This window comes from Podarcis muralis, chromosome 5 (assembly GCF_964188315.1).
Source record: "Podarcis muralis chromosome 5, rPodMur119.hap1.1, whole genome shotgun sequence".
Lineage (NCBI taxonomy): Eukaryota > Metazoa > Chordata > Lepidosauria > Squamata > Lacertidae > Podarcis > Podarcis muralis.
This window is the reverse complement of record NC_135659.1, coordinates 97,785,997-97,907,892: the sequence shown is the minus strand read 5'-3', so window position 1 is coordinate 97,907,892 and position 121,896 is coordinate 97,785,997. Positions and strand designations below refer to the sequence as shown.

General features: G+C 47.2%; 3 protein-coding genes and 1 non-coding gene across 7 annotated transcripts; 2 read left to right on the top strand and 2 right to left on the bottom strand.

The window, feature by feature from the left end:
• Positions 1 to 10,622: 10,622 nt before the first annotated feature.
• SDCBP2 (syndecan binding protein 2) lies at positions 10,623 to 27,105 on the top strand. Of its 2 annotated transcripts, XM_028735542.2 has the most exons (9): positions 10,623 to 11,041; positions 13,598 to 13,666; positions 14,665 to 14,785; positions 15,907 to 16,016; positions 17,374 to 17,535; positions 20,221 to 20,396; positions 21,544 to 21,715; positions 23,686 to 23,777; positions 25,510 to 27,105. In XM_028735542.2, exons 2-9 carry the CDS (start codon positions 13,613 to 13,615, stop codon positions 25,562 to 25,564), a joined length of 942 nt encoding a protein of 313 aa, XP_028591375.2. In that variant the 5' UTR covers positions 10,623 to 11,041; positions 13,598 to 13,612; the 3' UTR covers positions 25,565 to 27,105. The 2 variants fall into 2 exon arrangements, with proteins under 2 accessions (XP_028591375.2, XP_077785554.1); XM_077929428.1 differs by lacking the exon at positions 10,623 to 11,041 and having other exon boundaries at positions 13,576 to 13,666.
• On the top strand, positions 22,778 to 22,850 carry TRNAQ-CUG (transfer RNA glutamine (anticodon CUG)). The gene has a single exon. It is a non-coding gene; the product is annotated as a tRNA-Gln (tRNA).
• An 8,923-nt stretch (positions 27,106 to 36,028) lies between the features above and the next one.
• SNPH (syntaphilin) lies at positions 36,029 to 80,085 on the bottom strand. 3 transcript variants are annotated; one of them, XM_028735538.2, is made up of 6 exons: positions 79,940 to 80,085; positions 79,594 to 79,737; positions 49,458 to 49,548; positions 46,909 to 47,115; positions 39,669 to 39,818; positions 36,029 to 37,735 (listed from the first exon to the last, which is right to left on the bottom strand). In XM_028735538.2, exons 3-6 carry the CDS (start codon positions 49,505 to 49,507, stop codon positions 36,463 to 36,465), a joined length of 1,680 nt encoding a protein of 559 aa, XP_028591371.2. In that variant the 5' UTR covers positions 49,508 to 49,548; positions 79,594 to 79,737; positions 79,940 to 80,085; the 3' UTR covers positions 36,029 to 36,462. The 3 variants fall into 3 exon arrangements, with proteins under 3 accessions (XP_028591371.2, XP_028591372.2, XP_028591374.2); XM_028735539.2 differs by having other exon boundaries at positions 46,909 to 47,016; positions 79,940 to 80,084; XM_028735541.2 differs by lacking the exon at positions 46,909 to 47,115 and having other exon boundaries at positions 79,940 to 80,083.
• Positions 80,086 to 86,744: 6,659 nt separating this feature from the next.
• Positions 86,745 to 114,349, bottom strand: RAD21L1 (RAD21 cohesin complex component like 1). Its single transcript, XM_028735536.2, has 15 exons — positions 113,472 to 114,349; positions 112,222 to 112,303; positions 110,927 to 111,102; positions 109,080 to 109,209; positions 108,290 to 108,389; positions 107,229 to 107,338; positions 102,096 to 102,281; positions 101,366 to 101,467; positions 99,604 to 99,708; positions 97,513 to 97,742; positions 95,996 to 96,077; positions 95,596 to 95,702; positions 93,240 to 93,335; positions 92,050 to 92,130; positions 86,745 to 87,924 (listed from the first exon to the last, which is right to left on the bottom strand). Exons 3-15 carry the CDS (start codon positions 111,068 to 111,070, stop codon positions 87,736 to 87,738), a joined length of 1,662 nt encoding a protein of 553 aa, XP_028591369.2. The 5' UTR covers positions 111,071 to 111,102; positions 112,222 to 112,303; positions 113,472 to 114,349; the 3' UTR covers positions 86,745 to 87,735.
• Positions 114,350 to 121,896: the final 7,547 nt, after the last annotated feature.

The following is a 121,896-nucleotide window of genomic DNA, read 5'->3' as shown; positions in this document are numbered from 1 at the left end:
GCAAATACAAATTGCTCAATGCTGAATGAATAGCGTTGTTGATAAGATCGCAGGATCATTGCTTCATCACAAGCAACTTAGAATTGAGAAATCTCTTGCGGTTGGCAGCTGAAAAACAACCCGTTGGCATCTTCTTGTCTCTTCCAAAATTGGTTCCTCTGCCCTTGCGCTGTTTAGGAGTCTCATTGACTTTGTGGTTTTGGGGACAGAGAGAAACACCAGGGCCTGTTGTTCATTTTCTTCCTGTGATCACAGCTCAGGAGGCTGCATTCTGGCGATCTTGGCTGTTGCTTTAACCTTTCGAAGCTGAAAACACGGCTGGCAGCTGATGAAATCTAGAGGGAACTGAGCAATGCCAGCATAGGTGGTTTGTGTCGCCCCCCCGGGACCCCACCTCTCCCAGCGCAAGCTGGATGAAACATGCCGTACAATAAAATATTGGGGCAAATGAAGGTTTGTTTGACAGTATAAAGTGTCCAGATTCTTCCTTGGCAGCATCCGGAAGGAAGAAGATTCCACGTGAGACGGCCTGGTGCCTTCCAGATGTTCACAGCTATGGTGATGGAGCTGGGATCCAACATCTAGTAGACCCAGAAAGGTCTGTCTTGGCACCTTGATCTGCGTGAGAGAGCTCTCTTGTTCAAAATTGTGTTACAAAATCTCTGCAAGCAAACATTTCCCCCTTTTCCTAATCAGTTCCTTTGCTTCGTTCTGCTTTAATCACACTTGGCTGATGTGGGCGAGGTAAATTGATTGCATCCAGGGCGTCTGACTTCCCTCTTCGCTTTGAGGTGGGAGTAGGAGGCCTGCAAGGCCACCGCTGGAGCAAGTGGTATAGCGGTCTTTCTAGCTGAGGTGGTTGTGGTCAGATGGCAGTCTTTCCTGATACACCAGTTCAAAGGCTTCTGAAACGCTGTTAAGGTAAAGGTAACCCTGCCCATACGGGCCAGTCTTGACAGACTCTAGGGTTGTGCGCTCATCTCACTCTAGAGGCCGGGAGCCAGCGCTGTCCGCAGACACTTCCGGGTCACATGGCCAGTGTGACATCGCTGCTCTGGCGAGCCAGCGCAGCACACGGAACGCCGTTTACCTTCCCACTATAAAGCGGTACCTATTTATCTACTTGCACTTTAAGGGTGCTTTCGAACTGCTAGGTGGGCAGGAGCTGGGACCGAACGATGGGAGCTCATCCCGCCGCAGGGATTCGAACCGCTGACCATACGATCGGCAAGTCCTAGGCACTGTGGTTTTACCCACAGCGCCACCCGCGTCCCATGAAACACTGTTAACAACGCTGTAAATACAGTGGTACCTCTGGTTAAGAACTTAATTCGTTCTGGAGGTCCGTTCTTAACCTGAGGCACCACTTTAGCTAATGGGGCCTCCCGCTGCTGCCGTCCACCGCCGCACGATTTCTGTTCTCAACCTGAAGCAAAGTTCCTTTTCCCCCTCAATTTTTTTTATTCATTTTATAACACAAATAAACAACACAAACAGAAAAGCAAACAATACAAACAAATTCTTGTCCTTATTTTTTCTAAACATTGTTGGGTGGGCTTCCCCAAATCCCCGCTATCTGATTTTCATTTTACCGCATCTTTAGCAGTTACATATATCATAATTTCTAACCATTTTATTAAAATCACACTTACTTTAGAGCTGAAGCAAAGTTCTTAACCTGAGGTACTATTTCTTGGTTAGTGGAGTCTGTAACCTGAAGCGGCTGTAACTTGAAGCGTCTGTTACCCGAGGTACCACTGTACAAGGAGAGGAAGCTCCCATTCCAGTGTCGTGTGTAGTGGTTATGAGTGGTGGACTCGTAATCTGGGGAACCGGGTTCGCGTCTCCGCTCCTCCACATGCAGCTGCTGGGTGACCTTGGGCCAGTCACACTTCTCTGAAGTCTCTCAGCCTCACTCACCTCACAAGGTGTTTGTTGTGGGGGAGGAAGGGAAAGGAGAATGTTAGCCGCTTTGAGACTCCTTCGGGTAGTGATAAAGCCAGATATCAAATCCAAACTCCTCTTCTTCTACTGGACCATGTGCAGCATGGCATAGTTAAACTCTCTGCCACAAGAGGCAGTGGTTGCCACCAACCTGGGCGGCTTTCAAAAGAGGGTTGCGGCGCTTAATAATATTAATAATAATAAAAATTTTTATTTATACACTGCCCTCCCCAGCCAAGACCGGGCTCAGGGCGGCTAACATCAAATATAAAAACGATTGAAATACAGCTTAAAAAACAAGATTAAAATACAACATTAAAACATTAAAATGCAACCTCATTTCAGTGGAAACTCAATCAGAAACTTTTTTGGGGAGGAAAATGTCAAGTCTTCACCAAGGCCAACTATCCAGACTGGTCCTACATGGGCCAGAAAAAAGCCAGGGAAGTCCCCAAATAGGAGTTCCATTACAGAAGGAGAAAGCAAAAAAGAAAGAGGGTAAGGGAATCAAGTTGACTCCAAGCCAAAGGCCAGGCGGAACAACTCTGTCTTACAGGCCCTGTGGAAAGAAATCAGATCCTGCAGGGCGTTCCACCAGGCCGGGGCCAGTGTTGAAAAGGCCCTGGCTCTGGTTGAGGCTAATCTGACTTCCTTAGGGCCCGGGACCTCTAGGGTGTTGCTATTTATGGACCTTAAGGTCCTCTGTGGGGCATCTCACTTTCAGGCCAAGGGAGCCAGCGTTTATCCACAGACAGCTTTCCGGGTTATGTGGCCAACATGACTAAACTGCGTCTGGTGCAACTGGACACTGTGATGGAATCCAGAGCACATGGAAATACAGTTTACCTTCCCATCACAGCAGTATCTATTTATCTACTTGCACTGGCGTGCTTTCGAACTGGTAGGTTGGCAGGAGCAGGGACCGAGCAACGGGAGCTCACCCTGTTGCGGGGATTCGAACCGCCAACCTTCTGATCAGCCAGCCTAAGAGGCTCAGTGGTTGAGACCACAGTGCCACCCACTAGTCCTGAGGATGCCAGACTAGATGTGCCATTGGCCTGATCCAGTAGGCTCTTACATTCTTCTGATTGGGTCACGCTGGATGTCTCTGCCATCTCTTGATTTCTACTCGAGACAATGACTCGCCGCTGAGTGAGTCCCTTGAAGCAAAGTGTTTGTCACGCCGGGTGAATTGTGAGTGGGTGGTTTTGATGCCTCATTGACGCACGCTTGCCATCTTTTGATGCCTTGGTGAGTTACGTGATAAACATCCCCGTGCCTAGAGCTCTCCGGGTGTGCGTATGTGAAAACCCAGCTCTGGTTAGCAGGCTGGATTCATTCATCCTTCTCTCCATCACCCTCTGAGCCAATCTGGGCTGCCCCAGCTGCTTTGTGCTCTTGTGGCTAAAAAAGCAAGTTCACCCGAGGACTTGGGACGCCCTCGCTGCCAAGAGCTTAACTGAACAAAAGGCGCCCATTGCAAAGAGCAGTCCGCGCTTCCGAATGGTCCGATACTAAATTCTTCTGCGTGTGCAAAGCTCTGGAGGCCACGCGGATTTGCCTGGCATTCCTGCGCCTGATTTGTAGTGCCCTGGAAGACGGGCTAAGTCGTGTGAGAAGATTAGTCTGGTTTTCATCAGGTAAATCATTCACTCATCTAATTAATTGCGCATGAGCTCAGGTGGCATGGAGCCAATCCAGCCGCTGCCTTGTCCGCTTGCTCTACCGGATAAGCCCCCACCTGGCTCCTCCCAAGGAAGAATAATAATATAATAATTTATTACATGTGCCCTGCCCATCTGGCGTGGCTTCCTCAGCCACTCTGGGCAGCTTCCAACAGAATATTAAAAATACAATAAAACAGTCAAACATTAAAAAACCTCCCTATACAGGGCTGCCTTCAGATGTCTTCTAAAGGTTGTATAGTTGTTTATTTCCTTGGCATCTGATAGGAGGGCATTCCAGGGAGGGCACTGCCACCGAGAAGGCCCTCTGCCTGGTTCCCTGTAGCTTCACTCCTCGCAGGGAGGGAACCGCCAGAAGGCCCTCGGAGCTGGACCTCAGTGTCTGGGCTGAACAATGGGGGTGGAGACGGTCCTTCAGGAACCCTGGGGATCATAGTTTAGGGAGGGTTGAGGACAATTAGCACAACCCACCGTACAAATTGTATCAAGTCCTGAGAACTACAGATCCTTTCAGGGGCCAAGATCGGTGGGTGGAAGGCATATTGTTCGTTTCACAGCCTTCCGAAGCTTGGTGGAGCAGGGTGATAGCCTGGGAAATGGCCTTCTCTATGGTGGCTCCTAAATTTTGGAACGCCCCACAGTGGCAAATGCTGAAGAGGCACCTCTTTACTGTGGCTTTTGAACCCGGAGATGTATATTTTTACACCTTATTTCTGCCATTTTGCCTTGAGCTCTTTCATTGTGCAATACATTATGTTTGGGTGTTAATATTGTGCTTTAATTGCTGTAGCCCATTGTGGGGCTTTGGGGTGGTTTTGTAATAATTAATAACTGATTTGTCATTGCCAGTGCTCTGTTGCTTTTCTGCATGAAGTTTTATTAAGACGTTTTGCAATGCAATGAAAAGCAAACTCTTCAAAATGGAAAAATAATAAAAGAGAAGAGAGAAAGAAGAAAGAGAAGAAAAGCCAGAAGAACACAAAGTAAAAGAAGATAATAAAAGAACAGAGAAAGAGAAATAAAGAGATCGGTAAAAGCAAAGAAATGAATATAACAGAATAAAGCAAAAGAGGAGAAATATAAATAGAAGTGTTTAGGGAAGCTTTTAATGTTTATTAGGTTATTGTATTTTAATATTCCGTTGGAAGCCACCCAGAGTGGCTGGAGAAACCCAGCCAGATGTGCGGGGTATAAATAAATTATTATTATTATTATTATTATTATTATTATTATTATTATTATTATTATCATCATCATCATCATCATCATCATCATCATCATCATCATTACTTCCAGCTATCCACCTTTCAGTTGTAACTGCAAGTGTCCAATGTTTTACTTTAATCCAATGTTTAATCCCGAATGACGTCTTATTCTTCCTCTACTAGCTGATGTTTTCTCAATAATTAATCCAGGCATCTCCCCTTGTTCCTCATCTTTTCCATCCAAGAGGTCCTAGAGAGGTTCTCCAATTATTATTCAACATAAGAACCCCCTGCTGCTTCTCTGGATCACACCAAAGGTCTGTGTGCATCCCGTGTCTCTCTCTCTCTCAGAAACCACCCCGATGCCTCTGGCCAGCAGGACCTGAGAGTGTCAGACTAGGACCTGGAAGACCAGAGTTCGAATCTCCCACTCGGGCAGGGAGCTTGCCTTGGGACAACTGCTGTCTCCCAGGCAACACATGTAGGGTTCAGACCTTCTGGGCTCCAGGAAATTTAGAAATTCCTCAGGTTCCTTCACAGTTCACCTTGTTATCTCCCTGGTAGTCTAGCGGTTGTTTTGTGCTTAGGAGAAGGTTATGCAAAGTTATGAGAAAACTTGTCTACATTTCTCACAACCTGCCACCTCCATTCCAGGGACATAGGATTTATTCCAAACTTCCCAGAGTTCTCCCCGTAATGGGGCAATATGCAAATAAAGACAGCTAATCATAGATTTAAAAGAAAACAAGTATTCAAAAATTGAAAGCTCCTCTCACATCCCAAAAAATATCCCCTCCCCAACACTGACCCTGCATTTGAGGCAGGGAAAGGAAGACCTCCCAGGGTGGGAGGCTGGGAGAAAACTAATTTTTTATTTAGATTAGTTTGGTTTTCGTTGGATGGCACGTCAAAAAGTTTCAATAAAAACTCCTATCAAAAATTGTCCCCCCAGCACAAATATACAGGTGAAGCTCAAAAAATTAGAATATCGTGGAGAAGTTCATTTATTTCAGTAATTCAACCTAAAAGAGACCGAGCAATGCAGAAGAGCTGAAGGCTGCTATTGAAGCATCCTGGTCTTCCATAACACCTCAGCAGTGCCATAGGCTGATAGCATCCATGCCACGCCGCATTGAGGCAGTAATTGTTGCAAAAGGGGCCCAAGCCAAGTACTGAGTACATGTGCATGCTTCTACTTCTCAGAGCTCCAATATTGCTCTATTTGCAGTCCTTGTTTTGCTGATTTCATTTAATATTCTAATTTTCTGAGATTGCTAAATTGGGGGTTCCATCACAATTATAACAAATAAAGGCTTGACATATCTCACCTTGCATGTCATGAGTCTATCTCATATATCAGTTTCACCTTTTAAGTTGAATTACTGAAATAAATGAACTTTTCCACGATATTCCGATTTTTCGAGTTTCACCTGTATAACATTTGACTAAAATGTTAATTGTGAGCTAAATCCAGCTAAGAGAGGCTTCGGCTGGATTTTGGCGACCTGGTGCCCTTCAGATGCTGTCGGACTACAATGCCCATAGGCACGCTGGCTGGGACTGGTGGGAGTTGTAGTTGGAAAACACCTGGAGGGGCAGGGTGCTGATGGGAACTGTAGTCTGATGCCTACACAGCTGGTGGAGATTCTGAGGGCGAGCCCAACATCCACAGCAGGAGTGCCCCCTGGTGGCACCAAGCGGGGAGACGAGGAAAGGGTTGACAAGGACTGAGTTTGCAAAGAACGTTCCTGAGTTGCGATGGTTGTTGCTGCTCCTCCTCCTCCTTCTCCTCCTCCCTTGGGTTCCATTACAGAAAGTTTCCATTTCCAGAGGGCTTGTCTCCTGCAGCAAAAACAACGAAGTCTTGTGGCACCTTAAAAACAAAGGCATTTATTCAGGTGTCGGCTTTCGTGAACTTCGGTTTGGGTGGTGCAAAGTGGTGAGTTGCAAAAGCAGCCTGCGATTCCGTTGATTCTCCAGGATCTCTCAGCAGCTTTCAGGGCCATCAACCACGGTCTCCATCCTAGAGATGCCATTGGGTTTTGAACCCAGGGCCTTCGATAAGGCACTCTGCCTGGTTCCCTGTAGCTTAGCTTCTCACAGTGAGGGACCCGCCAAAAGGCCCTCGGAGCTGGACCTCAGTGTCTGGGCTGAATGATGGAGGTGGAGACGCTCCTTCAGGTATACAGGACCTTCAGCCGTTTAGGGCTTTAAAGGTCAGCACCAACACTTTGAATTGTGCTTGGAAACGTACTGGGAGCCAATGTAGGTCTTTCAAGACCGGTGTTATGTGGTCCCAGTGGCCTCTCCCAGTCACCAGTCTAGCTGCTGCATTCTGAATTAGTTGTAGTTTCCGGGTCACCTTCAAAGGTAGCCCCACATAGAGCGCATTGCAGTAGTCCAAGCGGGAGATAACCAGAGCATGCACCACTCTGGCGAGACAGTCTGTGGGCAGGTAGGGTCTCAGCCTGCGTACCAGATGGAGCTGGTAAACATTAATAGTAACAATCAGATTCCATATAAAAAGTCACAATAACTTTAAAATAAACAACATATCAAATAAAGCAGTTTTCAACAATCCATTAGAATCCAATGGTAAACAGCAAAATTAAACATCAAACAATAATTAAACAGTTTACACCTATCAGTTACCATAAAGAATTACTGATCTATAATCAGGAAAAAATAACAGCAAATCACAATGCATAAAATATCAAAGAGACATACAAAACCATGTAAAAGGAGCAAATGGAGAAAGAAGGACACACAACTTATAAAATGATTCTTAAAAGCTACCCCTGAACTCCTATCTTCCCAGCTCCTTCTGCTGTTCTCAAAGTCATGGTCTGGGGAAGGCTCACGGGGCAGAAGGGTAGGGCACAAGCATAGCGGGTGTGTGGGTGTGTGTGGAGCTGCTACCCAATCAAGTAAAATAATATACAGTGGTACCTCGCAAGACGAATGCCTCGCAAGACGAAAAACTCGCAAGACGAAAGGGTTTTTGGTTTTTTGAGCTGCTTCGCAAGACGAATTTCCCTATGGGCTTGCTTCGCAAGACAGAAACGTCTTGCAAGTTTGTTTCCTTTTTCTTAACACCGTTAATACAGTTGCGACTTGACTTCGAGGAGCAACTCATAGAACGCGGTGTGGTAGCCTTTTTTGAGGCTTTTAAAGACTTTGGTGATTTTTGAAGCTTTTCCAAAACTTTCCCGACACCGTGCTTCGCAAGACGAAAAAAATCGCAAGACGACAAGACTCGCAGAACGAATTAATTTCGTCTTGCGAGGCACCACTGTAAATACTTAACCAGCTGACCAATTGCGTCGGTTCTGCCCCCCTAACAAAGTCCTGCCCACCCCAACCAAGATCCTGGTTACGCCCATGGCAAGGCAGGTGGGAAATTCATTGCCTGCAGAAAGTCTCTCCTCCCTCAGTTCTATTCATTAACTACACGAAAACCCTATGAAACCTATTTGGTACGTGCTTGAATTCCTCCTGCAAAATAGTTGACAGCCTGGAACTTAAAAAAACACACCCAACAACAACAAGGTTCTATGTAGTGAACAAATAAACTCAGAAAAAGGAGCATTTGGGTGTATATTTAAAAGTCTCTAGAGCTCCCATTTTTTCCCAGTGGGGTCTGTGCAGTAGAACTTCCTGACGGACTGTCCCCCTGCTACTTTAAGATCAAAATTGAGTGTGGAGACTTCATACCCGTTGGGTTCTTTTCCCATCTCTGCTGTTGACTCACAGCGCGGACAACGGGTCACAATCTCCCTCTGTGAAATGGGCACAAGACCTTCAAAGAGTGCAAGATGTTCATGTAATGAATAGCACAGGATCCCGAGGACACCTCCGTCATGGCAACGCAGTGAAGCATGGAGAGTTGTCACCGGAAATGGATGTGATAACAGCAGGTTAGTTAAGGAGTCTGGCATCTGACTTCACCATTTGTCTCCAGGGCTGACCTGTCTACTAGGCAGCGCTGCAGGTAATTATACTTTAGACAGCTTCCTTGATTTATCAGCTGGCCAATCTGCTGAAGGGTGTACGGGTTGCCCTTGCAAATTCGAGCATGGAGAGGTATGGCCTCTGATGAGCAGAATCTGTGACACATTCCCTAAGCGACCGGAAGCATTCCTACTAGGAATCGTGGGGGACGAGATTAAAAAAGAGGATAAAGTGTTATTCCAATATGCTACGACTGCAGCCAGATTGCTAATTGCCCAAAATTGGAAGAGTCAAAACACCCCATCAATTGAAGAGTGGCAAACAAAAGTATTTGAATTTGTTAACTTAGCAAAACTGACACAAAAAAATTAGGAACCAAAAGAATGCAAAGTTTGTGAATGACTGGAACAAATTCTTGACTTATATTGAAGGGAAACATAGAAATTTAAAGACTATAGTGGGTTCGATATAAATCTCATGATGTGTAAACAGACTAACTAAACGACTGCGAAGAGACAAACCGTAGATATAATGAAGCCTAAAAGCAGGAGGGAAGGAAGTCAGTAGGGGGATGAAGAGTGAGGTAGACTATTAAAGTTTTATAGAAACAAAGAAGAAGAATAGGAATCGAATTGAAGAATAACATCTATGTTTTATTTGTTAACTTTTTAATAGCCATTATCTTATTTATGTAATGATGGTTTTGATATTCGATGTTTTGGTTTTCTTTTTCCTTTTTTGTTTGTATCTTTTTTGGAAGTGTGTGTGAAATAAATAAAGAGATTTAAAAAAAAAAAGAATCTGTGACACATTCGCTCGCAAGAACTTCTGGATTGCCTTGCTGAGTGAGGCCAGGTTATCTCTCACTTGGACTACTGCAATGCGCTCTATGTGGGGCTACCTTTGAAGGTGACCCGGAAACTACAACTAATCCAGAATGCGGCAGCTAGACTGGTGACTGGGAGCGGCCGCCGAGACCACATAACACTGGTCTTGAAAGACCTACACTGGCTCCCAGTACATTTCCGAGCACAATTCAAAGTGCTGGTGATGACCTTTAAAGCCCTAAACGGCCTCGGTCCAGTATACCTGAAGGAGCGTCTCCACCCCAATCGTTCAGCCCAGACACTGGGGTCCACCACCGAGGGCCTTCTGGTGGTTCCCTCGCTGCGAGAAGGCAAGTTACAGGGAATCAGGCAGAGGGCCTTCTCGGTAGTGGCGCCCGCCCTGTGGAACGCCCTCCCACCAGATGTCAAGGAAATAAACAACTACCAATCTTGGCGGCCTCTCCCAGTCACCAGTCTAGCTGCCTCTTTCTGGATTAGTTGCAGTTTCTGGGTCACCTTCAAAGGTAGCCCCACGTAGAGCGCATTGCAGTAGTCCAAGCGGGAGATAACCAGAGCATGCACCACTCTGGCAAGACAGTCCCCGGGCAGGTAGAGTCTCATCCTGCATACCAGATGGAGCTGGTAGACAGCCGCCCTGGACACAAAAGTAACCTGCGCCTCCATGGACAGCAGTGAGTCCAGAATGACTCCCAGGCTGCGCACCTGGTCCTTCAGGGGCACAGTTACCCCATTCAGGACCAGGGAATCCTCCACACCTGCCCGCCTCCTGTCCCCCCCAAAACAGTACTTCTGTCTTGTCAGGATTCAACCTCAATCTGTTAGCCGCCATCCATCCTCCAACCGCCTCCAGATATTAGCAGCACTGAAGTGACTTTCTCCGGAACGCAAGCCTGGGCAGTGTGTCTGGAGGTCCTCAGCTGCCCAGATGGCAAGACACCCCCCCCCCCCTTAGCCTTGCTAATGTGTTCTGAAGCAAAGCAGAGTAAGACGTTGTGCATCTGCTGTGGACTGAATATATTCAGCTGCAGGTTGACCTTTGGAGGAAAAAAATTGAGGAGGACAGAATGGAGTTTCCTGGAAGAGGGTCTGGCTGGCCAGCTGCTCCTCTTCAGGGTTCCACCCCACACTGCTGCAAATTCCACTTGCACTGGGCCGGCTAGCTGAAGTCTGTCACCTGACGTTCCTCTGCTTCATTGCAACACATGGCAGAAGCAGTGCTTCTCTAATCTGAGCCGCCTCCACCCCTGACGTCATCCAGGTGCCCTGACCTGGTTCTCTCTTCTGACACCCGAGTTTCGCTTCCTAGTCAGCTGATGCCCCCGCCCAGCCCAGGCCCTTGCTATAAAGTCGAAGGCAGGCTGGGAGCGCGCAAGCCAAGAGCAGAATTCTTGCCAGAGGCAGCCGACAGGTAAGAGTGCTGATCTGTTTTGTGTGTGGAAGGGGGAAGGGAGAGCAAAGGCATCCATCTGGATAAAATCTACGCGCTCACCTTGGATTGTAAAACCCAGACGCAGTTTGGAAACACTTCTAAAGCTGCTCTGCATCTGCCACCCTGAATTTGCAAAGAGGGTGGTTTTCCTTGCTACTCTCCAGATTTTGCTGGACTCCAGTTCCCATCCTGGTCAAAGAGCAGGGACTGTACATTTGGGAGAGCCACTGATTCCCTGCTCCGGACGCTGCTTGTGGTTGCTGTTAATTAGCCGCCTGTTAGTTAATAAGCGCTTTCTTTCCAGCATTTTGTGTTCTCCTGGACTCCCTCACCAGGGACTTTCTCCTCGCAGTCCCAGGATGTTCAACTTTTACGAACTTCTGTTAGATGCTGATTTTGCAAACCAGCAAGGCAGCTGCCGATGTCCTGACCGTATTTAGTGAATTTCTTAAAGTTATTTTGGAGGAGGATTGTTGAGGACAAAAGAGGGGTTTGACACTACTGTCTTAAAACCCTTTCGTGACATTTTGTTACGTAAGATCAAGGAGTTTACGCACAAATATATGGAAATGGTTCTCATCTTGGCAGTCATTAAGAAATGAATTAAGAAAGGAATAATCTGCTCTAAGTGGATTGGATGTTGATATGAGAGTCGACATTATTTGTGTATCAGAGTAGACCCACTGATATTAATAAATCTAAGTTACCCATCGCCGTTTTCTTCAACTCAGAGTAGGAGTAGCATTGAATACTCATTGATTTTAAAGTGTTCCATTTTTATAATGTGTTGGAATATTAAGGTGCAGGACTATGTACGACAACAGAAGATATTTGGAATTATTGCAGATGTGATAAATTTGTTTACATTGTATTCTTAAAGCATTATTATTGAACATTTTGAAACCTGATGATAGTTTTACTACATTTGGTTTAACATTAAGCGATCTGGGGTTTCCCCCCCTCAGAATAAAGGCTCAATTTTTTATTTTTAAAAAACACAGAATATCGGGCTACCTGAGTTGTAGGATTCCTTCAACAAGGCAGTTCTTCTTCTTTAGTAAATATAGTTTTATTGATTTCCAGTATATAACAATTACAAGAGAGAGAGAGAAAGGTGTAAAAACAAAATCCCAAAGCAATTCTTGTACTTAAGAAAACGAGAAAACTTTATCACAAATCAGAAGAAAAGAGCTATGTGGTTGGGAGGCAGAGTGCTATGTAAACTGGGGTCAGAGGTCATGGTAATCCTCATAGTTTACCTTCCCGCCGGAGTGGTACCTATTTATCTACTTGCACTGGCGTGCTTTCGAACTGCTAGGTGGGCAGGAGCAGGGACCGAGCAACGGGAGCTCACCCCATCACGGGGATTCGAACCGGTTTAACCCACAGTGCCACCAGTATATTAATAGTGAAATACAATTAAGAAGAAGTATATTTTTTGGGGCCCCCCAAGAGAGTGGGGGCCTAAGTTACAGCTTGTTTAGCTTATACGTAAATCCGGCACTGGATATTCCCTCTTTGCCCAGGTTGTTGCAATGATGGCATTCTGCTGGCTGGAGGGGCAGTGCTGGTGCCACCCGTGGAGAACTGCCAGGCTGCAAATCAAGTTCTTCCAAGAGCTAATTTTAAAACCGCCCACCCCTGTGGCACACATGCCAAATGGAGAAATGCAATCATTGCATTGTCCTGGGAAATGCTGCGTTTCCCTATGACTAACTTTTTACGATCCGGTGATCACTCCTGTGTGTGATGCAAGTAACCTGTGAATCCTGCCTCCCGTGGCATCAATTAGCCGGGCACGATAGCACCTATCAAGTCATCGTCATGGGGCAATCTTTTTCCAGTGATTGAGCAACTGCATTGCATAGTTCCCAACCGTTTCTTAGAAAATAGCTGCCGCATTAATCTGTTAAGACAATTAGATGAATCTGTTAAAGGAACTTCTAGCCAGCGACAAGTGTCACCTGGGACCTTCGGGTGAAGGGCTGGCGATAAATTTTATAATGATAATTATCCTGATTCATAGAATGGCAGTGGTTGGTTTGCTTTTAACCCTTGTGTGTGTGTGTGTGTGTGCAAGTTCTTTTTAAAACCTGTGGGTCAAACTATCAGGCGTAAATTTATTCAAATCTGATTGCATATGGCTACTCAATTAATATACAGTCATATTACAGCTGCTTCAGCTTGCATTTTTTTGGGTTGCGGACCGCTGAAACCGCCGAAACCTGGAGGTACTGGAATGGGTTACTTCCGGGTTTCGGCGGCTGCACATGCGCAGAAGCGCTAAATCACTCTTTGCGCATGCGCAGAAGCGCCAAATTGCAATCCATGCGTGCATCCCACATGGATCACGTTCGCAACCCAAGCATCCACTGTGTTTTTTAAATTAAAAAATCAGTGACTGTTCCCCCCACAAAGTGACAGTACCTCCCCAAAAGTAGAACATTGATGAAACACTGATGTTCTCCTGCATATTCAGGAACCCAGAGCTGTAGCCTCACCTTGGCATCTTCCTCTGTGTGCTTCACCCCCCAGAAAGAAGCAGCAAATATGGCAACGTTGTACCCATCTCTCGAGGACATGAAAGTGGACCACGTTCTGAAGGTGAGAGACCGGTCCTTCCCTTGGGCTTCCTGTTGCCCTTCCTTTTGTTTTTGTTTTTATTATGTGTTTGGTGTTTTTATTTTGCATTTCTATGCTGTAAACCACCCTGAGATCCCTGGATGAAGGGCGGCAAAACAAACAAACAAACAAACAAACAAACAAACAAACAAAAACAAACATCACACCAGGCGGACATCACTTCTGTTGCCTTTTCGCCACATCTGCCTTATTGCAGGGCAGATTCGAGGGTAAACCGTACGTGGAACGAGTCTGCCCCTGCGGCTTGATGGAGGTAGAAACTGTCTCTCATGTCTTGTTACGCTGCTGTTTCTACGGGGATATACTCTCGCTATTTATCACTCCTGTTATACAAAAATCCCCAAATGGGTCCAAACTTCAATGTTTAAAACTCCTGGTAGAGGACAAGGATCCAGAGATCACGCTAAGGGTGGCCAAATTCTGTGCGACTGCCATAAAACTCAGGGAACAAGCTGTACCACCAAAATGACTAAGGTTTTAAATGACCATTTTAGGTTATATTTTAATGATCAAGATTTAATATATATTTTTAACTGCCGCTATATCTGAATTGTCTCTGTTATACCCAGTTGCAATTCAATGTAGTCCTGTTGTGTTTTATGATTTTCCTGATATTGTAAGTGAGCCGGAACTGGTCTGTGACCGTAATAATAAAATTCATTCACGCCTCTTCGCCACCCACTGAAGACCTTCCCTTTCCAACAAGTCTTTTAAATGCAGGTCTTGACACTGTTGTTCCTATAAACGAGATTGTTTTTAATTGCTTTTGTCTTTAATTGGCCAATTGCTTTGAAGTGTTTCCTAGGAAAGGATTCCTTTATGGAAGCATATAAACAGCATGCACACGGGACCTTCATGCATCAGCTCAGTCCGGGTTCAAATCACTCCTCCCTGAAAGCAGGAGCTTTTGAAGACCCTGGAGATGCCAAGCTAATCAGTTGCCCTTCTTGCCTCCACAGGCCCAGGCAGACGCAGCCCCCAAGGTGCCAGCCTCCATCCCTGCTCCGCTCCCTGCCCTCGTTGTGCCATCAGCTCCTCCAGCTTCTCCCGCAGAGAAGGCTGAGCCACCCAATCCAGGAGGTAACGCAATCCAGAGGTGGCAAAAAGCCTTCGGTGGCACCAAAGGCTCGCAATGCAAGCTTCAACAGTGCCGAGATGTCATGTAGCTTTGTGGCTTAGGGCCCTCATATCTACGGGACTCCCTCTCCTGGTCTCCCCTGCAGAGGACCCTAAGGTCCATGAATAATAATAGTTTAGAGGCCCTAAGGAAGTCAGATTATCCTCCACCAGGGCCCAGGGCCTTTTCAGTGATGGCTCCGACCTGGTGGAATGCTCTGTCCCATGAGACCAGGGCCCTGCAGGATTTAACTTCCTTCCGCTGGGCCTGTAAGACAGAGCTATTCCGCCTGGCCTTTCATTTGAATTCAGCCTGATCTTTTATTTCCCTTCTCTTCCCTTCCCTCCCCTTTTTATGAAGATCACCCACTCTGAGACCCCACAGCTAATTCTCCCCTGGCCTCCTCGCTGGCCCAAGTAGGACCAATTCAGCCAGCTTGCCCTGGGGATTATCTAACTGATTTTTGATTTTTATTGTTATTCATGTTTTTATACTGTATTCTATGCTGCTTTTATAATTAAGTGTCTTAAATTTGTTGTTAGCTGCCCTTGAGCCCGGTTTTTGAACCAGGAAGGGTGGGGTATAAATAAAAAATTATAAATAAAAATAATATTATTATTATATAGAGAGAGATTGTAGAGTTGGAGAAGGTTCAGAAAACGGGATGGACCTCTAAGAAGAACGGTTGCAGCGTCTGGGAGTTTTTAGCTTACAGAAAAGGCGAGGAAGAGGAGACATGATAGAAGGTTTACAAAATCATGCAGGACATGGAGAAAGGGGAGAGAGAGGAAAGCTTTCCTTCCTCTCTCGTAACGCTAGAATTCAGGAGAAGCTGAACGTTGGAAGATTCAGGGCCGATAAAAGAAACCCACACTGCGCAGAATCGAACTCCCACAGGAGGCGGTGATTAGACGGAGGGCTAGCCCTTATTGTCAACATGTGCAAACACATCATGAGATCTAGAGACTTGATTTTTGTGTTTTGTTTTGCATTCTCCGCAGCTGACGCACGAGAGAACGCGCAGAGTGCATTATTGTGCAGCTTATGCTCTGAATTCACTTCTCCCTCTTTCTTTCCTCTCCAGCCCTGCCAGTTTTGTACCCGAACCTCACGGACTTAAATGATTACATGGGCCTCTCCCTCTCCAGTGAGGAGGTCCAAAAGAATCTGGGACTTGCCCCGGCAGGCGGAAACGTAAGCATTTCTGAGGGTCACCTGCAACACCTTTTCCCATTCACTTGTCAGTTGTGTTTGCAGAATCCCTGCATGCAGGGACATTCTGCCAGGACTCTAACTCTGGGGTGGAGAACCTTCTCCACCAAAGGGCCACATCCCCCTCCGTGTAACCTTGCCAGGGCCACATGCCAAGGGATGGTGGGACCCAGTGGCGTAGCGTGGGGGGTGCAGGGGGGCCCGGCCGCACCGGCCGCAACATCTGGGGTTAGGGCAAATCCACAGGTTAGGGGGTGCAAATCCACGGGTTAGGGGGCGCAAATCCACGGGTTAGGGGGCGCAAATTACTTGCCTTGCCCCGGGTGCTGACAACCCACGCTACACCACTGGTGGGACCAGAGTCAAAAGTGAATGGAGCAATGAATGGGAATCATAGCAGTATAGCATAGTGGTTAGAGTGTTGGGCTAGGACCAGGGAGACCTGGGTTCAAATCCCTGCTCCGCCCTGAAACTCATTGGGTGACCTTTAACACAGCCTCAGATCCTGATAGTTCCTTGATTTCCCCCCATGACATTATCAGTCAGTCAGAGGAAGACAGAAATCTGCCTTCTGCTGAGTCTGGACCGCTGGTCCACTTAGCTCAGCATTGTCTACTCGGACTGGCAGGGCTCTCCAGGTTTTCAGAGATCCCCAACCCTATGGGGAGATGCTGGGAATTAAACAAGGGCCTTTCTGCATGCAAAGCGGGTGTTCTAACCACTGAGCCATGCTGCTTTTCTAGGAATGCAAATTTGTACAGTGACCCAGAGGAAGGCTTTTCTGGAACTAGGATAGCCAGGTCAGGAGCATCCCAGGGATTTCGGTGACCTAGAAGTGACCTTTGGTGATTCTCCTGCGCTACCTCCCAGCGCCAAGCCTTGGCGACGGAGGTTAATTGGGAGATGGGAGAAGGATAGACGCCCGAGCTAAAGCTTGCAGGCTTCACACATCTTCTTAATATTAATTTAAAAATCTCAAGGTGCTCTCATCCACATGGATATTCAAACCCTCCCCCTGCCACCTGGAGGCGGGCACGCCAACCTGGAGATTTCAGGTCAGCCCTGGACTTCAGGAAACTTTATCCGGAATGTCCCTACCACTTAGGACAAGCTTCTTCAACCTCGGCCCTCCAGATGTTTTTGGCCTACAACTCCCATGATCCCTAGCTAGAGGACCAGTGGGCAGGGATGTTGGGAATTGTAGTCTCAAAACATCTGGAGGGCCGAGGTTGAGGAAGCCTGGCTTAGGATAATGTGGAGCATGAACCAGCCTCATTATCCAGTCTGAGCCTGGGTGTAAATTAAATTGACTGTTCCACAACTTTGGGTTCTTTGGCAGGCTGTGACCCCGGCACCCTCCGCAGCAGGCTTGGTGGTTGCCCCTGTGACGGGAAGCGACCTGGGGATTCGTCGGGCGGAGATCAAGCCCGGCTTGAGGGAGGTTCACCTCTGCAAGGACGAGCGCGGGAAGACGGGACTGAAGCTGAGGAACATTGATAAGGTGAGTTCTGAGGTTAGGACTTTCCAAGGCAGGAAGAGCTAGAGAGTGGTACTGGATGAAGCCAGTGGCCGTGTCTGGGTCAGTGTTGTTTGTTGTTGTTTAGTCATTTTGTCGTGTCCTACTCTTTGTGACCGCCTGGACCAGAGCACACCAGGCACTTCTGTCTTCCACTGCCTCCCACAGCTTGGTCATACTCATGCTGGTAGCTTCAAGAACACTGTCCAACCATCTCGTCCTCCATCGTCCCCTTCTCCTTGTGCCCTCCATCTTTCCCAGCATCAGGGTCTTTGCCAGGGAGTCTTCTCTTCTCATGAGGGGGCCAAAGTCTTGGAGCCACAGCTTCAGGATCTGTCCTTCCAGTGAGCACTCAGGGCTGATTTCCTTCAGAATGGAGAGGTTTGATCTTCTTGCAGTCCATGGGACTCTCAAGAGTCTCCTCCAGCACCAGAATTCAAAAGCACCCATTCTTTGGCGATCAGCCTTCTTTATGGTCCAGCTCTCACTTCCATACATCACTACTGGGAAAACCATAGCTTTAACTATATGGACCTTTGTTGGCAAGGTGACGTCTCTACTTCTCAAGATGCTGTCTAGGCCTGTCATTGCCCTTCTCCCAAGAAGCAGGCGTCTTTTAATTTCGTGACTGCTGTCACCATCTGCAGTAATCATGGAGCCCAGGAAAGTAAAATCTCTCACTGCCTCCATTTCTTCCCCTTCTATTTGCCAGGAGGTGATGGGACCAGTGGCCATGGTCTTCGTTTTATTGATGTTGAGCTTCAGACCATATTTTGCGAGCGCAAAAAATGGTCTGAAGCTCAACATAAAAAAAACTAAGATCATAAGGGTGAGCGTTGTACCTTTGTTTTTTCTGCTTTCTTTCCCATCTGCCCCAGCCAGCGCTGTAGTTTGCAACTGCTGGAGGGCACCAGGTTGGGGAACGCCAGTCTAGAGATTATTGGGAACCCCTCCCCAACAGGTCACAAAGGCAATAGCATCTGTTACTCAGAGTCGTGGGACCAGGTGCAAAAGAAGACAGGAGGGGCTCTTGGACCTTTAATAGTTTTGTAGAAGATATGCTTTCAGCGGATATAGCTTGCAGGACACAACTATTAAAGGTGCAAGAGCCCTGGTCCTGTTGAACTGACCACTCCATTTTACATGCATGATGCCTCTGGATTTCGAAGGTTAAGGCCAACAGCCTTTAGTAGACTTGTCCTCTGTGCACTTATTTAATCTCCTTTGACAGACATCTACGCAAGCGGTAGAAACCTTAGAATGAATTCAGTCTATTTGGCTTGATTTCAGGGATAGGGATTCTTTGTCCTCTCTCTCTCTCTCTGATCGCAGGAAGGCTGATTTCAGGACTCAGAAAACAAATGCCGTAAATGTTTGGGGCGAATACTAAATATTCTGGTTCTTGTTGCAAAATAGCACTGTGACATCCTGTGGGTCTTTTGTCACAAGCATTTAGCACTAGTTGGGCTGTTCGGTCTCTGATAACAACTGTTTGAACACCTGGTTACTGCAGAACTCTCTGGGGGTGAAGTTTTAGGGCAGCCATAGTAGATTCTATTATGAGCCCTGCTTACATTTTTGGGGTGAAGAGTTACATTAGGATTATTTATGTATTTATTTCAAAAAAAATTATGTACCTGAAGTGTATGTAACCTGAAGTGTATGTAACCTGAGGTACCACTGTATAGTGGTACCTTGGGTTACATATGCTTCAGGTTACAGACTCCGCTAACCCAGAAATAGTACCTCAGGTTAAGAACTTTGCTTCAGGATGAGAACAGAAATTGCGTGGTGGCAGCGGGAGGCCCCATTAGCTAATGTGGTACCTCAGGTTAAGAACAGTTTCAGGTTAAGAACGGACCTCCAGAATGAATTACCGTATTTTTCGCCCTATAGGACGCACTTTTCCCCCTCCAAAAAGGAAGGGGAACTGTGTGCGCATCCTATGGGGCGAATGCAGGCTTTCGCTGAAGCCTGGAGAGCGAGAGGGGTTGGTGCGCACTGACCCCTCTCGCTCTCCAGGCTTCAGGAAACTCTGTGCAAGCCGCGGGAGCCCTCCCCCGGCTTGCGCAGAGCTGCCTCTTATCCCAAAGCCCCGGCGCGCTGGGCAGTCACGTCAGGACTTTGGGTAGCTCTGCGCAAGCCGCGGGAGGTCTCCCACGGCTTGCACAGAGCAGACTGTTCTGGGGGCTGGGGTCGGGGGAAGCTCGGGGTTCCCCCGCCCCAGCCCCGCGCCTGGGGGAAATTTTTTTTTCTTTATTTCCCCCCCAAAAAACTAGGTGCGCCTTATGGGTCGGTGCGTCCTATGGGGCGCAAAATGCGGTAAGTTCTTAACATGAGGTACCACTGTACACTGGTATTAGTTCACCTGTCTTCCCAAGTGATGTGTAAATTTTTTTGGAGACACCATTGATGGAATCTTTCGAGGAGTTGGAGATGGCGTTTATAAATGGTCCATGTTTATTATGCCAATCAGCCGAGCTATTGGGCGCCCAGGCCATCAACTCCCTCCCCATCTGAGAGGTGTGGGACTGGCTTCCTCGAAATCCCCTCTCACCTGCTGTCCAGGGACGCCTGCCTCTGGGCTCTAGGCGGACATGGCTCTTTCCTTGCTGGTCTCCTTTTAGAAATCAAGTATGTCGGTTTTCACCAGCCCAATGTCTTCTGCAGGGCTTGTTTGTGCAGCTGGTCAAGGCCAACTCCCCGGCTTCTCTGGTGGGTCTGCGCTTTGGAGATCAGATCCTGCAGATCGACGGAAAGGATTGCGCAGGCTGGAACACGGACAAGGCTAAGCGGGCGCTGAAGAAGGCCTCTCCGGAGAAAATCGTCATGGTGGTCCGGGACAGGTGAGGAAAAGGAAGTGGCCGCGGTTATCTGAGTCATTTTATCACCCTGAAGGGCTGCTGTTATGTACTGAGTTGAATAGGATTCAGAATGCAGCAGTCTGATTGGTCCACAGGAGCCACCCGATCCAGCTCCAGGTGGAAGTGAATCTGCAACCTGATTGGCCTACAGGAGAATCCCGGAATTAGCCAATCACGTGGGGCCCCTTGTGTAAATAATGTATATAAAGCAGACATTCTGGGGGAACTTCCATTCTTCCTCACCACTATGAGCTGAATAAAGAGCATGAAGTCCACTCTCAACTCCGAGTAGATTTCAGCTGCACTTCCTAAGAACCCTAGAACTACCTGCAATATTAAGGATGCTCATAAAATGCAAGTGGCAGGCTCTTCTCCTCTGCTTGCCTTTTCAGGAATACTGTACTTTTCCATCTATGAGATGAGGGTTTTTAATTAAAAAAATAGCTTTAAAATTATCCCTTGTCTTATACAAGGGTAGTGCAAAGCAGGGTTGTGTGATTGGTTGCAGCGGCGAGCGGAAGATTCTCAGCGGTGATATTGCGGGTGTTTGGTGGCTGTGAGAAGGGCTGCAGGCAGCTAGACTGGTGACTGGGAGCGGCTGCCGGGACCACATAACACCGGTCCTGAGAGATCTGCATTGGCTCCCAGTACATTTCCGAGCACAATTCAAAGTGTTGGTGCTGACCTTGAAAGCCCTAAACGGCCTCGGTCCAGTATATCTGAAGGAGCGTCTCCACCCCCATCGTTCAGCCCGGACACTGAGGTCTAGCACAGAGGGCCTTCTGGCAGTTCCCTCTGTTATTGCGAGAAGTGAGGTTACAGGGAATCAGACAGAGGGCCTTCTCAGTGGTGGCGCCCGCACTGTGGAACGCCCTCCCACCAGATGTGAAGGAAATAAGCAGCTATCTTATCTTTAAAAGACATCTGAAAGCAGCCCTGTATAGGGAAGTTTTTAATATTTAATGCTGTATTGTTTTTAACACTCAATTGGGAGCCTCCCAGAGTGACTGGGGAAACGCAGCCAGATGGGCGGGGTATAAATAATAAATTATTGTTATTATATTATTATTATTATTTATGATGTGATACGCTATGACATTACTTTAACATTATAGTCTTTGCTCGGTAGGCCTTTCCAGCGCACGGTGACAATGCACAAGGACAGCATGGGCCACGTGGGCTTCATCGTCAAGAAAGGGCAAGTCAACTCGCTTGCCAAAGGCAGCTCTGCGGCTCGGAACGGGCTCCTCATCAACCATTACATCTGTGAGGTGAACGGGCAGAATGTCATTGGCCTGAGGGTAAGGACTCTTGTGTGAAAGGGGCAGTGGAGCAAAGGGTGCTGCGGAGAGCTCTGTGGAGCCACGCAAATTGTGGGCTGTGCTCAAATCCTTAAAAGCTGGAAACTTGCTTTTTAAAAAAACAAAACACAACTCAAACAAAAAATCCAAGCTGTCTTCTGCACCCAGTCCCCAAATCCAGATGCAGCCATGCTCATTCATCTCAGTGCTCTACTGTGACTGTGTCAACATTATTACGTTTATTTGCAAGTCCTCTGTTATGTGCAGCATCCTTCATTCTTTGGGCACATATACAAGTCCACACCTTCTGCCTGGTTTTGTTTGGAACTGATGGGTCAGAGGTGGGTTTGGAGGAGAGATTTCAAGAGCAGGGAGAAAGCGGTGGCTGGCATGAAATAGTCCCTTTTCTGGGGGGTGTCCAGGCATGTGGGGCAGTGGGAAAGAGGGGTTCCATTTAGGGCAAGCATAGGAAATCTCCGGCCGGGTTCCAGTCGGCTTTGCAAAGCTTTCCACTCCTGGGCCACTTAGATCAGAGCTTTCCAACTTTTCACATTGGTGGCGCACTTTTGAGACATGCATCATTTTGCGACACAGTAATTCACTTTTACTTCATCTCATGACACAGTCATTCAGTTTTACTATCAAACTGGAGGTTAAACTAACCCCTTTCCAGCCCCAGGAAAAGCGCAGAGAGAATTTGTGCAGTGTAGCTACACACTGCAGCTGACACACTAACGTGTCACGACACAACAGTTTGGAAAGCTCTGACGTGGAGTGTACTGCCAATTCTTCCCTTTGACGTTGGGTCACCCGACATCATGGTGACATCGGGTGATTGACAGGTGGGCAGGTTGAGCCTGTTTGCTTGTCAAAAGTGGCCTCTGGGAGATCATGGGGAGAGAGAGAGAGGGGAATCTGGCCCACCAGCTAGATCCTGTCCCCCCCCCCCCCCGATTTGAGGTACTTGGGGACATTCTGGATGGGCAAGGCTTAGTGGAGTTTGGGTGGCACAGGACAGAACATACTGGGATATGAGGGGAGAAAGGTAAAAGGGAGGGGCAAGCACGGATAGCTCAGTGGGTAGAGCGTGAGACTCTGACTCTGAAGGTTGTGGGTTCGAGCCCCACGTTGGGCAAAAAAGATTCCTGCATTGCAGGGGTTGGACTAGATGACCCTCGTGGTCCTTTTCAACTTTACAATTCAAGATTCTCCTTCAAATAATGTTGGGATCTCCTGGCTTTGCTCTCTTTCCCCAAGGCAGCTGTCAGGGGCCCCAGACAAACAGGGCGGCACAAGAAAAAATGTCATTTTTTAATGGGTACAGGAAGGGGGGGCTCCCTTGTGCAATTTAGTAAAGTGGCAGCTCGCCCCATCTTTGTTTCTGTTTTTTTCAAAAAAAAAATTGATTTTCCAATTTTTTTAAAAAAACACAAATAAACATACATCTTAATTGTACTTAATCCAATCTTAGTAACATTGTTAAGTGACTTCCTCAAATCCCCCTGGCTGAATTTCAGTGTATCATTGTAACAGTTTTCCAAAACCAATTTTCTCATAAAATTAACTTAATCACTTAACATCTTTCTTTCTTTTCATTTTAACTTTAAACATGTTATTCTCTAACATTACATATCTAAATCCTAAGCCTATCTGGTATTTGCAAGTTTTTCCAATTAAGTTATCTTAACATATTTAACTAAGTAGTCTTTGAATTTCCTCCATTCCTCCTGGTACTCCTCCTCCTTCTGATCACAGACTCTTCCAGTCAGTTCAGCTAGCTCCGAAAAGTCCATCATCTTCATCTGCCATTCCTCCACTGTTGGGACTTCTTGTGTTTTCCGATTCTTAGCTAACAAAATTCTAGCTGTAGTTGTGGCATACAAAAACAGTTTAACATATCTTTCTTGGGCAATTCCAAACCTGTTATTCCATCTCTGAGCAACCTTCTTCTTGAACTCTTCCTTCTCAAGGACAAGGAGATTACAGAGGTCCTCACCAACGCCGGCAACATCATCACTCTGACCATTGTCCCTGCCGTGATCTACGAACACATGGTCAAAAAGTGAGTGGCCTGGAGTTGGGCGGTGGTGGTGGGCAGAACGGCTAAGTGAGGGAGCTGAGAAATGCCCACCCAATCCATAGCTCACCCCAGCTGCGAACTCGCTGCCACAGAGATGAAGAACCTGTGGCTTTAGATCTTAAAGAGTTTGCTGGACCAGACCCATCAAGTCCAGTATCCTGTTCTCACAGTGGCCAACCCAATGCCTTTGGGAATCTAGGAAGCAGGATATGGGCACAAGAGCACCTCTCTCTTCCTGTGGTTTTCCAGCCACTGGCATTCACTGCCTCTGTCTGAGGAGTCCGAGCCGAGCCATAATGGCCAGTAGCAACTGATAGCCCTCTCCCCCTCCATGAACTTTCCCAACCCTCTTTTAAAGCCATCCAAATTGGTAGATACCTCTTGTGGGTGGGAGTTCCATGGTCTAATCATGCACCGCATGAAGAATTACTTTATCTGCTCTGAATATTCCGGGACCTTGTTGGAGTCCAGGCTTCCATCATCTCTGAATGTTGGCCACCATGGCTGGAATTTGATGTGAGTTGGAGTCCAGCAACCTCCAGGGGCCACAGATTCCCCCAGCCCTGTGCTAGACAAGTCACATAAGCTCCCAGTCTTTGTTGTCCACCTTGAACATAAATGTAAGAACACAAGGAGAGCCCAGACCAAGGGTCAATGTACTCCAGCATTCTGTTCCCAACAGCAGTCAGCCAGAGGCCTTTGGAAAGTCCATAAGCAGGGCATGAAGGCAACACTCATCCATTTTTGAGCCTTCGCAAATGGCATTCCGAGATAGACTGCCTCTGAACCTGGAGGCTCCATTTATACAGAATGGCTGAGGGCCTAACCACCATGAATTTGTTTGTTCTTCCTTTAAGAGTCACCTAAGGCAGGGACACAGGTGGCGCTGTGGGTTAAACCACAGAGCCAGACTTGCTGATCAGAAGGTCGGCGGTTCGAATCCCCACGACGGGGTGAGCTCCCGTTGCTCAGTCCCTGCTCCTGCCAACCTAGCAGTTCAAAAGCACGTCAAAGTGCAAGTACAGTGGTACCTCGGGTTACTTACGCTTCAGGTTACAGACTCTGCTAGCCTAGAAATAGTGCTTCAGGTTAAGAACTTTGCTTCAGGATGAGAACAGAAATTGTGCTCCGGCGGCACAGTGGTAGCAGGAGGCCCCATTAGCTAAAGTGGCGCTTCAGGTTAAGAACAGTTTCAGGTTAAGTATGGACCTCCGGAACGAATTAAGTACTTAACCTGAGGTACCACTGTAGATAAATAGGTACCACTCTGGCGGGAAGGTAAACGGCGTTTCCGTGCACTGCTCTGGTTCGCCAGAAGCAGCTTAGTCATGCTGGCCACATGACCCGAAAGCTGTACACCGGCTCCCTCGGCCAAGAAAGCGAGATAAGCTTCGCAACCCCAGAGTCGGCCACGACTGGACCTAATGGTCAGGGGTCCCTTTACCTTTATCTAAGGTAATGGCAGGCACCATATCAGTGGCAGGAAGCATTGCAATCTAATAATGTGTTGTGAAAAGTAATACTTCCTTCTGGCTCTCCCATCGCTAGTCAGTTTAACTAAGTGGCTTTAACTTCTAGTACTACTCAGGTGGGAGAGGAGGAAAAAACTTTTGTGGCCTTAGCTGTAAAGCTGAATTTTGCAGAGAGTATTTTGACCTCTTTTAAAGGGCTCTTGCAACACCCTGGCTGATTCCTGTTCCTTCTGTCTCCTAAGGCTTTCGAGTGGGCTGGCGAAATCTTCCATGGACCGTTCAGTTCCTGATGTTTAAAATTGCTCAAGACTTTCCACCCCCTCTCTCTTCCGGGATGAAATACACGACAGATGACTCCTCCACAACCCTTTCAGTCTCACTGGAGAATACTCAAGCGGTGCCGAAAGATAAATCAATTCCTTGAAGCTTTCAGTTATTCTTTAAGGACTGTGAGGTCTCCAGAGATTTGATGGGGACATAGTGGAGTTTATTGCATTCCTGGGTGATTCTTACCTCCATGAGGAAGTGAAGCAGCCGATTCTCTGATCTTCATAGCTTAAATGTAAACCGAAGAAACTCAACCTGCCCTTCTGCTGCCTATTCAGACAACCATATCAGACCTGGGTGCCTTTCTATTTAGCAGAATAGCCAGCCTCAGGCTTGCATAACTTTAACACCAGAACCACTGTGGTCCATCAACATGTTCCAAATTTACAAAGCAAACAGCCTGACTCTCTTAGGGAAACACCAGCCTGTGTTAAGTGATACCAACGGTGCGCTCTTGTTTAAGCACATTGGACATGATTGCAGGCCCACCTCGATTGGTGCCAGAATGAAAGAGTGCCTGCTTTGAATGCCATGTCGGAAAGAGAGCAGGGATATAAATGCAATAAATGCACTAAAGTCAATACTTTGCAGGGATTCGAGCATGTACTGGAAATTAATTAAAGTAGATTAAAGTGCTCCGTTGCAACAAATCCACTTAAGAAAGGACTGGTTGCGATTAACAGAGAGATGGGGCAATGCACTGAAAAAAGCGTGAGATGAATTGGTGATCAATGGGAAGGTGTATCCACACACTGCAAGCAAACCAGGATGAATGCTTGTTGTCGTACAGCTTCTCTGCAATCAAAGCAGAACAAATAAAGGCTGGATGTGGTCAAACTTCTGTGTAAGCTTGGGCCAAGCCTGCTGGGACGAACACACCATGAACAGGCAATCTGAAGATTAAAATCAATCTAGGCAGTGTCTGGCACAACCAGAGCTCACAGTTCACCCAAGCTAACATACTTTGGATGAATCCTAGGGGCCAGCAGGCCGGTGCTGGCCAGTGGTCCACCGGTGGATTGCAGTCTTAGCTTCCACCCATCCTTTCTGAGTCCTGGCTGTGTACAGAAGGAGGGTTTGTTGCATGTTTGCTGGAGGATATTGAGCAATGATAGTTGCTCATGAGCATAGCTGTCAACTTACAGATTTGAAAATAAGGGACCAGCAGCCTCGAAAATAAGGGATCAGCAGCCAAAATAAGGGATTTTGCTTAGCTTATACAGAAATCCGGCACTGATGGAGCCATACTGCTTTTGCTGCCACTGACTGTGTTTTGCAGGGTGTTGGGCTACATGATCCTAAGGGTCTACAACTCCGACCAAAGAAGCGTGGCAGACAAAACTGATGAACGACGTCCAGATGGCAAAGCTTACAGGCAGAATTAGAAACCCGGAAGAGGACCTCTTTAATAAAGAATGGGGAAAGTTTATAATTTATTTGAAAAGCTATTGTAAAGAGTTACATACATTGGTAGGATTGACAGAAAACTTGTAGTAAAAATTTGAACTATGTATGGACAAATGATTTATAAAAATAGAGTTATGAAAGGGATGCAGAGGGGGAAATCACTACATTAAGATGCAGCACTGGTTGGAGGGTATGCTAAGCAGCAAGTTGGGGCTGCAGTCGTCTTGGAGCGAGGAGTTCCATCGGCCCTTCCCAGCCCAAGAGAGAGGGAGGGAAGGAGGGAGACTCTTGCCCATGCCGCCCGCAAGCCCGGCATGAGGTGGTTGCGGCGCCGTGGTGGCCACTGAAGCGCCGCCCTTCTGCGCCCCTCCCCATCTCCTCCTCTTCCTCCTCCCTCAGGCTGCCTCCTCAGCCGCCGCTGCCACTGCCGCCTCCAGCTTCCCCTGGCAGCACGGTGGGAGTCTCGCAAGAGAGGGGCTGCCTGCCCACCCGCTGCCACCTGTCTCCTCACGACGCGCCCCTGAGGGGGAAAAGTGAGAGACGGAGACGCAGCAGCTCGTGCGCACACTCTCTCTCGCGGCGGAGGACCCCGAGCCACTGCTTCCCTCCCAAGCCGGGCGAGCATGAAACCCGGGAAATTTAAGGGACATCATCAATAAGGGACAGCAGCGGGAAATGGGGCTGAGATAAGTGAGTTTCCCGCCAAATAAGGGACGGTTGACAGCTATGCTCATGAGGCAACTTGGCCCTGGGTTTGGTTCTGCTGCCCCGGTCCAGAGTATGCCACAGTGGAAGGGAAGTCTGCCGCCTTCTCCCCCTCCCGGTTTCAGCCTAGACCAGTCATGGAAAGCAAGACGCCTTTGGAGACCGAAACGACATTTTATTACAGCCACCAAACAGACGAAGGTTACAGGACAGTGGAAATCAAAACCCAAGAAGAGTATACAGCTTTTAAGTTCTGTATTTAAAAATATATTATATAGATTTTTTTCTTCTTCTCTTTCAAATATAGTCATACATTTATTTCTCGGCAGAGCTTTGGATAGTCTAACAGATGTGTACACATATCCACAAGTACATCACACGGGCGGCTTCCCTGGTAGCCATGTTTGCCACCCTTTCACCAAAACCCACTCTTTCGCGCTCTCCTTCCCTACCCAAATACTTCACGTTACAGTTAAAACAGAGGCAAAACCTACCTCCCACTGGCTAGCTCATCTGGAAAATCTGCCTTCCATGTTTCCCCTAACCCTTGCCCTTTCTGTCACCCAAGCAAACCGAGGGTTACCATAGATTCTGGCGTATAAGACGACTTTTTAACCCCAGAAAAGAGGTTAAAAAGTCGGGGGTCGTCTTATACACCGGGTACTACCTCCGAGGCAGCAGCGGGCGGCAGGCTCCGTGTCGCGCCGGGCGGCTTCCTCCTGCCCGGCGTATAAGGCTGGGCTTATAAGACGCAACCCCAAATTGGCACTGCCTATTCGTCTTCTACGCCCAGTCGCCTAATACGCTGGAATCTATGGTATTCAGTCTACCCTCGACTCTTTCAAATCCTTGCGGCAGCCGAATCCCATGGGCTGTTTGTTTGCCACAAGCGCAGGCACAGATGCCGCCGCCGCCACTGCTCAACTGGCTTCAGGAGGTTCATGAAACTCTGGGCCTGGGCTTGTGACACACACAGCATGCCCAACCTGTTTGCCCTTGCTGCTACGTCGTGAGCCTGAAGGGGAAAGAAGCACAGGCTGACCGAGTGGCTCGTGAAAGCCCCCCCGGTCACAAATGCGAGCCTTGTGGTCAGGGCAGCTGAAGACCTGGGGTGCAAACTGTGACCCTGGCACCAAGCCGGGTGCGACAGGACCATGTGTTCACTAGCATTGGTTCTGCAGGCAACAGAGTCCCCATCAAATCCAAACGTAAGGCCAGCTCTAGTTGTATTCAATTGCACAAAACACATGAAATACTGTGAAAATCCCTGAAATGAGAAGTAATCGACTAGAAATATTATCTTGCGGAAATCAACTAAGTAATAACAATAAAAAAACTTAAGGGAAAACCTAAAATAGAACAAAGCCTTAACGGGATGCCGGCTACAAACCTCGTTTCACAGAACTATTCAGTTTCCTCAGAAGGAAATAGAAATATATAAACTTTAAATGACCAAACAAGGGTAGAACCTCAAAAATTCTGATGTATTATAATCCTAGCTCAACCTACATAAAGCAAAACGCAGTAATAAAGGATTGAAGACTCAAAAGTACAGTTTCTAATACTGAATTTACAGAAAAGGTTTGAAAACCTAAATAGCAAGTTTTAAACAAAGCCCAAGGGATGCGGGTGGCGCTGTGGATAAAACCTCAGCGCCTAGGACTTGCCGATCGCATGGTCGGCGGTTCGAATCCCCGTGGCGGGGTGCGCTCCTGTCGTTCGGTCCCAGCTCCTGCCCACCTAGCAGTTCGAAAGCACCCCTAAGTGCAAGTAGATAAATAGGTACCGCTTACTAGCGGGAAGGTAAACGGCGTTTCCGTGTGCTGCTCTGGTGCTGGCTCGCCGGAGCAGCTTCGTCATGCTGGCCACGTGACCCGGAAGTGTCTGCGGACAGCGCTGGCTCCCGGCCTCTAGAGTGAGATGAGCGCACAACCCTAGAGTCTGGCAAGACTGGCCCGTATGGGCAGGGGTACCTTTACCTTTACCTTTAAACAAAGCCCAACTTGAAGAAGGCCAAGCACAATAATAAGGGGTTGAAGACTCAACTATGAAAATTCCGGTGCTGCTTTTACAAAATGGCTTAAAAAGCTAAATGGCACAAATTCAAAGAGAGGAATACAAGATAAGCTGTTTTAGGTTTTGAACGAACTCAAGAACAGGGCTGAAACGCCCCCATGGTCTAGATGTTACTGCTGATGTTAAAGACTGATTTGATTTCCACAAGATAATATTTCTACTTGATTTCCACATTTTAATAATATTTCTAGTTGATTTCCACATTTTAATAACATTTCTAGTTGATAATATTTATAATGTTTATAATATTAATAATATTTCTAGTTGATTTCCACATTTCTAGTTGATTTCCACAAGATAATATTTCTAGTCAATTACTTCTCATTTCAGGGATTTTCACAGTATTTCATTTGTTTTGTGCAATTTCTCGGTTCCGTGACTGTCTGTTTTTCTACTAGTTGCTTCCATAGCTGAGGCTCTCTCTGTGCCATAGGGCTGGCATTGGTGGCTGGCATTGTTGAGCATTGGCTGAGGCCCACGTCTTTACGAGGCAATCCCCAGCTACCCATTGAGCTTCACAACCCTCCTTCTCCTTTCCTGTTCATCTGCCCTCTCTGAGCACACAAGCCCCGACAAGGGATAAGACACAGCCATTTTCTCCACCCGCCTTTTGCCACTGCCTTCATCTCCTCGCCCGGAGACCCAGCAATGCCGGGACTGCCAAGCTTGGAGCAATGTTTGCTTGGCTATTTCCCCCCCTGCCCAGTCCTGTGGCCTTGCGACGGCTTGCGGCAACTTGATCAGGTGTAGGATGGACGGTTTCAAGAAATGGACAGGCCATTTAAAAAAAAATAGAATCACAGAAGTGTAGAGCTGGCAGGGAACCCAAGGGCCATGAAGTCCAACTCCCTGGAATGCAGGAATCTCAGCTAAAGAATCCCTCACAGACTGCCGAAAAACCTGAAGGAAAAATTAAGTTTTCTTTTGCCCATTCACATTTTTATTTCTCCCCATCATCTTATGCTTTGATGATAATAACAGTAGTAATTTTAAATTAATTCAATTATTTAAATGGCATTTTAACCTGTATTTTAAATTGGTTTTCCCCCCTCCCTACTATGTTTTTACTGTTATTTTACTGGTGTTGCCGGCCCTGAGCCCAGCTCTGGCCGGGGAGGATGGGGTATAAATAATAATAATAATAATAATAATAATAATAATAATAATAATAATAATTATGCCACCCGTCTGAGTGCATTGCCACAATCGGTCTGGGCGGCTCCCAGCAAAATATTGAAAATACAATAAAACCTCAAACATTGAAAACTTCCTTAGATGAGTCCTGGGCTCCCTTTTCCAGCTCTACACTTCTATGATTCTTGGATACTCTAGTCCAGGGGTCTGCAACCTTTAAGACAAAAAGAGCCACTTGGACCCGTTTCCGAAGGAAAAAAAACTGGGAGCCGCAAAACTCGTCATTATAAAAATAACTTTTTTGTCACTTTTTTATTATTTCTTTGTTTGACCCCTCAGAATTACTCCTCCTCATAGAAATAAACGTTAAATTAACAAGTTACTTTTTTGTGTGTGTGTGTGTGTTCTTCACTCCCCTTCAAAACAGTGACCAGCGTACATGCCCCCTTTCAATGCAGTGACCAGCGTACATGCCCCTTACAATGTAGCAGGCGGGCGGGAAGGTGACGTCAGGACGGTGCGTGACTAACGCACGCACTGCCCCCATGCGACGTCACAGCCAGTACAGCGCCCGCCACAGTGGGGAGTGTCGGGGCGCACAATGCGCCTCCTCCCCTCGCTAGTATCCGCCCCGAAGCCGCGGCAAAGGTGTAAAAGAGCCACATGCGGCTCCGGAGCTGACCCCTGCTCTAGTAGGACCGAAAAACAGAAACACAGGGAGGGGCCATGCAAGCCAAGGCAGGCTTTCTTTAGGAACATCTTAAGCTCCATTGCCATTGAATGCACCCAGTACTTTCTTTCTCCCAGATGAATAAATGGTTGTCGCTCACTCCTACAAGGAAAGATATCACATTGCATTTGAGGGATGCTTTGTGGGGAGGGCGAAACTTACCTGTTGTCCCCGTGCCCCCCAATTAGGGATCTTGTACGGGAGTGCCCTCCCCAAAGAGATCTGCAATATACAAGCCCTCCCTCCCACCAATCCTGACGACAGACGTTTTGCTAATACAGAGTAAATAGCAGTCATAGAATTTAAGGCTGTATGAAACTGACCCTCAAGCACTGAAGGGGAAAGTCTCCATGCGAGGAGGAGAAGGGAGCACAGTCTTTTCACTAAATACTTCCCCTGGCCTGTGCTCGCACCAACCCCTTTAAACCAGCCCACCCAGTGGCATCCCAGTAGTCCAGAACTGGAACTGGAAGTGCAGCAGAGAGAGGAATTCAGAGACAGATACCCCAACTCCCTCCAACAGCATCACCCAAACACCCATAAGCTTAAGCTCAAATAAGACAAAAGGACCCATTGAGCCACCTGTGGCTTATATTTCTTCTCTCAAGGTAAAGGTAAAGGTAAAGGTACCCCTGCCCGTACGGGCCAGTCTTGACAGACTCTAGGGTTGTGCGCCCATCTCACTCAAGAGGCCGGGGGCCAGCGCTGTCCGGAGACACTTCCAGGTCACGTGGCCAGCGTGACATCGCTGCTCTGGCAAGCCAGAGCCGCACACGGAAACGCCGTTTACCTTCCCACTAGTAAGCGGTCCCTATTTATCTACTTGCACCCGGGGGTGCTTTTGAACTGCTAGGTTGGCAGGCGCTGGGACCGAACAACGGGAGCGCACCCCGCCACGGGGATTCGAACCGCCGACCTTTCGATCGGCAAGCCCTAGGCGCTGAGGCTTTTACCCACAGCGCCACCCGCGTCCTATTTCTTCTCTCAAATCTCATACTAATTATGGAAGAAGCAACCAGGTAGGAGAATCGTATCCCGGCTTCCTTCACCTCTTCAGTTCCGAAAAATGGGCTTTTCCAACAGCACTGCGGAGAGTTGGTTAGCGGACAGGAAACCAACCGCCTGATGCTGTCAGCCGATAACCTTTGCATGGTAGGGTTCAAGTTTGCCAAAAGTGAACATAGTGCAAAGCAAGACAAAAACCGAATTAAGGACTCCTTAATTACTGCCCCAAGCGAGGGGGGCGGCCAGTTGCTCTACGCGAGGTATATTATCTGGCTCTTCTGCATCTCGGCCAGCAGCCGCCCTTCCCAGGAGCGGCTTCCAAGAAGTGGACGACGTAAAATTCAGTTCCCAGCTGAGGGAGTCAGAGCCAAAGAGAGTTTGAAAAGTCTCGTCATGAACGTGATGGGGAGAAGTGACAATGACGCGGTCGTCAAAAGTGAAGTTTTCGCACAACATTCGTGATCCACTACGTTCTGTTAACATTCTCAGGTGGGGGAAGGGAGGCAGAAGGGCTGGATTTTCTCTCCGCAATTCTGCAACGCTTTGGGGGGTAAATAGGCGAAAGTGAGCCCAGGCTCAAATTTGAAATGTCTGCTTCCCCTGCCCGGCCTGTTTAGTTCTTGCCTTCCAGATCAGAGAACCAAACTTCTGAACATGGTAGAGCACCCTTTGGGGGCATTGGGTGCTAGTGATCAGGGCTCGACGTGAGACAAAGCTCCCCAGCTTTAGCCCTGGGAAATGTGAACAAATGAAGTGTCTCTGAGAAAGTGCAAAGTGCCTTTCCCTTCCCCCTGAGTAGCCACAACCAACTCTGGGGATTAAGGAAAAGGAAACCCAAAGCAGAGGGCACGACTTCAAGACAGGCCTGAGTCTTAAATCCTAACAATAAAAATCCAGTTTGTAAGTACTACACAGTGTGTCATCCCTGGGGCTCCTACACCACTTAGAGGAGATATATGTCAAGTCTTAAAACAATCCTACATCTAGGCATTCATTCATTCCATCCCATGTGAGCTCTCTTCCTACTGGTTGCTCCTCAGAGTGCGGAGAGTCGTCACTAATGGGACAAAAAAAGCAGCAAGAATGTGGCTGTGTGCATTGTTCCTTAGCGGTTGCTTTGAAGAAGCATACTGGGTAATTGGAACACCAGTGGCAGGAATGAGAAGTTGTGGGCTCATGAAACAGGTTGCTGGAATTTGAGAGAAAAGGGGGGCACAGCACATCTTAGTGGTGTGAGTGGCATCATTTGTTTGCGGTTGGTTAAAGCACTGGTTTTTCAACAGGTGGGTTGGGACTGACTTCTGGGCCATGGCTTGATCTATGATGGGTCACAACAGCAGCAGTTGCACTATGGTAAAAAAAAAGGGGGGGAAATGTTTGGGTCAAAGGTGGGTCCTAGGTGTGAAAAGACTACTGGGCTAAAGACTACTGGGCTAAAGACTGAAGACTACTGGGCTAAAGGATACTGGTTTGGATCAACTCTTTGTGAACTTTGCCAAAGGAACATCCATATGAAAGGTTCTGTTGTTCTTAGGGGATTTTTGGGCACGGAATCTGAAGGAAGTGGGTGAATAGGAAGAAAATTGAGTTGGGAAGAGAGTTGTATTGCATGACTCCAGCATAAAAGGTCAAGGGACCCCTGACCATTAGGTCCAGTAGCGGACGACTCTGGGGTTGCGGCGCTCATCTCGCTTTTCGCTTTATTGGCCGAGGGAGCCGGCGTACAGCTTCCGGGTCATGCGGCCAGCATGACTAAGCCACTTCTGGCAAACCAGAGCAGCGCACGGAAACGCCGTTTACCTTCCCACCGGAGCGGTACCTATTTATCTGCTTGCACTTTGACGTGCTTTTGAACTGGTAGGTTGGCAGGAGCAGGGACTGAGCAACAGGAGCTCACCCTGTCACGTGGATTCGAACCGCCAACCTTCTGATCGGCAAGTCCTAGGCTCTGTGGTTTAACCCACAGCGCCACCCACATCCAGCATAAGAGACTATTTATTGGGCATCACTGTCTGGCAAGTGAGGGCAGGGAAAAGAGCAGAGCAGGATGAAGCCACAGGGACATGGGATAGCGTTGGGCAGTTTCCTTATTCGGACCGCTAGGCCACCCAACATGATATTATCTATCCTGACCAGCAGTGATTTATCCAGGGTCTCTTACCCCATGATCGTGTCCATCAACTTGCGCCTAAGGCAGGCAGTAATGAAAACATTAAGAACAAACAGGAGACTCCCACTACAGTGGTACCTTGGTTTACAACCATAATCTGTTCCGGAGGTCCATTTGTAAACCAAAACAGGTTGTACCCCAAGGCGCGCTTTCGCCAATGGGACCTCCAAAAAAAATTTGTTCGTAATCCAAAAAAAAAAGAAGAAGAAGAAAAAAAAGGGGTTGTAATCCAAAAAAAGGTTGCAAACCGGGACATGCACTTCTGGGTTTGACGTGGTTGTAATCCAAAACGTATGCAAACCAAGGTACCACTGTATTGAACCAGGGCCAGGGCGCATGCGCAGCACATGTGCGCTGGCCTCTCTGCCTGCAGAAGCTACTACTGAAGAGTAGCCCTGCTACTGCCCCTAGTGGATTGGAAGGGGACATACTTAAGGTGCCAAAATGACTGGCACAATGACACAGAAAGGGCGTCAGGAGAGGGTTGGAATGTGGGATTATAAATTGGTAAAGTCACTTTTTTTTGTTTGGGAAGAAGAAGAAGAAACACAAACTGTGAACTGAGCTTGAAAATGCAAGTGCCGACTGCTCTAGTAAGACTGGGGAAACGGTAACCCATTTCGAAGGAAGGAATTTGCCATTTTAAACTGTCAGGAAGGTGACGGGTGTTGTGTCACTAGATGGAGAAAGGGCTCTGCTTTATTTTTGTGCCCCATGAAAGAACCAAGATGGTCCCTTGGCCTGTCACTGGAAGAAGGGAGGAAAGCGATGTCTCTGGGTCCATGGACCATATGAAGCTATCTCATGAGGAGTCAGATAACTGGTCCATCTAGGCCAGTGCTGCCTACACGGACTGGCAGAGGTCTCTCTCAGTCCCACCTGGAGGTGCTGGGGATTGAATTTGGAGCCTTCTGCATGCAAAGCAGGTGATCGATTGCTGAGCTATGAAATCCACTCCCTCCTCACTTGTGAGTCAACCTGGCAGTGGGTGAGAATACATCTCGTCACTGCAAGGCAACTGTGATGTGTCCCTTCTCTTCCCATCGGGAGCCGGCAAAAGGCTCAGTCTGGATCTGTAGTTACTGCTGCAAAATCCTGTAAGTGAGGGAACGCGAGCAAAAGTGGGTTACAGGTGGTGGCCTAGTGAGGATTAGGGACACTGGTGGTTTCTAGAGTAGCCCTAGAAAAAGCAGAAGAGAAAGAAACAAGTTATCGGGGAGCTTTTCTAGCAGATCGCAAAAATGGCCAGAAAGAGCCTACTGTGGAAAGGAGAGAGATTGGGAAAAAGTCTCGTAACTTCCCTGAAGTGGAATGAGAGGAAAACTTCCGCAAGCTACAGCACCTACGGCGCGAGGGTCCTTCAGTAGGGAGGCCGGCTGCCCAATCCCAGCTCCTTGCAATTCCTCCAGGGTTGCAGAAAGAGGGGCAACACTGACTCCCCATTTGTATAAATCAAGATGCAGCAGGTCAGAACTGTCACCCAAGTGCCCCCCAATAAATACCGAAATAAATAAATAAAAAGTCTCAGTGCGTGGATGAAATGTACAATCAGTGGTCAGCTAAATTATGGTCGTTTCCATGAACTGGCTCTCTCTGGGCGAAGCATGTGTGCGGCGCAACGGGCTGAGTAGGGGAAGGAGGTCATGGCTGGGAGCAGGAGCTGCTGGTGTTGGTGACGGAGCGGCAGCTGATCTTGCGGATGGAGTGCAGGGCGACCGTGCAGCAGCCCCGCAGGAGCGAGCTAATGTTGTAGATGGGCTGGCCCTGCCTCCTCTGCGAGCGGCACAGCCAAGCCACCGTAGGCACTGCTGGCACCACCACAGCCAGGAGATCCACGATGAAGTGGCGGCTCCAGTAAGTTTGAGGCTCCGCCACTGCTGATGCTGATGCTGCTACAAGCTGCTGGCCTGGCTCAACAGCTTCTTCTTCTTCTTCTTCTTCTGGGGCACACATGACGCTCACCGACTGGCTGGCGCTAGAAGGCTGGCACACGGTTGGGCTGTTGGCCACTGGGCTTGGCGAAGCTGCTTGCTCAGTAGCATTCTCTCCCTCCTCTACTGCGCTGATCGACACCGCTGAGCTGGGATCAGCAGCTGCCATGTCCGTGGGCCCCCCAGGAAGGCTCTGGCCCTGGATCTCCGAGCTCCGCGGCTCGGCCGCATCCTCCATTTCAGACACCCACACGGAGGTGGGGCTGGCCAGGCTGCAAGCCTGGGATTTCATCACCTTCTCCAGGATGGTATCGAGATCCGGCTGGTACTGCACAAAGTCCGTCTGTATGGCTTGCTCCTGCATGCAGCTGGCTTGCACTGCGGCCTCGACGCTGTGCTGAGACCCCATCAGCTTCTCGTACGTGGAGCTGGTGGGCACCCGGGACCCCAGGGTGAAGTTGGTCTGCAGGGAGGTGTCGTCTGTGCCGCACTCCACCCCCGAGGACAGCAGGCTGCTCTGGTCCAGCAAGTCCGTCCGGCTCAAGGAGTCGTCTGCAGCCACAAAGCCGCTGTCAGCTGCTTCTTCCACCGAAATCTGGGAGCCACCCAGGTTCCTGTCGGTGGCTCCTTGGTCGCTCAGCTTGGTGTAGGTGGAGCTGCGGGTGAGGGAGCGGGCCGGAGAGCCCCCCGCAGACTCGGCTGCCCCCTCTTCTTTGACCGTCCCGTCCTGGGCAACCTCCATGCAGTGCAGCAAGCTCTCCAGCTTCTTGTTCTGAATGTTGATGTCCACAAAGTACTTTTGGAGCCCTTTGTCCTTCTCCATCAGGTTGTTCTTGACGGTGTCGATGACTTGCTTCAGCTGCTTGATCTCCTTCCGGGCCTCCTTCAGCGCCAGCTGGGCCTCCACGCGGTGGCACTCCTCCTCGATCCAGTCCTCCTGCATCCTGGAGAGCTGCGTCTTCAGGTCCTCGATCTCTGCATCCCTGTAGCAGACGGACAAGCAGACGGTCACTGCCCTTGCTAGCTCTGCAACAGACTGTCTCGCCAGAGTGGTGCATGCTCTGGTTGTCTCCCACTTGGACTACTGCAATGCACTCTACGTGGGGCTACCTTTGAAGGTGACCTGGAAACTACAACTAATCCAGAAAGCAGCAGCTAGACTGGTGACTGGGAGAGGCCACTGGGACCACATAACACCGGTCTTGAAAGACCTACATTGGCTCCCAGTACGTTTCTGGGCACAATTCAAAGTGTTGGTGCTGACCTTTGAAGCCCCAAACGGCCTCGGTCCAGTATACTTGAAGGAGTGTCTCCACCCCCATCGTTCTGTCCGGACACTGAGGTCCAGCGCCAAGGGTCTTCTGGTGGTTCCCTCACTGTGAGAAGCCAAGTTACAGGGAACCAGGCAGAGGGCCTTCTTGGTGGTGGCACCCGCCCTGTGGGACGCCCTCCTACCAGATGTCAAAGAGAACAACAACTACCAAACTTTTAGAAGACACCTGAAGGCAGCCCTGTTTAGGGAAGCTTTTAATGTTTAACAGACTACTGTATTTTAATACTTTGTTGGAAGCCGCCCAGAGTGGCTGGGGAAGCCCAGCCAGATGGGTGGGGTATTTATTATTATTATTATTATTATTATTATTATTATTTAGAAAAGCAGCATAGCTCAGTGGTTAGAGCACCTGCTTTGCATGTACAAAGGCCCTTGTTTAATTCCCAGCATCTCTCCATAGGGCTGGGGATCTCTGAAAACCTGGAGAGCCCTGCCAGTCAGAGTAGACAATACTGAGCTAAGTGGACCAGCGGTCAAGACTCAGCAGAAGGCAGATTTCTGTCTTCCTCTGACTGACTGATAATGTCATGGTGGGAAATCAAGGAACCACCAGGATCTGAGGCCGCGTTAAAGGTCACCCAATGAGTTTCAGGACGGAGCAGGGATTTGAACCCAGGTCTCCCTGGTCCTAGCCCAACACTCTAACCACTACGCTAAATAAATTCTATTCTATTCTATTCTATTCTATTCTATTCTATTCTATTCTATTCTATTCTATTCTATTCTATTCTATGGCACAAGCTGAATCCTCCTTCCATCGAGCACAGGTGGGCGGTAAGGAAATTGTGCCATCAAGAAAGATGCATTTGTGGGCGGTAGGTATAAAAAGGTTGACTATCCCTGATATAGAGTGAAAGTTAAATTCTGTGAGTAGACTGTACACATTCAGCAAAGTTACAGTGGGGCCTCGCAAGACGAAATTAATTCGTTCCGCGAGTTTTGTCGTCTTGCGATTTTTTTCGTCTTGTGAAGCACGGTGTCGGGAAAGTTTTGGAAAAGCTTCAAAAATCACCAAAGTCTTTAAAAACCTCAAAAAAGGCTACCACACCGCGTGCTATGAGTTGCTCCTCGAAGTCAAGTCGCAACTGTATTAACGGTGTTAAGAAAAAGGAAACAAACTTGCAAGACGTTTCCGTCTTGCGAAGCAAGCCCATAGGGAAAATCGTCTTGCGAAGCAGCTCAAAAAACCAAAAACCCTTTCGTCTAGCGAGTTTTTTGTCTTGGGAGGCATTCGTCTTGCGAGGTACCACTGTAGTTGTTTATCTGCTTCTTTTAGGCAGCAATCCTATGCGCACTTACCTGTGAGTGAGGGTTAGGGTTTGCTGCCTGAGGTGAAGCGCAAGAAGCTGACTCAATTTCCAGCTGAACCTTCAGCACTGGCAAGGAGCCACTTCCACAGCAAATCTCAGGGAGATGCGTCATTCCCATGAAGCCAGCTATTGTAGTCTATCATCATTAGTGCCGGAAAAGTTCCACCTGACGCAGTTCTGAGCTGACTGATGCTTGCCTGACATAGTATGTTGGGGGGAATTCCGAGCCTCAAATACCTTCACCCCAGATTCAAGAGCCCCCCAAATACTGACCTGTCCTGCAGCCTCTCGTGCGTGTCTTTCAGCCTGGCCCTGAGGTGTCGAATGCAGACCTCCTTCTGCTGGAGAGGGGTGAGGTACTGCTCGGGGGTCGGGGGCTTGATCCCATGGTTGTCGCTGCACAGCAGGTACTTGACTGGGCGCCTGAAAGGACAGGGAAGTTCATCAGTGCCTTGGAACTGCCCATGGTCAAAAGGGATTTTTCCCTTCCTGGTCCGTGGAAGGTCCAGAGCACATGATTGCATCTCCTCACTTTCTCACATTCACTCTCTTGTTCTGTCTCCCACGGCTGAAAATTAGACTGCAAGCACCTTGGGGTTCACCTTTTAAGCTTCAGAAACTCGGGACAGTGCTGCCTATGTCGACACTGCTAAGTTACCGTATTTTTCGCTCCATAAGGCACACCTGACCATAAGGCGCACCTACTTTTTTTGGGGGGGGGGAATTCAAGAAAAAAATAATGCGGCTCTTGGGGGCTTTTGCAGGAGGTGGGGGAAGTGAGAGAGCCTCACTCTGTCCCTTCTCCCACCTCCCACAAAAGCCAGGTATAGCCGCGCAAAGTCTCCCCAGGGCAGCTAGTGAGGCTTTGCAGGCTACCCCAGAAGCGTTTTCCCCCACCGCCAGCCCCAAAGAACAGGTCGGGGCTGGTAGGGGAAGCCCGGGTCCCCCCCCCAGCCCCAGGGACCACACATTCACTCCATAAGACGCACAGACATTTCCCCTTAGATTTTAAGAGGGAAAAAGTGCGTCTTATGGAACGAAAAATACGGTAGCTGTGGGCGTTTCGAGCTCAGATTTTTCTGCTCCTTTCTCCAGATTTCTCTTCCAAAGCCAAGCAAGAACAGAGGAGACCAATGACCCCGTGCAAAAGGATGCTTTAGTGTTGCCTCTTGCCCAGGATGGAGTAATGTGGAGATATAGCAGACTAATGACTGTAGCAAATGAAGAAACAGAGAAGAGCAGCAGAGGGGGAAATCAGACAGACATTTAAGACGAAAGACGCTTCTTCACGCTTGCAAGACCCTTGGCATTGTGTCGATTTGCCAAACCCTAGTACTTTGCAGTACCCAGCACCCTTTCTGTATTTATCCATAACCACTGACCTTGGCTAGATTTCTGCCTTTCGGGAGTAATGGGGGATCATAAATACATAGCTAAAATAAGTTAAAAATAAATTTGTTGTACAGTAATATTCTGCTGTAGAAACCCCCCACAAAAAACAGCTCTCCAGAGCTTAGGCTGTGGCAGGGGTCCTGATCCTATCAGTGTCAATGAGGGGAAGTTTCTTTTTTCCAGTGTTAAAATGCTTTGCCCAGAGAGGTGTGTCTGTTTCCGATCTCTCCCCACCTTGACCTGGCTTTTTAACCATGATGTTTTATATCCTTGATTTTTAACAGTAAACTGTATTAGTCTACTGTTGATTTTTGAATTGTATGATTGCTTTATTTCGTATATATTGATTCCATGATGAGTACCGTATTTTTCGCCCTATAGGACGCACCGGCCCATAGGATGCACCTAGATTTTGGGAGGGGAAAGAAAGGGGAAAAAATTTATGCCCCCCCCCCCAGGCGCGGGGCTGGGGAAGCCCAAGCTTCCCCCTCCCCCAGCCCCCAGAACAGGACCCAGAGCACTGGGAGCCTGAGCTTCTCCAGCCCCCAGAATGGGATCCAGAGCGATGCCGAAGCTGCGTGCAGCTTTGGCATCGCTCTGGGAGCTTGCGGGGCTGGGGGAGGGGGAATCCCTCCGCCAGCCTCCAAACCAGGTCGGGAGACAGCGAGATGGCGCGCTGCGCCTCCCCGCTGTCCCCCAAGTTTGCGGGGCTGGTGACGGGGAGGAGCAGGCTTCTCCCCCCCGCCAGCCTTCTAACCAAGTCGGCGGACAGCGGGATAGCAGCGTTCTGCCTCCCCGCTGTCCCCCGAGCTTGTGGGGCTGGCAGTGGGGCTCTCCTGAAGCCTCTCGCTCTCCAGGCTTCAGCGAAAGCCTGCATTCGCCCCATAGGACGCACACACATTTCCCCTTCATTTTTTGGAGGGGAAAAAGTGCGTCCTATAGGGCGAAAAATACGGTACTTAGCTGTCAAGCTGTACAAAAGCCTACATTTTAATTGGTTTATTTTAGACATTTCTAAATAGACTTCAAAGAATCCCCCCGCCCCAGGGCAGGTTAGAAATGACTAAAGTAAATAATTAAGTGGGGTTTTGTGCAGCTTAATTATTCAAAGGTAAAGGTAAAGGGACCCCTGACCATTAGGTCCAGTCGTGGCCGACTCTGGGGTTGCGGCGCTCATCTCACTTTACTGGCCGAGGGAGCCGGCATACAGCTTCCAGGTCATGTGGCCAGCAGGACTAAGCCGCTTCTGGCGAACCAGAGCAGCGCACGGAAACGCCATTTACCTTCCTGCCAGAGTGGTACCTATTTATCTATTTGCACTTTGATGTGCTTTTGAACTGCTAGGCAGGAGCAGGGACTGAGCAACGGGAGCTCACCCCGTCGCGGGGATTCGAACCGCGACCTTCTGATCGGCAAGTCCTAGGCTCTGTGGTTTAACCCACAGCACCACCCACGTCCCTTAATTATTCAAAAGGGCTTGCTTAATAGGGATGTTGGACTATGGACCTCATCTATCTGCTACTGTCAGGGTTGAAGCCAGTGTCTTGCCTGCCTGGCAGTGTCCTGGCAGTTTTGAATACAGTGGTACCTCGGGGTACATATGCTTCAGGTTACATACGCTTCAGGTTACAGACTCCGCTAACCCAGAAATAGTGCTTCAGGTTAAGAACTTTGTTTCAGGATAAGAACAGAAATTGTGCTCCGGCGGCACAGCGGCAGCAGGAGGCCCCATTAGCTAAAGTGGTGCTTCAGGTTAAGAACAGTTTCAGGTTAAGAACGGACCTCCGGAACGAATTAAGTACTTAACCCGAGGTACCACTGTACAGCCAGTGTAAGGGTTAGGGTTTAGAGTATGAGTTTAAGCCTGGTTTGAACAGATGGCTAAAAGTTCCCCGGCTGATCGGCTGCTTTCAAGAACACTGGAGTGCGGGACTGATGCTGTCTCTAGATTTCCTGTCCACATTTATACTTGCTTCCTAAACGCTCAGTGTCTACATTGATAAAGAAAGAGAAATTAGAAAAGCAGCACAAGTCTTTGCCATCGTCTTCCCACTACAAAACCTGGAGAAGTCTATGTGCAATCCCGAGTGTAGAGTTAGGAATCTGGGACCTGGCCTGTCTTCCTTAATTTGGTCCATCTCTATGCCAGTTCACACCTCCTCCTTCCTTCCCAGAGAGCTCAAAAGGATTGCCTTCAAACGTAATGGCAGCAGAGGACCCTTTTGGTAAGATGAGAGTTTAGCCTTTCAGAACTGTTCTGGAAATGAGGCCTGGACTCCCAAGGAGGAGGGCCCCAGTACTACTGAATCTGATTAAATATTATAGGTTATTATTATTATTAAATGGGATCAAGTCCAATGTTACGAACTTGCAGTGGAAATATATGTTACAAAGATTGCAGGCTTATAAAAACATATAACGTATTTTTCACTCTATAGGACGCACCTGACCATAGGACGCACCTTGTTTTAGCGGGGGAGAACAAGAAAAAAAAATCTCCCCCTCTCTGCTCAGCGCCCCTTCAGCGAAGCGGCAGGAGAAACGGAGCCCCTTCCATTTCTCCTCCCGCTTCATTGAAGGGGCGCTGCGCAGCTCTCCCTCTATGCTGAAGCCAGGAGAGTCTTGCTCTCCTGGCTTCAGCAAAAGGAACCCGAAGCCTTTGGAGTGCAGCATGAGTTCCCGCTGCACTCCAAAGGCTTCAGGTTCCTTTTGCTGAAGCCAGGAGTCTCTATCCCTGAAGCCTGGAGAGCGAGAGGGGTCGGTGCGCACCGAACCCTCTCGTTTTCCAGGCTTCAGCAAAAGCAACGCAAAGCCTCTGGAGCGCGGAGGGAGCACTCCCTCTGCGCTTCGGAGGCTTCGCGTTGCTATCACTGAAGCCAAGGAGCCTGCATTCACTCCGTAGGACGCACATACATTTCCCCTTAATTTTTGGAGGGGGAAAAGTGTGTCCTATAGAGCAAAAAATACGGTATATATGCTTATGCATGGCTCCCTGGTTCTGCCAGTGATGCGGAACAGGGAATGTGATGGCAGGGAGGACACACACATCATCATGATGCCAGGTAGGCTGGGCTGGATGTTATAGATGGGAGAAGCAGGAGCCGAGGACAGGAACACTGCCAAAAATGTGTAACGTGAAAGTGCATCCTTAGAGCACTATTCCATTCGCAGCTGCAATAACTGGTGACCTTCACAAAGTTTCTGTTGAATGGAGCCTTTTCCTTTCCTTTCCTTTTTACTATTGCAACATTGGACTTAATTTTTAAGGTTCCTGAAATACAATCCATATTTATTTATATTTTAATCCCAGGTAAATGCATAGGTTGTATGCAAAGGACAGGTGCATAAGGGCAATTGCGATATCTATCTATCTATCTATCATCTATCTATCTAGATATAGATATATAGATATATGGAATCTGTTGGCAACTTTCCTGCCCTTCCACACTAATGGTGAATTTGATCACTTCTGAAACCCTGTATCAAGGGACCTACGTTATGCCCCAGTTTTAGCAGCGTGTAACTGCCCTCATTTCAACTGAGTTCAGAATTAGTCTGCACATACTGCAGTGCTGCTCTTTTGAAACAGCTAGTTTTAAAGACAGAATCCAACCCCTTTTTATGGGGTTTATTTATTTATTGCGGTTCATTCACTGGTCCAGCCTTATTATCAGCAGCTGAATTCATATTCACGGTTGCTTACAAATATAGTTAGCCATGTAGTTCAATAAAAGAGTACAGGCAGATTACCTTCCAGTTGCTTCCTAGCTACTCTTCTGTGCTGCAGAACAGCCTGAGTGAACCTGCGTTAGGAGTTAAATCTGCCATTATTTGGCAACCTCTCTTCCCACCTGGATCACTGGTGCCAGGTTAGGATTGGCCTAATCAATTACATTTCCCCAGTTATATTGGACATGTTGAGGTTAGGTGGTTGATGGCTATTAGCCAGAACGGCTAAATTAGCCTTTGCCAGCTGGGTGCCCTTCAATTGTTTTCATAGAATCAAAGTTGGAAGGGACCCCAAGGGCCATCTAGTCCAATCCCCTGCAATACAACCTCTGCTTGAAAACCTCCAGTGAACCTTCTGAAGGACTCCATTCCACGGTTGAACAGCTCTTACTGCCAGAAAGTTCTTCCTGATGTTTCAGAAAAACCTGGCCACTATAAGGAAATTCTGCCCTTGGTATGTTCATTTTCCACCTCTCCATTTTGGTTCTCTGGCCCCATATCGGCACAAACTTCTTATCCCAAAATACAGACGTGCTTTTACACTTGCAAGACTGGATGTTTTTTCCATCTGCGGTACTTGAGGGTTGATCCCAAAAGATCCTGTCTGAGAAACATCTTTGCCCCTGTGGAGACGGCAGCACCGAAACAGCGGCACACGTCCTCCTGTCCTGTACTCCCTACAAAGACCTGAGGAACGAGATCATCGCCCCACTTGTACTAACCATCCCAGGGCGCTCAGCCACTGCCACAATGTCCTTTCTTCTATCAGATCAAGATGAGAAGATAACAGCAAAGGTTGCTAGGTTCACAGCAGGGGCAATCAGAATAAGGGCCACTAACTGACGGCTGATTCAGGACTTTAAATTGTGCTCTTATATCAAACTTCCTTTTCTGTGTATACTGTAATATTTTACTGGTGGTATGGCCACTGGCTAATGTGAATAAAGTTTTATCTTATCTATTATCATCTATCTCTCTCTCTCTCTCTCTCTCTCTATCTATCTATCTATCTATCATCTATCTATCTATCATCTTCCTGATGTTTAGTCAGAATCTCCTTTCTTGCAACTTGAATCCATTGGTTTGAGTCCCACCCTCCAGAGCAGGAGAAAACATGCTTGCTCCAGCTTCCACGCGACAGACCTTCACAGGTGTTTGGAGATGGCTATCCCATCTCTCCTCTTTTCCAGGCTAGGCATATCCAGATCCTTCAACCGTTCCTCATATGGCTTGGTTTCCAGACCCTTGATCATCCTTTGGGACTACAACTCCCATCAGCCTAGGCCAATGGGAGTTGTAGTCCAAAACATGTGGAGGGTGCCAGGTTGGCAAAGACCAAGCTGAGCAGAACCCTCCATATTCAGAGGCAGTATACTCCCGGAGTACCGGGTGCTGTGGACTAATGTGCAACAACGATGCCTCTACCTTGCTCAGCTTGCAGCTATCCTAGAGGCTAATTCTCCCCTGGCCTCCTCGCTGGCCCAAAGAGGACTAATTTAGTCAGCTAGCCCTGGTGATCATCTAATGTTTATTGAATGGATATTCCCCTAAATTGATTTTAGAACTTTGAATTTACTGTTATTCACGCTTTTATACTGTATTTTATGCTGGGTTTTTTTGTTGTATCACAATTGAGTGCTTTAAATTTGTTGTTAGCCGCCCTGAGCCTGGTTTTCTGAACTGGGAAGGGTGGGGTATAAATAATATTATTATTATTATTATTATTATTATTATTATTATTATTATTATTATTAAAACAGAAGTACTGTTTTGGGAGGACAGGGGGTGGGCAGGTGTGAGGGACTCCCTGGTCCAGAATGGGTTAACTGTGCCCCTGAAGGACCAGGTGTGCAGTCTGGGAGTCATTTTGAAAGCCCTAAACAGCCTCGGTCCTGTATACCTGAAGAAGCATCTCCACCCCCGTCGTCCAGCCCGGACACTGAGGTCCAGCGCCGAGGGCCTTCTGGCGGTTCCCTCATTGCAAGAAGCAAAGTTACAGGGAACCAAGCAGAGGGCCTTCTCGGTGGTGGCGCCCACCCTGTGGAATGCCCTCCCACCAGATGTCAAAGAGAAAACCAACTACCAGACTTTTAGAAGACATCTGAAGGCAGCCCTGTTTAGGGAAGCTTTTAATGTTTGATGCATTACTGTCTTTTAATAATTTGTTGGAAGCCACATAGAGTAGCGGGGGAAACCCAGCTAGATGGGCAGGGTATAAACATAATAATAATAATAATAATAATAATAATAATAATAATAATAATAATAATATTTAGCAGGCCACTGCTGGGTTGGCAAGGCAATTCTCTCTCTTATGTTGGACGCTTGTGATGTGTGTGTGTGTGTGTGTGTGTGTCTGTGTGCTGCTGCCCTTCCAGGAGCCAAGGGTTACCTTGGGGTGGGGCTGCTGTCGCTGCCCTTACAGGAGCCGGAGTTGCTGCTGCTGCTGAGCGAGGAGGTGCCGTAGGTGTCCCGCATGCTCACTGGCGGAGAGGGACGCCTGGAGGCGGGAAGAAGAGGCTGTTTCTCAGTCGGAGTGGCAGGGGCCGTTGCAGACTTAAAGAACGAGGCAAAGCCACTCCTTCCGTAAAACTCACGGCTTAAAACAAAACAAAACAAAACAAACCACCACCAAAGGAAAACACGAATACAGGAAGAAGAAAAAAACAAAACAGGACAGAACAGAACAGAACAAACGACAAGAACAAACAGGCGGGGTTCAAAATGGAACGTGGCAAAAGCTCTCTCTGCAAACAGGTTAGTGAAGCAGTAGCAAAGGCGGGCCTGAGGAGGGCGCTGCAAGCCCCCAGCACCACTCCCCAGCACCCCAGCAGGAGCACCCCATCACTTTCATGGAGCTCAGAGCCCAGGAAAAAGCATCTGATCATAAGCGCTACAGGGGAAGTGCCGGGAAGTACCGTATTTTTCCGTCTATAAGACGCCTCCATGTAAAAGACGCCCCCTGTTTTGGGGGACTCACCAATCGCCAACCCTCCCTTGGCACTATCCGTGTATAAGATGCCCCCTAATTTTTGAAATATTTTAAAGGAAAAAAACCTAGTCTTATACACAGAAAAATACAGTATCATCCTTAGGCTGCCTTTGGGATGACAACAGGCGGCAGAGACCCTTTAAGCAACATTCTAGATAGATGGATAGGAAAAGCTAGGAGAGATTCTTGCAAGGGAACATGTATTAATTGACTATATACACACATAGTCAAACCTCGGTTTTCGAATGTCTCGGCTGCCGAACGTTTTGGAAGCCGAACACCAAAAACCCGGAAGAGAATGCTTCCGTTTTCGAATGCACCTCAGAAGCTGAACGGTTTCTGAGGTGTGTGTTTCTCAATTTTCCCCATTGAACTTGCTGACAGACCTTTGGTCCTCGGTTTCCGAACATTTTGGAAGTCGAATGGATTTCCAGAACGGATTATTTTCGAAAACCGTTCCATTGTATATATAATAACGTTGTCTTAATTTGCTTTTGACTTTACCCTCGTGTTGTATTTCTACATCTGTATCTCACGATTCTACATCTTTAAAGTTGTAATCTGCCCAGGGAACTTATTGTTCATGGATAGTACAGTCATACCTCGGGTTACAGACGCTTCAGGTTGCGTTTTTTCAGGTTACGGACGCTCCGAAACCCAGAAGTACCGGAACAGGTTACTTCCGGGTTTCGGAGGTCACGCATGCGCAGAAACGCTAAATTGCACTTTGCGCATGTGCAGAAGCAACGAATCGCAACCCACGTGTGCGCAGACACGCTGCTGCAGGTTGCAAACGCTGCGGATTGCGAACATGCATCCTGCACAAATCACGTTCGCAACCCGAGCGTCCACTGTATAGAAACACTAAATAAAAATTAAAACTATAAGAAGTCATATAATCAAAGGGTTGGAAAGGACACTGCGATCTGAGTGCGCTAGGTACTAAGTGCTTGACATGTCTCTGTTTTGACATTCCACAGCACCACAGGCAGCTAACTAACACGTTTCACCTAAATCTGTCTCCTTGTACTTTAGATCCATGGCATCTTGCCCAGGGGTGAACAATTCCTAGTCCTTTTCAGCAAGTGAAAATGGTCGGCACACCCTCTCCTCGCTCCCATCCATATTAACACACATGCTTTCGTTCCTGAGAAAGAACCCAGGGAACTCAGGCATCTGACAACAGCTCAGCATTGCTCTGCTCTCCCCGGACAGGGCTGGCATTTTCAAACAACAACAAGCGTTGCTCTTGTGGCTGGCAGGACCTGACAGGTCACGGAGCGTGACAGGAGAGCTGTGCTTGGCTTGGCTCATCACAAGCTGCGCAGGCTTGCCTTAAAGGCACAGGAGCAGAGCCTATCGAAGAGCCCGGCAGCCCTGTTCTCAGGAGGTGCCTTCGCAAATGGGAATGGCAGGGACCTCCGATGTATGAAAATACACTAAGGGACAGGGAGAAACGCAGCGAAGGGCAAACCGCCAGGGCCAACAGACCACCCCCCTGCTCCTGAGGAAGCAGCCTCCCCAACGACTGCCTTTGGCTACCCAGAACTGAAGTGCGGGGTTGCGGCTTCAGTTATTGTGATGGAGCGGTTCACACATGCACAACAGGTGAGGAGGCATGCAAATGTTGTGCCAAGGTGTGGTCAACAGGCATGCAACTTTGGATTACGGCAGCCACAAGAAACAACCTGTCCCTCCTTCCTAGCAGCTCTGCAGTCCCCACAAGGCACTGTGCAGCATTCATAATCCTGTGCATTTGCGAAGCACATGGAAGGAGAAGAGGCTCCTTCCATATCGCTGGAGAGCACCCAGGCTCTCTCTTCGCTCTAGGAAAGCAGTATGGGCAAGGCTGGGGTGGGGGCGAGGACGGTTCCTTTGCTGTGAACCAGCAGGGATGCTGCCAGAAGTCCCATTCCGCAATGTAGAGAGGAAGGGTTCGTGATATTCACCTCCGGGATCCCGTTGAGGGTCTTCTGCTTCCTGGCAGGGACATAGCCATGGAACCGCAGGTCTTGGCGGTGACGTTGGCTGTCAATCCAGCTGGGGAAAGAGCGAGAGATATAAAAAGGGGGAGGGAAAGGATTTTGGGGTTAAAACAAACATGGGTTATAGCAAGGTGCAATTGGGGATGCCTAGATTTCAAACCATAAAGCTTTTCCTACTTGGTAAGATGCTTTTATTTGCAGAGACTTGTTTCAGGTGCTTGTACAGCCTCTGGTTTAATATTCAATAATTCATTATTTTCAATATTTGGATTTAATATTGCATCAACATTTTTTTTTAAAAATTGTATACCGTCTTTCTATCTTCCAATACTCAAGGCGGTTTACAAGCTGAAGAAACAAAAAATGTACATCTTATAACAACCTAATGCAAAACAAAAATGTGATGATAATGCAAAACTTTAAAACAAGCAACCTACATCAAAAAGTAACATTCAACAATCATTAGAGTAGTATAAAATAATATCAGCATGTAAAAGCTACAGAAATTCACCCTTAACAGTTACGATAAATGATTTCTAAACTATAATCAGTAAAACAACGGCAAGCCACAGTACATGAAATAATACAATACAAATTGAGAAGCAGAGACTAGAGGGTGGAGCACGGCAGGTGGAAGGAGGCCTTGCCAGATGGAGTCTCCTCCCTCACAGTTCTTCCTCCAGGCACAGCCTCCTTCAAAGATGGGCTCCTACCTTGTTCCTTGGTTGAGTCCATAAAGGTGGAAAGGACAAGGTGCAGTGTGAACACAATGGATAACAAAGTCCTTCTAACAATGGGGTATGTATGGCAGGATCAGAACATGACTCCCCCCTTTTATTTAGGGCTGGTGGATTTCATCTTCCTGTTCAGGGATGTGAAATATTTCTATGTAGGGATATTTCTATTTTTATGTAGGCCACCCTGGAATCCATATGTGGACAAAAGCACAGTTTATACATCTTAAAAAGGAACAGATTTTTAAAAAATGCTTTCTTTTGTCCCAGCTGGCTCGCCTTCATCCCCACGGCCTCATAAAACTCATCTCCCTCTCTCCAGCCTGGTCCTGTTTTGGGGCCTGAACTAGACTTTGGGTTATAGCAGATGGTCATCTTTTGGAGAATGACAAACTCCACATGCAAAACGGATACACCGAAATCTCCTCCCAGCCCTATTCAGAGAGACAGGGAACAATTGTCACGGCCATTAACGAATCAATGAACGATCAGATAATAATTCTGAATTGCGCTCAGGGATGAGAGTGAGGAAGGAGAAGGGGAGAAAGGGAGCAGAGGAAATGGAACCGTGTGGCAGGCAAATTGCCCCAGGATGCCTCTGCAGCTTTGTGCCAAGTTTCTATAATTGGCACAGGAGAAAGTACTTCTACATGCGGTGCTGCAGAGTTAACCTGTGGAACTGGCTCCTGCTGGACGCAGTAATGACCATCAACTTGGATAGCTTTAAAAGAGGACTGGGCAAATTCAGGGAGGCTAAGTAGGGACGCGGGTGGCGCTGTGGGTTAAACCACAGAGCCTAGGACTTGCCAATCAGAAGGTTGGTGGTTCGAATCCCCGTGACGGGGTAAGCTCTCATTGCTCTGGCCCTGCTCCTGCCAACCTACCAGTTCAAAAGCACGTCAAAGTGCAAGTAGATAAATAGGTACCGCTCTGGTGGGAAGGTAAACGGCGTTTCTGTGCGCTGCTCTGGTTCGCCAGAAGCGGCTTAGTCATGCTGGCCACATGACCTGGAAGCTGTATGCCAGCTCCCTCGGCCAAGAAAGCGAGATGAGCGCCGCAACCCCAGAGTCGGCCACGACTGGACCTAATGGTCAGGGGACCCTTTACCTTTAAGTCTATCAGTGGCAGTGCTCTTTCCTACACAGTTAGAGGCATTATGCTTCTGAACACCAGGTGCTGGGAATCAGAAGTGGGGAGAGGGCTCTTGTGCTTGGGTGTTGCTTGCAGGCTTCTCATAGACATCTGGTTGGCCACTGGTTATCTTTTGCTTGGACTACTGCAATGCGCTCTACGTGGGGCTACCTTTGAAGGTGACCAGGAAACTGCAACTAATCCAGAATGCGGCAGCTAGACTGGGGACTGGGAGCGGCCGCTGAGACCACATAACACACGTCTTGAAAGACCTACATTGGCTCCCAGTACATTTCCGAGCACAATTCAAAGTGTTGGTGCTGACCTTTAAAGCCCTAAACGGCCTTGTCCAAGTATATCTGAAGGAAGAAGAAGAAGAAGAAGAGTTTGGATTTGATATCCCGCCTTTCACTCCCCTTCAGGAGTCTCAAAGCGGCTAACATTCTCCTTTCCCTTCCTCCCCCACAACAAACACTCTGTGAGGTGAGTGGGGCTGAGAGACTTCACAGAAGTGTGACTGGCCCAAGGTCACCCAGCAGCTGCATGTGGAGGAGCGGAGACGCGAACCCGGTTACCCAGATTACGTGACTACCGCTCTTAACCACTACACCACACTGGCTCTCCACCCCCATCGTTCTGCCCGGACACTGATGTCCAGCGCCGAGGGCCTTCTGGAGGTTCCCTCGCTGTGAGAAGCCAAGTTACAAGGAACCAGGCAGAGGGCCTTCTCGGTAGTGGCACCCGCCCTGTGGAACGCCCTCCCACCAGATGTCAAAGAGAACAACAACTACCAGACTTTTAGATGACATCTGAAGGCAGCCCTGTTTAGAGAAGCTTTTAAAGTTTGATGCATTACTGTGTTTTAATGTGTTGGAAGCTGCCCAGAGTGGCTGGGGAAACCCAGCCAGATGGGCGGGGTATAAATAAATTATTATTATTATTTATTACGCCTCGGTCCTGTATACATGAAGGAGCATCTCCACCCCCATTGTTCAGCCTGGACACTGAGTCTAGCGCTGAGGGCCTCCTGGCGGTTCCCTTGCTGCGAGAAGCCAAGATACAGGGAACCAGGCAGAGGGCCTTCTTGGTAGTGGCCCCTGCCCTGTGGAACGCCCTCCCACCAGATGTCAAAGAGAACAACAACTACCAGACTTTTAGAAGACATCTGAAGGCAGCCCTGTTTAGGGAAGCTTTTAATGTTTGATGGACTACTGTATTTTAATCTTTTGTTGGAAGCTGCCCAGAGTGGCTGGGGAAGCCCAGCCAGATGGGTGGGGTATAAATTGTTGTTGTTGTTGTTGTTGTTAAAGGATGCTGGACTAGATGGTCCACTGGCCTGATCCAGGCTGCTCTTCTAATGGTCCACTACTTCTCAAGAGTCAAATGCGGCCCTCCAGAGCTCTGCCTGGCCCCTGGGACTTTCCTTAGGTCCTGTCTCTTCCACAGGTCACTGACCCTGCTCCAGGCTTTCCTTGAGCACCTTTGCCTGGCTGGAATTTGTCCCTGAACTGTGTTCGTTTATTTATTTGTAGGATATGTTATCCACTCTTCACCATAAGATCCCAGGGCAGGTTCGAAAAACTCCAAGATGCTACAACTGAAGATCAGATAAAGGTAACGTATAACACAACACCTGAAATGCAATTTAGAAACAGAGAATAAAGGTAATCTCTAAAATATGTAACTCAAAGGATGGGTAAAGAGTTAGGTCGTCAGCATATAGCAATAGCCCTACAATGAGGACATCAGATGCACCTCTACAGGAAGAGAACCCCACACTTGTGGGGCTGCTGCAGAGAATGTCCTGTTACACCCCACTACCACTTGAACATCTTTGCTGATCTTAACACACAGGATGGTGTTTGTCTTAACATATTGTTGCATTTTAAGATATTTTGGGCCTTAGAGGGACGCGGGTGGCGCTGTGGGTAAAAGCCTCAGCGCCTAGGGCTTGCCGATCAAAAGGTCGGCGGTTCGAATCCCCGCGACGGGGTGCGCTCCCGCTGCTCGGTCCCAGCGCCTGCCAACCTAGCAGTTCGAAAGCACCCCCGGGTGCAAGTAGATAAATAGGGACCGCTTACTAGTGGGAAGGTAAACGGCGTTCCGTGTGCTGCTCTGGCTCACCAGATGCAGCTTTGTCACGCTGGCCACGTGACCTGGAAGTGTCTCCGGACAGCGCTGGCCCCCGGCCTCTTGAGTGAGATGGGCGCACAACCCCCGAGTCTGTCAAGACTGGCCCGTACGGGCAGGGGTACCTTTACCTTTACCTTTAAGATATTTTGGGCCTTAATCATTTAGGTCCCAAGAACTCTTCCATCCTGTAAACAAAACCAGTTTTGATTTTACACAAAGACACCACACATCTTCAGAAGAAACTGTCCTGAGTTTCACAAAGGGGGAGTAAGACAGTAGGTTCCGCTAAACTTTGCAACCTGTGTTTTATCCCTTCACTCCCGAGAGGAAGGGAAGTGGGGAGACGCTGGGGGGGGGGGAGTCTCCAGCTGTGTGCAGAGCAGGCTGCCTTTCTGGATAAAAGCTCCCCAATCGATGGAGTCTTTCTCCCCAAGATGCAAAGCTGCAGGGGTTTTTGCTAATGCGCCACGATTAGTCATCACCCGGCTTGCTTGCGTGCTGCGACGGAAGAGACGCAGCCAGAGCGAAGCCTGCTGACTGCAGCACTGAGCCGGGAAAAACCCAGCACCCTGGCTGCACCAGAGGGTGGCAAAGGAAAGGAATTTAGGGAGGGCAGTTTGGCTAGACAAAAGCTTAGAGGGGTTCTGGGTTGCAGAAAACAGCAGGGGCTGTGCTCGTGAAACAGTATAGACATAAAACAGGCTGATTCCACAAGCAACCCCAAAGCTTTTGTGCTAGGTGCAGTTACTCAGGAGAAAGCTCCCCTGAACTTGATGGACCCTTCGTCTAAGCAAACATTTATAGGACTAGGCTACAAGAACGTTTTTGCACTTTAGCCTTTCTGGTGGCTCTTGGGAATGCACAGAATCTGTGCCCGAAAACCTATTGTTAATTCAGACAGGCCTTTGCCGCGTGAGTCTGATTTTTACAAACTAGGATCTCTTTTTGTTTTTACTGATGCTTTTATGAACGTTTTATTGATGTTTTTTATTGACCTTATTGCAACTTGATGGGCTGCATACTGCCACGTTGTATTTTTATGGAAGCATAGTCTATAAATACTTAAATAAATAAATAAAAACACACCGAACCAACACCACTTTTGGAGTTGACTGAGGACACAGCCAGAAGGCAGCTTTACAAAGCACATTTAAAGGCTTATACACTGGTTTAGGGTACCTGCAAGCCCTGCAGCTAAGCATCATTTCACACATACTTGTTCATCACTGTAACATCAAGAAAGTTGTTTGCATGAACAAATTCTTATATACAGAGCCAAACTGCAAATCCTCCCTCTTCATTACAGGCTCAGCCCTGATCATACCCCCTGGGCTGCTATTTAAGGATTTATTTATTTATTTTTTAAAAAAGGTAAAGGTAAAGGGACCCCTGACCATTAGGTCCAGTCGTGACCGACTCTGGGGTTGCAGCGCTCATCTCGTTTTACTGGCCGAGGGAGCCGGCGTACAGCTTCTGGGTCACGTGGCCAGCAGGACTAAGCCGCTTCTGGCGAACCAGAGCAGCGCACGGAAACGCCGTTTACCTTCCCGCCAGAGTGGTACCTATTTATCTACTTGCACTTTGACATGCTTTCGAACTGCTAGGTTGGCAGGAGCAGGGACCAAGCAACAGGAGCTCACCCCGTCGCGGGGATTCGAACCGCCGACCTTCTGATCGGCAAGCCCTAGGCTCTGTGGTTTAACCCACAGTGCCACCCGCTTGTGGCTCATGGGCCTTAGGTTGCTGACCCCTGGTCTGTGGGCTAGCCCCCAAGCCCAGTATCTTCACTCCTCCAAGACACACCCATCACCTCAACAGCCCATACTATCCTTGAAAGAGTTCTGATACACAGCACTTCCTAAAAACCAGGAGGGCAGCTTCTTTTGAAAGGGAGTTCCACTGTAAGGGTGCCAGCACTGTTAAGGCCTTGAGCGCTTAGCATGACACTAAACAAATGTCAATAACCGCCCTGTTATCTAAGTCAGTAGGGACGCAGGTGGTGCTGTGGGTTAAAGCCTCAGCGCCTAGGACTTGCCGATCGAAAGGTCGGCGGTTCGAATCCCCGCGGCGGGGTGCGCTCCCGTCGTTCGGTCCCAGCGCCTGCCAACCTAGCAGTTCGAAAGCACCTTCGGGTGCAAGTAGATAAATAGGGACCGCTTACCAGCGGGAAGGTAAACGGCGTTCCGTGTGCTGCGCTGGCTCGCCAGATGCAGCTTTGTCACGCTGGCCACGTGACCCGGAAGTGTCTCCGGACAGCGCTGGACCCCGGCCTCTTGAGTGAGATGGGCGCACAACCCTAGAGTCTGTCAAGACTGGCCCATACAGGCAGGGGTACCTTTACCTTTACCTTATGTAAGTCAGTATTGCCGCCTAGTGAGTTCACAGCAAAAGTGCCACTTCAATCACAACCTTCCTGATTAAAAGCTCAGGCTGCAAACACATTATCCTCTTAAAATGCAGGGAGGTTGTTCTATTGTCAGAATTTGAATCAAAGCTGGTTTTGGGGAAAATGCACCAAATATTTCATAGGAAATGGCAAGATAGATATGGATTGTGGCTAATGTTCATGTGCACGCCAATGGTGGGAGAGCACTGAGCGTGCACAGGGGTGGGGTTTACATAAAATTACATAATTGTAGAGTTGGAAGGGAATTTCAGGGTCATCTAGAGCAGTGTTCCCCAACCTTGGGCCTCCAGCTGTTTTTGGACTACAATTCCCATCATCCTTGACCACTGGTAGCGAGGGATGATGGGAGTTGTAGTCCAAAAACAGCTGGAGGCCCAAGGTTGGGGAACACTGATGTAGAGTAACCCCTGCAATGCAGGAATCTCAGTTAAACCATCCATGACAGAAATAGCCTCAGACTCTTGGTCACTGTGCTATACTAGCTCTTCTTTTTTAAGTAAGGTAAAGATAAAGGATCCCTGGATGGTTAAGTCCAGTCAAAGGCGACTATGGAGTTGCGGCTCTCATCTCGCTTTTTGGCCAAGGGAGCTGGCGTCTGTCCACAGACAGCTTTCCGGGTCATGTGGCCAGCAGGACTAAACCGATTCTGGTGCAACGGAACACCGTGACAGAAACCAGAGTGCACGGAAACATTGTTTACCTTCTCGCCACAGTGGTACCTATTTATCTACTTTCACTGGCCTGCTTTCGAACTGCTAGGTTGGCAGGAGCTGGGACAGAGCAACGGGAGCTCACCCCATTGTGGGGATTCGAACCATCGGCCTTCCGATTGGTAAGCCCAGGAGGCTCAGTGGTTTAGACCACAGTGTTACCCGCATCCCTTGTTTAGGTAGCCTCTATCAGATATCAAGGAACAATATTAGGGATAAGAGAAGTGTAGGGGAGAATTCTCGCCTTCATGTACTCCAGACCCAAGGTCAATACTTTTCCAAGCACAAGTCAAAGTATTGGTGCTGACCTTTAAAGCCCTAAACTGCCTCGGTCCAGTATACCTGAAGGAGCATCTCCACTCTCATCGTTCTGCCCAGACACTGAGGTCCAGCGCCGAGGGCCTTCTGGCGGTTCCCTCGCTGTGAGAAGCAAAGCTACAGGGAACTAGGCAGAGGGCCTTCTCGGTGGTGGCGCGCGCCCTGTGGAACACCCTCCCATCAGATGTCAAAGAGAACAACAACTACCAGACTTTTGTGGAACGCCCTCCCTTCAGATGTGAAGGAAATAAGCAGCTATCTTATTTTTAAAAGACATCTGAAGGCAGCCCTGTTTAGGGAAGCTTTTAATGTTTAACAGACCACCGTATTTTAATGCTTTGTTGGAAGCTGTCCAGAGTGGCTGGGGAAACCAGCCAGATGGGCGGGGTATAAATAATAAATTATATTATTTATACAATACCAGCACCATTAGCTGGGACTGGAAACCAACAGAATGAAGTGAGCCACTGCATATTGTTGAATACAACCCCAATTTCTGAGCAGTGCAAGATTCTAGGGGTTCCAGGCGCACTTAGGGCTCATGCTTCCTTTGGGAATGAGGCACAGCAGAGTGTGGTGTTTTCATGATATATGGTTTATTCACACCTACATACAACCTGAGCCTATGATAGAGGGGTTCACAGCATTAGCACCCCAATTGGGGCATGTTTCTTCCATAGCCAAAGCCTTTGATTCAAACAGAAATCAAACACTGCTCTCAAATGTTGCTCTGACTCTCTGTGCAGCTGGCTGCTTTAAAGGTAAAGGGTAAAGGGACCCCTGACCATTAGGTCCAGTCGTGACCGGCTCTGGGGTTGCGGTGCTCATCTCGCTTTATTGGCCGAGGGAGCTGGCATACAGCTTCCGGGTCATGTGGCCAGCATGACTAAGCCGCTTCTGGCGAACCAGAGCAGCGCACGGAAACGCCGTTTACCTTCCCACCAGAGTGGTACCTATTGATCTGCTTGCACTTTGACGTGCTTTCGAACTGCTAGGTGGGCAGGAGCTGGGACAAACCGCTGCCACTTTCAACTCCAAACTTAGGCTTTGTCCTTTTAACTACAGTATCTCTGAATTGAGAGAGATCCATCTGTTGTCTTGCATGTTGTCCCTTTCCTTTGTTCTCTTAATGGCCCATCACCCAGGTGGTCACCTCCACACAAGAAGCTAGCCTGGCTTATAAAGATACCCCTGCCCATACGGGCCAGTCTTGCCAGACTCTAGGGTTGTGCACTCATCTCACTCTATAGACTGGGAGCCAGCGCTGTCCACAGACACTTCCGGGTCACGTGGCCAGCATGATAAGCTGCATCAGGCGAGCCAGCGCAGCACACAGAAACGCCGTTTACCTTCCCACCAGAGCTGTACCTATTTATCTACTTGCACCCGGGGGTGCTTTCGAACTGCTAGGTTGGCAGGCGCTGGGACCGAACGACGGGAGCGCACCCCACCACGGGGATTCGAACCGCCGACCATGCGATTGGCAAGTCCTAGGCACTGAGGTTTTACCCACAGCGCCACCCGTGTCCCTCTTAGCCTGGCTTATAGTTTAATTATATTTTAATTGCTGGGTTCATGGATTAGAAAGGTATCACATACATCCTACTTCCTCTCCCCTGAACTCATAGCAATATGATTACCGCAGAAAGACCTTGCATATTACCCAAAGCCAACTTTGGTGCAATGCTATCCAAGATACACAGGTGAACCCATTTGGCCATTCTCAAGCAATGAACATATATGTGGGGCCTCACCCTGAATTCACTGCTCAGACAAGAGGTCTAGAGGAGTGGGGGAAGCAGAACTCCCCCGCCAACAAAAATTAGTCCTTCCAACCTACTAATTGCTCCTTTTAAAAAGTAGCAAGAAAAGAATAAAGGCTTCTGGAAGAGTTCGGTTCTCCATGGTGACGAATGGTGTGGGAGGACTGGGGAAAGAAGCCACAGAAAACTTGGAACACGAAATTGTCATGTCAAGGTTAAAGCAGTGACGAAGGAACCGCACAGAGTGAGAGGGGAGAGCAGCTCCGACGTAAAAACACCCACACACTTCCCTCTGCAAAGCAAACCGGTATGTTCAAATCCTGAATTCATAGGTGTCTCTTAAGAGCAGACACACTGCAGAATATTCATTTATTCTATTTATTCAGTTTCCATACCACCCATCATTTGAGGATCACAGGTCAGTTTACAATACGAGAACACAAAAATACATACTATACTAACAAACAACACCCCGCCCACAAAGGCCATAAATTGTTTAATTAGCCAAAGGCCTGGGAGTGGAGGAATGTTTTTTGCCTAGCGCCTAAAGATATGTAATGAAGGCGGGCCTACTTGGGGGAGAGCATTCCACAAATGGGGAGCCCCCGCAGATCATATCACATAGACCTAGGGCTGTACATTTCATAATGTGCACAGCTTGGTGGGAAGATCATTTGAAATCCAGAGCTTTGAAAGAGCACCTTGATGGAAATTCTAGGCAGCAACATATTTGTTAAAACGGGTTACACTTTTGAAGAGCAGCTGCAGATGAGTGATAGGCTACATATCTTGCTTGTAGAAAGTCCCAGTTTACCTCTTGGCATCTCCAGTTAAAACCATCATAAGGAAGCTGTAAGGGACATGGGTGGCGCTGTGGGTTAAACCACAGAGCCTAGGACTTGCCGATCAGAAGGTCGGCGGTTCCAATCCCCGCAACGGAGTGAGCTCCCGTTGCTCAGTCCCTGCTCCTGCCAACCTAGCAGTTCGAAAGCATGTCAAAGTGCAAGTAGATAAATAGGTACCGCTTCGGCGGGAAGGTAAACACCATTTCTGTGCACTGTTCTGGTTCACCAAAAGCGGCTTAGTCATGCTGTCCACATGACCTGGAAGCTGTATGCCGGCTCCCTCGGCCTATGGAGTGAGATGAGCGTGCAACCCCAGAGTCGGCCATGACTGGACCTAATGGTCAGGGGTCCCTTTACCTTTAAGGATGCTGAAGTACATGGACCATTGGTCTGCTGAAGCAAAAGCCTCTTCTCCTACCAGAGGGGAGGAGTTATGAGCGGGAGCCGGTTCCTGTGTTGCTAGGGGCGGGCGTATTCAGCCCCCTGTGTTAGTTTCCTGGCTGCCGCGCCCATCAGCCAGCCAATAGGGCTGGCTTGGGGGTGGGGTTTAGCTGCATTCAAGCAGCCGCGGCAGCAGTGTTCCCTCCTGCTGCCGCCTGGAGTCGTTGGTTGGTTGCCTTGGTTGCCCAAGAGGCCTGGTAGGAATTTTTATCCATTTGGCAAATTGGCAACAGCCTGTTGGTTTTTCGCCTACCTCGTAGCAACTCATCACAACTTTCTGGTATTGGCGGTTAGGCATTGGAATATGTGTCCTGTGTTGGAGGATTGGGTATGGGCCATCATCTACCCCTCCTCTTTTGGGTATGCCGTTAAAGGATCCGCCGGTCGTGGATCCTGTCCAATGCCCTGCTGGTGGCTAGGGCCATGGCACAACCCCCGGTGACATCATGGGGGAGCTTCCAGTTGTATTTGCATCAACAAGCTCCTCCCCCTGGTTGTTAACCTTCAGATGACTCCCCGCTGAGCGGGGTGGAGTCATATACAGTTTATTTGATCCAATGCCTAAGCCAATACCACTCACATGCTGTAAACAATAAAGTTGTGGTTTTCTTTAGCCCATTAACCTAAAATACATGTGTCCTTGTGTCTTATTTATCCCTAAGCGGGTGGCGGGTCCTCGACTCACAACTGTTATGTTCTTATAACTGGGAAAGTTCTCTTCCTAGGACCATGGAGAGTTCCTGCTAGAGTAATGAGCTAGACTAACTAGGCCAGGGGTCAACAAACCTTTTCAGCAGGGGGCCGGTCCACTGTCCCTCAGACCTTGTGGGGGGGGGCCCATACTATTTCTTTGGGGGGGGGGATGAACGAATTCCTATGCCCCACAAATAACCCAGGGATGCATTTCAAATCAAAGGACACATTCTACTCATGTAAAAACACGCTGATTCCCGGACTGTCCACGGGTGGGATTGAGAAGGCGATTGGGCCGGATCTGGCCCCTGGGCCTTAGTTTGCCTACCCATGAACTAGGTGGACCAATGGTCTGGCTCAGGTGAAGGCAGAAGAAGAAGAAGAAGAAGAAGAAGAAGAAGAAGAAGAAGAAGAAGAAGAAGAAGAAGAAGAAGAAGAAGAAGAAGAGTAGTAGTAGTAGTAGTAGTAGTAGTATGGATTTGATATCCCACTTTATCACTACCCTAAGGAGTCTCAAAGCGGCTAACATTCTCCTTTCCCTTCCTCCGCCACAACAAACATTGTGAGGTGAGTGGGGCTGAGAGACTTCAGAGAAGTGTGACTGGTCCAAGGTCACCCTGCAGCTGCATGTGGAGGAGCGGGGAATCGAACCCAGTTCACCAGAGAGTGAGCTCTGTCCCCTTTCCTTCTCTGTCCTTGCCATTTTTTCTCTGCGCCTGACTGGCTCCCGTGTGTAGCCAGTATGATGCTATCCAGATGTCGCTGAACCTCCATTGGTCAGCCAGTGGTCATGGGTGATGGACGTTGTAGTTCAGCAATGGCTGGAGAGAACCAATTGACTATCCCTGCTCTGAGTTGGCAAAGGAAGTGAATCCAGGTCAGGCCATGCAAAACTGGGCTCAGTTCTCAACGGCTCCCTTTAAATACTGTGGGAGAAGGTTAAGTTGGCAGTGATTTGGGACACAGTTGTGGGTATGTATGCATGTGAGAATCCGTTTCTGGCCTCCAGACCCTGAGGCTAGCGGTCTGCAACATACAGGCTTTCCTCTACCACCAGCCTGATCATAAGAATTTAAGAAGATCAAAAGCCCTTCTCTATTCCAGCATTTTGAGCCTGTACTGATCAACCAGACGCAAACGTATCACTAATTCTGCCTAGGGAAATAAAAATGGACAAATGTGGGAGTGAGGAAAAGGGGTGGAGAGAAGAAACTGCCAATAACACTCCAAGCATTTTGACTGCTATGAAAGGCAGGGGAATTATAAGAGATCTCTGGCAGAGCAGTGACTCAGCAGTGTAAAGCCATCAACACTGCAGCTGCAAGGAAGGAGGGGAAAAGTAATTTCAGGATTTGCAGAACTGAAGGCACAGAGGATGACAGTGTTGGCTGGCTGTTATTTATTACCACAACCACCAATCTAGAAAAGCCACTGAAAAACATTATCGCAACCCTGTGCCTAGAAATCAACACACACTTTACGTATTTTGCATAACTCGTTTTCCTTCTCTATTATGCAGAAGGGCATTTAAGAGGCAGCTGCTGGCCAGAGGATTCCCTGTTCAGACGTCCTCTGCTCCTCAGCACAACTTCTGTGATATCACAAGGCACCGTGAGCGCATTTTCAAATCTGAATTCCAGACTTAAGGACCAGAAACGTGTCAAAAATAGGAATTTAAAAATGTGAAGATTTTGCACTAATATGCAATTCCACACTTTGATGGCAATCCTGTGGATATGCTGCTATGCTAGTGGCATGAATGCACGATTACAGACGACTACATGGGAATGACACTGGTTTCAAATCCGGGTACTTTAAGATCTTCCCAATGCATAGAGGATGCAATTCACAGATTCTGCTGAATCCTTTTAATCTCAGATTTCTGGAAAGTTAGGAAGCCCCAACATTCCTTAGATTACAATCAAATAATTCAGCATGTATTTTTGGAAGCCCTGGGTTCATCTCTCACTTCAAAAGTACAGGGGATTCCTGGCATGTCACTGAGCTGGTTCAGACATAACATTTTCCAAACATGAGAAGCTTCTTAGCAAAAATTCAATGAGCAAATGCAAGCATCTTTCCATAAGTCGTTTGCTCAGCACAACCACCCGAGCTGCAGATTTGGTGCACAACCATATCCTTGATCTCCTTCCCTGCCCCCCAAAGCACCCCCCACAGCTTCCCAGCACTACACAGAACTGTGATGAGGCATCCCTGATTGTTTCAACCCATGCAAAGAGTTGTCATGGCAACAAGGGCAGGGCTTAGGAGATCACTGGATGCTGCCGTGGACAGGACAAAAACCCAAACTCCAGCCGCCATGCTCCTCAGCTGATGTTCAGCTTTGGGTTCAACAATGAATAATTATCTGCCACAGCGAGTGCCGGCTGGGCTATGAGCAGACAGGAAGCATTTATTCACAACCCATCACATTTAAGAAACACCCAACATTGCGGTATGCTCAGACTGCAACCTTAGGGCAATGAAGTGTTTATCTATTTATACGACAGTGAAGATAAGGAATGGGGGAAGGGTAGCAAGGAATTCTATTATTTAAGAAACAGTTTAAAACCAAGTGACAATTTACAGCGGGACTGGCATGGGGCCATCAAGGTGTCTAAAGAGGCATGCTTGCATTAAGCACAAGTTACAGAATGCATATGGGACGCGGGTGGCGCTGTGGGTTAAACCACAGAGCCTAGGACTTGTCAATCAGAAGGTCGGCAGTTCCAATCCCCGCGACGGAGTGAGCTCCCGTTGCTCGGTCCCTGCTCCTGTGCACCTAGCAGTTTGAATGCATGTCAAAGTGCAAGTAGATAAATAGGTACCTCTCCAGCGGGAAGGTAAACGGTGTTTCTGTGCGCTGCTCTGGTTCGCCAGAAGTGGCTTAGTCGTGCTGGCCACATGACCCGGAAGCTGTACGCCGGCTCCCTTGGCCAATAAAGCAAGATGAGCACTGCAACCCCAGAGTCGGCCACGACTGGACCTAATGGTCAGGGGTCCCTTTACAGAATGCATGCCTGCTCCTACATCCAGTGCCTGAAAAATATTATGTGTTATGGTCCACAGCGCGTGATGTGGCACATGTTAACAGCTGAATGTCAATTTTCAGCAGAAGCATTTCAGTTTGAAAGCTGCTGCTTCTCCTTTGTGTGTCCAAAAGGTTGTGTCCAAAGTAGCATTGAATGACTCATTTCATCAGTGCAAGGATTTCTTTTTGCGCCATGAAACTACCCCCTCTCCTCCCCCTTCCCGTGCATCCCCTACATCTGTTCCGAGAGTTCAATGAATCCTCTGGAACATGGGGGGCGGGGGAGAGATGGGAGGAAGCCCCATTGTGCAAGCAAAAATCCTTATGCTGATGGGATGTGTTAGCTGAATAAAGTCAGGAGTGGGTGACGGGGAATGAAGTGGCAGGAGGGGTTGGGGGATTAACTTGTCACACACATGCCCTTTCCCCCTTGCAGTCCCCCACCGCCCCCCCCTCCGGACACCAGTTTCATTGTACTAAATGCTTTCTCAGCAGTGAAATTCCCGTGCAAAATGACACAGGGCTGGGATAAAACAGCCAATGGAGCAGAAACCCGATATTTCAATTAATCAGTTTCACATTGAAGTCTTATCGGATGTTTTTGTGGATGCTCTGAAAAAGATATATTTTTGTAACCATGGTGCTACAGGAAGAAAACGCCAGCTATCACTATGGGATGAGTGTTCCTTTTAAGTTGATTTTATAACAAAGAGACTTGTGGCACCCTAAAAGCTAACAATTTTTATTGTGGCAGCAGCTTTCATGGAATACAACCAACTTCTTCAGCTGTATGGAGATACAGTGGTACCTCGGGTTAAGAACCTAATTTGTTCTGGAGGTCTGTTCTTAACCTGAAACTGTTCTTAACCTGAGGTACCACTTTAGCTAATGGGGCCTCCCACTGCTGCTGCACTGCTGCTGCGCGATTTCTGTTCTCATCCTGAAGCAAAGTTCTTAACCCAAGGTACTATTTCTGGGTTACTTAACCCGAGGTACCACTGTATAGGGACTGGTAATGTCAGTGTATTACTATTAGTATATAAAGTCCTTTGTGGAAAGGACTTTGGTGCACAAGGGCCAACATTGATGCCGAAATCCAGCCTCACCTGAGCCCTGTGAGTGCGGCTTTCTCCCAAATGAAGCACAGAGTGTTTGAGGACTGCAACATTTGCTGGGAAACCAAAATGCTTGTTTACAAAGCTATTGTACTACCAACCTTACTATATCCTTCTGAAACATGGACCACTTATAAACGCCATCTCCAACTCCTTGAAAGATTCCATCAACGGTGTCTCCAAATTTTTTTACACATCACTTGGGAAGACAGGCAAACTAATGCCAGAGTACTGGAAGAAGCAAACATCACCAGTGTTGAAGCAATGATTCTTCAACATCAACTTTGTTGCACTGATCATGTTCAGATGCCTAATTATCGTCTTCCAAAGCAGCTACTCTATTCCGAACTTAAAAATGGAAAACGTAATGCTGGTGGTCAACAAAAGAGGTTCAAAGACTCTCTCAAGGCAAATCTTTAAAAATGTAATATAAAGACCAACAACTGGGAAACACTGGCCTGCGAGCGCTCCAGTTGGAGAACAGCCTTTACCAAAGGTGTCATGGGCTTTGAAGACACTCGAACTCAGGACGCAAGGGAGAAACGTGCTAAGAGGAAGGCATGCTTGGCAAATCCACACAGTAATCAACTCCCGCCTGGAAAGCAATGTCCCCACTGTGGAAGGACGTGTGGATCCAGAATTGGCCTCCACAGTCACTTACGGACTCATTGTTAAAACCGTGTTTATGGAAGACAATCTTACTTGGCTACGAATGATCACCAAAGAAGATAAAGTCATCATCATCATCAGCAGCAGCAGCCTCAGTAACAGCAGCAGCAGCAGCAGCAGCAGCAGCAGCAGGGAACCAGTTTAGCTGAAGGATTGCTTTATGCAATCTGCAGGACTGACACTTTTACACATGCCAAATAACATTCATTCCACATTTGCAAGTTTGGAACTCCCTGTCTATGAAGATTAGGCAAGCACCTTTGCTGTATTATTTTCAGTGCCTTCTAAAAATGGTTGTTTAGGCAAGTCTAACTAGACATGTAATTTTATTATGCATATTTGTTTCCGAAACTACTAAGGCCTTGGAGGACTTTGAAGACACTAGATCTAGGAAACAAGACAGCAGGATGGATACAGATTTAAGGCAGGGCTTCCCTGGATCAAAGCACCAAGAGAGATGAAATCAAATACCTGATCTGAACAGCTTGGTTTTGAATCTGATTAAATCAACCATACAATATTCTACAAAATCCCACATTTCTATATGCCTGCCTTCCCCTAATGAATAACTTTGCCAAGGAAGGTACTGTCTGAAAGAGAGGGAGAGGAAGCTAAAGGGTCTGAGTTGCAGGATTGCGGAGACTGCTTTCTTCACCTGGGAAAAGAGCAGCCCAAATGCGCTCTCCTCCCTTAATAATAATAATACCTTTATGGTCAATGTACAACCTGTATACAATGAAATTACCTGAGCCTCACCCCCTTCACAAACACTCAATCCCATTTCACTCTGTGTGCTTGTCGCACAACACACCAACCCCGAAAGTCAGTTGCACTATATTATTTTCCGTTCAGCAGCCTAACAGCCCACAGATAGAAACTGTTTTTTAGCCTGTTGGTACAACTGATTATACTTCTATATCTCCTGCCCCAGGGTAGAAGATTAAAGAGGTGCTGGCCGGGGTGTGAATCGTCCCTGAGAATTTTTCTCGCTCTCCTAAGGCAAGGATCCCTTGCGTTGTCATCTAGCAGACTCAAGGGACAGCCCATGATATCATGTGCTGTGTTCATCACCCTCTGTAAAGACTGCCTGCTTTAGAAGATGCACTGGGCAGTAGCAAGAGTTCCCCCTGGTTTGTGACATCAGCACCCACTACGCCAATCCCTCCCTCATCTTGGACTTAGGTAAAGGGACCCCTGACCATTAGGTCCAGTCGTGGCCGACTCTGGGGTTGCAGCGCTCATCTCACTTTACTGGCTGAGGGAGCCGGCGTACAGCTTCCGGGTCATGTGGCCAGCATGACGAAGCCGCTTCTGGCGAACCAGGGCAGTGCACGGAAATGCCGTTTACCTTCCCGCTGGAGTGGTACCTATTTATCTACTTGCACTTTTGACGTGCTTTCGAACTGCTAGGTTGGCAGAAGCTGGGACCGAGCAATGGGAGCTCACCCAGTCATGGGGATTCTTGGACTTATCTGCATGCTAAACAACCAATTCATCCCAAGCAAAAGCAGGCGAAGAGTGTCGTGCTTAGTAGCCCTAGAAAGTGTGCTTAAATGACATTTACATTAATGGAAGCAAGATCTTTATTTTAATTGCTGACACTGCAGCCTTATTCCCACTTGCTTGGGACCAAGTACCACTGAACTCAGCAGTTCAACTTGTTAGTCAATTGTTACCCAGAAGGTCTTCAAGTGACTGGCAATGTGTTTAGAGCATAAATGAAAACACAGTATAATATAAACATATTTACATAAAATCTTTCAAATGAAAATGCATGTAATACTAAAAAATACACACAAAACCCTGCTTTCCCCCACCATCATGAGAAGCTGTAGAAAGTTCTGGCAGCACATTGACAGCAGACAACATCATCATAGTCCATCAAAAGCCTGTACAGTGGTGCCCCGCAAGACGAATGCCTCGCAAGACGAAAAACCCGCTAGACGAAAGGGTTTTCCGTTTTTGAGTTGCTTCGCAAGACGAATTTCCCTATGGGCTTGCTTCGCAAGACGAAAACGTCTTGCGAGTCTTGCGATTTTTTTCCGCTTCCCCCCCCTTTTTCTAAGCTGCTAAGCCGCTAATAGCCTTTTAGCCGCTAGCTGCTAAGCCTTTAATAGCCGCTAATCCGCTAATCCGCTAATGGTGCTAATCCGCTAAGCCGCTAATAGGGTTGCTTCGCAAGACGAAAAAACCGCTAGACGAAGAGACTCGCAGAACGGATTATTTTCGTCTTGCGAGGCACCACTGTAATATGAGGTAAGCTTTTTCTTGATACTGAAAAAATGTCAGTAAGGTCCCTGGCAGACTTCCCTAGGGAGGGCGTTCTACAAATGGGGTGCTACAACTGAAAAGGCCCTCTCCTTTATCACCCTCAGAGCCTATATCAAGAAAGTGAGTAAGCAAGCAAAGGATTTAACTGTAGGTCAGGCAAATGTGGGTGGCACTGTGGGTTAAACCACAGAGCCTAGGACTTGCCAATCAGAAGGTCAGCGGTTCGAATCCCCACGACGGGGTGAGCTCCTGTTTATTCACAGGCCAGAACAGAACTGAACTGAAGGGTTCAGCCAGCCTGCTTATATAGAGCTCCAGTACAACGTAACTGTAAGAATTTTCTAAAACTATCCAATCACTGAACGTCACCTTCGATCCCTTATTTGCATAACTATCTACGGTATCCCCCTGCTGGCCCAGGGTGAGAATTTCAATACATAACAGTATAACTGCAATGCCTTCCCACCTATCTCTCAGCAGTTTCTTAGCTCTCCTTTCCCTCTTGCACATTCTCATATGCAGGATTTTGACTGTCCTCTGCAGCAGTGGGGCTGTAGGGAGGGGAGATGCAGGCACAGAATGAAAAGTGCCCTTACAGACTTTGGGCTAAGACTTAAAGCAACATGCAGAGTCTCCAGTTGGAGACGACTTGGTTGCTTGGTTTGGCTAAGGCACACTGAGACGATTGCACAAAAAAACACTGCCAGGTTCAGAATCTGAGAGGTTTATTTTTTTTGGGGGGGGGAAGAATAATCAGAGGTGCAGAGATCAAGCAGTTATATGATCTGAATGTTGGCCACTCACTGCCAAAAGGGGGTAAAGATGGGCATTTCCTAACGAGTATGTCTAGATGGGCGTTTAGAAACAATTACTATTATTTAAACAGAAATGTATCTGTTTAAATATCTCTGGGTAGACTGGCCAGGTGACCTGAATTCTTTCTCAGTCTCCTCTCCAGGTGCTGATAACTGTGGGTGGGCAACTTCAAGCTCCCCCCTCCCCAATCTTATAGTTATTTATCTTCCAATTGGATGTTGCCATCATCCTGGAATCTTCTGATGAAGGGCAGTATATAAAATGAAAGAAGAAGAAGAAGACGACAACGACAACGACAACAGCCCCTTCAAAAGAAGTGTGCCCTCTGTAAAGTAGGACATATGAGCACCCTACCAAACATCTTATTTCTTCTCCCATCTGCATCAAAACCTTTTCACAGAAAAGGTTTGAAATATACTCGGAGTCAAGAGTTGATTTCATGCGCTTTATTCAGCTCATAGTGGTGAGGAGAAATGGAAGTTCCCCCAGAATGTCTGCTTTATATACATATATACTGCTTTATACACAATGGGCCCCAGGTGATTGGCTAATTCTGGGATTCACCTGTAGGCCAATCAGGATGCAGATTCACTTCCACCTGGAGCTGGATTGGGTGGCTCCTGTGGACCAATCAGACTGCTGCATTCTGGGTCCTATTGTTCTAGGACCAATCAGACTCCTGCATTCTGAATCCTATTGTTCTAGGACCAATCAGACTGCTGCATTTTGGGTCCTATTCAACTCAGTACATAACAGGTTAAAAAAATCTGTTCAGATATTCTGACCAGCGAATCCAAATAGTAAAATACATAATAAGGTCGTTTAAAAGTTGACATTCCTTCCATATGGGAAACACAGCTGCAGCTGAAGACACATTTATTAATAGCAGAATCTTTGTTTCTAAACCAAGCCAGTATTTGGGGAACAAGGATAGTTTGAAACAGAGGAGGATGAACGAGCAGGGAAGTGTAGGCTAGGGCACACCGACATTGCAGCCAAGGGCAGCGTGGGAGAATCTTTGCAGATGCATCCAGAATCACGTGGATCCAGAAGATCTGCTGCTGCACCGTTAACCTGGGAGCAGATGCTCCCATTGCAGGCCTGTCTGGCTTGATGAGGCGTGAGCCAGGGAGCAGTGGAGCTCTCTCTGGCAGAAAGAACCTGCAGGGAGTTCAGCAATGACTAGCAATTCCCAGCTTCCAGGCCTGGGGGTGTCGGCTGTATCTGAGCCGGGTTCTTCCCTCACCAGAACAGTGATGATGACGACAACAAAGAGGAGCAGCTTTGCGTGTTTATGGATGCAGGATCCTTCTTGCCTGAAGCCCAATTAAAGGCAGGAATAAGCAGATAACAGGGACGCGGGTGGCGCTGTGGGTTAAATAACAGAGCCTAGGACTTGCCGATCAGAAGGTCAGCAGTTCGAATCCCCGCGACGGGGTGAGCTCCTGTTGCTCGGTCCCTGCTCCTGCTAACCTAGCAGTTCGAAAGCACGTCAAAGTGCAAGTAGATAAATAGGTACCACTCCGGCGGGAAGGTAAACGGCGTTTCCATGCACTGCTGTGGTTTGCCAGAAGTGGCTTAGTCATGCTGGCCACATGACCTGGAAGCTGTACGCCGGCTCCCTCGGCCAGTAAAGAGAGATGAGCGCCGCAACCCCAGAGTTGGTCACGACTGGACCTAATGGTCAGGGGTCCCTTTACCTTTACCTAAGCAGATAACCAGGTAAGAGCTGCACATTGCAGGTCCCAGGCTCAATCCTTAAAAGTCCAAGGCCCTGGAAACGTTGTCACTTTTACTGGTGAAATGGGCTGGTGTGGAATACAAGCAGAACCTCTTGTTCGACATTGTTCTCTAAGGTTCAAGGGGCAGGATAATATTAAGGCAGTTCCAGCAAAAGCAAACTGATGAACACAGTGTAAAACCTGATGGATTAATGCCTCTGAAAGAAGATGTAAAGGCAGGACGTTTTGCTTGTACAGTGGTACCTCGGGTAACAGACTCTTCAGGTTACAGACTCTGCTAACCCAGAAATAGTACCTCGGGTTAAGAACTTTGCTTCAGGGTGAGAACAGAAATCGTGCAGCGGCAGCAGCGGGAGGCCCCATTAGCTAAAGTGGTGCTTCAGGTTAAGAACAGTTTCAGGTTAAGAACGGACCTCCAGAATGAATTAAGTTCTTAACCCGAAGTACCACTGTACTGCTGCCACAATTTTCACAAGAAAGAAGACTGTAGTGAATTTGTCCTTTATAAACATAATAGCAGCTTCCTGCCCAGCACTGCTAAGGAATGCCAAGAAATAAAACAAAACAAAAATCAGTGCAGTTTTGAAATCAGTGATTAAAGTACAGTTTTGGAAAGTTCATTCCCCTTTCGGCATGGTTTCGACCATGGAAAGGCAGCATACAGATAAAATGATGTGGGTGACCTTGATTCAAAATGGCATCCAACTAACTGTCTCCAGACACAGATGCTCCTTAATCTCATGAACAATTAAGCAAAATTTGATTATATCTTAAGAAGTGCCCAGAAAGTGGTGTTGGGGGATGAGTGTTCAGACCCCTGGGCTCTCACTTGTGGGGTGCCTCAGGGCTCTGTCCTCTCCCCCATGCTTTTTAACATTGATATGAAGCCGCTGGGAGAAATCATCAGTGGGATTGGGCTGGGTGTTCACCAGTATGTGAATGATAATAATAATAATAATAATAATAATAATAATAATAATAATAATACATTTTATTTATATCCCGCCCTCCCCAGCCAAAGCCAGGCTCAGAGTGGCTAACAACAGTAAAATGATAAAACATTCTAAAATCATTTCATTATAAAATTAATTCCAATCAAATTAATGGCAACCATTGGGCTAGAGTTCTGTGAAGATTGCCAAAGGAGGGAGTCAGGCTGTGCCTTGGCCAAAGGCCTGGTGGAACAGCTCTGTCTTGCAGGCCCTGTGGAAAGATGTCAAGTCCTGCAGGGCCCTAGTCTCTTGTGACAGAGCGTTCCACCAGATCGGAGCCACAGCCGAAGAAGCCCTGGCTCTGGTTGAGGCCAGCCTAACCTCCCTGTGGCCCGGGACCTCCAAGATGTTTTTGTTTGAAGACCGTATTTTCCTCTGTGGGACATACCAGGAGAAGCGGTCCTGTAGGTACGAGGGTCCTAGGCCGTACAGTGGTGAATCACAAGACGAAATTAATTCGTTCCGCGAGTTTTGTCGTCTTGCGATTTTTTTTGTCTTGTGAAGCACGGTGTCGGGAAAGTTTTGAAAAAGCTTCAAAAATCACCAAAGTCTTTAAAAACCTCAAAAAAGGCTACCACACCGCGTTCTATGAGTTGCTCCTCGAAGTCAAGTCGCAACTGTATTAACGGTGTTAAGAAAAAGGAAACAAACTTGCAAGACATTTCCGTCTTGTGAAGCAAGCCCATAGGGAAAATCGTCTTGCGAAGCAGCTCAAAAAACAAAAAACCCTTTCGTCTAGCGAGTTTTTTGTCTTGCGAGGCATTTGTCTTGCGAGGTACCACTGTATAGGGCTTTGAAGGTTAAAACCAGCACCTTAAACCTGATCCTGTACTCCACCGGGAGCCAGTGCAGCTGGTATAGCACCGGGTGAATGTGATCTCGCAGCAAAGACCCCATAAGGAATCTCGCCGCGGCATTCTGCACCCGCTGGAGTTTCTGGGTCAGTCTCAAGGGCAGCCCCACGTAGAGCAAGTTACATACCCAAGCACTACCTCTCTTTTACATCAGAACCAGTGAAGGCGGTGAATGTTCTGTGCGAGGACAGTGGGAAGATGGATGGGTGGCAGCTAATGGGTTGAAGTTGAATTCTGACAACACAGAAATATTGTTTCTAGGGGACAGGGGGCAGGCAGGTGTGGGGGACTCCCTGGTTCAGAACGGGGTAAATATGAAGCAGGAGGTGAGCAGCTTGGGAGTCATTTTGGACTCACAGCTGTCCATGGAGGCACAGGTTAATTCTGTGTCCAGGGCAGCTGTCTACCAGCTCCATCTAATACGCTAGCTGAGACCCTACCTGCCTGCACACTGTCTCACCAGGGTGATGATACATGCTCTGGTTATCTCCTGCTTGGACTACTGCAATGTGCTCTACGTGGGGCTACCTTTGAAGGTGACTTGGAAACTACAATTTATCCAGAATGCGACGGCTAGACTGGTGACTGGGAGCGGCCGCTGAGACCACATAACACTAGTCCTGAAAGACCTACATTGGCTCCCAGTACATTTCTGAGCACAATTGAAAGTGTTGGTGCTGACCTTTAAAGTCTTAAACGGCCTTGTCCCAGTACCCCTGAAGGAGCTCCAGCCCAGACTCTGAGGTCCAGCACCAAGGGCCTTCTGGTGGTTCCCTCACTGTGAGAAGTGAGGTTACAGGGATGCAGGCAGAGGGCCTTCTCGGTGGTGGCACCTGCCCTGTGGAACAACCTCCCATCAGATGTCAAGAAGATAAAGAGCAACACAACTTTTAGAAGACATCTGAAGGCAGCCCTGTTTAGGGAAGTTTTTAATGTCTGATTCTATTTTTAATATTCTGTTGGAAGCCGCCCAGAGTGGCTGGGGCAACCCAGTCAGATGGGATGGGTATAAATAAATAATAATATTATTAAATGCATAGTAAACAAACAAAATAGTAGATACTGCACCAAAGGGAGTCCCAGCTAAGCAAAACCAAACGTTTAGAGCAGACCTTGTTCACATGTGGATTTCAGACTCTCACACTCTCTGCTCCCTTCTTCTCTTCTAGAGAACCTAGGTGGTCAAGTTTGGAGGCTTTTGCTTCATTTTTAGACCACACCTCAGAGTCTGGTCCCTCTGCTTCCCCTAGTGCAAAAAATCCACTAGAAAATGACTTCTGTAGTTTGAAAAGTGATGTGGTAATGCACTTGTGGGAGGGATGAATGAATGACTAAAGGGAAGATGTGTAAACATCCTGCAAGCGAATCAGAAGGATTGCTAATTGTCACATAACTGGCTCATAAACAGATCAGAATAAATAAAGCTCAATAAAGGCTAGCTATAATCTTACCATGTAACTCTTGTATAAGCAAAACAGGATGAATGCTCAATTAAATAGGTTGTCTGGAGGGGCCCTAAATGTCTCATCAGTCAGAGGTCTTGAAACCAAGTCATATGAGGATCAGTTGAAAGAGCTAAGTACATTTAGCCTGACAAAGAGTTCATGGGGGTGGAGGAGATAATAATAATAATAAATTTTATTTATATCCTGCCCTCCCCATCTTCACATATATATGAAGGGCTGGCATGCAGAAGACGGGATAAACTTTGCTGTTACAGAGGACAGAACCAGAACCAATGGATGGAAACTGCTGGGAAGCAGACTTGGGCTTTTTCCGACTGCAAAATCTATTTGACAGGGAGCAGGCTGCCTTGGGAGTCATGGTCTCTCCTTCACCTCAGGTATTTAAGCAGAGACTGAGTGGTTATAGTTGCACCTTGCATTGCAGATCCTGAATGGGGCAGGGGGTTGAACTAAATAACCTCCAAGGTCCCTTCTAAGTCTGTAATCCAATGATGCATTAGATTATCCCAGATTCCAGAATTATGAGAGGGGAAAATTCCACCCACCCCATAGGCTCTTCAGCCATATCCTGAATAAGGTAAAGGTAAAGGGACCCCTGACCATTAGGTCCAGTTGCGGATGACTCTGGGGTTGCGGCGCTCATCTCGCTTTATTGGCCGAGGGAGCCGGCATACAGCTTCCGGGTCATGTGGCCAGCATGACTAAGCCGCTTCTGGCGAACCAGAGCAGCGCACGGAAATGCCGTTTACCTTCCCGCCGGAGCGGTACCTATTTATATACTTGCACTTTGACGTGCTTTCGAACTGCTAGGTTGGCAGGAGCAGGGACCGAGCAACGGGAGCTCACCCCATTGGGGATTCAAACCGCCGACCTTCCGAACAGCAAGCCCTAGGCTCAGTGGTTTAGACCACAGCGCCACCCGCGTCCCACATATATCCTGAATAGCTTGGGGAAAAACAGGTCGATCCCCTCAGTTTAAGGATGCTAAATTGCTGCCGTTCAAACACAGGATGGCACCCTGAACCCACCCATGGAGTGATAATAACAGAAACTATTATAATGCCACCGGTTTTCAGACCAGTTGTGGCAGGGAGCAATGGGCCTGAACTGCTAGCAACAGGTTTAGGATTAAGAAAAACATCCTAATTATTGTAAGAGACGACCAGTAACAGAGTAATCTGCTTAGGCAGGGTGTCAGATCTACTGAAAAATTGTTTCTTCAGATGCTGCTCAAATCTTCTTTTTAAAAAAAGTTTGCTCAGGCATCTCCTAAGAACACGTTAGGTACAAATTCCAATCTTAAAAAAGAATCTAAACTAGGTAAGCTAATTTTATGATTCTATCATTATGAAAGATAATGCATCTACTATCAATATAAAACAATACAGTTTATGCCCAAATCACAAACATCTTATTGTATTTTAAGCTTTAAATGTATTTTTGTACAGGTATGAAATGTCATTATTGTATAGTTTAACAACAGGCATTGTTAAGCACAAAAGTCAAGACATTTCTTGACATTCCATAGTTCTATTAAAAAAATTTAATGAACAGGGAAATTTAGTTTCAGAATAATTACATCGTACCAGTTCAGCATGTTGTAAATGCAAAGTGGTCCCAAAATCAATCCCTGACATTTCCAGTTAAATATGGGTGTCAGATACCAGGACTGGGCTTTGGAGAATCGCTTCTGTTCAGAATTGACAACACATAGCTAGATAGATTAATGATCTGACTCTGTGTAAGAGAGCTGTTATTGGATCAATGACATTTATATAGCCTGTTCTTACTTTATGACATTTCAATAAGGACAGCAATCCAGGTCTATGATTTTAAGCATGGCCCGTTTAAGCTGGCTCAAGCCTGGGCTTCTCCTACATGAAGGTCCAACACCAGCTTTCTGTTTCCTTCCTTAGCTGTTGTGCACCAGACTTATTCACAGATGCCAACCAAAGAGCAGTTCCCTGGACAATTTGAGGGCAGGAAACTGCTTAACAGAAGCCAACATAGCTAATGGAGAGCTCAGAAAGATCCATTCTGGGCCAAGTTTTCAACAGGGCCCTTTTAAGAGAAAGGCTGACATCACTGACGCACCTAATGTGACCACTGTGTCCTCAGATTTCTATTTGGAGGGAATTTTGGACCAGAGTTTGCTTGAAACAGGGGTTTCGGAGTTTGCCACAACTTCTGAGCCATCCACCATGACAATTATGAAGATCTGATGAAGCCAAAGGTCTGGTTGGTTATTTCAAAGCAATATATGAACCCCAGCTAGGAGCGACAGCATTGTAGAAGGGTGATGCACACCTCCAATCGCTTCTCATGCTCTCTTCCTTCTCCTCTCAGCCTTTCTACTTCCCTTTCTTCCCTTAAGGCCACCCCCTCCTTCCAATCCTTCAGCTTTTGCCCTCTTCCCTTGATAAGCACTGAGTTTATGTTTCCAACCTTTATGCAATTTCCACTTTGCTTGGTTGGGTGGAAACCATGCAACGTCCCTAGCAGAGACATCACCTTGCCAACAAGGTCCGTATAGTTAAAGCTATGGTTTTCCCAATAGTGATGTATTACCAGTAGATAGATTTAGACTAGGCTATCCACAGATCTAGTGATGTATGGAAGTGAGAGCTGGACCATAAAGAAGGCTGATCGCTGAAGAATTGATGCTTTTGAATTATGGTGCTGGAGGAGACTCTTGAGAGTCCCATGGACTGCAAGAAGATCAAACCTCTCCATTCTGAAGGAAATCAGCCCTGAGTGCTCACTGGAAGGACAGATCCTGAAGCTGAGGCTCCAAGACTTTGGCCACCTCATGAGAAGAGAAGACTCCCTGGAAAAGACCCTGATGTTGGGAAAGATGGAGGGCACAGGGAGAAGGGGACGACAGAGGACAAGATGGTGGGACAGTGTTCTTGAAGCTACAAACATGAGTTTGACCAAACTGCGGGAGGCAGTGGAAGACAGGAGTGCCTGGCGTGCTCTGGTCCAGGGGGTCACAAAGAGTCGGACATGACTAAACGACTAAACAACAACAGCTCTTGCAATGTTTCCCATCCTAGCCAAGGTCCTGCCATCCCACCATCTCTGTGGAACTTTTTAGAAAGTTATTTGCTCCCTGGATGCATGCAGGTCTACATCTTCACCCATCAACCCAGACAACCCATTCCTTTCATTAGTTTTGTTCTGATAATGCAGAGCTCTGATGACTTCCAAATAAGGGGAGGTATAAGAATATGCTGTGCTATGGGAAGACATACAGCATTTTTCAAGCTGTCTGCTCCAAAACATAGTCATCATCTAGCGCAGTGGTTCTCAACCTTGGGTCCCCAGGTCTTTTTGGCCTACAACTCCCATGATCCCTAGCTCACAAGACCAGTGGTCAGGGATGATGGGAGTTGTAGGCCAAAAACAACCTTGGGACCCAAGGTTGACAGAAGGGGAAACAGAAGGGCAGGCCAAGAAGCAAAAGCACATGAAGCAAGAGATATGACTCTTACCTCCACACAGCAGACTACACACCAGCCACACAAAGGTCGAATGTCTCTCCATTACCATAATTCGGTACTGAGGAGGGCACAGAGGAAGATGGCAAAAGCACAGTTCCAATGGCCTGAGAGAAAGGCCTGGGGGGGGGGGCTACATTCAGATCTTGGGCCTTAGGTCCCCCCCATTTCTGCTGAAAAATTTCTCAGCTTCTCACAGTCTTAAAAGTGTGTTACTCTTTCAGGACGTGTTTGCACAGCAAGAGAACACGCTGCTGTTTGGTGCAGCCGAAGCACTGACTCACAAATCATAAAAGAAAGGGACAGTATAAGAGCTGAACTACAACATTTGAGGTGTCTTTCAAGCTACCCAGTTTTGTTCCCTGCAAAATTCTAACAGCAGTCACACAATTGCTCTCATCTCTTTACTAAATTCCATTTATTTGTGAACTTATGCCATTGCAAAAATAAAAAAAAATAGAATGATTGAAATAAGGAGATGAAAGGAACACAGTAATAAATAATAACTGCAGCTGCACCTCCTTCTAGTGAAAACTGAGGCAGGATTTGGGGGGAAATGGGTTAGGAAGAGATGGGAAGTATAAGAAAGAGGAAGTTTCCTGCTCTTTATCCAAACTAAATGTAGCACAACTGCACCAATCCTTCTTTGGGGGGAAAATTATCAGTGATTTAGGACAACTTGAGACCCTGCAAGCAAAGTACAACTCAATAGTTTGTGTTGTGGCCTGCCATGGGACAACCAAACCCCTGTCTTTGCTATCCAAAAAAAGGAAGTGAGAGCTGGACCATAAAGAAGGCTGATTGCCGAAGAATTGATGCTTTTGAATTCTGGTGCTGGAGGAGACTCTTGAGAGAGTCCCATGGACTGCAAGAAGATCCAACCTTTCCATTCTGAAGGAAATCAGCCCTGAGTGCTCGCTGGAAGGACAGATCCTGAAGCTGAAGCTCCAAGACTTTGGCCACCTCATGAGAAGAGAAGACTCCCTGGAGAAGACCCTGATGTTGGGAAAGATGGAGGGCACAAGGAGAAGGGGACGACAGAGGACGAGATGGTGGGACAGTGTTCTCGAAGCTACCAGCATGAGTTTGACCAAACTGCGGGAGGCAGTGGAAGACAGGAGTGCCTGGCGTGCTCTGGTCCATGGGGTCACGAAGAGTCGGACACGACTAAACGACTAAACAAGTGAGCTCCTCTGGGCTAGCCGTAGGTGGCTACTAGGCTGCATCAAGCTTGGTGCTCCTGTCATATAACAACTCACTCTTGCTATTGCTATCATAAAACACTGATTTGCTGAAGGGTTTATTCTTTGGCAGGTGTGTAGGAAGGGAATCCTCTGTGCACCTGCGATATTAATTACCGGGGTGTTTTAAAGGATCAAGCCTCTTAAGGGAGGTCCAAGGAGAGCTGGTGGCTCAGAGATAACAGGCAGTGGAAAACTGCTGTTTACAGAAGGAAAAAATGCCACATTACATGGGAGAAAGGATGACATACGCCTTTGAAACAAAGGCTAGCAGGCTGGCCAGATGAAATTACATTTCCAAACCGAATAATGGGGGTGGGGGGGGGCGCGGAGAAAGAGATCCTAGGAGGTCGGATATCATAAATCAAGATGCATAATGCTTTGTAGAGATCACAAGTGCATACCCTATTCTAGCACTATGGAGCAAAAAAATAAAAAGGGGGGGGGAGGAGGAAGCAGAGAGGCATGTTACCTAGCACAGAGCCCTTGATTTGGTACAGGCCCAGGCTGCAAAGGTACCGGCAAGTCTCTTTTTAGTTCAAGATGGAGAAGCTTGGGGATCTGAGAAAAACCTTCAGGCATGTGCTATTCTATCTTTTTTTAAGGGGGGAAATCAAAAAGAAACAGGATGATTTCGTGAGGGAGGAGTTCTAGCAATGACCTTGAATGGAGGGGGGACACAGAAAGCAAAAAGGCACCACACACCCTGCAGGGCCAGCCCAATTCATGTGTTTCACTGTCACCTCAAAGAGACTGCAACAATGACAATGGAAAACATTTATTATTTTTTTAAGAAGCTACAATAGATTTACACTGTGCTGCGAGAGGTGCCAGGATCTGTCTGAACAGATGTATTCGCCAACGGGTGTGTCTGATCCGGAGCAGACTCTCTTTTACCTGCCCTTAATGGAGGGGGAGGAGAAAAGGGGAAAATAGGAGAATGACAGACACCGAGAAGGACCTTCCGGCTCTCGCAGGTATGAAGCCGCTCTCTTTGCAAAGCATCTTCATGGATCATCTTTTTAAGTTTTCAGCAGAAAAAGGGGTAGGGGGTGGGGAAGGCATGCTGAACCCTTTTCGATGCACAAGAGGTCCACATGTGTGGCGGCTGAATGCCCTAAATTCGCAGGCTTGCTCCCCATCCCTTGCACATTTGCAAAAACCAACAGCCCCGCACTCTATCCCTCCCAGGAAGGATGCAAAACATTCATCTCTCCGTGGTACTTACCCGAGACAGCTCAGTCGTGGGGTGGGGCAGTCGGGGTAATTTCCAAAAGCAAACCTCTTCTTGGTGACAGGGGAGGCTGGATGAGGGCGCAGCCCCAATGCGGTACTTGCACGAGGAAGCCAGCTAGCTGGCTGGATCAGCAACCTGTCACCGGCCAAGGAAAATAAAAAACAGGCAGCAGATAAGAGCCAAGCCTTCCAGCTGGATCTTTGGTCCCAAGGAGATTAGATCCCCTTAGATTCCTCCCAGACCCTAAATATGCCCCCTACCCTTTGCAAAAATAAAATAAAGAAAAGAGTATCCACAACCAAAGGATAACGTCTGCAACTCCCTGCATCATCATCACCTGTGCGTATTTCTTCTTCCATGCTGTTCGGCTTGATGCTCTCCCTTGCAGGGCTTGTGGGAGAGGCGGCTGGGCTGAGCTGTTCTCTCCGGCTGGGGCCGACGGGAGGGGAGGGCGGCTGGGCTGCCCAGGCAGCTGCGTACTTTGCGGTTGTCTCCGCACTTCCTCCTTAAAGAGACAGCATCGTGAAAAACCGGCTGGAGGCGCGCAGGGCTGGCTCGGAAGAATTGTCACCCGGTCTTGCTCCTGGGCGCAATCAATCAAGCGAGAGTGCTTCTCCATAACTTCATCTGCATGCCAGAAAGCCTGGAGAAGAGGAGGTTAAGGGGTGATATGATAGCCATGTTCAAACATATAGAGGAGGGAGAAAGGTTGTTTTCTGCTGCTCCAGAGAAGCGGACACAGAGCAATGGATCCAAACTACAAGAAAGAAGATTCCACCTAAACATTAGGAAGAACTTCCTGACAGTAAGAGCTGTTCGACAGTGGAATTTGCTGCCAAGGAGTGTGGTGGAGTCTCCTTCTTCGGAAGTCTTTAAGCAGAGGCTTGACAACCATATGTCAGGAGTGCTCTGATGGTGTTTCCTGCTTGGCAGGGGGTTGGACAAATAGAAGGGGAAGAAATGGAGGCAGTGAGAGATTTTCTTTTCTTGGGCTCCATGATCACTGCAGGTGGTGACAGCAGCCACGAAATTAAAAGACGCCTGCTTCTTGGGAGAAAGGCGATGGCAAATCTAGACAACATCTTAAAAAGTAGAGACATCACCTTGCCGACAAAGGTCCGTATAGTTAAAGCCATGGTTTTCCCAGTAGTGATGTATGGAAGTGAAAGCTGGACTATAAAGAAGGCTGATCGCCGAAGAATTGATGCTTTTGAATTATGGTGCTGGAGGAGACTCTTGAGAGTCCCATGGACTGCAAGAAGATCAAACGCATCCATTCCAGGAAATCATTCCAGGAAATCAGGCCTGGAAATCACTGGAAGGACAGATCGTGAAGTTGAGGCTCCAATACTTTGGCCACCTCATGAGAAGAGAAGACTCCCTGGAAAAGACCCTGATGTTGGGAAAGATGGAGGGCACAAGGAGAAGGGGACGACAGAGGATGAGATGGTTGGATAGTGTTCTCAAAGCTACAAACATGAGCCTGACCAAACTGCGGGAGGCAGTGGAAGACAGGAGTGCCTGGCGTGCTCTGGTCCAGGGGGTCACGAAGAGTCAGACACGACTAAACGACTAAGCAACAACAACAATCTTATACTTACCTGCTTAGCTATAAGCCCCATTGAACTCAGTGGGTGTTACTTTAAGTAAGGTAAAGGGACCCCTGGCCATTAGGTCCAGTCATGGCGGACTCTGAAGTTGCGTTGCTCATCTCGCTTTATTGGCCGAGGGAGCCGGCGTACAGCTTCCGGGTCATGTGGCCAGCATGACTAAGCCACTTCTGGCAAACCAGAGAAGCGCACGGAAACGGCGTTTACCTTCCTGCCAGAGTGGTACCTATTTATCTACTTGCACTTTGACGTGCTTTTGAACTGCTAGGTTGGCAGGAGCAGGGACTGAGCAATGGGAGCTCACCCCATCATGGGGATTCACAAACCTTCACCAACCTTCTGATCAGCAAGTCCTAGGCTCTGTGGTTTAACCCACAGCGCCACCCGCGTCCCCCATAAAACTTAGGCTACTGTAAATAAGTTTTTCATCCACCACAGGATCCTGCTGCTCTTCCTACTCAGCTAATCTTTTGCAGTTATTAATAGAAATAAAATAGGACTTGCAACAAATTATTGAAGTGCCACTCATGCCCTCTTCCAAGATAAATGCACTATGCATCCCAGATGATTTCCCATCCTATCCCAATTTCCCCCAGTGTCAGCATTCAGTGTCCACAGTATACACTGGAGATTATTTTCCCCTCTAAAGATTTTTTTGTAGTACTAAAAAATTGGGGGCTCCCTCGGCCTATAGAGCGAAATGAGCGTGCAACCCCAGAGTCAGCCACGACTGGACCTAATGGTCAGGGGTCCCTTTACCTTTACCTAAGTTTTTTTGGGGGGGGCTAGAGGACTCTCTGATACCCTTGCTCTGTAAAGGTTATTGTTGCATTTCCTCCTTTTATCTCCAGCCCCACAAGGTAAGATTATCCCAAAGGTGCCAACTGATGTGACAGACTACATGTTGCATGCAAAAGTGTTCCATGGTAACTAAATGGCTTTTTTGGGGAGGAAGAAAAGCTGTAGGCAGGAGAGACTTGGAGAAGAGAGGCGGAGGAGGCAGCAGTGAATGTTTCCTCCGCCTGCCAGCCATTTCTCTGCTCAAAACTGCAACCCACCAGGTGTCCCCCTCCCTTTTCAAATGTGTTTATCCCCATTCTCTGGTGTATGACACCCCCTTGTGATGCAACAGAATAGTATCCCGTCTCCTCCCACCCACCTGGCACCTTCAGAAAACCATCACCTAACACATCCGCCAGAAGCTGCCTGTGGTTTTTCAGCGAGCCAGCATCACACTGTGAGAACTCAGGATAATTTGTAGCTAAGGATCAGACGGTAAACCCTACAAGAGAGAGAGCAAAATACAACAGCATTATGAAAGCAACAAATCAGCCTGCGCGCTTATTTTTCGTTTTGTGCAGTTTCTGGCAGTACAGCTTGCCGGTGTTTCATTCTATGCTACTGTTTTGTTCCAGCTACTGCAGAGTTCAAGGGCATTTTCCTTCCCCTTGCGGGCAAGCCCCCTGCTGGTCTTCATCTCCTAACACGGATGACACTCATTTCCTGCCCGCCCCAGCCCCGTGTCACAGGCTGATACTTTTGTTTGTGCAGCCCATACTGTGCTATCCTCTCCTGCACTGTTCTGATCTTTTTGAGCAGCCTTTCAGCTCTGCTACCAAACTGGTTGGGGGAAAAACAAAGGACACTCAAATAATGGTAGCCAAGTGTGGTTGTTGTTGTTGTTAACTCTAGTCCACATTTCCTCCCAAAGAAACTGCCCTGGGATCTACAGGTAAAGGACGGTATACAGTTACACCTTTGAAATCCTGGGAATGTCCAGGGAAATCTGGACGTATGGCAGCCCTAGCTACACCATACTACCAAACATACAATTATGTCATCATCATTCTTTATTACGGTCCAGAGACCCAACAAATCATTACAAAGCAATACACAATTCATACAGCCTACCTCCAGGTTAAACAAGCATTTTGTTCGGAATATAGGGATCATTTGTTCTTGCAACCACCGATTAAAAACTTGGCCACTGCTAATGTTCTAGCATTTATCCGGTCTTCCAATAGGAACCTGACATAGTGAGCCTCTGATTTTCCCAGGAAAGGTACCAGCAAGGGTAATATCAGTTCAGCCCTGGCCTGCTCATATTTTGCACAATGCAACAGAATATGTTTTATGGAATCGATGTCTTGAGCACACGAGCAAAGTCTGTCCTGGTAGGGAACTCCTCTCAACCTGCCATCCAACACTGCAGAAGGAAAGACGTTGAGTCTGGCTTTGGTGAAAAGCCTTCAATAGTTTGGTACTGTCAGGTTTTTAATGTATTAAAATTAATTAATTATTTTAACCACTGCATTTGCTCTATCCCAGGCATGTCCAACTCCCAAGAGACTGCGATCTACTCACAGTATAAAAACTGGCAGTGATCAACCCATTGTCATCGAAGGAGCCAGAGTTGTTGAGGGTAGAGATCGCTAAGGATCCAAAGATTGACCAGGAACACCCCGCGATCGACCAGTAGATCGCGATCGACCTGTTGGGCATGCCTGCTATATTCTAATGCTGAAAAAAATGTTCTATTGCCTACTTAAAGAGTTCCTTATCCAAGTTTTGGGACTTTCCTTGTCTGTTTTGTGGACTTCTATACTCTTCGCTCAGCTGGTTAGAGGGGGTTGCTGATAACAGCAAGGTTAGTGCGCACCCCAGAAATAATCTCTTTCAGCTTCTGCCTTCTGGAAGGAGGTACAGGGTTATAAAGACTAGGACTAGCCGCCTGAGAAACAGTTTCTATCCAAATGCGATTTTGGTTTTAAATGCAGTGTAAGGAGTCTCTATGGGAGTATATTGTATTTTAAAAATGGGATATCAGAGTTTTTAGGGGGCTAACCAGGTTGGGTTAGCTGGGATAGCAGGCTTGTTGGTTTTGAATGTCTTACGTAGATTCCCCCGGCCCCAATTTGGTTGTTCTGTATGGGACAATGACAATAAAGATTATCGTATCTTACCGTTACGGGTTTGATCCCCTTGTGGGTCACCTGCATCTTCCTGCATTGCAGGGGGGTTGGACTAGATGACTCTCTGGTCCCTTCCAACTCTACGATTCTATGATTCTTACCTCTGCACACACATCCTCTACAAATCAGCAACACATCCTATTATCACCAGCCTCCAAGGAAAATACCAAATGCAACCCAATTGTTCACATACAACATCATCATTCTCTACCTATTAGTGGGAAAGGGTGAAACACAGATTTAATTTTTGGTTGCTTTCCATAAATTCCCCCACATCCTTCCTCATACACTCACGACTCACCCAGTAACTACAGCTATCCCTGCGGCGGGGTGCGCTGCCGTTGCTTGGTCCCAGCGCCTTGGTCCCAGCTCCTGCGAACCTAGCAGTTCGAAAGCACCTCCGGGTGCAAGTAGATAAATAGGGACTGCTTACTGGTGGGAAGGTAAACGGCGTTTCCGTGTGCTGCGCTGGCTTGCCAGATGCAGCTTGTCATGCTGGCCACGTGACCCGGAAGTGTCTGCGGACAGCGCTGGCTCCCAGCCTCTAGAGTGAGATAAGCGCACAACCCTAGAGTCTGGCAAGACTGGCCCATACGGGCAGGGGTACCTTTGCCTTTATACAATGCTGTCAACAATTCATTGTCATTCTGCATTTCCCTGTGGTTTGTCTGCCTTTTCTCAGACTTTTCAGAAGAATAGATGAGGAGTGTAAGTGCAGTGTAGATGCCCTTAGTGCTACTCTTTGACATGAGCAGGCAAACCTAGTCCAGCTCAGCACACATTTACTAAAGCCTTTGTAGTGGGTACTGCTGTATCACCACCTATATTTTTAGTTGATATTTCACAGAGACAGCTCAGAGGTCTGAAACCTTGGAGAGCCACTGCCGGTCGATGTAGGCAGTATCAAGCTAGATGGGCCATTGGTGTGACTCAGAAGGAGGCAGCTTCCTCTGTTCCAATACAGAAGGTGGCCAGGTAAGTAATGGGAAGAAAAGCTTACATCCTCCTGCCAGATGCAGTCTCTAAAGAGCCATGCACCAAGATGTTTCAGAGGCAAACCAGAGCTGGAAGATGAGATGGCAGACAGTTTTCACACATTCCTGAGCAGAAATCTATTGAGTGTCAGTCCCAAATATTCTGCCTCTCTCTATGCAACTGAGCAGAAATCTATTGAGTGTCAGTCCCAAATATTCTGCCTCTCTCTATGCAACTGGTGGGGCTGAGTGGTAAGAGTCTTGTTGCAGTGGGTAATAGCTGTGCTCCCTGTGCATGTGTCTGTCTGCATGCATGCATACATGTGCAGGCCGTTTCTTTGCCTTTCTTAAAAACAAAACAAACAAACATGATGGGTTGAAGCCAATTGAAGTCACTGTGCAAATGACTTCTCCTCATGCAGTGGAACTTCTCACTCTTATCCCCCCATGCTCTACTACACTCCTACCTGTTATGTATTGAATTTCTCACCCGGGCCACCAGGAGTATTGTGTATATACCGTAGTTTTCACTCAGGTCCACGTCAGTTACTTTAGGCAGGAAACCCTGGGTGGTTGTTGCTACAATGTTGGCAGCCGGCTGCCTATAAAAGCAGGCCGGCTGAGCTGTTTGCTGTTCAGTTCTGTTCCAGCTTACAAATAAAGAGCTGCTTTGGAGAAATCGCTGCGTCATCTGCTATGTCTACCCACCATTTAACACTACCAAGCCTACTTTGAAAGTTTAGGGAAACCCCCAGCGCCAATTGTGTGGGGTGGTGGGGCTTTTTGATACAACTCAATGTGTGTGCACCAGCTGCATGGGCCAAGACTTGCAAAGGTATTTCTGAATCACACATGAAGGGTGTGTGTGTGTTGTGTGTACAGTTTTTAGACAACAGGGACTAGGAATGATGTCAAAGTTTGCAAACGTAAACTTAAAACCTTCCCCCCCAAAATCATGTTTGCCTCCATGGGTGACTGGGTGCCATACTGCTATCCAGCTCTCAGACTCCCCTGCATCTTCTGTGGCACTGGGGAGGGCAGAGAGCAAAGAGGCCTCTCAGAATCCTCCAACATGGGCAAATCAGCTTTCTAAGGCTGGAATGAAGTCACTGCAAAGCCAAGAATCCAAACAGCTATGGACTGAGATCCAATGAAGAGCCAGTGAAACACGAACAGGTATAATATATCAAATAATATTCCTAATAGGGGCACAAATATGATGTGTAAAACCCTCCCCATATATCCACAGCTTATTTCCCTATATCCATCCCCTCAAGCTTTTTTGAGGACCATTTCACTTCAATTGTTGGTGGACACAGACTATGAAGCAGATCAGCTGTGGACAAGGAAGGATTTAGCATCTCCGTGCTGCTTTTGCTCCAGGAATCAGACCCCTTGTTCCCCTGGTTTGTGCATGGTTTAAGGTTTGAGTAACTAGCTTAAGGTTTAAGCAAATTACCGTGTGGCCATCAAGTCTAGTTTGGCTCTTGGCACTGTTCTAAGTTAGACGACATTTTTGCTAAGCTTCTCACCCCCGTACACAGTGCATTAAATTATACAATTTTAAAGATGTTTCAGGTTCAAAAATGCATTTACTTAATGATAGAAAAAAAGAAAAAACAAATCAAAACACTGTATTTAACGACACAGGTTATATAGGAGAACACATACATATATACAACTATTTTATAAGAGTTTCAGCATCTATATTTTTGGTCTAAACCATAGTGAGCAATAGATCTGTCTCATCACTTTTTTTTGGGGGGGGGGGTCCTTTCTGCAGCCTAAGGATGTCCCTGGATGGTACTGTCCTCAGGCTTCAATACTGCAAAGCAAGGAGTAGGATGAGGAGGCAGGTAGCACTCCTTTTGGAACACTCCTGTGTCACCAATCCAAGGCCACCATAGCCACTATACGTCAAGTGTCTGCGAAGTGCAAACTCAAGTACCCAGTGTGTGGTGTCTGTGGGGACTTGGATGCACAGCAGAAATGTACCCAGTTCCTGAAATAGGGCAACATACAGAACAAGCATCACCTTTGCCTTAATGAAATTAATACAATGCTTCATACAGTGTGCAGTAACTAAAAATGTTAAATAATACAAATGTCGATCAAGAAGACCACGGCTGTACAGAATTCCCATTATTGCTACGTGCCAATATCCACATTTTGATAGCAAACCATCAGCCAGTTTTGCATACAGAATCAAACATAGCTAACCCTGTTTTTACTTCATATGGAAAACAGAGAAACAGGTAACCTATGTAAATTATACTTTAACATTTTTTAAAACCAACAACAGCAGCAGTGTTCCTCCTAACATACAGCTTGAACTCTGGATGTGCTAATTAAACAAAGGCATTGTGTTTCTTTTTTTTCTTTTTAACAATATAATATTTCTGCACATAGTCTATTAGCTCTTGTTCTTAAGTGCATGTGCACATCTATGCAGTGGAGGACACTGCCTAATCCAAAGATCTAGGTATGCTGTAAGGTGTCTCTTTACAACTTTCATAGAATGCAGAGTACAGTTTTCAACCATAGCAACTAATGGTTAAAAGGAGACCACGCTACTCTTCAGAGAGTATGGAAGTTTGGACCCACCGTCACCACAATGTCAGCATAGGGAGCAGCCTGGGCCACCTCAATAGCTCGTTCTTTCTTTAGAACAAGCAAGCTAAAGAATTTCTCTGCAACTTCTTTCTTTGTCTTGTTTTTACAGAGGGTCAGAAAACTGAAAGACTTTGTTCCTGTCTGGTACATGTCCTGCGTAGGGAACAAAACAAAGGAATAAACCAAGGAAGTGAAGTTCAGTTTTACACATGAAAATGATTGGCGAGCAGCTGTGTGATAGATGCTGCACTATTCAGTATTATATTCATCACAACGTTTGTTGATGGAAGGAATCGGGCTTTGGTGAAAGGGTCTTACAGATTGCTCTTCTACTTCCTATTTATCCCTATATTTCTTACTTCATATATAAAGACATAACCATTCACTACTCTCCATGGGCATAGCCAGGACTTTTGTGTGTGTGTGTGTGTGTGTGTGTGTGTGTGTGTGTGTGTGGTAGAACCTCAGTTAGCAATGTATTTTTGATTTTACATTTTTATTGATTTGGGGTGGGGGCAGCTGCCTCTCCCTGCCCCACCTTGGCTATGCCCATGCTACTCCCACATACACACTATGTTGTATGTCATCGATGAGAAACCTGCAGCTCTCCAGAAGTCTTTGGACGTCCTGTCAGCTTCAGCCACAGTGGCCAACAATTAGGGATGAAATAAACTGGAGTCGAACAACATCTGGAGGGTCACAGATTTCCTCGCCCTGCAGCATGAAGCATTCAAGCCTGCTGCTTGTCATAGCATAGACAGGGGTCAGCAGACCTTTTCAGCAGGGGGCCAGTCCCTCAGACTTTGTGGGGGCTGGACTATATTTTGAAGGGGAGGAAATGAACTAATTCCTATGACCCACAAATAACCCAGAGATGCATTCTTAAATAAAAGCACACATTCTACTAATGTAAAAACACCAGCAGGCTCCACAAATAACCCAGAGATGCATTTTGAATAAAAGGGCACATTCTACTCATGTAAAAACACGCTGATTCCCGGACTTTCTGCGGGCTGGATTGAGAAGGCGATTGGGCCAGATCCAGCCCCCGGTCCTTAGTTTGCCTACCCATAGCATAGGACTATCAAAAGAGCCCTGCAAAGACAGAGCAAAGGTCTATCTAGCCCAGCATTTCCATCCAATGAAACTGAGGGTTTAGGACAAGCAAAAGGAAGTTCTAAAACACGGGTGTCAAACACAAGGTCCGCGGGCCGAATCCGGCCCGCCAGACCTTGTCATGTGGCCCGTGTAGCCGCCACCGGCCGCCAGCCTTCACCTTTTATTCTCGCTTTTTTTTTTGACACAAGAAAGCCGCCTCTTCAGCGCATGCGCGGCAGCCTACAAGCCAGAGAACGTCTGCCCTCTAGCGGCGCCGGCCGTTCTACACAGGAAACCTCCACTTTATATGCATTCAGGAAACCACTTCCGTGTCACTTTACAGTGGTATAGGGACCATAAGCTACAATCAAATAACCCAAAAATGTCCAAGAAAAGAAAAGTTGATGCAGAGGGAAGGCAATTTCAGGAGAGATGGGAAAGTGAATACATGTTTGTGATTAATGGAGACAAGCCGGTATGTTTTATTTGCTATGAGGCAGTGGCAGTGATGAAGGAATACAATTTACGCCGGCACTTTGAGGGTGACCAAACTGCTGATGCGGCCCCCGATGAATTTGAGTTTGACACCCCTGTTCTAAAGGAAACGCATGGCTACTTGAATTCACTATCGCAAGGTATGGTCAAGAAGATATCGTTGAAAGGGCAATTAAGTTGACAAATTAATGGAGGGCAAGGGTACACATGGCTTCTAGTCATGACGGGTATTGGTCCCTCTAGAACAGGGGTCTGCAACCTTTAAGACAAAAAGAGCCACTTGGACCCGTTTCCGAAGAAAAAAAAACTGGGAGCCACAAAACTCGTCATTATAAAAATAACTTTTTTGTCACTTTTTTAAATTATTTCTTTGTTTGACCCCTCAGAATTATTCCTCCTCATAGAAATAAACGTTAAATTAACAAGTTACCTTTGTGTGTGTGTGTGTGTGTGTGTTCTTCACCCCCCTTCAAAACAGTGACCAGCGTACATGCCCCCTTTCAATGCAGTGACCAGCGTACATGCCCCTTACAATGTAGCGGGTGGGAAGGTGACGTTGGGACGGTGCGTGACTAACGCACACACCTCCCCCATGCGACGTCACAGCCAGTACAGCGCCCGCCACAGTGGGGAGTGTCGGGGCGCACAATGCGCCTCCTCCCCTCGCTAGTATCTGCCCCGGAGCCGCGGTAAAGGTGTAAAAGAGCCACATGTGGCTCCGGAGCCGCGGGTTGCAGACCCCTGCTCTAGAATCAGAGGCAGCAAGCCTCTTAACATCAGTTGCTTGAAGAGGGCTATAGGCTTTGCACCCAAGTCATGTGTGAATGACTCATGATGGGTTCACGCAGCCTGCAGTTCTTTGCAAACAGCTCTCACAGGAGACAGAGGCTGAGCCACATTAAGGGAAGAAAGCATCCTTTGCCCCCACCAATAACTTTGCTTTGTTAGCCTGTGGCAGTGGCGTTGCTGACGGGGATTTTGGACAGTGTGCTTCTCTTGGCTTTTATTTCAAGATTGCAGACACCTCTCACGAAAGAGTAAGGGCTGTGTGCATCGAGAAGACAGCACAGCCAAAAGAAAGAGGCCAGAAATTGCCACTGATATACAGGCTATACCTCTAAGACAGGCTTCCTCAAACTCAGCCCTCCAGATATTTTTGGCCTGCAACTCCCATGATCCCTAGCTGGCAGGACCAGTGGTTAGGGATGATGGGAATTGTAGTCTCAAAACATCTGGAGGGCCATGTTTGAGGAAGCCTGCTCTAAGAGTTACAGAGTTTAGACTTGGGGACATTTTGATAATTTTTCCTTATAGTAAAAACATACTTGCATTTGGTTTCATTTATTTTTATGTGCAGCTATTTTATTATAATCAGGGCACAACAACTCACAGAGACTTGGCACGCGTTCTTTTTATTGTTGGCAGATATTGTGGCCATGTTAATATGTAATTGTGAACCATGGTTTAGCATGAATGAGCCTAGCCTTTTCCTAGGCTCAGACACTACCTGTTCCCTCCTCTTCTACTGCACGTTCAGAAGGATTCAAGAAGTTTTTGCTTTCACTTAACCACAGCTTGTTTCTTCCAAGCTAGTTTAACACTTACAATGTGTTTTATAAAAGCAAAGTGCCACCTTTGAACCATGGGTTAAGAAGCGGCCTTGTTGAAACTAAACACTGTGCTAATCTACAATTTTAAATTTGGACAAAATAGCAGGTCATGGTTAGGCAGAAGGAAAGCAAAAGCTTCTCAAGCACTCCTAGCAGCTGTGTGGGAAGAGGAGAGGAAGAGACAGCATATGAACTTAGGCCCATTCATGTAGCACTAACTAAACCACAGGGACACAGGGTGGCGCTGTGGGTGAAACCACAGAGCCTAGGACTTGCCAATCAGAAGGTCGCGGTTTGAATCCCCGCGATGGGGTGAGCTCCCGTTGCTCGGTCCCTGCTCCTGCCAATCTAGCAGTTCGAAAGCACGTCAAAGTGCAAGTAGATAAATAGGTAGCACTACGGCGGGAAGGTAAACGGCCTTTCTGTGCACTGCTCTGGTTCACCAGAAGCGGCTTAGTCATGCTGGCCACAAGACCTGGAAGCTGTACCCGGCCAATAAAGCATGAGGAGCGCTGCAACCCCAGAGTCGGCCACGACTGGACCTAATGGTCAGGGGTCCCTTTTGTTACGATATGAGTACTACGCAGCTGCAAACTAGCAGCCCGGTGTTGACATCGCATGATGTTGCTAGCCATGGGAAAGAATGTTCCTGGCAGTTCACAGGATTCACAGAGTTTTGTTCTGTGTGTAATATGAGACCTTCCTGTTGCGCATGTGAAGGAAGTCTCTTGCAGTTGCTTGGAGGAGACTGAAATGATCGGACATGTTTTTGTACAGATGTACAGACAGAAATAAACCGTAGATGATACAGACTTTCTGACTTTCTTCTTTCTCCTGCTGGTATGCAAGGAAGAAGGGGGTGTGCATCTTCCACGCAGGGAGATGTCGCCTATCAAGGTCTTCCTGGACTGCGAGGATGCCAGCCAGGGTAGATCACTGGTAAACAAGCCCTGGGAACCGGGCGGAGAGGGGCCAGCCTCTCCCGAGGGGGCGAGTTTTCCAACACCTTTACCTTTAACTAAACCATGGTTCAGCATTATGTTTGAATGTCACCAGTGTTTAAAAAGCAACTTACCCGGAAAGTATTAAGCAAATCTACAGCTCTTTTATCCTTTTCTTTTTCTTCTTCATTATATGGAGCATTGTCTTCATTTCCCTACATTATAAAGCAACGCAAGGACTTATAACAGCCACTCAAAGGGTAAATGATGAATGATTATGCTCCTTAAAAGTGTGAAAAAATTCACAGGTTTCCCCAGAATTCTGCTGCACATTTGTGGTCTCACAGAAATTTACCAAGGAATTACTCAGTCAAGTTCATTTTGCAAACATGGTCATATGGTTAGACTAGTATCTTAGTACTGCTACCAAAAAGTGTCGGTACAACTGTACACTTAAAGTTACAAAGCGGTCTCAGTTATTACTTACACATTCATTTTTTAAAAATCCTATTTTTCTTTAAGGCTTAAAGGTTTAAACCAGGGTGGCCAACTTGTGGCCCTCAAGATGTTGTTAGACTACAGCTCCCATCTTCCATGACCATTGACTGCAGGGTTGATGAGAGTTGGAGTCGGGCCACAAGTTGGCCACCACCCCAGCTTAAACCAAGTAAGTTTTCAACAAAAACAAAGACACTAAACATGCAAAAATCAATCAACAACAAACAGTGCAAATACAATTATAATTCATACTACATTTTCAGATGAAAACTCATAAAACATAGCAGCAGGAACAGAAGCAAGCACACAGAAATCCACATTCCACAAACTCAGACCACTGGTCCATCTAGATCAGTATTTTCTAAACTGACTTGGGACAGCTCTCCAGGATTACAGGTTTTTCTCGTAGCCCTGAAATTGCTAGAGATTGATACTCTTATCACTAGCCATTCTGAAGAGTCAGGTTTTTTAATTTGGACTCTGAAGGATCTCAGGATAGGAGCCAAGATTGGCCTTCTTGGGGAGGGTATTCTTTTAGGCAGCAGGCCTGGGGCTGATTAATATTCTACTGCTTTTTAAATGTGTTTGTGGTGGTGGTGTGTTATTGTTTTGTTTCACTGGGAAAACAGCACAGGGTAGGGGGGAAATCCTCTGCATGGCTGCTAGTTGCCAAAATCACAACAAATGTGAAATCTGAAAGCAGCTCTTAATCATATCCTCAAGAGTGACCCTAAAAGTCCGTGGATAACATTGGCTCCAGTTATACTAGACCTAAACATTCTTATTTATTGGGTGACAGATGAAACTTGGAACAAATAAAACATACCTTTTCCACTGCATCCTGCTTACCCTCAACCTCTAGTCTTACAGAAGTCTCTTGGGTAGAGCCATCAGACGCAGCAGACACTCCACCAACACTTTCCTGATATTGCAAGTTTGGGAGGGGGGAGTGATCAGTCTCTTAGCAAACAAAATTTACTTCTCAGTAATGTTCTTTTTGAGCATATGTTCATTACTCAGTAGCAGATGAATATTTCAGGCTAGACAGAGCTTCTGTGTTGAATTTTATGGTTCCTTTTTTTGGGACTAAATGTGAGATGTAGAAGCTAAATAAGCTGAATCTATTAGAATTTCACCTAAGAATAAGGCCCCAATTCTGTTGAAAGCATAGTTTTCCCCATAATATAGCCAGTGTGGTGTAGTGGTTAAGAGCGGTAGTCTCGTAATCTGGGGAACCGGGTTCGCGTCTCCGCTCCTCCACATGCAGCTGCTGGGTGACCTTGGGCCAGTCACACTTCTCTGAAGTCTCTCAGCCCCACTCACCTCACAGAGTGTTTGTTGTGGGGGAGGAAGGGAAAGGAGAATGTGAGCCGCTTTGAGACTCCTTAAAGGGAGTGAAAGGAGGGATATCAAATCCAAATCCAAACTCTTATAACTGGATGTGTAGTCTTTCTTTGCTCTACTCCAAGACTTTTTTACACTGCAATCTCACACGTTTACTCAGAAGTCAGCTCCACTAAGTTCACTTACTAGCTCAGCTGGTTAGAGCATGGTTCTGAAAACACCAAGGTTGCAGGCTTTATCCCTGTATGGGACAGCTGCATATTCCTGCATTGCTGTGGTTGACTCAATGATCCTCAGGGTCCCTTCCAACTCTACAATTCTATGATTCTAAGGCAAGTGTTGGTGACGCGGGTGGCGCTGTGGGTAAAAGCCTCAGCGCCTAGGGCTTGCCAATCGAAAGGTCGGCGGTTCGAATCCCCGCGGCGGGGTGTGCTCCCGCTGCTCGGTCCCAGCGCCTGCCAACCTAGCAGTTTGAAAGCACCCCCGGGTGCAAGTAGATAAATAGGGACCGCTTACTAGCGGGAAGGTAAACAGCGTTTCCGTGTGCGGCTCTGGCTTGCCAGAGCAGCGATGTCACGCTGGCCACGTGACCCAGAAGTGTCTCCGGACAGCGCTGGCCCCCGGCCTCTTGAGTGAGATGGGCGCACAACCCTAGAGTCTGTCAAGACTGGCCCATACGGGCAGGGGTACCTTTACCTTTAAACCAAGTGTACCTATGACTGTAGTCTTACAGAGGGGGGACTGTCACTAACTCTACTTGCAGCAGAATATGGATATGACAGCATGGCTTAGGTATTGGGATGAGGAGGAGGCTTCCTGTCCTAAAAGGACAACTCAAAAAAAGAAACATTAATAGGAGTGAGACTGGAAGAGAAGAAAACTGAAAAGAGGAAAATAAGCTCCCAATGGAATTATAGTCTGCAGGATGACACTACGATGATTCTTCAACATCAACTTCTTTGGACTGGTCTTGTTGTGTGGATGCCTGATGATCATCTTCCAAAGAAACTACTCTATTCCGAACTTAAAAATGGAAAGCGTAATGCTGGTGGTCATCAAAAGAGGTTTAAAGACCGTCTCAAGGCAAATCTATAAAAATGTAGTATAAACACCGGCAACTGGGAAACACTGGCCTGCGAGCGCTCCAGTTGGAAAACAGCTTTTACCAAAAGTGTCATGGGCTTTGAAGACACTCAAACTCAGGACACAAGGGAGAAACGTGCTAAGAGGAAGGCACACTTGGCAAATCCACACCGTGATCAATTCCCACCTAGAAACTAATGTCCCCACTGTGGAAGGACGTGTGGATCTAGAATTGGCCTCCACGGTCACTTACGGACTCATTGTTAAAACCATGTTTATGGAAGACACTCTTACTTGGCTACGAGGGATCGCCAAAGAAGACTACTTCTTTTATAGTATGAACTGCTATTTTAGCTAAAGTACCCAGTTATGGTGTATCATTAATATCTCAGACTTTAGGAAAAACCCCAGAGGAACCTACCCAAACTCAGCTTGTTAAACAGTAAGGAATCAAGGCAAGACCCTTACAAAACCAAAAGGTTTAAGTATGTCTGTCTGTCAGTAGTGCATTGAGCAAGGCTGAGCTTCCAGATTCCCAGTGTGTGGTGGAGCTGCATTATGCTGATAGACTTTAAGAGGGCTAAAGTCTTTTCCAGACTACTCCGGGAAAGGGAAGGAGTGATATGTAGAGCACAGACCCCAATCTCTCTCCTCTCCCCCACCCCCTAGTTGAAAGGGAAGTAGTTTCAGGCTTTTCATGGAGCCATGGAAAACTTAAGAGCACAGTAATATGACTTTGCACTGAAAGTACTTACCATAGGTTCAATAATTTCTTTATTCCCCATTTCTTCTCTACTACTTTGTGACACAAACTGGTAAGTTGTGTCTTGCATAGCTTTTGGAATCTCTGCTGTTGGCAATTCTGAATTGACAATAAAATAGCAATAAGATAATCACACTTAACTTCTTGACCATTGCACCAGTCTAACCACACCACCATTGAGCGACAGAACCCAGTCATACAGCTATTTCATGGCTCAGCTGATAAATGACTTTTCCATTACTGGAATATGTGCTAACACAGATCTGCACCTTCTGAATTTATGCAAGCTCTTCTTTAGGGCACACTTGCTGAATGTGGTGCATTCCCCCAAAAGCTACAGATGGAGGAGTTATAACAACTAGTTGAAAACAGACATAATTCTAAAATCTTGCCTTGGACATCTTGTTCTTTGCTTCTTTCAACTGCAAGCTCTTGCAACCTTTTTCTTCCATACCTGAGACTTTTAGCAAAGAGCTGTAAAAACAGTATTCATATATATTTTTTCTCTCCAATTCTGGAATATGACTTTCATATTAATGAATCAAAAACTTAGTAAGTTACAACTAATATGACAGCTCTTGACTTGCTTAACCTTTTCATTGATCAAGAAAGCTTCTGCAGATATTTAGAAATGCCTAACTCACTATTAAGGGACGCGGGTGGCGCTGTGGGTAAAATCTCAGCGCCTAGGACCGATTGCATGGTCGGCGGTTCTAATCCCTGCGGCGGGGTGAGCTCCCGTCGTTCGGTCCCAGCGCCTGCCAACCTAGCAGTTCGAAAGCACCCTTAAGTGCAAGTAGATAAATAGGTACTGCTTTATAGCGGGAAGGTAAATGGCGTTTCCGTGTGCTGCTCTGGTGCCGGTTCGCCGGAGCAGCCTCGTCACGCTGGCCACGTGACCCGGAAGTGTCTGCGGACAGCGCTGGTTCCCGGCCTCTAGAGTGAGATGAGCGCACAACCCTAGAGTCTGTCAAGACTGGCCCGTACGGGCAGGGGTACCTTTACCTTTACCTAACTCACTATTAAATATATTCCCTTGGGATGTAGGCAAACTTGAGCCCTAAGCCACCTCTTCCCCTGAGAAATCTCCATTAATTGTAGTGCACCTAGAAGACCTTCCAAGAGACCTTCCTTTCCAAGACCAGGTGATTAAGGAACAAATCAGATTACTTGGGAACACACTAAAGAAACCTAACAAACATCTAAGAGGGATGGATGTCAAGTGCTACCTTTAGCCAGTTTTAGGAACTATTTCTTTTACTTTCCCCTAAGCTTCTGGCTCTTAATTTGAAGAGCGATATTTCCTCTTTTACTGGGGCAGGACCTGTAGTCCTGCCATTTTGTTTAGCTATTTTTATTTGTATTGTTGTAGTAGGTATTTATTGTTGTTTTTAAATGCTTAGCAACAGAAGCACCTTTAATAACTGACTATTGGATCTGCAGAACATATGGATAATTCTGATAATCTCATACTTGCTCTGTAATCTTTGCGATACCCCAGACATTAAAGCCTGTGAAAATATATTGGATGGAGCAGTTCTGAACACACAATATTTCAAGATATATACATAAATATGGTAACAATGAAGGTGCATATAAGGTGTTATTCCAGACTATTGTGATTTTCAGGTGGGATTCAATTACAAATTGGCAAATTCTGGTTGCAAAATGACACTTGATTGTTGCTGGGAGGTCTTGTGCAGCAAACGCACTTCCCCCAAAGATCAGACTTTTTGCAAGAAGGAAAGTGATTGGAAAATATCCTGGAAAGCATAGGAAACTCCCCACAAAAAACATCAGAATGAATGCGCACTAAATAGCCAACATCATCTTATCTCCCTGCAAAGAAATCACAAAGACTACTCAACAAATAGGTTGTCTGGAAGCGCCCAAAATAACAAACTGTTACCTTTTGCAAATCTTCATTAATTGTAGTCTGGGTAGGTCTGCCCAGAAGTTTATCCGCACTCCCCAAGTCCTGTAAAATCATCAGCCTTCTTGTAGGGGGTGCAATATCTAATGCAGTTAATGTGTCTTCATAGTTCATAAGCTGGTTTTGCATAGCTTTTCTGCTTAGCTGATTCACATAATCAACAAGTAACTTTCTTTTCTTTTTCCTTCTTTGTTTCCTTGTGAGAACTAGATAAAAGGCACATTCACTAGTGAAATATTGCAAGTCGACCGAAGGAATATGGTAGCAAAGGATCAGTTTTTTGCCTTTGGGGTAGCGCGGCCGTATTCCAAATGGAGAAAATCCAGATAGAAAAGTTGTTTGGCAAAATCATTAAAAAAGCCATTTTGGAGTTTTTTTAAATGGAAGAACGGTACTGCCGACCTGGACTGCCATACATCCGGTTTTTCCTGGACATTTACTGATTTCTGCCCTGACACTGCTACACATAGCAGTATTCTGGATATGTCTGGGAAATTCTGGATGTATGGCAACCCTACTTGGGGGTAACTTCAGAGCAAGTGCAAGACTATCCTCCTTAACATCATCTGCTGTGGGACTGGCCTTGTCCCAATTGTTTTTGTGTTTATTTTAATTGTTGAGTGGAAGGGAGAGAAGATGGTGTTGCCCAAACTTGGATCTCCAGCTGTTTTTCGACTACAACTCTCATCATTTTGTAGCTAGCAAGGGATAATGGGAAAGGCAGCTGGAGACCCAATTTTGGGAAACAGTGGTCTAGGACAGGGGTCGGCAACCTAAGGCCCGTGGGCCACAAGCAGCCCACGGGGGTCATTTAACTGGTCCATGAGCTGCTCACTTGGTGAGTCCCTGCGTGCTGCACTAAACCGGCGCAGCACGGTGCAGGGACTTGCTTTCATGGCGCTGAAAATCGCATCTGCGCAGACACAGAAGCTGGAAATCGCGGGGGCACGCACAATCCGGCCCACGGAGGGATCTCTGCTGGAGTGAACCGGCCCAGGCAAGGTAAACCTTGCCGACCCCTGGTCTAGGAGGAGAGGAGCTCGGGAGAACAGGAAACTCAGTGGTTGTGGGGAAGAGAAGGGATGGTGTGGGGTGTGATGCAGGCCAGGTAAGGGTCACACAGTAAAGGCAGTTAGTAATAATAATAATAATTTATACCCCACCCATCTGGCTGAGTTTCCCCAGCCACTCTGGGCAGCTCCCAATCAAGTGTTAAAAACAAGACAGTGTTAAATATTAAAAACTTCCCTGAACAGGGCTGCCTTCAGATGTCTTTTAAAGACAGGATAGCTGCTTATTTCCTTCACACCTGAAGGGAGGGTGTTCCACAGGGCAGGTGCCACTACCGAGAAGGCCCTCTGCCTGGTTCCCTGTAACCTCACTTCTCGCAATGAGGGAACCGCCAGAAGGCCCTCGGCGCTGGATCTCAGTGTCCGGGCAGAACGACGGGGGTGGAGACGCTCCTTCCGGTATACTGGGCAGAGGCCCTTTAGGGCTTTAAAGGTCAACACCAACACTTTGAATTGTGCTCGGAAACGTACTTAGTATCTGTTTTGTGTGCCAGCCCCCCCCCCCCCAAACCTGGGGAATTGTGTTTCTCCTATCGCTCAACCCTTAGTCTGCGGCTGCTGCTGTTTAATACCAGGACGGCTCTGAATAACATCTCCCTCATCCATGATCTGATTGTGGATGAGGAGGCAGATCTGGTTTGCTTCACTAAGACTTTGGTGTGTGTGTGTGAGAGCGCAGGCTGGAGTTGCTCTTACCCAGCTGTCCCTATCTGGGCATACGGTGCAGATCAGGGCAGACTTAGGAGTCAGGGAGGGGCAGTTGTTGTGGTCTGTAGAAATCCTATCTTTCTTTTCTCAGGCTCTCTGTCCAGTTGTGTGGGGATCTAGTGTGGGGGTTCCTGGGTAATCGGAACAGATTAGGGATTCTGCTAGTTTACTGCCTGCCTAGTTGCCCAGCAGTCTCCTTGCCTGAGCTGACAGAGCTGGCATTTGAGGTGGTGTTGAGGACTCCCAAGTTTTATGTTTTCAGGGAAGAGCAAAATGCGACCAATCTAACCTGAATTGTCAAGTGGTTCAAGTACAAATTCTTCTTCCTCACTGAGCAACAAGGTGGTTTCATTAATTGGGCAGCTTCTTGCTTCCTGCTCAGGTCTAGGATGGCCTGCAAAACACCAAACCATAACCAGTATAGAATTATTCCACAATGGTAAATAATGAAAGGCTGAATGGTACATTATATGGAAGGATTCCATTTTTTAAATTAGTTATTTTTGTACATGTGCCTGAGGAATGTCTTGCCACTTAATGTTTTGCATACTGTATGACATTCTTGTATTTTATTGCATGTAATCAACAATTCAATGGGAAATTACTCCCAGGTAAGTGTAGTCTTACCCTATAAAGCAAATTTAAAACCTACACTAGTGTTGTTGTTGTTTTTTAAGGGCAGAAACTGTGCTAATTAAAATGTGCATTCAATATTTATGTTATGCTCCTGCATTAGCCTTTACAATTGGCTCAAACAGGGCAAGAGGGGACCAGAGGGACTTTCTGACTTCACTTGCACAAGTTTAATTTCTGAAACAATAAAGAAGCTTGTGGCTGCTTAAAGGCAGATATTATAACATAAACCAAGTGACCATTCACAAAAGAGCAACAGATATTAACAGGAAACCATTACGCTGATTCAAGCCTAAATGCATGGAATTGAATTTCTCAAACCTGTATGACTGCAAACAGGTCCTTTTCAGTAGCAGCATTTAGGTTGTAGAACAAATTCATACTGCCTACAGAAAACAGGTTTTTCATCAGGATGTAAAAGATGGCTTTACAGTGGTACCTCGGGTTACAGACCCTTCAGGTTACAGACTCCGCTAACCCAGAAATAGTACCTCGGGTTAAGAACTTTGCTTCAGGATGAGAACAGAAATCGTGCAGCAGTGGCAGCGGGAGGCCCCATTAGCTAAAGTGGTGCTTCAGGTTAAGAACAGTTTCAGGTTAAGAACGGACCTCCGGAACGAATTACATTCTTAACCTGAGGTACCACTGTATTTACCCAGACTTTCTGTCATACGTAGTTTTCTGTTGTTCTTGCTTTCTATTATTGGTCTGCTGCTCTACTTGTTTGGCCAAAACGCTCTACTTTTGCCTGAAACACTCTTCTGCTCTAAGTAATCCTTGTGATTTTCAGATGAATTTTCATAATTAATTGTTAATATTTTATTATCTGGTATTTTAATGTTGCAGTGGTTTTGGATATTGTTTTTACTGCAAGATACTTTGAAAAGCAGTCTATAAGCATCAATAAATAAGTTTACATCTCCTACAAAAGAGGCTGCTGAATTGGATCTTATCAAGAACTGCAATTCTATCCATTTAGGCCTGAATCAAGTTCATGATTTCCTCTCCCACCACTGCTGTTTATTAACTTAGCAGTGACAGGGTGTGTTATCATCTATTACTGCCACTGTGAATGGTCTCTTTGCTTCTTAAGTACTCCACAAAATAGTCAGACTTTATTTTATTTGCATTTCATTTCTATTCCATCTCACTCTTTACAGTTTTTACTCCCTCTATATCCATGTACTCATGACAACACTTCATGCACCTGGTGAAGAAGACTCTAGTCAATGAGAGCTTATGCCATATTAACGGACTCACTTATGGACTCACTGTTAAGACCATGTTCACGGGAGACAATCTTACTCACCTACAAGTGATTACCAAAGAAGAAGATGCCACAAAAAACTTATTCATCCAACAACCACGTTGTTGTTTTTGCTGTGGGACTCACAGAGCCATCTCTGGAAATAACTCACCTGCTGTATCATCAGTCGGAAGCTCTTGGAGTAAAGAAAATTCTTCCTCCATGTCAAGGTCTGTAAGAACGTGGTCATTCGGCTCAGCTCCAAGAACAGCATCTTAAGGAAAAATGGACTTAACAATTGGTTTACAAGATATGATTACTTTATACGTTGGGGTGGGTGTGGGGATTTACCAGACAGCTGTGTTAGGGCTTATCTGGGAGAAAGATTCCAGGAAAGCAAGGCAGGTAGGCAGGCTAACACCAGGCACCAACTCCTATTTCCAGCTAGGATGGTTCCTCCTCCTGCAGGCTAATCTACCACTAGCCGCCCTGGAAAAAGATTTCAACAAAGCAGGGAAGGCAGGCAAACAAGGCATTAGCCACCCCCACCCCACCCCAGCCTCACTATTACCTAATTCAAGGCAGCAGGTATCACCCCCTCACACAAATATGTGTTCACCACACCCTAAACCCACACAATCATAAGTCCATTCTGTATTTTACTAAGTACATACATGTATTCAAAATTGCTTATAATGTATAATTTTACGGGGGGTGGGGGTTGCCTTTATATTGCTAACTGCCCCATATTTAGGAGGTAGTGTAGAAATGTCAGATCATAATTTCTGAAGTGCAGGACTGGACAGCGGCTCATGCTTAAGTCACGTTAATTTCCTTTCAGGGTGGGAAATTCAGGAAAAGCTCCCACTTACTTGTGCCTATTGGATTTTGTTCATACGTACCAATCATATCGCCTGCAGTTCCTTCATCTCCAAACCCATCATACTTGAATGAATTGGCATCTTCAGCAAATGCAGTTTTGTCTTCAGTGAAGCTCAAAAAACTGTGATCAGTCAAGAGGCCACCAGAACTAGCCAAAATGCTGTCATTGAGAAAGCTTTGCTGCCTTGGCATTTCAATTTCTTCACCTGGAAAAGGACATATGAAGGGCTAGTAGTAACTTCTCCCTCTCCCTCTACCCTGCAAGCGAGTGTGTGGTTTCAAGTGTATATAAATATGGATACAGATACACACAAGACATATGGCATACAGCAGGATGGATAAAAATCAACATTTTAAGTTTAATATTGACCTTTAATTTCACTATAATTTTCTTTAAAACGTCTTTTAAAAAATAAAACAGTTTCAAAAAGAAATCAATCCAATGCAAAAAGGAAAAAGAATTAAACCTACGTGTCACGTCTGAAAGTTAAGACTGAATCATCACCATATATTAAACACATTGAGGGCCTAATAATAATAATAATAATAATAATTTATTATTTATACCCCGCCCATCTGGCTGGGTTTCCCCAGCCACTCTGGGCGGCTTCCAACTGAATATTAAAAACAGTACAGCATCAAACATTAAAAACTTCCCTAAAGAGGGCTGCCTTCAGATGACTTCTAAAAGTAAAATAGTTGTTTATTGCTTTGACATCTGCTGGGAGGGCGTTCCACAGGGCAGGAGCCACTACCGAGAAGGCCCTCTGCCTGGTTCCCTGTAACCTTACTTCTCGCAATGAGGGAACCGCCAGAAGGCCCTCGGCGCTGGATCTCAGTGTCCGGGCTGAACGATGGGGGTGGAGACGCTCCTTCAGATATACTGGACCGAGGCCGTTTAGGGCTTTAAAGGTCAGCACCAACACTTTGAATTGTGCTCGGAAACGTACTGGGAGCCAATGCAGATCTCTCAGAACTGGTGTTATGTGGTCCCGGCGGCCACTCCCAGTCACCAGTCTAGCGGCCGCATTCTGGATTAATTGCAGTTTCCGGGTCACCTTCAAAGGTAGCCCCACGTAGAGCGCGTTGCAGTAGTCCAAGCGGGAGATAACTAGAGCATGCACCACTCTGGCAAGACAGTCTGCGGGCAGGTAGGGTCTTAGCCTGCGTACCAGGTGGAGCTGGTAGACAGCTGCCCTGGACACAGAATTAACCTGTGCCTCCATGGACAGCTGTGAGTCCAAAATGACTCCCAGGCTGCGCACCTGGTCCTTCAGGGGCACAGTTACCCCATTCAGGACCAGGGAATCCCCCACACCTGCCCGCCCCCTGTCCCCCAAAAACAGTACTTCTGTCTTGTCAGGATTCAGCCTCAATCTGTTAGCCGCCATCCATCCTCCAACCGCCTCCAGGCACTCACACAGGACCTTCACCGCCTTCACTGGTTCTGATTTAAAGGAGAGGTAGAGCTGGGTGTCATCTGCATACTGATGAACACCCAGCCCAAACCCCCTGATGATCTCTCCCAGCGGCTTCATATAGATATTAAAAAGCATGGGGGAGAGGACGGAACCCTGAGGCACCCCACAAGTGAGAGCCCAGGGGTCTGAACACTCATCCCCCACCACCACTTTCTGGACACGGCCCAGGAGAAAGGAGCGGAACCACCGTATAACAGTGCCCCCAGCTCCCAGCCCCTCTAGACGGTCCAGAAGGATGTTATGGTCGATGGTGTCAAAGGCCGCTGAGAGATCCAGCAGAACTAGGAAACAGCTCTCACCTTTGTCCCTAGCCCGCCGGAGATCATCAACCAGCGCGACCAAGGCAGTTTCAGTCCCATGGTGAGGCCTGAATCCCGATTGGAAGGGATCCAAATGGTCCGCATCCTCCAGGCGTGCTTGGAGTTGTCTGGCAACCACCCGCTCAATCACCTTGCCCAAGAATGGTAAATTTGAGACTGGGCGATAGTTGGCCAAATTGGCTGGGTCTAAAGATGTTTTTTTAAGAAGCGGTTTAATGACCGCCTCTTTCAGCGGGTCTGGGAAGGCTCCCTCATAGAGGGAAGCATTCACCACCCCGCAGAGCCCATCGCCCAGCCCTTCCCGGCTCGCTTTTATCAGCCAGGATGGGCAAGGATCCAGGAGACAGGTGGTCGGTTTCACTTGTCCAAGCAGCCTGTCCACATCCTCGGAGGTAACAGATTGGAATTGATCCCATGTAACAGGACCAGACAGAACTCTAGCACTCTCCCACCCTGGCCCTGCTCCCACGGTGGAGTCTACCTCCTTCTGAATCTGAGCGACTTTATCTGCAAAAAACTTTGCAAAAGCATTGCAGGAGATCTTGGGGTCCCTACCAGGCCCCGGTGGTGCAGGTGGTTCCGATAGATTGCGAACTACCTGAAAAAGTCTCCTGCTGCTGTTTTCTGCAGATGCAATGGAGGCGGTGAAGAAGGCCCTCTTCGCCGTTGCCATTGCCACTTGGTAGGCTCGACGTTGAGCTCTAGCCCGTGTCCGGTCTGATTCAGAATGAGTTTTCCGCCACCGGCGCTCTAGCCGTCTCAACGATTGTTTCATCACCCTCAGCTCCGGGGAAAACCACGGGGCTGTCCGGGCTCCATGCAATCGGAGAGGGCGCTTCGGAGCCAGACAGTCAATAGCCCTGGTTAACTCCGCATTCCAGCGGGCCACCAGGGAATCAGCTGAAAGGCCATCAACTTGGGATAAAACATCCCCTACCACTCTCTGGAAACCAATTGGATCCATTAAGTGGCGGGGGCGGACCATCCGAATCGGTCCCACCTCCCTGCAGAGGGGAAGGGTCGCGGAGAAGTCCAGTTGCACCAGGAAGTGATCTGACCATGGCACTTCTTTTGTTTCGCTTTTAGATAATGTCAGATCACCAACATCTGTAGAGGTAAACACCAAGTCTAAGGCATGTCCGCGGCTATGAGTTGGGCCAAACTTATTCAGGGACAGCCCCATGGAGGCCATGCTTTCCACGAAGTCCCGAGCGGCCCCTTGTAAGGTCGTGTCGGCATGGATGTTAAAATCCCCCAGGACAACCAAACTAGGTGTCTCCAGGAGCATATCCGCCACGACCTGAAGCAGCTCGGACAGGGAATCCTTGGTGCAGCGGGGAGGTCGGTACACCAATAGGAATCCTGTACTGCCCCTATTGCCCAACTTCCAGAACATGCACTCAGAAAATTGGGTCTTCCCAATAGGACGCCTGGTGCAGACTAATGACTTCCTAAAAATCACTGCAACCCCCCCTCCCCGCCCACATGACCTGGGCTGCTGTGCGTAAGAGAAACCTGGTGGGCAAGCAGCGGCAAGGGCAGGCCCATCTGCCTCATCCAACCAGGTCTCCGTCACACATGCCAGGCCAAATCCTCCATCCACAATCAGGTCGTGGATGGCAGTGGTTTTATTCATCATTGACCTGGCATTGCACAGCAACACTTTCAGGTCATGTGGGTTTCCCTTGCTGATTCCAGTATCCTTCCGGTCAGGACCAGACCTGGAGGCAGGGATAGTCCTCAACCAACGACTAAACCTGCCTCCTCGGTAATGACATGGTCTGGTCTTAGCGTAACTCCTCCTCCGGCCCGTGATCACTGAGATCGGGTGTCCCAATACATTCCCTCCTGTGGAACCTGCCCCAGCCATTCTATTGGCTGAGGCCCACTCCCAGGCAGCCCTGACCCTTCCCCTTAAAAGGCAAAATACAAACTATATAATAACTTAACAGAATAATAAAAATAGAAGCACAGCAAAAAACAATAGTGCTAAAATTAAACTGTTCCCCACCCTAACTAAATACTTAACCAACCGCAAACAGAAATAAAATTATAAAATTATAAAACATTATAAAAAACAACCACCACCATTTAACAAGATGTGAAATGCACAATCACATATCTGGTTTTCTATTTTCATTTTTAAAATACCAAGCCATGGGCTTAGCCAAGAGGGAGGCAGGGGGGCAGCTGGCCCCCCCCTCGATTAAGTAAAACAATAGAAATACTTATCTAACGGACCAATCACATCGGTTCTGCCCCCCCCAACAAAGTCCTGCCCCTGCTAACAAAAATCCTGGCTATGCCCTTGTACCAGGCATGGGTCTGGGGCAGGGATCTGCAACCTTTAAGACAAAAAGAGCCACTTGGACCCGTTTCTGAAGAAAAAAAAACTGGGAGCCGCAAAACTCGTCATTATAAAAATAACTTTTTTGTCACTTTTTTATTATTTCTTTGTTTGACCCCTCAGAATTACTCCTCCTCATAGAAATAAATGCTAAATTAACAAGTTACCTTTTGTGTGTGTGTGTGTTCTTCACTCCCCTTCAAAACAGTGACCAGCGTACATGCCCCCTTTCAATGCAGTGACCAGCGTACATGCCCCTTACAATGTAGCGGGCGGGCGGGAAGGTGACGTTGGGACGGTGCGTGAACCCACGCACCGCCCCAATGCGACGTCACAGCCAGCACAGCGCCCGCCACAGTGGGGAGTGTCGGGGCGCACAATGCGCCTCCTCCCCTCGCTAGTATCCACCCTGGAGCCGCGGCAAAGGTGTAAAAGAGCCACATGCGGCTCCGGAGCCGCGGGTTGCAGACCCCTGGTCTGGGGGAATAAGGCAGAGGAAGATTCTCCCCTGTGCTGCGGTTCCAATGAAAATCACTATTTGCTCTGGATGAGATGCTGCCATTAGTGACAGTGGCATCTTCTCTCTGAAGGTGTATAAAATCTGAGTGGGATTTTCATCAATATCAAAAGATTAAAATCAGCCAAGCAGAAATTTGCCTCCTGCTCAAGCTGATATAATTCTTTAGTGCAAAAGGCATGCAGGCTGCCTGATTAAAAAACAGATCCATTCTTTGGTGTGGTACTCAGTTCATAATTTTCAGTCATCAGCAACGGTGATTCTAGATGAGGCCTTTATATTGCAAATGGGCCAATTAGAACCTAATACAGAATCATAGAATTGTACAGAGGGGACCCTGAGGATCATCTAGTCCAACCTCCTGCAATGCAGGGATATACAGCTGTCCCATACGGGGATCGAACCTGCAACCTTGGCGTTATCAGTACTACGCCCCAACCAAGTGAGCATTCATATTCTGACTTTTGAAGAAAGAACAGCCGCCTCACCAAAACTACCACCATGGAGAAGTAGATCCCGTCTATAATCCTCTTCCAGCAATGTGATGTCCTCAGCTCTGCTCTGGTTCAGTGTAAAATGTTCAGCAACATCAATGGCACTAAGGAGAAAAATGTGACTTTATCTGGAAAGAAGGAATTCAACTGAAAAAGTGTGCTTGTATGTGTTAAATAACAGGGGCATATTTTGCTTACAACTCCTAACATCCAATGAACTAAGATTTTATATATTGTATTATTCGTGTGCAGGGCCGTCTTAAGCATATCCGGCGCCATGGTGCAAAGCCCGTTTCCCAGAGTTGACGACCTTTTTTTAGGGAGGGAGGACGGCGCTGCCGGCGGGGCTGGAGGAGGCGGGCAGCGGATGGAGGGCAGCTCCTCCGGCAGGGAAGAGGCGGAGGCTGGACGTGGTGCCTCCCGGCTCAGCTGGCAGCTTCATGCCATGGTGGCCATGGCAGACGGAGGCTCCGGAAGTGACACTGCTTCGGCGCAGCATGGTGGAGGCAGACGAGGGTGGCGAGCTGATGCCAGGAGGCCCCATGTCCAGCCTCCGCCTCTTCCCTGGTCGCCCTCCAGAACTTGCCGCCCCGGTGCCACTAGCCTCTATGGGTAAGATGCCCCTGTTTGTATCCTTACCACAGACTTTGCCAACCTAGTGCCCTCCAGCTGTTATGAACTACAGTTTGCAATCATAAACATAACACTGACTTTCTGTCAAAGCACACCAGGAGAAAAACACTCAGTAAATGCAGCACTGATTTTATTACTATTGTCATTCATTGGGGGTTTCTATAATACACATATTATGAACATAGTGATATTGGACTGCCCCAGTGTATGGCTCTGCCAGTAATAATCATGCTTACTTAAAAAAAAAATTAAATTCTTCTGTCCAGATAAATCATGCAAAATGCACAAAGTGACAGATATTTGGAAACCATCATGGACCCACATCTTTCTCACATGAGGATGAGTCATCCATGTGAAAATCTGCCAACCATAGATGCATCCCAAGGAAACTTCAAAAAATAAGCAAACTGAAAAGCACGTACTTCACCTCAGGGAGTTGTGCGTCAAAATCATCAAATACTTCAGGCAACGTGATGGCATCATAATTCAATTCTGAGTTCCCTTCTGGGAGATCAACAAGTCCTAAAGAGAGATACAGCACAGGATTAATTGTGGTATGCTGAAATTGTATTTATTATATATGTATCCTGCAGGATATAAAGGTACAAGTAATTGTCCAAGGGCATAAAATATGTTAAAAACAAAGCTGGGGCAGTGTCATCCACATTTGTGTGTCATTTCCTATTCAAGATTGCAAAGGATTGATAAGCATTAATTAAGCAAAAGCATAAGAGGAACAATCCATTCTACTGAATATGAAAATGCAGGTGAACACTGAAAGCCCCAATCGAACAACGAATCACCAGACTGGGATGAAACTTAACTGTCATTCATGTCAATAATCTTCAGCAGGCTCTCCAGTGGTTTTCAGTGGATAAGTGGCCACTTAGAGAACAATCTTATACCTGTCCACTCAGAGGTAAGTCCCTTTCAGTTCAATGGGGCTTACAGTCAAGTAACTGAGTATGGGACTGTAACCTGCATCATCAATATAAAAATCCTTTCTAATCCTCTAGTCTTACTTGAACTGCAGCACCCATGGATAATGGGTGCTGCAGACCATTCCTTGTTCTGAAAGAACAGCTATGAATAGCCAAGTTACTAATACCTTTTGGAGTCCACAAAAAGATATAATTTGCTAGAGGACGCAAAGAAATCTAACTGCTCCCCCGGTATGTAGTATTGCATAAAAACCCCCGGGTGAAAGCATACCTGGACGAAAGGCTGACTGCATTTTAAGTAGAGCTTCATTGCAGTCGGACAAGAGGTACTTTGTTTTCCTGTGGTAGATCCGCACTACTCCTAACAAGAGGTGTCCTGAGGTTCGCAGGGCAAGTTTAAACTTGGAAGAAAGGTTTACATTATTTAATACTGATGTTTGTGGGAAAGAACACGATAAATAAGAACATAAGAGATCTGCTGAATCTGACCAAAGTTAATTTAGTTCGGCATCTTGCTTCTTACAGGGGTCCCCCAGATGCTTCAGGGAAGCCCATAAAACAGGACATGAAGAGGAATAGTTCTCCCACCCGACCCCCAAAAACTGGTATTCAATAACATATTGCTTCTGAACCACCTTGGTTCAGTCACTGACAGACCTATCCACCATGAATTTCACTACCCTCTCCCCCTACCCCACTTTTAAAGCCATCTAAGCTAGTGGCCAAGGAAGTGGATGGTGCTGTGGGTTAAACCACAGAGCCTAGGACTTACCAATCAGAAGGTTGGCGGTTCTAATTCCCGCGATGGGGTGAGCTCCCGTTGCTCGGTCCCTGCTCCTGCCAACCTAGCAGTTTGAAAGCACATCAAAGTGCAAGTAGATAAATAGGTACTGCTCTGGTGGGAAGGTAAACGGCGTTTCCGTGCGCTGCTCTGGTTCACCAAAAGCGGTTTAGTCATGCTGGCCACATGACCTGGAAGCTGTACGCCGGCTCCCTCGGCCAATAAAGCGAGATGAGCGCTGCAACCCCAGAGTTGTCCGCGATTTGACTTAAGGGTCAGGGGTCCCTTTACCTTTTTAAGCTAGTGGCCATGATTACATTCTGCGGCTATGATTTTGATATTTGAATTATGCTTTGCAATATGGATTCTTTTGTCTCTTCTTTTGTCTATCCTGAATCCACTGCCAATCAGTAGCATTGGATTCCGAGTTCAAGAATCATGGGAGAGGAGGATTAATTATCTTTATTTTTCCCTCACCATGCTTAATTTTATGAACTGCTATTATGTCTGCCCTTTGTTGTCCGTTTTCTCAACAAGCCCAACAACAACAGTAAAACAGTAAACACATGTAACAAGTAAACAGATGTAACAAGTTGACAGGAATGATAGAGGCAGCCAATAGGATGCCAACATTATGCCCTCTAGTTGTTTGGAACTACAACTCCTATAAGAACTGCCAATGTTCAGGGATGAAGGAAGATGTGGTCCAAGAATATTTGCACACCTCACCACAGGTGAAAGGCAATAGCTTCTATTTGGACTGCTACAAAGAGGAGCAAACATCTTAATATAATAAATGTGCATCTGGCTGATGGTACTCCTTTAAAAGGTAAAGGGACCCCTGACCATTAGGTCCAGTCGTGGCCGACTCTGGGGTTGTGGCGCTCATCTCGCTTTACTGGCTGAGGGAGCCGGCATACAGCTTCCGGGTCATGTGGCCAGCATCACTAAGCCGCTTCTGGCGAACCAGAGCAGCGCACGGAAACGCCGTTTACCTTCCCACCGGAGTGGTACCTATTTATCTACTTGCACTTTGATGTGCTTTCAAACTGCTAGGTTGGCAGGAGCAGGGACCGAGCAACGGGAGCTCACCCCGTTGCGGGGATTCGAAATGTAGTCCTTTAGAATGCTGCAAACCAGGTAACTCCCAGGTAACGAGAAAATTTCACCTTCTGAGGTGTCCCAAGAAGTAACTGTCTTCCTACCCTTTTTATTGTTCTTTTTATATTTTAGTAATCAACAAAGGGTGCAGTGACATATACCCCATAACGATGGGTAAAAACTTTAGGGACATCTCTACAGCAGATTTTTATGAGACATCTCAGTGAGGATCAAACCTTTGGGCAGAGAATATTTTCAATAGTCTTCTCTAAATTGCATTCAAATATATGAGATTTTTTGAGTTTCTTATCCCAGTGAGCAGCCAACCATATCTTGGCCAAAGGCCCACGATTATTCATAAGCAGCTGCGTGTAGAACATTTTGCCAAGACTGTGTTCTTTAACTTGATGAGCTGAAGGGGGGGAAACAGAACAACATATATTAAATGCTGAATGTGTCATTTTTGTATCATTTTCAAAGCTATTAAGCAAAAACAAAACAAAAACCCCCAACAACCTTGATTTGCAGTAAATGATTTGGAAGGGAGGGACGCTATTTTTGCTTAAGATTTCCAAGCTGTGCAGGCTTGAAAATTGTTTTAAACAAATGGCTGTGTACAAAAGCTAGGTAGCTTTACAACAAAAACAAATAAGGTTGATTAGCTACTTCTGTACATAATATCATTTGTACATATTTCATATCCATCTCCATGCAAGACTGTTGCACGCCACCTCAATCTCAGAGCGATGAGAGATTCCAGGGGTTCATGCTTCCTTTTAAGAATGAGGCACAGCAGAGACTATGGTGTCGCTATTGATATATGGTTCCTTTACATATATTTACACCTTGAGCTTCAGAGCATCAACATTACAAAAGGGTCTTTTTTAAACCTCATAGCCACAGCCTTGGATTCAGCAGAAATCAAACGTTGTGCTCTGCATCTCTGTCTTTCCAACCTGCAGCTGGAGTTCTGGGCCACATCAAACTCCAGCTTTGTCCTAACTAAGAGCTGGAGAAGATCCCCCACCCATTTGTCATCTGGCACAGAGGTCCCCTCCTTTGTTCGCTTAATGGCTCATCACCTGAACACAGGACTACAGCCTGGCTTGTATTTTAACACTTGTTGGGTCCAGGGGTTAGAATGGGTCTGGCACCCAGTTTAACACCCCCAAGCCTTGATTATATTCTAACACTGCAGCCAGGAAGTTATGAGTTCGAGGCTGCCTGACTCCTCTAACAATTGCAACAAATAACCACCCAAAACAAAATGACTACAGTACATCAGAAAAACACATATGTGAATTTTCTGAAACATCAAGGTTGGTCTCCAACAAAGGCATACTCACAATAGACCCATTTAAATCAACAGAAAAGTTACTCAGGTCCATTAAATTCAGTGGGTCTACTTAAGAGTATGACGGTAAACAATTTTTATGCTTATTTGAAAACAATAAAATGTGAGCTTTATAGAATGTAAATCAATAAACTGTGTGCCATTTGCCAAGGCTACAATATTTCTAAGCATTTTCACCTGGAAGTTGCAGCACTGAATGAGCCTATATGCACCTACTCAAAAGTAAGTCCGAAGATTGTAGCTGAAGCTTGGGACATTCCTGCAAAATAAGATAATATTATTATTTATGCCCCATCCATCTGGCTGGGTTGCCCCAGCCACTCTGGCTGGCTCCCTACACACACACAAACAAAAACAGTAGATGTAGTTTCGGGCTCAGTGTTTTGTTTTTAGGAATCACAATGAAAAAACTAAAAACCCAGAAGAGCAGAAGAAATGAAACAGAAAAACAAAAACACCATATGCTTTTTTGAGAAGTACTAGAGTACGTACCAGAAGTTCTTGTGCTATAGTAGAACAAAAAAGATTAGGGCAAAACACAGAAGAGAGCGAGAACGAATGAAAAAAAGAACAATTTACTAAAACTTAAGGGTCAGCGTCTTGCATCTACAGATCCCCAGGTTCATTGTGGAGGAAGCCATGTGTTTTAAAGGTACAGAGCACAATTCATACTGGCCACCACAAATCACCATTAAGTGAAGAACTGCAAAGATGGCAATTGTGTTCCTGCATAGAAATGGCAATATTAGGTTAGAAGCCAATAGTTCGGTGCTTTTTTTATGGGGGTACCCATACCAGTGACAGATTTACGTATAAGCTAAACAACCTAGGGTCCCACTCTATTGGGGGTCCCCCCAAAAAATTAAAGGGGGATAAAACCTGGATTTTTCCAAAATAAAAGACAAAAAAAAATAAGTTATGTGCAAATGGCTTTAGATACCTACTAGGTCCATCAATTACCATATAGCATATATTCAACACCAAAAACAGCGACAATTTGTTGACAAAGGACAGCTGGACATATAAAGGGCCCCATGACCTTCAGTAGCTGAGGGCCGCATCAAACCTAAATCCGGCCCTAAACATTTTATGAATCTTTGTATCCATTTACTGCATTTATTTTCCCTGATTCCAACGATAAAATGGTGATTTTCTGGAGTCAAAATGAGATTATACCCCCAATTTTTTTTTTTAATAAAAGCACTGGTTCTAAAATGCTTCCAGAGAGACCTCGCTCCCCATGAATGGACACACAAGGCGCCAGAGGACCTTGTATGATCGCCCCCTAGAACCGCAGAAGCGACGAGGGACCCCCGAAGGTCATCCATCCCAACCCGCCGCTGCGAGGCGGGAATCGCAGAGGAAGAATCCCCGACCGTCGCCTATCCAACTTCTGCTTAAAAACCTCCAGGCGGTTTCCAACCAACCTTCCCAACGAATTCGAACACGAACTGAGAGAGAGAGAGAGAGAGAGGCCCGGGTCCGAAGCAAAGGGCAGCAAGGCGCGTCCACACGGAGGGGGGCAGCCTTGATTCGGAGTGAGGCTGCTTTAAGAGAGGAAATGGAGACGGCTGCCTTCAATTACCACAGGAGTGGCGTGAGGAGGAGGAGGAGCTGCGGGAGATTGGGAGGCTTGTTAAGGCCCCTGAGGAGAAGGAAATTATTATTATTATTATTATTATTATTATTATTATTATTATTATTATTATTATTATTATGGTGGGGTCAATAGAAAGGAGTGGAAGGAGGAGGGTTTGGGGAGCTCATGATTAAACGTGGACCCCACGTCGCAGGTTAATGTCAGCATTTATTTCTCCTCATAATTATTATTATTGAGTCGCTAATTTGGAAGGGACCCCTAAAGGCCATCCAACCTTTCCTTAACCCGTGAAGGGAAAAAGCCCGCCCCTTCCCCCAAGCCCTATATTCCTATCATGGTTGAGTCCTCCGGAAGGGAAACACCCGCCTCCCCTCGAGGGCGAGCGCGTCTCGTGTGAGTCTCCCGTCGCGTGTTTCTTTCCCCTACACGTGTCGGCGCTGAGGGGGCTGCCGATTCCGGACTTGAGGCGGGTTTTAAGTGAGGCGAATATGAGGAGCCGGGGAAAGAATGTAAAAGAGGTACTGTATAGGTATGAGGGAGTGCGCTAACAAGTCAGACTGTTCAGGAAACCGGTCGGAATTTTTTTTAAAATAAGAGATTTTTGGCGCCTTTTTCTGAGGCGTTTGTGCGAAAGGGGGCGGGGCTTCGCGGGTATCTTGGGGAGCCCGCCACGCATGCGCTGTCCCCGCTTGCAGACCCCGCCCCCTCCAAGGTCTTTTCCCGGCCGAGGGAAAAAGGAGCTTCCGAGGGCTGCGCATGCGTGTCGTGATAGGCTCGTCTCTTTTATTATCGCCTCCCTCGCCCAGCTGCGCACGCGCAGCTCGTTTAAGGTGCGCTGGTCCTTGGTAGGTCGTGCAAGAGAGATGGAGAGACTTGAGTGATGGAGAGGTGGTGTTTCAGGTCGAGGCGCAGGAGGAAGACGACATCCCTGGTACCTATAGAGCTTAGCCCTGGTACCTGGAGAGGAATTGCACCAGCCCTTTCCAAATCAGCCACGAAATTAAAAGACGCCTGCTTCTTGGGAGAAAAGCAATGACAAACCTAGACAGCATCTTAAAAAGCAGAGACATCACCTTGCCAAGAAAGGTCTGTATAGTTAAAGCTATGGTTTTCCCAGGAGTGATGTATGGAAGCGAGAGCTGGACCATAAAGAAGATGGATCGCCAAAGAATTGATGCTTTTGAATTAAGGTGCTGGAGGAGACTCTTGAGAGTCCCATGGACTGCAAGAAGATCAAACCTCTCCATTCTGAAGGAAATCAGCCCTGAGTGCTCACTGGAAGGACAGATCGTGAAGCTGAGGCTCCAAGACTTTGGCCACCTCATGAGAAGAGGAGACTCCCTGGAGAAGACCCTGATGTTGGGAAAGATGGAGGGCACAAGGAGAAGGGGACGATGGAGGACGAGATGGTTGGACAGTGTTCTCGAAGCTACCAGCATGAGTTTGACCAAACTGCGGGAGGCAGTGGAAGACAGGAGTGCCTGGCGTGCTCTGGTCCAGGGGGTCACGAAGAGGCGGACACGACTAAACGACTAAATAACAACAACATGAGCACATGTGGGAGTGGCCTATGGTGGCTGGATCTTGGAATAGTGGTTATTATTATTATTATTATTATTATTATTATTATTACAATTTCTATACTGCCCATCACCCGAAGTTCACAGGGTGGTTTACAATATAAAAACACAAAAATTCATAACATAGTAATGACAAAAGCAGTACCCCCCCCATAGATCACCCAAAAAGTTGTTCCACTTTTTGGGGTGAGATCACAGGTAAAAATCCCCCCCCAAAAAAAGAGGACATTAGGGGGTGCAGGCTTTTGTTGGGGGAGGGGCAGAACCTCAGTTAATTGAGTATTTTTTATGTCTTTCAATACCTATTGAGGATTTGGGGTGCAGCTGCCCCCCTCTTGGCCACGCCCATGGTACCCCCCCCAAAGTTTAAATGATTGATAATAATAATTTTATTATTTATACCCCGCCCATCTGGCTGGGTTTCCCCAGCCACTCTGGGGGGCTTACAGCACATAAAACATCAGACATTAAAAATTTCCCAGTAATTCACCAAAGGTCTGAGAGAACAGGAATGGTTTTTACCTGGTGTCTTAAAGATAACTAACAGGCACCCAACAAACTTGCCTGGGGAGAACATTCCACAAGCGAGGGGTCACCACAGAAAAGGCCCATTCTGCATTGTTTTATTTGGACTGCTTCCTTGTGTATTTTAAGGTGGGTGTTAACATTTCATTATTTTCGTAACTTAAAAAAAAAAAAATTGCCGCACTAAATGAACTACTAAATGAACTACCTTGTTCAGCATGTGACATGAGGAAACACAGCCCAGAATAACTAAGGAGATAGTACAAGAATACTTGGCTAGTCTAGATGTATTCAAGTCTCCAGGGCCAGATGAACTGCATCCAAGAGTATTAAAAGAACTGGCAGATGTGATTTCAGAACCACTGGCAGTCATCTTTGAGAATTCCTGGAGAACAGGCGAAGTCCCGGCAGACTGGAGGAGAAATGTAAAGTATTGTTGTTGTTGTTTAGTCGTTTAGTCGTGTCCGACTCTTCGTGACCCCATGGACCAGAGCATGCCAGGCACTCCTGTCTTCCACCGCCTCCCGCAGTTTGGTCAGGCTCATGTTGGTAGCTTCAAGAACACTATCCAACCATCTCATCCTCTGTCGTCCCCTTCTCCTTGTGCCCTCCATCTTTCCCAACATCAGGGTCTTTTCCAGGGAGTCTTCTCTTCTCATGAGGTGGCCAAAGTATTGGAGCCTCAACTTCACGATCTGTCCTTCCAGTGAGCACTCAGGTCTGATTTCCTTAAGAATGGATGCGTTTGATCTTCTTGCAGTCCATGGGACTCTCAAGAGTCTCCTCCAGCACCATAATTCAAAAGCATCAATTCTTAATTCATAATTCAATTCTTAATTCATAATTCAAAAGCATCAATTCTTCGGCGATCAGCCTTCTTTATGGTCCAGCTCCAAGTATTGCACTTGGGCTAAAAAAATGAGAGGCACAAATACAAGATGGGGGACACCTGGCTTGAGAGCAGTACATGTGAAAAGGATCTAGGAGTCTTGGTTGACCACAAACTTGACATGAGCCAACAGTGTGACGCGGCAGCTAAAAAAGCCAATGCAATTTTGGGCTGCATCAATAGGAGTATAGCATCTAGATCAAGGGAAGTAATAGTGCCACTGTATTCTGCTCTGGTCAGACCTCACCTGGAGTACTGTGTCCAGTTCTGGGCACCACAGTTCAAGAAGGACACTGACAAACTGGAACGTGTCCAGAGGAGGGCAACCAAAATGGTCAAAGGCCTGGAAACGATGCCTTATGAGGAACGGCTAAGGGAGCTGGGCATGTTTAGCCTGGAGAAGAGGAGGTTAAGGGGTGATATGATAGCCATGTTCAAATATATAAAAGGATGTCATATAGAGGAGGGAGAAAGGTTGTTTTCTGCTGCTCCAGAGAAGCGGACACGGAGCAATGGATCCAAACTACAAGAAAGAAGATTCCGCCTAAACATTAGGAAGAACTTCCTGACAGTAAGAGCTGTTCGACAGTGGAATTTGCTGCCAAGGAGTGTGGTGGAGTCTCCGTCTTTGGCGGTCTTTAAGCAGAGGCTTGACAACCATATGTCAGGAGTGCTCTGATGGTGTTTCCTGCTTGGCAGGGGGTTGGACTCGATGGCCCTTGTGGTCTCTTCCAATTCTATGATTCTATGATTCTATGTGCATATAACTGTTAAGCAGTTTTCCTAACTCTTCATTGTCTGATGAGTTAGCTGCAGGCTGGCCTAATTAGAATTGGCACTTCTGAGTCCAGACAGGGCTCAATTGCGACACCCATATAGTCTTTATAGAACTGTGCTCTATAAATTTGATCATCAGTCCCCTACCCAGGACACTGCAAAAGTGAACTAATCACATCTGGACAGCAGGTGGTGCTGTATTTTCAGGGAAAGCAAAGTTGTAGCATAGAAGAGCTATATACCATATTAGCAGGACGTAAACAGAAGATTATCTCAGTAATTTCCATACTGTGTGTCTGGATACACTAGTATAATCCTAATGTGCCATGAGGGATAACTTTAAAATAAAATCTCCTATGAGCCTCAGGTGCCCGTTGCATCTCTGCACAAGATGCACGATTCACCACCCAGGTCTTGCCTCCTAATCCAGGCTTCCTCAACCTCAGCCCTCCAGATGTTTTTGGCCTGTAACTCCCATGATCCGTAGCTAGCAGGACCAGTGGTCAGGGATGATGGGAATTGAAATATACTCGGAGACAAGTGTGGATTTCATGCTCTTTATTCAGCTCATAGTAGTGAGGAGGAATGGAAGTTCCCCCGAAATGTCTGCTTTATACAGTATACATTATTTACAGAATGGGCCTCACGTGATTGGCTAATTCCAGGATTCTCCTGTAGGCCAATCAGGTTGCGGATTCACTTCCACCTGGAGTTGGATTGGGTGGCTCCTGCTGACCAATCAAACTGCTGCATTCTGGATCCTATTGTTCTAGGACCAATCAGACTGCTGCAATTTGGATCCTATTCAACTCAACAGGAATTGTAGTCTCAAAACATATGGAGGGCCGAGGTTGAGAAAGCCTGTCCTAATCAGTCTCTACTGGGGGAAGTTAATTCTGCTGTATCTCTGAATTAGTTGCAGCAAAGAAGTTAAGAAGAGGCTCCCAAACAGATTTAAAGGGCATGTGGAGGTTGGAGATGGGAGGAAACTCATGTTGTGCAAGGCGAAGTTGTTCTGTCTTCCCAAAGCACTCTTTTAAATACAACCCAGAGTTTGTTGCCTTGCTTTTGTTGCGCTGTAGTGTTGAGAGAGTGCATCACAGAGGGTTGGACTAGCTCAGGGGTCAGCAACCTTTTTCAGCCATGGGCCAGTCCACCATCCCTCAGACCATGTGGTGGGCTGGACTATATTGGGGGTGGGGGATGAACGAATTCCTATGCTCCACAAATAACCCAGAGATGCGTTTTAAATAAATGCACACATTCTACTCATGTAAAAACACGCTACTTCCCGGACCGTCCGCAGGCCAGATTGAGAAGGCGATTGGGCTACATCTGGCCCATGGGCCTTAGGTTGCCTAGCCCTGAACTAGATGAACAGCTCTACAGTGTGGTGCCAGTGTGGTGTAGTGGTTAAGAGCGGTAGATTCGTAATCTGGTGAACCGGGTTCGCTTCCCCACTCCTCCACATGCAGCTGCTGGGTGACCTTGGGCCAGTCACACTTTTCTGAAGTCTCTCAGCCCCACTCACCTCACAGAGTGTTTGTTGTGGGGGAGGAAGGGAAAGGAGAATGTTAGCCGCTTTGAGACTCCTTCGGGATATCAAATCTAAACTCTTCTTCTTCTTCTTCTTCTTCTTCTTCTTCTTCTTCTTCTTCTTCTTCTTCTTCTACAGTTCTGTGTTTCTACTCCAGATGGCAATAATGTGGTAACATTGGGGAAGCATCATAGAACAAGCAACAGAACAGAATAATGTGCGGACAGATCAACATAAATCCATCACTAATGTGCTTATTACTGTGTCGGTGGCATATTGCGAGATATAACTGCAGAAAGCGCCACCTGTCTTCAGGGACCGTATGTGGCATCTTAAAGTCCCCAGCTAAATGATGACTTGCCACTGCCTCTGTAATTTCAGGTTTCAGAGCAGCTGGAAGACACCGCTGCCTAGCAACAAGGGAAATCCTGGTGTGCTCAGGAGGGCTGAAAACAGCACCCTGGTTGCCTGTAAAACCCCTCAGGACCATGTGCTTTATGCGTTTTGCTGAGGAGAGTTTGCGCTCTCTCTCTTTCCCCCCTCCCCTGCGCCCCGATCTTGGCAAGTTTCCAAAATAACACCAGCCTGTTTATTTACTCCCAGAGCTTGCAGTATGAGCAGATTCCCAGAGGAGGGGTTGGAAAGCTTCTAGAGGCGGCGGCTGCCTGTTTGTGAAGAGAGGGCGGTCAGCAAGCAATAAAACTATTGTTGAGGGTTTTATAAAACAGGCCTCTGCCTGGGCTGCTCTCCAGCAAATTAGAATGGGGAGAAAGAGAGAGAGAAGTGTAGTGTTGTCGTTAGTGGAGTGGTTCTCAAAGGGTGTGATGCGCCACACTGGTGTGCCAAGAGAGGATGGCAAGCATGGCAGGAAGATTCAAAGACCATCAAAGAAACATCTAAACATTTCAGTGTAGTATAGCATAGTATCAAAATATCTATCCATATTATGCAAATAAAATAAAAAAACCTTTGCAAAATGATACTGAGGACCACCCTAGTTGTGATCCAAAATTGCTGTTCAAAGAGAGTACTGGAGACAAGAAGAAGAAGAAGAAGAGGAGGAGGAGGAGGAGGAGGAGGAGGAGGAGGAGGAGGAGGAGGAAGGGTGGCTTGGGAAACCCAGCTAGGTAGGTGGGATATTACTATTACTGTTATTTTATTTACACCCTGCCCACCTGGCTGGGTTTCCCCAGCCACTCAGGATGGCTTATGTTGTTGTTTAGTCGTGTCCAACTCTTCGTGATCCCCTGGACCAGAGCACGCCAGGCACTCCTGTCTTCCACTGCCTCCCACAGTTTCGTCAAACTCATGCTGGTAGCTTCGAGAACACTGTCCCACCATCTTGTCCTCTGGCGTCCCCTTCTCCTTGTGCCCTCCATCTTTCCCAACATCAGGGTCTTTTCCAGGGAGTCTTCTCTTCTCATGAGGTGGCCAAAGTCTTGGAGTCTCAGCTTCAGGATCTGTCCTTCCAGTGAGCACTCAGGGCTGATTTCCTTCAGAATGGAGAGGTTTGATCTTCTTGCAGTCCATGGGACTCTCAAGAGTCTCCTCCAGCACCATAATTCAAAAGCATAAATTCTTCGGCGATCAGCACATATAAAATAAAATAAAACACCAAACATTAAAAACTTCCAGGTACAGGGCTGCCTTCAGATGTCTTCTAAAAGTTGTGTAGTTCTTCTACAGTTCTCCATTGTTGGTAACAAGGATTTTCAATTCTGACAAATATGGACCATTCTTTTGGTTACTGGTGAGATAAAGGAATAGCAGCGGCGGGGCCATGGCCCCTGGCACACATTTTAAAGGGGGTACAATCAGGCGCCCCCACAACAGGCACAGTGCCCTGGCAGCGGAGGCGCAGCAGCGGGTGGGTTAGTATAGTGAGCAGGTAGATGAATGGAGGCAGCTGGTGAGGAGCCAATTGGAGGCGGGCTCCGTTCGCCCTCTGTGCAGGCTCCCTGCATGGCCCCCACCCCAGATGCCCAGTCCAGCACTCCTTGTGCCCTCCATCTTTCCCAACATCAGGGTCTTTTCCAGGGAGTCTTCTCTTCTCGTGAGGTGGCCAAAGTCTTGGAGCCTCAGCTTCAGGATCCGTCCTTCCAGTGAGCACTCAGGGCTGATTTCCTTCAGAATGGAGAGGTTTGATCTTCTTGCAGTCCATGGGACTCTCAAGAGTCACCTCCAGCACCATAATTCAAAAGCATCCATTCTTCGGCGATCAGCCTTCTTTACGGTCCAGCTCTCACTTCCATGCATCACTAGATCTGTGGATAGCCTAGTCTAAATCTACCTACTGGTAATACACTATTAAGGGGCAGATGTGGCTCATCAACCTGGCATGGCAGCCCATCTAGGAGAAGGAAAACTCTGATCCTAAATCTCTGCTGCCTTGCGGGACATCTGGGAGAAGAAAAAGCTAAGGGTAAACCCTACATAAATCCAGAATGGGGTCCCTAAGGCGGTTGGATGGTGCCTTGTCCGCCTCCTTCCAGCAACTCCTGCAGGCAGGCTGGTGCCAAACCTATTGCTCTGCTTTCCTTTGGACCACATCGGCGAGGCCAAGAGAGGGTGTCATCTGGACAAGATTAAAGAAAGATAATAAATATTTCTGGTTCTCTGCCCTGCAGCTAACTATAGTATTCACTCATTAAGATCCAACCTGAGAAACTATTCAGAATGTATAAAGGTGTTTCAAAGGGAGCTGGGCATGTTTAGCCTGGAGAAGAGGAGGTTAAGGGGTGATATGATAGCCATGTTCAAATATATCAAAGGATGTCATATAGAGGAGGGAGAAAGGTTGTTTTCTGCTGCTCCAGAGAAGCGGACACGGAGCAATGGATCCAAACTACAAGAAAGAAGATTCCACCTAAACATGAGGAAGAACTTCCTGACAGTAAGAGCTGTTCGACAGTGGAATTTGCTGCCAAGGAGTGTGGTGGAGTCT

Excerpts from the sequence above, each read along its gene's own strand:
- SDCBP2 (XM_028735542.2), top strand. The coding sequence starts at position 13,613 with ATGGCAACGTTGTACCCATCTCTCGAGGACATGAAAGTGGACCACGTT. Across the intron at positions 14,786-15,906 it reads TGAGCCACCCAATCCAGGAG|CCCTGCCAGTTTTGTACCCG; the intron begins GTAACGCAATCC and ends TTTCCTCTCCAG. Across the intron at positions 21,716-23,685 it reads AGAATGTCATTGGCCTGAGG|GACAAGGAGATTACAGAGGT; the intron begins GTAAGGACTCTT and ends TTCCTTCTCAAG.
- SNPH (XM_028735538.2), bottom strand. The coding sequence starts at position 49,507 with ATGGCTATGTCCCTGCCAGGAAGCAGAAGACCCTCAACGGGATCCCGG. Across the intron at positions 47,116-49,457 it reads CCCTCAACGGGATCCCGGAG|CCGTGAGTTTTACGGAAGGA; the intron begins GTGAATATCACG and ends TTTTGTTTTAAG. Across the intron at positions 37,736-39,668 it reads CACGAGAGGCTGCAGGACAG|GGATGCAGAGATCGAGGACC; the intron begins GTCAGTATTTGG and ends CGTCTGCTACAG.
- RAD21L1 (XM_028735536.2), bottom strand. The coding sequence starts at position 111,070 with ATGTTCTACACGCAGCTGCTTATGAATAATCGTGGGCCTTTGGCCAAG. Across the intron at positions 109,210-110,926 it reads AAAATATTCTCTGCCCAAAG|TTTAAACTTGCCCTGCGAAC; the intron begins GTTTGATCCTCA and ends CTTTCTTCCAAG. Across the intron at positions 108,390-109,079 it reads GCAGTCAGCCTTTCGTCCAG|GACTTGTTGATCTCCCAGAA; the intron begins GTATGCTTTCAC and ends ATCTCTCTTTAG.